This window comes from Cetorhinus maximus, chromosome 4 (genome assembly GCF_964194155.1).
Source record: "Cetorhinus maximus chromosome 4, sCetMax3.hap1.1, whole genome shotgun sequence".
Classification (NCBI taxonomy): Eukaryota; Metazoa; Chordata; class Chondrichthyes; order Lamniformes; family Cetorhinidae; genus Cetorhinus; species Cetorhinus maximus.
In genome coordinates this window covers 142,970,214-143,114,392 of record NC_135882.1, presented here as the reverse complement: position 1 = coordinate 143,114,392, position 144,179 = coordinate 142,970,214, and the positions used below count along the sequence as shown (strand labels likewise).

The 144,179-nt window shown below is 42.9% G+C and overlaps 1 protein-coding gene across 2 annotated transcripts; it reads left to right on the top strand.

Annotated features, from left to right (window-relative positions):
- Positions 1–36,531: 36,531 nt before the first annotated feature.
- Positions 36,532–132,619, top strand: LOC144679945 (protein NDRG1-like). Of its 2 annotated transcripts, XM_078540936.1 has the most exons (16): positions 36,536–36,671; positions 62,836–62,927; positions 67,554–67,589; positions 73,633–73,738; positions 87,883–88,003; positions 96,291–96,353; positions 98,221–98,281; positions 99,577–99,663; positions 110,046–110,102; positions 115,295–115,398; positions 120,267–120,344; positions 121,291–121,342; positions 123,651–123,698; positions 128,141–128,176; positions 130,224–130,275; positions 130,382–132,619. In XM_078540936.1, the coding sequence occupies exons 2-16, from the start codon at positions 62,856–62,858 to the stop codon at positions 130,600–130,602; spliced, it is 1,194 nt and encodes a 397-aa protein (XP_078397062.1). In that variant the 5' UTR covers positions 36,536–36,671; positions 62,836–62,855; the 3' UTR covers positions 130,603–132,619. The 2 variants fall into 2 exon arrangements, with proteins under 2 accessions (XP_078397063.1, XP_078397062.1); XM_078540937.1 differs by lacking the exon at positions 67,554–67,589 and having other exon boundaries at positions 36,532–36,671.
- The last annotated feature ends 11,560 nt before the right edge of the window (positions 132,620–144,179 follow it).

The following is a 144,179-nucleotide window of genomic DNA, read 5'->3' as shown; positions in this document are numbered from 1 at the left end:
AGGTTGTCACAGAATCACAGTGCAGAAGAGGCCCTTCGGCCCATTGAGTCTGCACCAACACGTGAGAAACACCTGACCTACCTACCTAACCCCATTTACCAGCACTTAGCCCATAGCCTTGAATGTTATGACGTGCCAAGTGCCCATCCAGGTACTTTTTAAAGGATGTGAGGCAACCCGCCTCCACCGCCCTCCCAGGCACTGCATTCCAGACCATCACCACCCTCTGGGTAAAAAAGTTTTTCCTCACATCCCCCCTAAGTCTCCTGCCCCTCACCTTGAACTTATGCCCCCTTGTGACTGACCCTTCAACTAAGGGGAACAGCTGCTCCCTATCCACCCTGTCCATGCCCCTCATAACCTTGTACACCTCGATTTGGTCGCCTCTCAGTCTTCTCTGCTCCAACGAAAACAACCCAAGTCCATCCAACGTCTCTTCATAACTTAAATCTTTCATCCCAGGCAACATCCTGGTGAATCTCCTCTGCACCCCCTCCAGTGCAATCACATCCTTCCTATAATGTGGTGACCAGAACTGCACACACTACTCCAGCTGTGGCCTCACCAAGGTTCTATACAACTCCAACATGACCTCCCTACTTTTGTAATCTATGCCTCGATTGATAAAGGCAAGTGTCCCATATGCCTTTTTTACCACCCCACTAACGTGCCCTTCTGCCTTCAGAAATTTATGGACACACACGCCAAGGTCCCTTTGTTCCTCAGAACTTCCTAGTGCCATGCCTTTCATTGAATACTTCCTTGTCAAATTACTCCAAAGTGTATCACCTCACACTTTTCAGGGTTAAATTCCATCTGCCACTTATCTGCCCATTTGACTATCCCATCTATATCTTCCTGTAGCCCAAGACACTCGACCTCACTGTTAACCACCTGGCCATTCTTTGTCAATATTGACAAAGTGGAGTCTCTACATCCTGATTCATAACTTTGGTCTTGCTGATGTTGATTGTCAGTCCAAACTCTTTGCAGGCCCGGGAGAACCAATCTACAAACTGCTGCATGTGAACCAGCACAATGTCAACAGCAAACAGCAATTTATGGGCTAGGACATTATGCACCTTGGCCCTGGCGTGCAGTCTTGCCATGTTGAACGGCTTGCTGTCAGCTCTGGTATGCAGGTGGATGGGAGAAGTGGCATAGTGATAATGTCAATTATAGTAAGCCAGAGACAAAGGCTAATGCTCTGGGGACATGAGTTCAAATCCCACCATGGCAGCTGATGGAATTTGAATTCAGTTAATAAATCTGGAATTTTAAAGCTAATCTCAGCAATGATAACCCATAAAACTATCTTCAATTGTTGTAAAAACACATCAGGAAATCTGCCATCCTTCCTTGGTTTGGCTTATGTGTGAACCCAGACCCACAGCATTGTGTTTGACTCTTAACTGCCCTCTGAAATTACTTAAGAAGCTACTCAGTTCAAGGGCAATGTCAGCAATGCCATCATCCCATGAAACAATAAAGAATTTGAGTCACTAAATAACCACTTGCCCTTCCTTGAGCCATCTAATTAATTGGTCCAGGCACCTGAATACTGCTCACCTCCTTTTCCATGTGCCATCTACTGTAATGCTTTGGATTTCTATATTAAATATGCTCCTTTGGCTCAACATTACTGACCACTCATTAAGAGGAACTTATGTTCTATATGAACCAGAGTGTGCCTAATACCTCAGTACATGTAATGAAACCAAGGATATAAACAGAGACATGAGGAGGATTTTATGGAGACCTCAAGTGGGGGTAATGTGGTGGGTGGGGGGGTTTGCAATTTTGTCAACAGCGGGCTGTTCCCAATGGAACAACAAGAAGTGGGGGCCACTTTCGCTCTCTTTTTGCCATTTCCCACATGATTATAATTAAAATTTAAAGTGCCAGCGGCGTGCATGGGAAGCGCGTGTTATTGAGTGGCAGGGGGGAGCTTTTCATTGGTGAAACCGGCTGTCAGCTGATAATGCTGTAGCTACAGGTGGGGTACTAAAGGGCCTCCTATACAAGCAGGGAGCCTGTGAATCACCAAGCCTGAGGTGAAATATAAGCTGGTTGAGGGGCGTGGGACAGGTAGAGCTGGATAGAGGGCCAGTGATAGGTGGAGGCAAAGAAGAGATTGCCAAAGATGTCATAGACAAAAGGACAAAGGGATATTGATGGTGGTGATATTAACTAAGAAATGTGCTAATGGTGACATTAAGGATAGAAAGCAGGACGAGCAAGTGACAGATAGCCCTAGTGGGGGTGGGGTGCGGGGAAGGGATCGAAATGGATGAAAATACATTTAAAAATAATGGAAACAGGTGAGAAAAGAAAAATATATTTTAAAAATTATAAATTATTGGAAAAAAGGGAATCGGAAAGGGGGTGGGGATGGAGGAGAGAGTTCATGATCTGAAGTTGTTGAACTCAGTGTTACGTCCGGCAGGCTGTAAAGTGCCTAGTTGGAAGATGAGGTGCTGTTCCTCCAGTTTGTGTTGAGCTTCATTGGAACATTGCAGCAGGCCAAGGACGGACATGTGGGCATGAGAGCAGGGTGGTGGGTTGAAATGGCAAACAACATGGAGGTCTGGGTCATGCTTGCGGACAGACCAAAGGTGTTCCGCAAAGTGGTCATCCAGTCTGCGTTTGGTTTCTCCAATGTAGAAGAGACCGCATTGGGAGCAGCGAATGCAGTAGACTAAATTGAGGGAAGTGCAAGTGAAGTGCTGCTTCACTTGAAAGGAGTGTTTGGGCCCTTGAACGGTTAGGAGGGGGGACGTAAAGGGGCAGGCGTTACACCTTCTGTGGTTGCATGGGAAGGTGCCATGGGAGGGGGTTGAGGTGTAGGGGGTGATGGAGGAGTGAACCAGGGTGTCTTGGAGGGAACGATCCCTGTGGAATGCTGCCGGGGGGGGTGAAGGGAAGATGTGTTTGGTGGCGGCATCATGCTGGAGTTGGCGGAAATGGCGGAGGATGATCCTTTGAATGTGGAGGCTGGTGGGGTGATAAGTGAGGACAAGGGGGACCCTATCATGGCTCTGGGAGGGAGAGGAAGGTGTGAGGGCGGATGTGCGGGGGATGGGCCAGACACGGTTGAGGGCCCTGTCAACCACCGTGGGTGGAAAACCTCGGTTAAGGAAGAAGGAAGACATATCAGAGGAACTGCTTTGGAATGTGGCATCATCAGAAAGGATGCAACGGAGGCGAAAGAACTGAGAGAATGGGATGGAGTCCTTACAAGAAGCGGGGTGTGAGGAGCTGTGGATACTCTTGAGGGGAATGGCCTCTCAGGGGAAAGCAGCCAAACAGCCAAATTCGTTGCACCACAGTTGGCTCTGCTGCACAGGGGAGGAGTAAAATGTGTGGGAATGCAATAGTTATAGGGGATTCAATTGTAAGGGGAATAGGTAGGCATTTCGGTGACTGCAAACCAGACTCCAGGATGGTATGTTGCCTCCCTGGTGCTAGGGTCAAGGATGTCTCAGAATGGCTGCAGGACATTCTGAAGAGGGAGGGTGAACAGCCAATGGTCGTGGTATACATTGGTGCAAACGACATAGGTAAAAAAAGGGATGAAGTCCTAAAAGCAGAATATAGGGAGTTAGGAAGTAAGTGGAAAAGTAGGACCTCAAAGGTACTGATCGCAGGATTACCACCAGTGCCACGTGCTAGTCAGAGTAGAAATTGCAGGAATAAAAACAAAAAACTGCAGATGCTGGAAATCCAAAACAAAAACAGAATTACCTGGAAAAACTCAACAGGTCTGGCAGCATTGGCGGAGAAGAAAAGAGTTGACGTTTTGAGTCCTCATGACCCTTCAACAGAACTGAGTAATATTAGGAGAGGGGTGAAATATAAGCTGGTTTAAGGTTGGGGGGGGTGGGAGGAAAGAAGTTGGGGGGTTGGGGGTGGTTGTAGGGACAAGCAAGCAGTGATAGGAGCAGATAATCAAAAGATGTCACAGACAAAAGAACAAAGAGGTGTTGAAGGTGGTGATATTATCTAAATGAATGTGCTAATTAAGAATGGATGGCAGGACACTCAAGGTACAGCTCTAGTGGAGGTGGGGTGGAAAGACTAAAAGGGCACAAAAGGTATAGATTTAAAAATAATGGAAATAGGTGGGAAAAGAAAAATCTATATAAATTATTGGACAAAACAAAAGGAAGGGGGAAGAAACGGAAAGGGGGTGGGGATGGAGGAGGGAGTTCAAGTTCTAGAGTTGTTGAATTCAATATTCAGTCCGGAAAGCTGTAAAGTGCCTAGTCGGAAGGTGAGGTGCTGTTCCTCCAGTTTGCGTTGGGCGTCACTGGAACAAAGCAGCAAGCCAAGGACAGGCATGTGGGCAAGAGAGCAGGGTGGAGTGTTAAAATGGCAAGCGACAGGGAGGTTTGCGTCTTTCTTGCGGACAGACCGCAGGTGTTCTGCAAAGCGGTCGCCCAGTTTGCGTTTGGTCTCTCCAATGTAGAGGAGACCGCATTGGGAGCAACGAATGCAGTAGACTAAGTTAGGGGAAATGCAAGTGAAATGCTGCTTCACTTGAAAGGAGTGTTTGGACCCTTGGACGGTGAGGAGAGAGGAAGTGAAAGGGCAGGTGTTGCATCTTTTGCGTGGGCATGGGGAGGTGCCATAGGTGGGGGTTGAGGTGTAGAGGGTGATGGAGGAGTGGACCAGGGTGTCCCTGACGGAACGATCCCTACGGAATGCCACCAGGGGGGGTGAAGGGAAGATGTGTTTGGTGGTGGCATCATGCTGGAGTTGGCGGAAATGGCGGAGGATGATCCTTTGAATGCGGAGGCTGGTGGGGTGATAAGTGAGGACAAGGGGGACCCTATCATGTTTCTGGGAGGGAGGAGAAGGCGTGAGGGCGGATGCGCGGGAGATGGGCCGGACACGGTTGAGGGCCCTGTCAACGACCGTGGGTGGAAAACCTCAGTTAAGGAAGAAGGAGGATATGTCAGAGGAACTGTTTTTGAAGGTAGCATCATCAGAACAGATGCGTCGGAGGTGAAGGAACTGAGAGAATGGGATGGAGTCCTTACAGGAAGCAGGGTGTGAGGAGCTGTAGTCGAGGTAGCTGTGGGAGTCGGTAGGCTTGTAATGGATATTGGTGGACAGGCTATCACCAGAAATTGAGATAGAGAGGTCAAGGAAGGGAAGGGAAGTGTCAGAGATGGACCATGTGAAAATGATGGAGGGGTAGAGATTGGAAGCAAAATTAATAAATTTTTCCAGGTCCAGACGAGAGCATGAAGCAGCAGCAAAGTAATCATCGATGTACCGGAGAAAGAGTTGTGGGAGGGGGCCGGAGTAGGACTGGAACAAGGAATGTTCCATATACCCCATAAAGAGACAGGCATAGCTGGGGCCCATGCGGGTACCCATAGCCACATCTTTTATTTGGAGGAAGTGAGAGGAGTTAAAGGAGAAATTGTTCAGTGTGAGAACAAGTTCAGCCAGACGGAGGAGAGTAGTGGTGGATGGGGATTGTTCGGGCCTCTGTTCGAGGAAGAAGCTAAGGGCCCTCAGACCATCCTGGTGGGGGATGGAGGTGTAGAGGGATTGGACGTCTGTGACATCTTTTGATTATCTGCTCCTATCACTGCTTGCTTGTCCCTACAACCACACCACCTCCCCCCCCCACCCCCACTTCTCTCCCCCCACCCCCCCACCTTAAACCAGCTTTTATTTCATCCCTCTCCTAATATTACTCAGTTCTGTTGAAGGGTCATGAGGACTCGAAACGTCAACTCTTTTCTTCTCTGCCAATGCTGCCAGACCTGCTGAGTTTTTCCAGGTAATTCTGTTTTTGTTTTAGAAATTGCAGGATATATCGGATGAATACGTGGCTGAAGAGATGGTGTGAGGGGGAGGGTTTCAGATTCCTGGGACATTGGGACCGGTTCTGGGGGAGGTGGGACCAGTACAAACTGGACAGGTTACACCTGGGCAGGACCGGGATTGATGTCCTAGGGGCAATTTTTGCTAGAGTGGTTGGGGAGGGTTTAAACTAAAATGGCAGGGGGATGGGAACCTATGCAAGAGGAGGGGGAATCAAGGACAAGAACAAAAGACAGAAAGGGGAATAAGAAAAGTGATAGGCAGAGAAATCCAGGGCAAGAATCAAACAGGGCCTCAGTGAAAAATAGTGGGAATGGGACAAGTAATGTTAAAAATACAAGCCTTAAGGCTTTGTGCCTTAACGCGAGGAGCATTTGCAATAAAGTGGATGAATTAACCGCACAAATAGATGTAAACAGGTATGATATAGTCGGGATTACAGCTGCAGGGTGATCAGGGATGGGAACTGAACATCCAGGGGTATTCAGTATTTAGGAAGGACAGACAAGAAGGAAAAGGCGGTGGAGTTGCATTGCTGGTTAAAGGGAAAATTAGCACAATAACGAGGAAAGATATTAGCTCCGACGATGTGGTATCTGTATGGGTAGAGCTGAGAAACACCAAGGAGCAAAAAACGCGAGTGGGGGTTATATATATACCTCCAAACTGTCGTGGTGATATTGGGAATGGCATTAAACAGGAAATTAGGGACGGATGCAATAAAGGAACATCTGTAATTATGGGTGACTTTAATCTGCATATAGATTGGGCAAATCAAATTAGTAACAATACCATAGAGGAAGAATTCCTGGAGTGTATCAGGGATGGTTTTCTGGACCAATACGTTGAGGAACCAACTAGAGAACAGGCCATCCTCGACTGGGTATTGTATAATGAGAAAGGAATAATTGGCAATCTAGTTGTGCGAGGCCCCTTGGGGATGAGCGACCATAATATGATAGAATTCTTCTTCAAGATGGAGAGTTGATGTAGTTGATTTTGAGGTTTGGGTCTTGAATCTTAATAAAGGAAACTACGACGGTATGAGGCGCGAGTTGGCTATGATGGATTGGGAAACATTACTTAAAGGATGACGGTGGATAGACAATGGCAAATATTCAAAGAGCGCATGGGTAAACTGCAACAATTCGTTATGCCTGTCTGACGCAAAAGTAAAGCAGGAAAGGTGGCCAAACCATGGCTTACAAGGGAAATTAGAGATATTATTAGATCCAAGGAAGAGGATTTAATACAAATTGGCTAAAAAAGAAACAACGGACCTGAGGATTGGGAGCAGTTTAGAATTCAGCAAAGGAGGACCAAGGGAATGATTAAGAAGGGGAAAATAGAGTACGAGAGTAAGCTTGCAGGGAACATAAAAACTGACTGTAAAAGTTTCTGTAAGTATGTGAAGAGAAAAAGATTGGTGAAAACAAATGTAGCTCCCTTACAGTCAGAAACAGGGGAATTTATAATGGGGAACAAAAAAAATGGCTGACCAACTAAATACATACTTTGGTTCTGTCTTCACAAAGGAGGACACAAATAAAATACCAGAAATGTTGGGGAACACAGGGTTTAGTGAGAGGGAGGAATTGAAAGAAATCAGTATTAGGAGGGAAACGATGTTGGGGAAATTGATGGGATTGAAGGCTGATAAATCCCCACGTCCCAGAGTACTTAAGGTTAAGTGGCCCTAGAAATATTGGATGCATTGGTGGTCATCTTCCGAGATTCTATAGACTCTGGAACAGTTCCCACAGATTGGAGGGTAGCTAATGTAACCCCACTATTTAAAAAGCGAGGTAGAGAGAAAACAGGAAATTATAGACCAGTCAGCCTGACGTTGGTAGTGACGAAAATTCTAGAGTCCATTCTAAAAGTTTAATAGCTGAGCACTTGGAAAACAGTGGCAGAATCAGACAGAGTCAGCATGGATTTATGAAAGAGAAATCATGCTTGACAAATCTACTGGAATTTTTCGAGGATGTAACAAATAGAATTGATGAGGGGGAGCCAGTGGATGTGGTTTATTTGGACTTTCAGAAGGCTTTCGACAAAGTCCCACATTCTTAGCATGTAAAGTTAAAGCGCATGGGATTGGGGATAGTGTATTGAGATGGATAGAAAACTGGTTGGCAGACAGGAAACAAAGAGTAGGAATAAACAGGTCTTTTTCCAAATGGTAGGCAGTAACTAGTGGCATCCCGCAGGGATCAGTGCTGAGACCCCAGTTATTCACAATATATATTAATGATTTAGATGAGGGAACTAAATGTAATGTCTCCAAATTTGCAGATGACACAAAACTGGGTGGGAGGGTGAGCTGTGAGGAGGATGCAGAGATGTTTCAGTGTGATTTGGAGAAGCTGAGTGAGTGGGCAAATGCATGGCAGATGCAGTATAATGTGGATAAATGTGAGGTTATCCACTTTGGTGGCAAAAACAGGAAGACAGATTATTATCTGTTTGGCTATAAATTGAGAGAGGGGAATGTGCAACGAGACCTGGGTGTCCTTGTACACCAGTTGCTGAAGGTAAGCATGCAGGTGCAGCAGGTAGTAAAGAAGGCAAATGGTATGTTGGCTTTCATAGCGAGAGGATTTGAGTACAGGAGCAAGGATGTCTTGCTGCAATTATACAGGGCCTTGGTGAGACTGCACCTGGAATATTGTGTGCAGTTTTGGTCTTCTTATCTGAGGAAGGATGTTCTTGCTGTAGAGGGAGTGCAGTGAAGGCTTACCAGACTGATTCCTGGGATGGCGGGACTGACATATGAGGAGAGATTGAGTCGGTTAGGATTATATTCGCTGGAGTTCAGAAGAATGAGGGGGGATCTCATAGAAACCTATAAAATGCTAACAAGACTAGGCAGGGTAGATGCAGGATGGATGTTCCCGATGGTGGGGGAATCCAGAACCAGGGGTCACAGTCTGAGGATACAGGGTAGACCATTTAGGTCGGAGATGAGGAGAAATTTCTTCACCCAGAGAGTGGTGAGCCTGTTGAATTCGCTACCACAGAAAGCAGTTGAGGCCAAAACATTGTATGTTTTCAAGAAGGAGTTAGATATAGCACTTGGGGTGAAAGGGATCAAAGGATATGGGGTGAAAGCGGGAGCAGGCTATTGAGTTGGATGATCAGCCATGATCATGATGAATGGCGGAGCAGGCTCAAAGGGCCGAATGGCCTACTCCTGCTCCTATTTTCTATGTATATGTGTGAATGCACAGCTATGCCAGATGAGTGAATATGTGACCAGCCTTAGTGCGCCTGGCAATTGAGGCCAGAACATGTGGAAATATGTTTTTTGAGTGTGCCTGGGTGCAACATGGCACTGATAGGCCAGCATATGTGATGAGAATGCATGCAAGTAATATTTGCGCCACACAAGTGCCAGGCAGTGACCATCTCCAACAACAGAGATTCTAACCATCTCCCCTTGACATTCAATGGCATTACCATCGCTAAATCCCCCACCATCAGCATCCTGGGAGTTACCATTGACCAGAAGCTGAACTGGACTAGTTATATCAAGACTGTGGCTAGAACAGCAGGTCAGAGGCTGGGAATTCTGCGGAGAGTAACTCACCTCCTGACTCCCCAAAACCTGTCCACCATCTACATGGCACAAGTAAGGATTGTGATGGAATACCCTCCACTTGCCTAGATGGGTGCAGCTCCAGCAACACTCAAGAAGCTCAACATCATCCAGGACAAAGTGGCCCACTTGATTGGCACCCCATCCACCACCTTTAACATTCACTCCCTCTGCCACCCATGTACAGTGGCAGCAGTGTGTACCATCTACAAGATGCACTGCAGCAACTCACCAAGGCTTCTTCGATATCACTTTCCAAACCCGTGATTCTGCCACCTAGAAGAAGGGCAGCAGCTTCATGGGTACATCACCATTTGCAAGTTCCCCTCCAAGACACACACCATCCTGACTTGGAATTATATCGCAGTTCCTTCACTGTCACTGGGTCAAAATCCTGGAACTTCCTTCCTAACATCACTATGGCTGTACTTACACCATATGAGCTGCAGCAGTTCAAAAAGGCAGCTCACCACCACCTTCTCAAAGGCAATTTGGAATGTGCAATAACTGCTGGCCTAGCCAGTGGCGCCCACAGCCCATGAAAGAATTTTAAAAATGCAGACAAGGAGTGGGGTTAGTTACTTGGCGTGTCACTAACTCTGCACTTTGTCGTTCAGGGCAAGCAGACCCACAATTCTCGGGAAGGGAGACAGGCGGAAGGAGGTGTTCCTAACCTCAGGCTCTTCACAGCCACCAAGGAAGAGAAGATGGAGATTGCTGCGGTGGAGCGGCGTGATCTGTCACAGAAGACGAGGCTGGACTGGCCAGGTGTAAAGAGGAAGAGGCAACCATCCTGCTGATGCCAAATGGGTGCACAAAATGCACACGATGAAATGTGAAGTGCTCAAACTGTGATGATTCTTAATGTGATTCTTTTTGTTCTCCACTACGGTAATCTCCATCCAAGGACCAGGCCGTAGCCACAGGAAGGAGCCTGAAGACTCCAACTCTGGGGACATGACAGCTACTGCCCCAGAGGATGCACTGTGATCTGCCTCATCATCAATCTCCACCAGCGCTGTTACACTCTCATGGTCCACGGAGATTTTGAGAGTAGACTTGGGAGAACAAACTAGTGGTCTACTCACCAGATTGGCTGCTTTGGACACTGTAATGTTCTGAACAACAGCAATCATTGGCCAAGTAGGGTGCACCAGGTTCCCCAGTCTCAACCATGAGGCTTACCAGTACTTTGAGCTCTCTAACTAAGCTAGTCTCAACAAGTAACGATGAATAAAGTGAAACCAATGTAATGTGAAATATGTGAAATATTCACAAGTAGAATTTAATTTTGGAAAACACCTGTGCTACCTTTGTGCTCTCAATTTTTATGTTAATGGCAATAGAGTTGGGCAGGAAAGGTTTGGATGTGATGTAGAGCCTCCCTGTTTGACCAGGAGGCACTTTTATAGCTCACCCATAACTGGCAGCATTGTCAGCTGACAGCAGGTTTTACCACTGAAAAGCTTCCCCCACCACGTGATCGCACATGTCTCCTGTGCATGCTACCAGCACTTAAAATTTTAATTGTAATCATGTGGGAAACGGGAAAAAGCAAGAGTGAAGAAATGGCGGACACTTCCGGTCACGCCATAGGGAATGGCAACTGTTGACAAAATCTCCCCCGTAGAATCCATAATAGCTTTTAAAAGGTTGTGGGTAAATATATGAAAAAGCCAAATTTAAAAAGCAAGAGAAAAAGGCAGGTAAACAGCAAGTTTACAATATTACAAGCAGCATTCTCTCCCAATCATTTATGAATAGTGTGAACAGTAGACAGACTTGACTCATAGCTGAGCCCATGTGTGACATACAAATTTTGTTTAACAGGATTTAGTAGTACATTCTTGTACATGTACACTCTTGTACATGATTCTTGAGAGCTATGAATTTGGCTTGTTGTAACAAGTTATCTGCTTCAGTAAGCTTCCCATTACAGACTAGAAATATTGACTGTGCTTGAACATGTCATCCTACTACACACAAGGCACATTTTCCTGTTTACTCACAACTGCTTTCTGAATCAATGGAAGTACGTGCAGGATGGCAGATCAACATTTGAGCAGTTCCAATACTTTTAGTGTAAGTATAACCTGGTAAAATTGTCATGTAATTGCTGTTTTGAAAGGAGTATTGGTCATCTATTTGACTGTAAAAAGCATCACATCCAAGCCCTTTCCTACCCTCACCTGACCCCATGCTTTTGAACAAGAATCAGGAGTAAGAACCCTAGCAAATTTTTGCATTTCATGGCTATGAATTATTGAGTTCAATAGTGGTGTTCCAACTACAGCTCTTGCTAAAATTTTGAACAATTATCAGTATTCGTACTGATCAGTTACCACTACTATGATATGTTTTCCTTTAAAGCTGCTAGAGACACAGCAGGGTCTCAAGCACTTTAAGTAGCATTCTCCTATTGTCTCAGTTCCAATGTCATTACAAATGGAGAATACTTCTGAGGGTTTTGCTATTCCTGTTCCTGATTTGGAGTATTTACGAAAAAGGACAAAGGACGAAGGTGAAGATATCCAACTTGAAGAGGGTGAACTTCACTGTGTTGAAAATGGATCTGGCCCAATTAGAATGGAAACAAAGATTATCAGGAAATACAGTAAATGAGCTAATGGAATGCTTTCAAGAAGAGATAGTTTGGGAACAGACTTGATATATTCCTATAAAAGAAAAGAGGTGTATTCAAAGCTGGAGCTCCCTGGGCGACTAAAAAAATTGGCATTGAAAAGGAACAGGAAAGAGGCTTATGATAAATGTCAGGTGCATAGTACAGTAAAGAATCAAACAGAATATAGAACGTGCAGAGGAGAACTAAAAAAGGAAAACGGGCCAAGAAAACATATGAGAAAAGGTTAGAGGGTAACATAAAAAAACACGAAAATATTTATAAACGCAAGGCCCAGTTTTTTGTCTGAGGCTCGGGAAACGGAAGTTGAGCCCGTTCCCAACTCCCGAAATACGAGCCTGCCTCTGAACGCCATTCCCACCATATTTTTGCCCCTCAAAGACATGGGCAGGGTTTGGGTCTTGTGAGCCGTGATGCAGTGCTGAGGAGTGCTGGTGCGAAGGCGGACTGGTTAGAAGGCCAGTCTTTGTTCTCCAGGACAGCAACACAGCTCCCAACATCGCTCTTATACCCCCTAAATCTCACACCTCACGCCCTCAAACCCACCCACCCCCTTGCCCTCACAGAATGCTCATCCCCTTTCTTTGCCCTTTCATACTCCCTGTGCCTTCTTATACTCCATCCAAGACCCATCATCCCTTTCATGCCCCCTCATACTCCCCATGCCTGCTCATAGCACCATGACCCCTTATACACCCCTCTTCCCCACGTATCTTCCATAGTCGCTCATCCAGTATTCACTATGGGCAGACGTCAGGATTACTTTGAAATTGAACTTTAAAAAATATAAACTTCTGACAGTCTAATAGAGCTGCCATTCAAACACACTTCATACGGAAAAAACCCTCTCATTCATAAAAACCATTCAAAAAAAAGTAAATCCCCTTAAATGGTCAACCTGTTGTAAAAACAAACAATTATGCACTTATCAAATTAAAGACAGATAATCCTTTAATAACCTGTTAAAACTATCAAACTGAATATAAGCCCATGATGAGATAAGTGGTTTTAGAGCATTTGAAACTCAGTCAAGCATTCACAATAGCGACAGCTATTGGAAATATGCGCAATGGAGACCATTGAAACAAAAAAAAAGATGTTTTTTTCCTCCAAGCTACTGAAGGTGTTTTTACCATTTCAAAGCAGATTGCCTGTCAATCCAAGGAGTAGAGCAGGGTATTTCGTTTTTTTTTAGTTTTCAGCAACAGGGCAATTTTTTTCAAAGGTAACAATATCCAGACACTTAAATTCCTGTCAAAACATAACAGGAGAGTTTCCCAGCATATTTTCTGCAATTTTGAATGCGTTTGGCACTTAAAATAGGAAAAGTAGTCTAATACCTCTCAACATTTAAATAATGCTGGTCAATGTAATGGTCAACTTAATATCCTTTAGGGAAGGAAATCTACTGTCCTTACCTGGTCTGGCCTACATGTGAATTTAGACACACCTCAAATTCAAGTTTCTTATGGGGCTCACAATGGCGACCCCAACCTCAGAAGGGATGCTTGTGGCGTCACGACCCAAGGCCTTCCTGATTTGGGAAGAGGCAGCACAAAAATATTTTGGGGTCGGGAAGGCACTGTAAATTTGAAGTCACTGCAAAAAATTCTAAACTTTTGTCATTCCCGGCACCATTCTTGCCTCTATCACCAGATGAAAATGCTGCCCATAGAATCAAGGAATATGAACATAAGACTAGGAGTAGGCTATTCAGCCCATTGAGCCTGCTCCGCCATTCAGTATGAACATGGTTGATCATCCACTTCAATGCCTTTTACCCACACTATCCCCATATCTATTTATGTCATTGGTATTTAGAAATCTGTCAATCTCTGCTTGAAACATACTCAGTGACTGAGCTTCCACAAACCTCTGGGGCAGAGAATTCCAAAGATTTGCAACCCTCTAAGTAAAAAAATTGCTCCTCATCTCAGTGCTAAGTACCTTCCCCCTTGTTTTGAAATTGTGTCCCCTGGTTCTAGACTCCCCAGCCAGAGGGAACATCTTACCTGCATCGACCCTGTCTATCCCTTTAAGTATTTTGTAGGTTTCAATTAGATCATCCCTCATTCTTCAAAACTCTAGAGAATACAGGCCCAGTTTCCCCAATTTCTATTCATAGAACAGTCCCACCATCCCACAAACAAGCCTGGTGAACCTTCGTTGCACTCCCTCTATGGCAATAATATCCTTCCAAAGGTGAGGGGACCAAAATCACATACAATACTCCAGGTGCGATCTAATCAAGGTTCTATACAATTGAAGCAAGACTCCAGCAGCTGGAGACCCTGGGGCAATCCGCCCAGGTGACTCTGAGTGTCCAGCCAATCCCAATCCCTTCTGCCTGTGACCCCATTACCTCCAGCTCTACAGGCCCAGAAGAGTGCACCTGCCTCACAGCTGGAAATCCAATGCAGGCTGGGGCCCTCCAGGTCTCAGACCTGTAGGGGATGCCTGTCAAAGTCATCAAAGACAACAAGGCATAGCTGTCAGTAGGCCTTCATCTCTGCTGTGGATGCCAGGGATGCACCAGGACATAGCGGTGGGGTTAGAAAAATTAAGAAACTTTGACATCACTTCTGGGTCACGGGTGTTTAATCACTGTTTATATCATGCACATTTGCTGTTCACGAGAATGGTTTCATCATTTGAAAGCGTCTTGCATATGCATCAATGTAACCTCTTATTATGAGGGTGAGCCATGCTCCCACTCAGTGTTTGCTTTCCTTTGTGAGGCAGTGCTAAGATCTTCTCCTTCTCAGTTGGATCACTGCCATCATAGATGCAACAGATTAATGAACACTGGGTAAATATAGTAGGCTGCCCATTTGCAATCAGAAAGCTCATGCTCTCCAGCTGTGTCTGTACTAATAGCTTTTCACTGTTACAGCCTTGCAGCTGAAGTGCAAGCTCACAGATCTAGGTGACCTTGATGCAAACCTTGATACTTAACATCTCAATCCCCAGGAAGAGGTTTGGATGCATTCATGAAATGTGGAACCTTACCAAAATACTCCTGCAATGTATGCTGATCAAGTATGATGTGATCTGGTATGCTGATCAAGCTCAACTTGCACTTCAGCAGTGACTGGATGCCCTTTGGCCCATTAACCTTGCCAATTGGAGAAAGCATATTATAGGCTTTCATTGATGATCTGGTAGATATGCAGCAACTTTGCTTTCTTTACGTTTGCCTTCATTTTCCATTCTCACATATCTCTCCATTAAAGCTCAAATGGAGCGACTATATTATGAAGCCAAGGACTCCTGCAGTCTCTTGTTAAGGCGCACCAAAAGGCAATGGCTCCAATTGCACCTTCTCAGGGAAATCTTCCTCTTTATCTCAGCTCTGACTCTATTCCAATGTTGAGACTCTAGGCCGTTTGAGGGTGGCCCCCAAAAAAGACTCCTCCCACGCTGCCTCAGACCCCTCCAGTGCAGATTCTTTTCCAGCTTTGATTTCAAACTGCGCAACAACTTCGGGCTTTCAAGATGGTGGCGCTGCATTTTTATTTTGAGACCCTCTCTGACCCTCCCCCTCTCACTGTTCAAGTCCCTCCAATCTTCCTGGAACCTCATGATGTGCAGGTAGAGCTCCATCCAGTTATTCTCCAGCCTCCCCCAGTAATTCTGGAACCCATTCTAATTATGGTGGACATTCCAGCCCTCCCACCTAAACTCAACAATGCTGATATCTCCAAGCCCCATGTGGACCTCATCCCTCCCCATCTCGAAGCTGTGTGCATGGTCATGTACAGGTGAGAACCCCCCCCACCCCCTCTTTATTATGTTTTCCCCATTTACAGGGCTGCAGATGCCTCCCCTAACCATGATCATCCCATCTGCAGCCCAGTACCAAGCCAGACACCCCATGTCCACTGACGGTAAAACACGACCATGCCCTACACACCAAGCTGTGCCTTATCCCAATTGAGCATACAGGCCTTGCCCCTCCCTGGAGCAAGACTACGACTTGTGTGCCACGCAGAACCCTGTAGTATGTCCAGCAAAGCTCCAGGACTGCATTTAACCTCTCACCCTTACTAAGAGGTCCACAAAATCCCAGGACTGCCTTTAATCTCTCACCCCGACCGCTTAGCCCCAGTCCAGCAACTATGACCATCTTTTAATAAGCTCTCCCGTTCCTTCTTTACTGATGAAAATACAGTCTCCCTCATTCACCCACTTCATGAGTGTGTGTGCAACCCGTCCCTTTAGCGCTACACTAACACAACACCCCCTCGTATTCTGTAGTCTGCGTTCATCCCATGCCATTCATACAGTTCGATTCCCATCTACCCCCTTCTGTGTCTGCGTTCTAGTCTTCCATATCGGGCTCCAGCTTCCCACCCTCGATCTCCCCTCTGCCTGCCATCAACACCACCCCCACCTCCCACCCCCAACCCACCAGCTCCAATCCCACCATAGCCCATTGTCCCCCATGTCTCCATCATCCTTTTCCCCCAACTCCCCACCCCGGTTGCAACGCTGGTCTCTGTCTCAGAGTACAGCCCAGCCTGAGACCTGCAGAACATACTCTCCTAGAGTACGGAGAAAGCCAGTGAGTAGACCAACTCTACACCCCCGCCAGTGCAGCAATCTCACTGGCACTAGTGAGAACCCGGAGCAGTGCTGCTGCAGGTAGACTTTGAATGTTGCACTCACCTCAAAGGCATGGGCGAAGTGAGGGCCGACGGCAGCACGCCACTTATTTCCAAACGTGATTTAGACTGGTCTAATTACCCACTAGTGAGTCCCTAGATTGGGAAGGGGAATGTGATTCCAGCAAGTTGCATATTCATAACATGGTAATGCATGCAAATAGCGTTCCTGACATGGATCAGCAGGAAACCCAACCCACTTTCAGACTGCCATGAAAGTGGTGAAGGGAAAGTTCTGAACTGAATTCCCACTGGCAGGATTCCAATTTTTGGGCTCTCTCCAAATTTTTCGATCCCATCCAGCATGAAATGTCGCTGGCAGGACCAGAAAAATCCGCTCACTAAGTCTGAGTAGTCAAAGAAAGGGTAGAACAAATTGTCACAAGAATAAACTGGGTAGAAAAATTAGATAGGATGAAAACAGATGAGGTGATTGAATGGTTGGCAGTGCTCAAAGGAGAAAAGCCACTGAGTCCAGAAGAGATGCATCCTAGATTGTTGAGGGAAGTAAGGGTGGAAATAGGTTTTGGCCAAAACCTTTCAATCCTCCTTGGATATGTTAGTGGTGCCAGAGGACTGGAGTGTTGCAAATGTTGCAAAACCACTATTCATAAACCAGATAACCTATAGACCTGTCAGCCTAAAGTCAGTGGTGGGGATACTTCTAGAGGCCATAATCTGGGACAAAATTAATTGTCACTTGGAAGACATGGACTTGATAAAGGCAAATCATATTTGACAAATTTGATTGCGTTCTTCAATGAAATAACAGAATGAGTTAATGAAGGTAGTGTAGTTGATATTGTGCGTATGAACTTTCAGAAGATATAAAAGTGCTAGCTACATAATAGATTTGTTAACAATAAAAACAGAAAATGCTGGAAAAATTCAGCAGGTCTGATAACTGTGTTTCTTTCTCCACAGATGCTGTCAGACCTGCTGAGTTTCTCCAGCATTTTCAGTTTTTATTTCAGATTTCCAGCACCCGCAGTATTTCATTTTTATCATAGATTTGTTAGCAAAGCTGAAGTCCGTGGGATTAAATGGGAAGTAGCTGCGTGGATATGAAATTAGCTGAGGCAGAAAGCAGACAGTAGTGGTGAATGGTTGTTTATCAAACTGGAGGTAAACATGCAGTGATATTCCCAGGGGACAGTACTAGGAAGGCTGCTATTTTTGAAATATATTAATGACCTGGATGAATACTGAGGGCATCATTTCAAAATTTAGAAATGTAGTAAACACTGAGGAGGATATCAGCAGGCCAGGAGGACAGAGACAGACTGATGAAATGAGCAGATACATGTAAGAAGAAATTTAACACCGAGAGGTGTGACATGAAGCATTTTGGAACAAAAAAAATTAGGAAATACAATGTAAATTAAGTGGTTGTTATGACCAGCTTAGGAAGGGTGCACTGACTTCTCTCTTTGTCCCACTCCTGAGTTGGTTATAACAGATGTTGAATTTAAAAGGGAGGTGATATTGTCAATTTAATATATATTTAACTTGAGTTTTGCTGAAAAAAGGGACATACTATCAAAGCTTTTCATCTTGTACTCATCAGGACAGCTCATATGAAATTACCAACAGTAAAGGGGAACAACAATTTATACTGCATGAGGAAGGAATGCTGATTGGTTGGCAAATGGATTCTGATTGGTTGCAGTGTCTCCACCAATCAGCACTCTCTTCTCATGCAGTATCACTTGTTCCCCCTTTACTTTTGGTAAATTCTTACAAGTTGTCCTGATGAGTTCAAGACAAAAAGCTTTGAAAGCATGTCTCCTTTTTCAGCAATACTCAAGTTCTGAACTACCAAACAACTATTTGTGTAATATATATATGTATACATAGATTTGTGCAAGAAATAAGCCAGCCAAGTACCTTAAGTTAACAAGTAAATAGTTAAGGTGGAATTTTGGTGCCCACTGGCTTCGGCCGCCATGGCAGGCATCAGCTGACAATATGGCGAGAAGGCCAAAAAATCGTTTTCATGTTGTTCTGAAAGCAGTTTGCAATCGACTGTTTCGCCCGTCAATGGCGGGCCACGTTTCCCACCACCGCACATTGGGAACTTCATTGTAATACATCTGCATATTGTTATAAGTTCAGCTCGCCGGAATCACCACCCCCACGCTGGATCATCCGTACATAAGCGATGTGCACCTGGCGAGCTGCACTTGGCTCGAAACATCAAGGTTTGTTTGCCTACCTGGTTTTGGGCAGCACTTGCAGTCATCAGCACCAGGCTGCGCAAGCAGCACCACATCTCTTTTAGAGGAGCTCACGGGCAGGTCTCCATCCACCAGACCAGCTGTGAGATGCGTTTGGCTTTTCAACAGCTGCAGGGCTAGGGCTTGCTTGGGCAAGGGGAGAAGTGGCCTCAGGCAAGGAAAGAGGCTGAAGGGTGATGCTGTACTGGGGAAGGGTGTGTATGGGGACACATGTTGGTCTGCGCAAGTGGCCTCAAGATGGTGAGGGCTGAGGACGCAGTCTCCAGAGATGAGGCCAGATGGAGTTGTGAGGATGTGTGTGAGAGAGTGTGTGGTGATGTCCCTTGAGCTGGCAGTGAATGTGTGATGGGCTTGTGATTGATGAGATGGTTGTCTTACCTAGCGGCATAGATGAGATCATTCATCTGCTTTATGCACTGAATGGCCAACCTCTTCTGTGCAATGTTGGCACTGATCACCGCTGCCACCGCCTCCCAAGTTGGAGTGGTGAGGTAGCTGGGCCTCCTGCAGACAGAGCGGGCTAAAGGACATCGCAGCGGGTCTCCGAAAGGCATTCCAGTGATGGGTCACTGAACTCTTTGTGGCTTTCAGGGTCATGTCCTCACTGGAGTAGTGCTGGGCTGCAAGCATCGAGAACTGTGCGCGTGGCTGCAGTTTAGATATGGTACCCGGAGTGAGGAAACGCTGACGTAACAGCAATTCAGAGGCCGCCCATCAGCAAGCTGGTGTGTTTCCTTTGGCTGCATAATTAATGAACAGGATTGAGACAATACGGCTTGAAAAGCCACCACTGTGGAGGGCACGTAAAACGTCCTTTTTCCCACCTGTGATCGCACTTCACAGAATCTTAACAGCACAGAAGGAGACCATTCAGCCCATCGTGTCTGCACCGGCTCTCCAAATTAGCATTATGATCTAGTGTCATTGCCCTGCCTTTTCCCTGTACCCCCACACATTGTTTCTATTCAAACAATCGTCTAACACCCTCTTGAATGCCTTGATTGAACCTGCCTCCACCACACTTCCAGACAGCGCATTCCAGACCCGAACCACTCGCTGTGTGAAAAAGTATTTTCTCACGTCACAATTGCTTCTTTTGCAAATCACTTTAAATCTGTGCCCTCTCGTTCTTGATCCTTTTACGAGCTGGAACAGCTTCTCCCTATCTACTCTGATTTGGAACATTTCTATCAAATCACCTCTTAGCCTTCTTCTCTCCAAGGAGAACAGTCCCAACCTCTCCAATCTAGTTTCTCATCCCTGGAACAGTTCTTGTAAAAATCTTCTGCACTCTCTCCAATGTGTTCACATCCTTCCTATAGTGGGGCACCCAGAACCGTACACAATACACCAGCTGAAGTCAAACCGGTGTCTTATATAAATTCAGCATAACCTCCCTGCTCTTGTACTCTATGCCTCTATTAATAAAACCCAGGATACAATATGCTTTAACTGCTTGCTCCACCTGTCTTGCCACTTTCAATGATCTATGCACATATACACCCAAGTCTTTCTGCTCCTGCCTCCCCTTCAAAATTTCACCCCTTATTTTATGTTGTCTGTCCATGCTCTTCCTACTAAAATGCATCACCTTACACTTCTCTGCATTGAACTTCATCTGCCAATTATCTGCCCACTCCACCAACTTGTCTATGTCCTTTTGAAGTTCCACACCGTCCTTCTCACAGTTCACAACACTCCCAAGCTTCGTATCATCTGCAAACTTTGAAATTGTCCTCTGCACACCAAGATCTAGATCATTAATATATATCAGGAAAAGCAATAGTCCCAATACCCAACCTCTGGGGACCTCCATTATAAGCCATGCCCCAGCCTAAAAAATATCCATTGACCATTACTCTCTACTTCCTATTTTTCAGCCAATTTTGTATTCATATTGCTACTGTCCCTTTTATTCCATGTTATTTTCTCACAAGTCTGTTGTGTGGCACTGTCAAATGTCTTTTCAAAGTCCATGTACACCACATCAACAGCATTACCCTCATCGACCTTTTCTGTTAGCTCTTCAAGAAAACTCCAGCAAGTTAGTAAAACATAATTTTCCCTTTAGAAATCCATGCTGGCTCTTCCTTATCAACCCTTATTTTCCATGTGACTACTAATTCTATTCCAAATAATTGTTTCTAGAATCTTGCCCGCCACTGAAGCTAAACTGACTGATCTGTAAATGCTTTATTCATGGTTGGTTGATTCAGAATCCTTCTTTAAGAGCTCTCAGTTTGTGGCAATGAGGTCTTCTGGTGCTTTTTTTTCAAATCACAAACAGCTCAGCTTTGATGAGGGAGTTTTCAGAAGAAAGAGAGATGGGGCAAGACTCTTGCCCCTGTGGCAGTCTCTCTGGCTATATAAAATCCAGCATCTTCTTTTATACACAAGAGCTGGATGACATGACCTCTCTCTGAGATCTCTATAGACTCTGTGTCTCCATAAAATTAGCTTGTGTCCTTTGCAAATGGAATGTGGCAGCTTCTGTAGGCCAGCATCCTTTGCTTATCAAAAAGTATTCTCTTCAAAAAGTTCAATATTGTCCAGCTGGTGACATTATAAAATAATATTTTATATATCACATCTTCATAACATAGCATAATTTTAAATGGGGTGCAGGAAAAGGGTGACCTGTTTTTTCACAAACAAATCTTCGAATGTGACAGAACAAGCTAATAAGTCTGTTAAAAATACATATGGGATCCTTGTCTTTATAAATAGAGGGATAGAGTACAAAAGGAAGGAAGTCATAGCAAGCTTTTAAAAATCACTGGTTTGTCCCCAACTAGAATATTGTGTTCAATTCTGGGTATTGCTCTTTAGAAAGGATGCAGAGGAGATTTGCCTGATGGTACCACGGGTGATGGACTTCAGTTATGTGGAGAAATTAGCATTACTAATTACTATTAGAGCAGGGAGGTTTAGGAAGATTTAATGATATTTAAATCTTGTTACGAAAAAAGTCAGGGAGGGGAACGAGCAGATTTCTTTTCATGCAGAAAGTTGTTATGGTCTGGAATGCAGTCTCTGAAATGACGAAAGCAGCTTCAATAGTAACTAGCTAAAGAGAATTAGATATATATGTGAAAAGGAGAAATTTGCTGCACTATGAGGAAAAAAAATGAGAATGGACCAAATTGGACAGCTCTTAAAAAGTTAGCACAGGCACATTGGGCTAAGTGGCCTTTCTCTGTTTTATATGATTCAATGATGTCAATGAGATGAAACTTAATGCTTGATTTTTAGCATCCGCCAGGGTAAGGATTGGAGGCGGGTGGGTGCTATAAATAGCACTGCCCGTCTGTGCGCTATTCAATGGATTCTTCAACATATGCACATACATTGCCTTCGAGAGTCACTGGATAATGTGCAAGAGTGAGATCTCCAGATAGCACAGCTTTATCATTCAATCCTAAGACATGGGTATTGCTGGCAAATCTGACATTGTCCATCCTTGGTTGCCCTGAGGAAGTGACAATGAGGTTTCTTCTTATTCTTTGTAACAGTCAGCTATCTGAATACCTTGCTAAGCCACTTTGGCAGTTAGTTGAGGAAGAGATAACAAGAGTGGTGTGGGTCTGCAGTCACACATGGGTCAAACCAGGTAGGGGTGGCAGTCTTCCTTTCCTAAGAGCTTTAGTGAACTGTTAGATTTTTATTGACAATCTGACAGCTTCATGGTCACTTTTATTAATATCAGTTCATTTTTTAAATTCCCAGGTTTTTTTCTACAAAAAACTGAATTAAAATTCTCAGCCAAGCTAAGATTTGAAACAAAAACAAAAATACCTGGAAAAACTCAGCAGGTCTGGCAGCATCTGCGGAGAGGAACACAGTTAACGTTTCGAGTCTGAATGACCCTTCAACAGAACTAAGTAAAAATAGAAGAGAGGTGAAATATAAGCTGGTTTAAGGGGGGGTGGTGGGACAAGTAGAGCTGGATAGAGGACCAGTGATAGGTGGAGATAACCAAAAGATGTCACAGACAAAAGGTCAAAGAGGTGTTGAAGGTGGTGATATTATCTAAGGAATGTGCTAATTAAGGGTAGAAAGCAGGACAAGCAAGGTACAGATGGCCCTAGTGGGGGTGGGGTGAAGGAATCAAAAAAGGCTAAAAGGTAGAGATAAAACAATGGATGGAAATACATTTAAAGATAATGGAAATAGGTGGGAAAATAAAAATATGTATAAACTATTGGAAAAAAATGGGGGAATTGGAAAGGGGGTGGGGATGGAGGAGAGAGTTCATGATCTAAAATTGTTGAACTCAATATTCAGTCTGGAAGGCTGTAAAGTGCCTAGTTGGAAGATGAGGTGCTGTTCCTCCAGTTTGCGTTGAGCTTCACTGAAACAATGCAGCAGGCCAAGGACGGACATGTGGGCATGAGAGCAGGGTGGAGTGTTGAAATGGCAAGTAACAGCGAGGCCTGGGTAATGCTTGCGGACAGACCGAAGGTGTTCTGCAAAGCGGTCACCCAGTCTGCGTGTTGTCTCTCCAATGTAGAGGAAACCGCATTGGGAGCAATGAATGCAGTAGACTAAATTGAGGGAAGTGCAAGTGAAATGCTGCTTCACTTGAAAGGAGTGTTTGGGCCCTTGGACGGTGAGGAGAGGGGAAGCGAAGGGGCAGGTGTTGCATCTTCTGCGGTTGCATGGGAAGGTGCCGTGGGAGGGGGTTGAGGTGTAGGGGGTGATGGAGGAGTGGACCAGGGTGTCCTGGAGGGAACGATCCATGCGGAAAGCCGCCAGGGGGGGTGAAGGGAAGATGTGTTTGGTGGTGGCATCATGCTGGAGTTGGCGGAAATGGCGGAGGATGATCCTTTGAATGCGGAGGCTGGTGGGGTGATAAGTGAGGACAAGGAGGACCCTATGATGTTTCTGGGAGAGAGAGGAAGGTGTGAGGGCTGATGCGCGGGAGATGGGCCGGACACGGTTGAGGGCCCTGTCAACCACCGTGGGTGGAAAACCTCGGTTAAAGAAGAAGGAAGACGTGTCAGAGGAACTGTTTTTGAAAGTGGCATCATCAGAACAGATGCGACGGAGGCGAAGGAACTGAGAGAATGGGATGGAGTCCTTACAGGAAACGGGGTGTGAGGAGCTGTAGTCGAGGTAGCTGTGGGAGTCGGTAGGCTGGTAATGGATATTTTTGGACAGTCTATCACCAGAAATTGAGACAGAGAGGTCAAGGAAGGGAAGGGAAGTATCAGATATGGACCATGTGAAAATGATGGAGGGGTGGAAATTAGAAGCAAAATTAATAAATTTTTCCAGGTCCAGACGAGAGCATGAAGCAGCACCAAAGTAATCATCGATGTACCGGAGAAAGAGTTGTGGGAGGGGGCCAGAGTAGGACTGGAACAAGGAATGTTCCACAAACCCCATAAAGAGACAGGCATAGCTGGGGCCCATGCGAGTACCCATAGCCACACCTTTTATTTGGAGGAAGTGAGAGGAGTTTAAGGAGAAATTGTTCAGTGTGAGAACAAGTTCAGCCAGACGGAGGAGAGTGGTGGTGGACGGGGATTGTTCGGGCCTCTGTTCGAGGAAGAAGCGGAGAGCCATCAGACCATCCCGGTGGGGGATGGAGGTGTAGAGGGATTGGACGTCCATGGTGAAGAGGAGGCGGTTGGGGCCAGGGAACTGGAAATTGCTGATATGATGTAGGGTGTCAGAGGAATCACGGATGTAGCTGGGAAGAGACAGGACAAGGGGAGAGAGAATGGAGTCAAAATAGCAAGAAATGAGTTCCATGGGGCAGGAACAGGCTGACACGATCGGTCTGCCGGGACAGTCCTGTTTGTGGATTTTGGGTAGGAGGTAGAAGCGGGCTGTCCGAGGTTGGGAGACTATGAGGTTGGAAGCTGTGGAAGGAAGATCTCCATAGGAGATGAGGTCAGTAACAGTCCTGGAAACAATGGCTTGATGTTCAGTGGTGGGGTCATGGTCCAGGGGGAGGTAGGAGGAAGTGTCTGCGAGTTGACGCTCAGCCTCTGCGAGGTAGAGGTCAGTGCGCCAGACAACAACAGCACCACCCTTGTCAGTGGGTTTGCTGACAATGTAAGGGTTGGACCTGAGAGAACGGAGTGCAGCAAGTTCAGAGACAGGCATGTTAGAGTGGGTGGGAGGAGCAGAGAAATTGAGACGACTAATGTCACACCGACAGTTCTCAATGAAAAGATCAAGAGAAGGTAAGAATCCAGAGGGAGGGGTCCAGGTGGAGAAGAATATTGGAGGTGGGAAAAAGGATCCGTTGAACGGGGAGAGGGAGAGGACTCCTGCCCAAAGAAGTGAGCACGGAGACGAAGGCGGTGGAAGAAGAGTTCAGCATCGTGCCGAGCCCGAAATTCATTGAGATGAGGGCGTAAGGGTATGAAACTAAGTCCTTTGCTGAGCACTGAATGTTCAGCGTCGGAGAGGGGAAGGTCAGGGGGTATGATGAATACACGGCCGGGGCTGGGATTGGAAGACGGGATAGGGACAGAGGGACAGGCAGGGGTGAAGGGGCCTGGATGGGTGTTGGTGTCGATGAGTTGTTGGAGCTTGCGTTCCTTTGCACCTGAAAGATAGAGACAAAGTTTCTTGTTGAGGCGTTGGATGAGACGAAGAATAAAATGAAACTGGGGGCATACGCAGCTTCGAAAAAGGGTGCAGCGGTGCTGCTGGAGGGAGAGGTCGAGTGTGTTCATATGGCGGCGTATGGCACTGAGTGTGGATCTCAGAATGCGATGAGAACAGCAGTCCGAGGAGCGCTGTATGAAGATTTGAAACATTCTTTGAATTATTAGTCCAGATCTCGGGACTAAAATCACTACACTTACAAGTACTCATTTTGCAGATGTTGAAGCCAATTTTTAAATATTGCTCATCGCCTTTCCACTTATAATGTACCACCAGATCTCCTGTGGTATTGGGTCTATAGCGTGGTTGTTAATTTTAACATGGCTACACATTGAATCCCACAAGCTGGGAAGCAGATTGCAGCAGGGACAGTAGTGTGGGGATACGCTCAGCAGAGGTCAGGAAACCACAGAATGAAGTTAGGCAAGGGCATGAAGTGGATCTGAAAAAGTGTAAGGAAATGGGATTAATATTGCTGGTTTGTGCACCTTCAATTTGCCACCAGTTGAGTCCTTGTTTTCAGCCATATGGTGGGGGAGGGTACTGAGCAGGGGAGACAGTCAGAAAAAAATACTTGGAGAAAGACTCACTCTCTCCCAAGGCACAGATACACTTCCTACAGCTCTGGGGTTAGGTACTATTTAGGTTGCATAACAATAGGTTAGAAGGAAGACAACAGGGCCAATGATAAACATTTCAGTGGCTTGATCTCAGTGGATAGTACAACAGCAGGGAAATTTTGGGCACTTTTGAATGATTGAAAGATTGCTGAACCAACAAAATTGTATACTTGTATTGCCATTAGACCTCAAGTTCTCCTGCTTTAGAAAACAGTGTAAAAATGTTAAAAAAAAACAAGTCTAAATGCACAGAGCATTTGCAATAAGGTAGATGAATTAACAGCGCAAACAGATGTAAATGGGTACGATATGATTACGATTATAGAGACATGGCTGCAAGGTGACCAAGGCTGGGAACTGAATATCCAAGGGTACTCGATATTTAGGACAGACAGGCAAAAGGAAAAGGAGGTGGCATGGCATTATTAGTTAAGGATGAAATCAGTGCGATAGTGAGCGAGGATATTGGCTCAGAAAATCTAGATGTAGAATCAGTCTGGGTGGAGCTAAGAAGCAACAAGGGGTGGAAAACATTAGTGGGAGTTGTCTGTGGCCTCCAAACAGTAGTGATAAGGTAGAGGATGGCATTAAACAGGAAATTAGAGATGCATGTAACAAGGGTGCTAAAGTCAGCCTGGGTGACTTTAATCTACATATAGGCTGGGCAAACCAAATTAGCAATAATACCGTGGCGGATGAATTCCTGGAATGTGTAAGAGATGGTTTTTTTAGACCAGTAAGTCGACGAACCGACTAGGAAACAGGCTATCCTAGATTTGGTATTTTGCAATGAGAATGTTGTGTAGGGTCCTTTAGGGAACAGTGACCATAACATGATGGAATTCTTCATTAGGATGGAAAGTGAAGCTGTCCGATCTGAAACTAGAGTCCTAAGTTTTAGCAAGTGAAACTACGAAGGTATGAGGTGTGAGTTGGCTGAGATAGATTGGGGAACTTCATTAAAACAGTGGATAGACATGGCTAATATTTAAGGAACAAATGTATGCATTGCAACAGTTATACATTCCTTTCTGGTGCAAAAACACAACAGGAAAAGCGGTCCGACCATAGCTAACAAAAAAAATTAAGGATAGTATTAGATCCAAAGGAAAGGCATATAAAGTTGCTAGAAAATGTCGCAAGCCTGAGGACTGGGAGCAGTTTAGAATTCAGCAAAGGAGGACCAAGGGATTGACTCAGAGGGGAGATATAGAGTATGAGAGTAAACCTGCAAGGAACATAAAAGCAGACTGTAAAAGCTTCTATAAGTATGTAAAAAGAAAAAGATTAGTGAAGACAAGAAGATTTTGAAGATTACTGAAACAGGAGAATTTATATCGGAGAACAAGAAAATGGCAGAGCAATTAAACAACTACTTTAGTTCTGTCTTCACGGAGGAAGACACAAATAACTTCTCAGAAATACTAGGGAACCAAGGGCCTAGTGAGAAGGAGGAATTGAAAAAGTTAGTATTACTAAAACAATAGTGCGGGAGAAATTAATGGGACTGAAAGCCGATTCTGGAACAGTCCCAGCAGACTGGAGGATGGCAAATGTATCCCCACTAATTAAAAAAGGAGGGAGGGAGAAAACAGCGAATTACAGACCAGTTATCCTAACTTCAGTAGTAGGAAAAATGCTAGAGTCTATTATAAGGAATGTGATAACAGGACACTTAGAAAATATCAATGGGATTAGACAAAGTCAACATGGATTTATGAAATGGAAATCATGTTTGACAAACCTATTGGAGTTTTTTGAGGATATAACTAGCAGAATAGCTAAGGGAGAACCAGTGGATGTACTGTATTTGGATTTTCAGAGAGCTTTTGATAAAGTCCCACATAAAAGGTTAGTGTGTAACATTAACGCACATGGGATTAGGGATAATATATTGGCATGGATTGAGAATTGGTTAGCAGACAGAAAACAGAGAGTAGGAATAAATGGGCATTTTCGGTGACTAGTGGGGTACCGCAGGGCTCAGTGTTTGGGCCCCAGTTATTCACATTATATATCAATGATTTGGATGAGGGAGCCAAATGTAATATTTCCAACTTTGCTGACGACACAAAACTTGGTGGGAATGTGAGCGATGAGGAGGGTGTTAAGAGGCTTCAAGGTGATTCAGACAGGTTGATTGAGTGGGCAAATACATACCAGATGCAGTATAACATGGATAAGTGTCCTATCCACTTTGGTAGGAAAACAGAATGGCAGAGAATTATTTAAATTGTGATAGATTGGGAAATGTTGATGGCAAAGGGACTTGGATGTCCTTGTACACCAATCACTGAAAGCAAGCCTGCAGGTGCAGCAAGCAGTTAAGAAGGCAAATTGCATGTTGGCCTTCATTGTGAGACGACTTGAGTACAGGAGCAAGGATGTCTTACTGCAACTGTACAGGGCCTTGGTGAGACCACACGTGGAGTATTGTGTGCAGTTTTGGTCTCCTTACCTAAGAAAGGATACACTTGTCATAGAGGGAGTGCAGCGAAGGTTCGCCAGACTGATTTATGGGATGGCAGGTTTGTCGCATGAGGAGAGATTGGGCCAATGAGGCCTGTATTCATTGGAGTTTAGAAAAATGAGAGGTGATCTCATTGAAACATATGAAATGCTGACAGGGATGGATAGGCTGGATGTAGGGATGATATATGTTCTGGCTGGGGAGTCTAGAACATAGGGTCACAGTCTCAGGATACAGGGTAGACAATTTAGGACTGAGATGAGGAGAAACTTCTTCACTCAGAGGCTGGTGAACCTATGGAATTCTCTACCACAGAAGGCTGTGAAGACCAAGTCCCTGCATATATTCAAGAAGGGAATAGATAGATTTCTGGACTCTGAAGGTGTCAATAATGGGGAGAGCGCAGGAGTATAGCGTTGATATGGAGAATCCGCCATGATCATATTGAATGGCGCAGCAGGCTCGAAAGGCTAAATGACCCACCCCTGCCCCTATTTTCTATGCTTCTAAGTACAGTGCCCTGAGGAAGCTACTGTATCTCCATAATCATGGCCCTTACTTCCTTTAGGATTAGATTACCTCATTCAATTTTTCCTGAACACCGATGCATGCTCCAACACCCCAACTGAACAGCAATAGTTGATTCTGTATCTCAGTTTCTAAATGGAAAGGACATACTGCTGTTTGATTGTCCAATGATAGCTCCAGGATATCACTGCAGGAGTTCCTCAGGGTAGTGTCCTAGGCCCAACCATCTTCAGCTGCTTCATCAATGACCTTCCTTCCATCACAAGGTCAAAAGTGTGGATGTTCACTGATGATTGCACAATGTTCAGCACCATTCACGACTCCTCAGATACTGAAGTAGTCCATGTCCAAAGGCGGCAAGACTTTGGCAATATCCATGCTTGGGCTGACAGGTGGCAAGTAACATTCACGGCACACAAGTGCCAGGCAATGACCATCTCCAACAAGAGAGAATCCAACCATCACCTCTTGACGTTCAATGGCATTACCATTGCTGAATCTCTCCTATCAACATCCTGGGGGTTACCATTGACCAGAAACTGAACTGGACTAGTCACATAAATGTTGTGGCTACAAGAGCGGGTCAGAGGCTAGGAATCGTGCAGCTAGTAACTCACCTCCTGACTCCCCAAAGCCTGTCCACCATCTATACGGCACAAGTCAGGAGTGTGATGGAATTCTTCCCACTTGCCTGGATGAGTGCAGCTCCCACAACACTCAAGAAGCTTGACATCGCCCAGGACAAAACAACCCGCTTGATTGGCACCACATCCACAAACATTCACTCCCTCCACCACCGACGCACAGTAGCAGCAGTGTGTACCATCTACAAGATGCACTGCAGGAATCACCAAGGCTACTTAGACAGCACCTTCCAAACCCATGACCACTACCATCTAGAAGGACAAGGGCAGCAGATAGATGGGAACAACACCACCTGGAAGTTCCCCTCCAAGTCACTCACCATCCTGACTTGGAAATATATCAGCATTCCTTCACTGTCGCTGGGTCAAAATTCTGGACCTCCCTTCCTAACAGCACTGTGGGTGTACCTACACCATATGGACTGCAGTGGTTCAAGAAGGCAGCTCACCACCACCTTCTCAAGGGCAACTAGGAATGGGTAATAAATGCTGGTCTAGCCAGTGAAGCCCGCATTTTAAAAAATTTGTTCATGGGATGTAGGATTCGCTGGCTAGGCCAGCATTTATTGCCCATCTGTAATTACCCTTGTTCAGGGGGCATTTTAAGAGCCAACCACATTACTGTGGGTCTGGAGTCACATGTAGGCCAGACCAGGTAAGGACAGCAGATTTCCTTCCCTCAAGGACATTAGTGAACCAGGTGGGTTTTTACGGCAATCGGCAATGGTTTCATGGTCATCATCAGGCTTTCAATTCTAGATTTACATCCCATGGGTGAATTTTTAAAAATGTGTATGCATCTGTCTGGATGTGCGTTAGGTGGAGAAAAAAGGAGATTGGGTGAATTTTGAATAAATAAGGTAAATAAGGGATAAATAAAACTTTAAGTTATTTTTAAAAAATGTCATCTTTACCAAAATAAAGTATATTCCAAACATGTTTTTGATTCTGAAATCCCCTGATTTGTGGTTGGACTGGTGTGCACAAAGGAAGGAAACTTCCAAAATCACACAAGTTATCAAATCTTACATCAACAGATGGGTAATTATTCATAGTTATGTGATTTCAGCTAATGAGCATAATCATATTATGCAAGTTCAGCCACATCTCCAAGGAGCTTAGCAGTAGCACAATTGCATCTACATTTCAAACCAAGCTGAAAGAATGAGCAGGGCAATTATATTGAAATAGTGAGCTTGTTTTGCTATTTTTGTTGTATGTAGATTTAAAACTGCCATATCATAAAAATACAACACACATGTTTGCACAAGCCCATTTTTTAGACGGAGTCTTGTCATTAAAATGTGTTGAGTTGACCTTAGTTGGGACAATGGCAATAACAATTACTTCAATGCTCTGGATTAGTGAGGGGAATGAAATAGATAAAGGTTGCTATTTATGATCATCTAAAAGGTCTTCTACTTAAAAGTGCTCATGTGTAGATTCAAATGACAATATGACAGGCCTCAACTGTACCTGCCCTCTATGTAAATAGACTTAAAGACATTCTCTATCTGTGAGGTGGGTGAGGTTTTTGAAGGCAGCTGCAACACCAGCTTGCATTTATATACCACCTTTAATATGTAAAAACACTAAGTTGCTTTGCAGCAGCATTATCGAACAAAGACTCCAAACAGTGGTGAGTTTTCCCTGATACCATTGGCTTTGGTTTTGCCAAGGCTCCTTGATGCCACACTTGGTCAAATGCTGCCTTGATGTCAAGGGCAGTCACTCTCAAATCACCTCCTGAATTCAGCCGTGTTGCCAACGTTTGGACAAGGCTATAATGAAGTCAGGAGCCGAGTGGCCCTGGCGGAACCCAAAATGAGAATCGGGGAAGAGGTTAATGCTGTGTAAATCTGCTTAATAGCACTGTTGATGACACTTTCCATCACTTTGCTGATGTTTGAGAGTAGGCTAATTGGCTGCATTAGATTTATTCTGCTATTTGTGGACAGAACATACTTGGGCAATTTTCCACATTATCAGGAAGATTCCAATGTTGCAGCTACACTAGAGGGGCCCTGCTAGTTATGGAAAACCAGACTTCAGTACTACTACTGGAATGTTGACAGGGCCTTTGCTCTATCCAGTACATTCAGCCATTTCTTGATATCATGTGAAATGAATCAAGTTGGCTGAAGACTAACATCTGTGATGTTGCTATCCTCTGGAGAAGGCTAAGATGGACCATTCGCTTGGTATTCTGGCAGATGATTGCAAATGCTTGAGCATTGTCTTTTGCACTAGTGGGCTGGGCTCACCCATCATTTAGGATGGGATATTTGTGAAGCGTTCTCCTCCGGTTAGCTGTTTAATTGTCAACTGCAATTCACAACTGGATGTGGCAGGACTGCACAGCTTTGATCTGATCCATTGGCCATGTGATCACTTTGTTCCACCTATTGCATCTGCTTCTGCTGTTTAATCCTGTGTTGTAGTTTCACCAGGTTGGAACCTCATTTTCAGAAATTCCTCATGCTGCTCATGCAATCCAAGTCATGAGGTTACAGATTGTAGTTGAATACAATTCTGCTGCTGCTGATGGCCCACAGCATCTCATGCATGTCCAGTTTTGAGTGCTAGATTTGTTCTGAATCATTCCATTCAGCACATTGATAGTGTCACACAACACGATGGACAGTATTCTTAATGTGAAGATTGGACTTCATCTCCACAAGGCTTAGTCTTCCCAAAACAGTAATGGACAGATGCATCTGTAACAGGCGGAGGGGTGAGGGTGAGTTCTAGTAGGTTTTTCCCTCTTGTTGGTTCACTCACCACCTGCCACAGGGCCAGTCTGGCTGATATGTCCTTTAGGACTCAGCCAGCTTGATCAGTAGTGGTGCAACCGAGCCATTTGGGCATTGAAGTACCTTACCCTTACTATATTCTGCGCCCTTTTCACCTTCAGTGTTTCTTCCCAGTGGTGTCAATATGGAAGAGCACTGAGTGCTGACGGAGGGCGGTAGGTGCCAATCAGCTAGAAGTTTCCTTGCCCATGTTTGACCCGATGCAATGAGACTTCATTAGGTCCAGAGTCAATGTTGCGGACTCTTATATTGTGGTGACCAGAACTGTACACAGTATTTTAGCTGTGGTCTAATTGGTGTTCTATAGAGTTCAAGCGTAAGCTCTCTGCTCTTCTACTCTAAGCCTCAGCCAATAAAGGAAAGTATTGTGTATGCCTTCTTGTCCACCTTATCTATCTCTCTCACTACCATCAAGGATCTGTTCTTATAATCTTAAAAATAGCAGCAGTCCATTCAAGAGTGGAATCTGAAAGCAAATCTTTTCAAAATCATTTAAACAGCAATCAAATCACCCCATAATCTTCTACAACACAAAGAATACAAGGTTAGTTTATGCAATCCCTCCTCTTAATTTACCTCTATGTAACTCTCGGCTCTGGAATATAAACATAAAATACTGGAAATGCTCAGTGGGTCAGGCAGTATCTGTGGAGAGAAAAAAAATAACATTTCAGGTCAATGACCTTTCATCAGATCTGGTATGTATGCCCTGTGAAAAAATAACACATCCACCAGTGCACCTACATTCTTTTCATAACGTGAAGAACAAAATTGTGTGCAGTACTCCAAGTGTGGTCGAACTTGTTCTATACAAGTTTAACATCTCTCTGCTTTTCAGTTCTATTTCTCTAGCAATGAACCTTAGTGCTTTGTTTGCACTTTTTGGTCTTGTGAATCCTCGAATGTGCCGGTCTGCAACACAGTAGTAGACAGCTCTTTGCACTGGAAGACCAACAGGCTTTGGGCAGACCAAAGAGCATCTTTCACCAAGTTGGTCATGCTCCAGTAACCACTGATGCTTATCTCTTTGTGCTTGCCTGGGAAGAGCCCATAGAACACAAGAGTCTTGCATCACGTAAGCTGCTTGGGATGAGCCTTGACAAAAACCACCGCATCTCTTTCCAGACCTATTTTGCAAAGGCACATTCCAGAAGGGTGGATGATGTTCTGTTCTCCACAGCAGCTGCCTCAAGGGCAGCAGAGGGAGGTGGTGAGGCATCAGGCATGCAGGAAGTAATTGACAGGGAGGCGCCTTCGCACCACCATATGAATCAATACCCTTGGATCCCTTAGATAAAAACAAAAAACTACGGATGCTGGAAATCCAAAACAAAAACAGAAATACCTGGAAAAACTCAGCAGGTCTGGCAACATCGGCAGAGAAGAACAAAGTTGACGTTTCGAGTCCTCATGACCCTTCAACAGAACTGAGTAAAAATAGGAGAGGGGTGAAATATAAGCTGATTTAAGGTGGGGGGGTGGGAGGAGAGAAGTGGAGGGGGGTGCGGTGGTTGTAGGGACAAGCAAGCAGTGATAGGAGCAGATAATCAAAAGATGTCACAGACAAAAGAACAAAGAGGTGTTGAAGGTGGTGATATTATATAAAAGAATGTGCTAATTAATAATGGATTGCAGGGACACGCAAGGTACAGATAGCTCTAGTGGGGGTGGGGTGAACTAAGACTAAAAGGGCATAAAAGGTATAGATTTAAAAATAATGGAAATAGGTGAGAAAAGAAAAATCTATATAAATTATTGGAAAAAACAAAAGGGAGGGGGAAGAAATGGAAAGGGGGTGGGGATGGAGGAGGGAGTTCAAGATCTAAAGTTGTTGAACTCAATATTCAGTCCAGAAGGCTGTAAAGTGCCTAGTCGGAAGATGAGGTGCTGTTCCTCCAGTTTGCGTTGAGCTTCACTGGAACAATGCAGCAAAATGCATCCCTTTGCTCCTCTACCCCATTTAGATTCTTATTTGCAAACGAGTCTGAGGCCTCATTATCAATCCTAACAAAATGCACCATCTCACACTAAATCTCACAATCTATATTGAAATTAATTTGTCATTTACATGCCCATTCTGCAAGTCTATTAAATTCTTCTTGTATTTTAGTCTCAGTCTTCTTCAGTATTAAATACATCTATAATTTGGTGTCATCACAAATTCTGAAATTACACTTTTGATTCCTGAGTTCAAATCATTTATGTAAATGAAGAACAACAGTGGTCCCAGCACTCATCCCTGAGGAATGTCACCTTCCACCAGTTTGTATAAATATCTTTAACTCACTACTTTCTGGTCACAGAGGCTAAATCAAAAAGACAGCACCATTGTTTATGCTTTTCCTTACCTTGCTGTCAGTTTCTTCAGACACCCACTTAATGGAGCACCATTGCAGCAAATCTTGAATAAATATGACGGGAATATCAGGAACACCTTCATTATTGTGACTGTACTTTACCAGGAGCCCTTCAGGGAAAATCCTGAAAAACCCAAGCAACATAAATCTGGTGGGACTTGATGGGCCAAACGGTCTCCTTCTGTGCCATAGTGGCAATATGAGACCTGCTATCACTGGTCCCTGGGCTCCATTCTCTTTTTCTTCCTTTTGTTCCTGGGAACAAGCATAATGGACAAGAAAATTGGTCCCAATGTCTGTTCCAGTGAGAGTTTACATTCTGCCATTATTTTAACTACCTTTTTAAAAATTTAATTTTCCTGAGCTACAAGTCATGACTTGAATTCCTTAATGCAAATGCCAGTCCAAATGGTTGACTAAGTAACTATCAGGACAGTTTGAATAGGCCAGGCACTTTTATCTGAAAAAGGAAATTAGAAAGAAACCTGATTAGAATTCTTTAAAATGATGAAGTTGGTAGGGTGACTGTGTCCACTTGGGCAAGCCCAGAGCAAGGAGCACGAATGTAATATAGTCAGTAATAGATTAAATAAAGAATTTAGGAGGAATTTCTTCACACAGATTTTTGAGAATGTGGAGTGGTTGAAGCCAGTAGCATTGATTAATTTAAGGGGAGGCTTGATGCATACACTAGAAAGCAGGGAGTAGGGGAAACAGAAAGGTTATTAACAGTGGGAGTAGGCGCATGTGGAGTATAAAACGCCAGTATAGACCATGTCAGCTGAATGGCCTGATTCTGTTCTGTAAATTTTATATAAACTACTTTTAAGCGGTGACAAAGTCTTTTAAAGTAAGGGGAGTTGGGGGAGATATCCTTGTTGTATAGCTACACACATCCGAAATTAGGGAATTTGGACATTGTAGCAACACTTCAATTCAAAAACTCAATATTTACAAAGTGCCCACCTCTCTCATTGTGTGCTAGAGGCTTTCTTGCATGCGAGATAAACACAAACACGATAGCTTCATTGTATAAGCGTCCAAGGATTTATTCCTTATCTGTTCTAATTTGCATCATTCTGCCTGCCTGGTGTAATATGTTGTAGGTGCACGTAATCACGTAGCTGTGAGAAATGACAGAAAGTAATTACCTAAGTTCTGACAATTAAAACTTATTTTGCATTCTGCCTTCTGAATGTTAATTACCCCAGTACGTGGATGTGTTCGAAAGCACATACGCCACATTGCAACTATTGCAGATTTTTTTTTTAAATGACAGTTTAAACGTGAACTTTTCGTTCATTTGTTCTTTTTTAAGTTTTTTTTCAAAACGCTAACTTTTTAAATGAAGTAATTTATTTTTGCTTGCAAAGTATCAGCTTTAAATGTAAAGTGTTTTTCTTTTTCTAATGAAAGACACGTGTCTGTAAGATGAAAAAAAGTGGGCAGGGCTGAATCTGAACGCTTTATAAAAACCTCCTACATCCGCTCATATCAAAACAGTACCAGGCAGCAGAGCGAATTATATGGGAAGAAATTGTCTGCACTTTAAAAGATAAATATTTTATAAACAGACGGGCTGTGATTGCCCAACAAGCTTACCTAAGCGCGAGATCTTTCTTTAGTTCGAGGTAAGTTTTGTCTTTTTGTTTTGACAAAGCTGCTTTCGACGTATTAATTTTGATTTACTTTTGAATACAGGATTTTGAAATAAAGATTCAAAAGCACATTGTTTTACAACAAAAAAATCATTAGTATGTTGAGTTGTATGACTTCAGTCGAGTGTAGCAGATGAGATATTTAGTCTCGAGGGATCAGCAACGTGTAATATTTAGAAACTGTACACGAGACTGGGAATGAAATATAAATAACTATTCAACTCCTTGCTCAAGTATCTTGGAGTTGCAACCACATGCAAAGTCTCTTCAGCTGACATCCTCGTCTTTGTACGATTCCCTTCACGGCGTTCTTGATGGATATAACTGTATTTAATGTACTACGTTTAGATATCCTGTCGTCTCATCTTCCTGTGTTTATACAGTATTCCCAACTTCTGGTCTCTTTCCCCTCCACCCATCCAGCAGCGCATTCCACATTAAAAATAATTTAACATTTATAGGTATTGTTGCATAAAGTCCATAAATGCAACATGGACCTCACCGTTTACTGCTCCAACGAGTGCGCACCAAAAAGGCGATTAACTACTTTTTATGTATGTTGTGTAAACAAAATCGACCTCCTGAGAGTTCTTAGTGTTATGTTCCTAGCCAGTTGTGTTACAGGTGCCACTCAGCAATTTATTCGCCGTAAAACACTAATCCCAGGTGTTATCTAGATGTAAATAACAATTCAAAGAACTCAATGCACTTAACCTTATGTGGCCAAACAACAGTTGAAGAAATGGTGAACAGCTGATTTCTCTTCTCCCCCCCCACCCCCAAAAAGGGAAAGCTAGGTGGCTGGGAATTCAATATGTCGATCTTTTAAAGTTTGGCTAGAGTTCTAAACCATTGGAGTTTGGCTGGGACAGCTTCAGCTGTTATTTGAACCCTTCCTTCCTTCCCCATTGGGTTGCTCACAATGCACTTCCATCCACCCACAAGTTGCCTTGCTGAGGTGTGGTTGGCATTAGTTGAATAGCCACCTTGTGAGCCTTTGTGTATCATGTTGCTATAATAATTGCATGCAATTAAAATGAAAATGCTTCAGAATAAGAGATGGCCAAAGCTGAACACCTGAAATGAAAACATCATTTTTTTTGGTGAGGATATTATGGCATGGCATATTGGGAGAGCAGTGAATAAAGCATATAATATTTGAGGCTTTATTAATAGGGGTATTGAGTACAAGAGTAAGGAGGTCATGTTGAACTTGTGTAAAATACTAGTTAGCCCTCATCTGGGGTAATGTGTCCTGTTCTGGGCACCATACTTAAGGATGTGAAGGCATTGGAGACAGTGCGGAGGAGATTCACAAGAATGATTCCAGGGATAAAGAACTGTACGAAGATAAATTGGAGAAGTCAAGACTGTTTTCCTTGGCGAAAAAGCTGAGAGGAGACTTGATAGAGGTATTCAAGATCTGGCAGGGTATAGAGGGTAAATAGTGAGAAACTGTTCCCACTCAAGAGCATCAAGAACTAGGAGAGCACAGATTCAAAATAGTTGGCAAAAGGAGTGAAAGTGATGGGAGAAAAATGTCAGAGGGTGGTTGGAAGCTGGGACGAACTACCTGAGAGGGTGGTGGAAGCAGGTTCCATCGAGATATTCAAATGGAAATTTGAGTAGGGATAAGGCAGGAAAGTGGGACTAAGTAGAATGCTCTTTCAGAGAGTCAGTGCTGACTCGATGCGCCAAATGGCCTCCCACTCTAAAGATTCTGTGATTAAACTTTATAAGATTTGGACTGTGGATAATTTCCTCCTGCTCTCTAGGTCTTTGGTGCTTCCCTCCTTCAGCCAGCTGTTGCCCCAAAATGCTGTTTGGACAAGAGAGAAAGTAGGTCTTCTGGATTGGTGATCATCCTCTTTCCACTTCCCCAGAAGGTTTAGCTAACGGCGTGAAAAAGAATTGGGAGCCTTGACGAGACAGAGGTTTTCTGTCTCCCTTTAGCAGCCTTGCAGTTCCCATTTTGAAAAGTGGCCGCAGGGTATAAGGAGCCGTGAAACATGATGGCTCCAAGGCAGCATCAGCCACACCTCGCTTGCTGGCGAGTTCATTGGTCCATATTTCCAACTTTTTCCTACAAATCTAATGGTGTTTGTGAGTGTATGTCATTCCCAGTTTTATTGCAATCCTCTCACGCTTTGAAACTTACCGTCGGCAGGCGCAGTTTGCGGCTAATGGCTGCACACTCGCTGTCGCACTCTAGGCGGCGCCACTGGGCACTCTGAGCCCGAAGCCTGGCGCCGGGTCCGACTTCAACCGGAGGAAGTACTTATAACGGATCGGACCGTCTTTCCGTTTTACTGATCGCGGAGAGGAAAGAAAAACATACTTTAATTTTCTTTTAAAAATTGAAGGGGCCGGAAGCGTGCCGTGAATTTGTTTGGGTTGTTTGAGAACTCGGTGATTGACGTTTACCTCGACCAATCAAATCACCCTTTGGCCCGAGTCCCGCCTCTAACCGTTTTAACTGCCTCCAATTGTTGGGTCAAAAATCAAAAGCGGAGGTCAGGCTGTCAATCGCAGATAGGTCCCACCCACTGCCCAGTACAGCTCACTGATTGGTGGTGGGGACTTCGTAATAAAGGGTCAATCAGCGCGCTTCCCGCCTCCAGCTGGGCGGCCGTAATTTCAAAACCAATCACCTGAGCTAACAGCAAGGCGAAGGCGGCTTGCGAGGCGAGGTTGTCGTTTTTTATTGGACGTCCAAGTAGTGGGTAATTTAAAAAAAAAACTCTTGGCCGACGACGACTTAATCGTCAAATTCCTGCATTGCGAAATATTGTGATTTGAAACTGAGGATTAGATTTATGTACTTCCTTTCGTGCCCTCAGTATATCTTTTATAGTACTGTAGGAAAGCTGTCAGCTAATTTCGACACAATATGTTCCTACATCCAGCAATGAGGGCATGATCAATCTATTTTAGTGGTATTGGTTAAGGGTTACATGTAGTCAAGGCGGTGCTCTTCTTTGTTATTACATCTTTCACATCTGCCCAAGTGGATGGACGTATTCCTCTTATTTGAATGGTGCCACCTCCGACAGGTGCAGCACTCCTGAGTAGCGTTATGTACTCGGATCTCTGGAGCATGGTGTGAACCCACAGTCTTCCCACTGCAAGGGGAGAGAGCTGCCGCTGAGCCAAGACAGACTCCTTAAATTTAAAACTTCAAATTATACAATTTTCAACCCCCCAACCTGACTAAGGTTTCCATCTTTTTCTTGTAATATACCGTGTCACCTAATTTTTTTTTAAAAATCGCTAGTTGATACACTGTTTACACTGATGTCCTTTGGCTGAGTTTTTCTTTCCAATTTTCATACATTGTACAACTTTTCACTCATTGTGAGGTTGACACTCCCTATTGCATTTCTTCATAATAACTTATTATGCATTGGCCTGGGTTTTGGAGTCAATGATGAACTCTTGATTCTCTCAGCAATCGTGAAGAAAATTGCCCGGCAAGATCTTGTGAGCTTGGGTGTGGCTTTCCATTATTATGATGTCATTTTCATTTTAGAGGGATCTAACGTCAGTCACAGTGGAAGTCATCAAGCAGAACAGCCAGATTGGAGGATTCTCAGACAACAAACTAGGAAGTAAAAAACACTGACTATCATTCATGTTTTAATCATTTTACAGACTGAAGTAAAGATTGAGGAATACATTGACAGTTTCCTGGAACATACTTTCCAGGAGGCAGGAGGAGTTCAGGATAGTAGATAGGTGGCCATCCAGCAGAGACAGGAGTCTTCGGGATGAGTGCCACTCGTTTTTCATAGGCCTGAATCTTCTGGTGGCGTGTCCCAACGTCACCACGCGTCATTCTGATCTTCAGTTTGGCTGGCGGGCATGCACCAGAGTTGACTGCGTGCCCGCCGAACTGTCAAAGGCTTATTAAGGCCGTTAATAATCTAACTAAGTTGGTTGTCTGGGCTGCCTGTCCTACCTTAAGGTTGGCGGGCAGGCGAAGAGCCCAGGCAGCCTTTGCATTTATCATGAAACCTCATCCATGGGCGGGATGAGGTTGCATGAAGGCTTTATAAATTGAATAAAAATTTTTGTTAAAATTCATTGACATGTCCCAGCTCATGCGACACTGCCACATGAGGGGACATGTCTGAATAATTTTTTCCTTTAGTTTGATTATGAAGAATTGAAATAATCCCCCTGAGGCAGCTCTGTGCCTCAAGGAGATTTCTGTGCTCTTTTGCACGTATGCACGAAAGAGCGCAGGCCCCGACTCTCCATCCCGCGCCCGCACAAGGAGCGCTCAGTGCTTCCAGGTGCGCGTCATGCTGGGTGGGCCTTAATTGGCCCACCCACATAAAATGGCAGCGTGTGATTGGCTGCGTGCCTACCCGCTCCTGCCCAGCAAACCCAAAGGGGAGAAAACTCTCCCCATAAAGTTCTGTGTTTGAGAATTGTGTATTTTGATTGAAGAATTGCAAATGTTACTCCATTAATGGGGGAGGAGAAGAAAAACAGGGAATTGCAGGCTGAATTTTACTCGGATGGGGTGGGGGAGAAGCAGCACAGTGATTCCACCCCCTTTTTGTATGAAAGTTGGGGGCAAGCCCGCCTCCACTTGGCCTGTTTATCCTGTAGCCGTTAAATGGTTGTCCGCCCTTAATTGGCATGAGGTAGGACTTTGCTCCTCACCAGGAGGAGAGGACTTTCCAACTCGAGCTGTTGGCCATATCTGGAGACTAGCAGCATTTCTGTCCTAGTAGGACCAACAGGAGAATGGCCACTGCTGGGGCTGCAGTGAGACGGAGAGGAAGGTTTATAGCATTGGAGCCAGGTAAGGTGAATCTGGGGTCTAGCCGAGGCCAGGCTGGCAGGCCTTGGTGAGCAGTGAGACGTGGTTGGAAAGGGCAAGGGGGAGGAAACACAAGTGGGGGGGGTTTGGACCTTGCTGGGGGAGCAGGGCTGAAGGGGGGGGAGGGGGAGAGAGGCCTCCAGTGTGCAAGGTGCCTCCATCAAGGAGTCAGCCCTCCTAGCCTGGCAGCAAGGCTCATTTCACTTGGCAGTCTGGTAACCAGGTGTGGGGTTTCTTATGCTGTGAGTAAAATACCAGTAAGTGACAGGAGGAAGCCCTTAATTGGCTGTCCTAGGGACTTGATTCACCCATGGGCAAGTGGGCTGCCCAACTAACGACACCACTGGTGAAATTGCTGCGGGGTGGGCGGACATGTGCTGGGAATGGTGTTGCTGGTATTGCACCAAATTTTACAAATCCATGAAGGCCAGATTATTTGGAGGTGTGATTTTTGAGAGCTTTTATAATTATTTAAAAGGGAACAGGGTAGCTGAAGTAAATGTTGGTCCCTTAGAAGCAGAAACAAGAGAAATTATCATGTGGAATGAAGAAATGGCAGAGACATTGAGCAAATATATTCTGTTCTTCTTCGCGCTAGAAGACACAAGTTGCAAACCAGGAATAGAGGTTAACCTAGGTGCTAAAAAGAATGAGGGGAAATTAAATAAATAATAGCAGCAGAGAAAAATTATTGGAGAAACTTAAGGGACTAAAATCTGACATCCTCAGGACCTGATTGCCTATCCTAGGGTTTTAAAAGGGATAGCCAGAACATCCATTATCTCTGCAGCTATGATTTTCAAAAATTCCTGGATTCTGGTCCTAGCAGATTGGAAATTAGAAAATGTAACACTGATCTTCATGAAAGGAAGGAGAGAACTACAGCCCAGTAAGCCTGACATCAGTCATCAGGGAAGTGTTGGAATCTGTTAATAAGGAAGTTTTAACTTACATGAGCAATTTTCCATATTGCTGAGTAGATGCCAGTGTTGTAGCTATACTGGAGCAGCTTGGCTAGGGGCATGGCAAGTTCTTGAGCCTGCCTTCAGTACTATTGGTGGAATGTTGTCGGGGCCATAGCCTTCAGCCATTTCTTGATATCACATTGAGTGAATTCAATTGGCTAAAGACTGACACCTGTGATGCCGGGGACCTCCAAAGGATGTGTGATGGATTATCCACTCAACAGTTCTGGCTGAAGATAGTTGCAAATGCTTCAACCTTGTCTTTTCCATTGTGCTGGGCACCCCCATCATTGAGGATGGGGATATTTGTGGAGCCGCTTTCTCCAGTGAGTTGTTTAATTGTCCTCCACCATATATGACTGGATGTGGCAGCACTGCAGAACTTAGATCTGATCCATTGGTTGTGGAATTGCTTAACTCTGTCTATCACTTGCTGCTTCTGCTGTTTGGCACGCAAGTAGTCCTGTGTTGTAGCTTCATCAGGGTGACAGCTCAATTTAGGTATGCCTGGTGCTGCTCCTGACATGCCCTCCTGCATTCTTCATTGAACATTGAACCAGGGTTGATTCACTGGCTTGATGGTAATGGTAGAATGTGGGATATGTCAGCCCTTGAGGTTACAGATTGTGACTGTACACAATTCTGCTGATGGCCCACAGTGCCTCATGGATGCCCAGTCTTGAGTTGCTAGATCTGTTTGAAGTGTATCCCATTTATTATGGTGGTAGTGCCACAGAACAAGATGGAGGGTATCCTCAATGTGAAGATGGGACTTTGTCTCCACAACAACTGTGCGGTGGTCACTCCTACCAGTATGATTATGGACTCATCTGCGACAGGTAGATTGGTGAGTATGAGGTCATGTAAGTTTTTCCCTCACCACCTGCTGCAGACTCCGTATGGCAGCTGTGTCCTTTAGGGCTCTGCCAATTGGGTCAGTGGCACTGCTACTGAGCCACTTTTTGTGATGAACATTGAAGTCCCCTGTCCAGGGTACATTCTGTGCCCTTGCCACCTCAAGTGCTTCTTCCAACTGGTGTTCAACATGGAGGAGCACTGATTTACCTGAGGGGGGGTGGGGGTGGGGGGGGGGGGTGCACTTCCTATTTGATGCTATCTTTAACTTCTTTAGTTAGGATCTAGTTGAATAGCGAAACAGGCTCGGGGCAGAATAGCTTACTTGTGGTTCTATGAAGGCAATGACCATCTCCCCATGACATTCAATGGCATTATCTTAGCTGAATCTCCAACTGTCAACATCCTGGAGGTTACCATTGACCAGAAACTGAATTGGATTAACCATATAAATAAACGTGACTATAAGAGCAGGTCATTCAGCAGGAATTCAGCAGTGAGTAACTTGCCTCCTGACTCCCCAAAGCCTGTCCACCATCAACAAGGCTCAATTCGGGAATATGATGGGATACTCGTCATTTGCTTGGATGAGTACAACTCCCAACAACACTAAGCTTGTCACCATCCAGAGCAAAACGGCTTGCTTGATCAGCACTCCCATTGTTTAAACAATCACTCACTCCACTACTGACATGTGTGCCATCCAAAAGGTGCACTGCAGCAACTTACTATAGTTCCTTCAACAGCACCTTTCCAAATCTGTGACCTCTACCATCTAGAAGGGCAAGGGCAGCAAACACATGGGAATGCTATCAACCACAAGTTCCCCTCCAAGCCCCACACCATACTGATTTGATTTCTTCACTGTTGCCAAGTCAAAATCCTGAAACTCCCTCCTAACAACAGTACTGTGATTGTGTGTACCTACTCTAGATAGATGGCAGCAATTCAAGAGGGCAGCTTATCACAACTTCTCTGGGGAACTTGGGGGGTCGGGGTGGGGGGGGAAACAGCAATTGCTGCCCTTGCAAGCAACATCCAAGTTCCATGAACAAATATATATTTTTTTAAAAGACCTGAAATTGAGCAGCCAATACAATGCTACTAGTTTTGTGCCAACAGATGACCAAATTCTACTCCTTTTATATTTATAGACTTTTCTATGGAGGAAAATGTTGTCACATGGCATTTCAATTATAATTAACCTGCATGGTACGCTTGAAGCTATGCCATTTGATTTCAGCTAAACGGACTTTTGAAGTTTTTTAGCATTTGAGTGCAGGACTGACAGGTTAGATCAGCTGTGAGGTCTACTACTGGTATCATTGTACCCCAGTACTATCTGTCACAATGGTCAAGTTGTCAACAATTTAACCTGGCATCACAGGGGAAGGCAATGGTGAACCACCACTGAAAATAGCCAAGAAAACGGCTCAGGATGGCATCCGCACAATTAACACTAGGAGTCCCTGTCAAAGGACAGATGATATCGCACTTAGCAAGGAAGGGAGTGAAGCCTCCCAGGTCACTATCCAGCGAAATGCAGAAGCTTGGCAGTATCAAAAGATTAGGAATGTGGAATGTATGAACAGGAAAAGCGAGCTAGAGACCCTAAAGCAAAAAATGGAAACATCTTGGGGTTGTGAGAAGTCCAGTGGACAGGAGAAGGTGGCTTCAAGTGATGAAGTGAAGCTGATATACCCGGGAGGAAATGGAGAAGGAAGCTGCCAAATGTGAGTGAAGTGATATACTTTAAGAATAGAATTGAGTTGACTAGGAAGGATAGGTCTTATGTATGGAAAAGCAAAGGAGGTTAGTGGCACTCAGATAAAGGACTGAAAGCAACAGCAATAAAGCAACAAAAACAAAAATAGCTGGAAAAACTCAGCAGGTCTGACAGCATCTATGAAGAGGAAGACAGTTAATGTTTCGAGTCCGTATGACTCTTCATCAGAACACAATAACACAATAAAGCAAGGAAGGTGTATTATTAACAAACCCTGATGAAAAAGATGGAAGGAGCATATTGAACTATATGCAAAGAATGAAAAACCTGAAATGATTGAGCTAGAAGAAAGTAATGTTGACATTGTTTTCTTTGGACCAGAAATGTTACTGAGAAATTAAACTGGAAAAGCAGCTGGAATAGATGAAATGCTGAGAGTTGATTTAAAAAACATGGGAAAGAACTTTGCACAACTTAGTAAACCTTGATGCTAAGATATTTAATTGTCAGGAGAATGGCCAGAGGACTTTACCACCAGGAAAAAGAAGCCAAAGGTATGCTGATGTTCTGACTTGTTTGTACAATTAGTCTGCCCAAGTATCAAAGGTAGTGTTGAGAATTGTAACAGAGTGGGTGGGAAGGCACAGAACTACATTGGAGACGACCAGTTTGGATTCCAAGGAGGAAGGCCGAGAGAAGCAGTTAGCGCTGTAAGATTAATGAGTGAACGCAGTTTATAATTTGAATAGGAATTGTGTTGTAGATTTTGCAGAAAGCATTCGATCGGGTTGACTACATTTAAGCTTTTGACAGTGTTAAGTCACTGGAGAAATCGGGGGGGTGGGGGGGAAGAATCTGTACATTGGACAAACGACAGCAATGAGTAGAAAACGGAGTTGGGACTATGTGTAGTAGGAAGAGGAATTCAACAAGACTGTTGTTTATCACCAGCCCTATCCAATGTCTATGTAGAAGTAATGATCAAAGAAGCGTTTGAAGATAAGAGACCTGGATTTTTTTCTCAACGATGGAGAGCGTCTCTGTGAAACTGGTGGAGGCTGAAATCCAGAAGTCCTGCCCCTGAACACAGCACCTCCCATTTTCACAGGGGCAGGAATGGGCCCAGGTGGGGATTTGCGCATGCATGTTTCATGGAGGCAGTTGCCTCTAGTCTGTCTGAATGAGGAGTGGGTAACACAACATGTGCAGATTAGGCCTGGTAGGAGCCAGTCTAAACTTTGAAGTCCTTTGGAGAGGTGGGGTACCCTTTTGGATATGGCCCTTGGACACCTTTGGGGGAGGCCAGGTGCCCTTTTGAGGAAGAGGTAAGCTGCCCCTCATGAGAGATAAGAATGTGGACATTGGAAATCATTTGTTTATTTTAATGAATAATTCCTTGGAACTGTCAGAAGGCATTTAAACTCCTGCCCTTTAAACCTTAAACTCTGGTGTATTTTTAAAAATAAATAATTGGCTGCTATTTAATTTTGTCTGACATAATCCGGAGGGCTATCATGACTGGATTAGTGTTGCATTACTGATTTCGTGGGGTGCCTGCTATTTTAGTTTGACAGCTACAAGTGGTTATATACTCTTTGAATTCTAATTAGTTGAAGGAATGTAAATATAGCGTATGTTTTTATGAATTACAGATTTTTAAAAAAAATCAAATCTGCAACAGACATTTTATTTAATATCAACATGGGTCCTGATGTCTACCCATGGTAGATACTGGGTGAGTTGGCACTGATTTAAGGGCAAAAGTGGTGGGGGACATGGGTTGGCATAATTGGCATAGCTATAAAGGGCCATGGGGAGGTGGGTACAGTGGCATAGAGGGTAAGAGGGGCCATGTGTGAGTAGAGGGCATGAGGTGTTATGGGCAGGCATGGATGGGGCATGGGAGTGGAATGAGGGCTGGAGGGCTTTTATTTTTGTTCTATTGCTTTGTTAAAAAAAAATCTTGGGCAAAATGCCAGTGCACTGAGGCAGGCTTTGCACCCAGCCCACCTCCACACCCAGCAGCCTCTGCACTATTTCTGGGAGACCCCCCCACCCCCAACCACCACCCTGGACTGAAAATTATCTGGACTCTGCGCTCCTGACCTAGGTGTGAAAATTCAGAATCTGGCATGAAGATTTGGGGATGGGCGGGTGAATGATGACATCAATTGATAGGCCGACGACAAAAGCACTTGCAACAAACACAAGAACTAGTAGGTAGACTGATGACACCCAGCATGAATATTGAGATATGCATCACTTGATTTTGGCAATCATCACTTGATTTTGGCAATCACCAAGAAATCTTCATAGAAGGAAGAAAACTAGAACAGGTACAAGAATTCAAGTATATAGGAAGCATAATATCCGCATGTGGAAGGTGCAACAAAGAAATAAAAACAAATAGTAATGGAAAAGGCTCTCTTTAGAAGAGACAGTTGCTAACCAGAAAGCTGAATAAACCACTCAAGAATGACTTGTAAAAAGCTTGATTTGGAGTTTTGTTCTGTATGAATGTGAGACTTTGACTATGTGGAAAGAGAAGACCAACTTGCTAAATAGCTTTGAAATGTGAGTTTGGAGGAGAATGGACAAAGTAACAACTGAAGTTCTGTGGAGAGTGAACAAACAAATTTGTTGCATGTAATTAGGAACAAAGAGTTTAATTAGGGCACATCTTAAGAGAACGGACTTGTAAGAGATGGTATGAAGGAAAGATTTAGAGAAGAAAGGAAGAGCATGTCATGCTGGAAGACTTGAAAATTGCATGAAGTTATTGGTAAATGAAAAGGCTGGCAAAGGATAGAGATGAAAAGACTACTATGAGCCAAGGGCCGCTTTTGGCAGAGCACATGATGCAAGATTGATCTTTTATATTTATTGGTTTATAAAAGATCAATCTTGCATCATGTTCTCTGCCAAAGAAGGCCCTTGGCTCATAGTAGTCTTTCCATCTCTATTCTGTCCCAGCCTTTTCATTTACCAATAACTTCATGCAATTTTAAAGCTATTGGCAGTAATATAATTGCTCCCAAAAGTATTGTCGGTTGCCCAAACTAAACCCTCTTAACAATTTTGTCAACAGTGAATTTCGTTTGTGTTGTTCAACATGTATACGTGCACATAAGGCCCCGTCTTGAATATTGCTGAAAAAAGACATGTTGCCATAGCTTTTCATCTTGCACTCAGTGGCACTGTTGCGTTTGTCTTGATACGACAGGAGAAAAGAGATGCTATTTTGTTGGCAATTAAAGTCTGATTGACGTGTTGAAAACCACTGGGACTATAGGTTCCCCAAGCCTCTGTAATTCAAAAATCTTCTCCTGTAGTATAAATTGTTATGACCGTTTGAAATTTGGTATTCTTGTGTTTAATTTTTGGCACTGATGATGAGCACAAGACAAAAAGCTTCAACATGTCTCTTTTCAGCAATAAGGTCCTGTCTCTTGCTGTTTGCACAGCAAGATGCACTTGTTAGCTATCTAAATATAAAAGCAGAAATGGTGATGACACTTGAGCACAATAAATCTTCCATATCACTAAGTAATCATTTGATTGAGTACTTAGTTGGCTATTTTTTTTTTGGATTCTGTGACTAGTAGGGCTAGATACTTTTTATGCACTGGGTCAAATGTAATTCAATTAGGTCTCTTCTAATGTTCTCCCACATCCTGCCAAAGGTACATAATCTGCAGGAGAAATCTGTATCACCCCAACTTCACAAGAAGAGCTGTATAAATGCAACCCTTCTGTTAACGAAGCATATTTATTACCCCACTTCTACTCACCAACATTTCAAACTAGTGGTTCTTTTCCCCACCCATCCCATCTCCTGAAAGCTGAGACACAGTGCACAGATGCCCTATTACATTGTTGGAATGACTATTTGTATTTCTGAGCCCAGAAGGTGAATATCATCATATTTATTTTTGGGGAATGGAGCCTTCAAAACTGAAATTGATGACCTCCTGACCTTATGTCCACTGAAATGCTCAATAAACATTGCTGAATAACTGGGAACGATGATGCTGGCTGAATTCTTTCCTCCCAACCCATCCCAAGTGTTAGAGGCTGATTGCGACATGTTTTGTTATCCTAATTTTCCTATATTTCTTAACATTGATACTACATGTACTGATAGGGAAGGCATTTTGACCTTGGAGATGTATCCAGGTATTTCAAGTATCTATGACAAGAAATTTGGGGAGATGGGGGGAAACTGCTGCTTTCTGTTCAAATATAGTTCCTTCAATCGTTTTGTGCCTTTCATCTATCACCTCTTGGCTCTTGTCCCCAATTTCATCATCCTCCATTCATTTGTTAAAAGTTGTCTTGCTGCCTACTATAACCAACCTAAAATGACACTCGCATCTTGATTGTTAATGCACAATTTTCTTCAATAATGAGTAATGTACCTCCATTTATTATTCTTAAAAACAAATTTCCCCAAGACTTTAATTACTGTTCTGATATCTTTTAATATTAGGACAGACTCTAAGAAAATATGTGCCATCATTTCTATGCAGTCCTTTGCTAGTCTTCAACCTCCATCTTTTAGGCCTCTTGGCTTCTTTTGCTACTAATGTGACTAGAGTCCTCTTGCTAATACTTCCTCCACTGTATTAAAATCCAAAATTGTATGGCAGCTTCTAGTTTAATTTTCCTCTAACTCCTAAATTGTACCTACCCTCCTCTTACAAATTTTTTTGGTTATTAAAACAGGAGTACTCTTGCATAATGGCTTCTTAATTTATGCTTTTCTGTGCAATGTTCCTACACAAGGCCCTTGACCTTTTACCTTGCTTCCCCAATGGAGGGAAGTACATTGCCCTCAATGTGTTAGTTGTGCATTAGTATTAATTTTACTTAGACTCTGACTTGCAACCAGCAATGTACAGGCTAGAGATGCATTTAAATCTGTGAAATGCACAGTTCTGTATTTATTAGTTCATTGTTCATTTAAAATTTAATCCCTCATTCATCATTTAATGTGCTGACTTTGATAAATTTCTTTGAATAAGTTAAGAGATTTGTTGTGCTGGCCCACAATGATAGCAGTATTGTGCTGCAAAGATGGTACCTGACCAACTAGTTAACTAATCTAACCTCTGAACCATTATAGCACTGAAATATTGACAGCGGCATAAGCATAATTTTGCAGTGGTTGTTCTCCCTTATCAAGGCAAAACAATATTTTTGTTGCTGGTCTGTTCCAACAACGACTGCAGCCAGTAATATAAAATGAACACTACTTTGGGTTAACTAAAGTCCTACAAATCTTGGGCAGAATTTTACAGTCCCCCACCAATGGGTTTACAGGTGGGGGTGTCCATGAAATTCTACGGGTGGTGTTCCTGCTGCCTTCCCTGACCTAATTATAAGTGGGGCAGGGGATGCACAGGAGAGGCCTAGGGTGGCCTACCCCAATTGTAACAGTTCTTAATTTAACATCTTATAAAAAGTTAAAATATTACATATTAAATTTCTGAAGGCTTTGCTCCTTTTGTCTAGACTCTCCATTAAATAAAATAAGTTGAAGAATAACTTTACAAGATCAGTGGACCATTTCAAACTCATGTCTAATAATTGTGTTTATAGTTAAACTTTGGCATCAGAAGTGGGAACTGTGTAGGAAAAGCTATGTACTTACAGCATTTGCCATTTTTTAAAAAAACTGATATTTGTAACTAGTATTGGGTTTTGTGTTAACTGCCATTGCATTCATTGTTTTGAAGATTCTAACAAGGGAGTTGTGAAATTATTCAATATTTCACCTTCAGAGTGGGGTCTTTGTTGTTCCCCTATCTCCTCCCACTTTGCTGCAGTGGCCAGTTGAATATGATATGCAGGGTCTACCCATTGTGCAAGTCTATTAGGTAACTTCAATGTTCTTCATTTGGCCATTGAATGGTTAGAGCACTTTTATCAAGTCAAGCATGTTGGTCTTTGTAAGTGCAGATGCAATAGAACCTTGATTCTGAAATAAAAAGTTGGGAAATCTCAAATAAATATTCAGGAAAGCACATGGAATTCCTTACATCCAATGCTATCATTTGAGGACTACATTGCAAAGAGAAACTGCATACTGACACAGTAACTTTTCTCATTTACACAGCCATATTGACTTGGAATTTCTTCAGATAACATCTTTGGGTGGAAACAACTCAAAGCACAAAAAATTTAGTGAGTTGTGCATGTGGTAACTTTGCACTTAAATATCTGCATTCTTTTGTTCAACAGGCTGCTTGAAGTAGCTCCTACCCACAAAACTGCCCCCAGGTCGTAAAGACAGGTTTTCACATGATTTGTACTCTTTCAGGGATTGTGGTAGGGGATTGGTGGTATCATCACATTGCATCCAAATTCACAGGCATCTTTTGGTCAATTAATCCAGCAGTATAAAAGCCAATTTTAAAAAGACCGGGAGTATTAATCAATCAATTGCTCTGCTGCAAATTTTGATATATAAGATGAAGGAAGAATGGCTAATTTCCTGGCAATTCCACTTTTCTTTTGAGATGCTAGCAGATACCCTTTTCCAGTGAATAACCAATCATGATTGTTTGGGGCCAATATTCTGCTAATATTGGTGCAATCAGAGTGGTATCAACCAAGCCAGTGCAAAAAAATTAGAGAAATTTAAATGTAAATGAGTTACACCAAAACTATTTGGGCCCAGACTTCAGCACAACGGAGAGCCTCTTTTCCATGGGAGGGAAATGGTGGATGTGCCCGAACATTTGAGTAGGTTAGGTGTACTTCGGAGTTTGTTAAAAGTAGGCATGAATGTAAAAAAATGTATAAATTCATTACTGCCAAGCTCATTGGAATGGTCAGAAGCACCTGTCAAAGGGAGCTGTAAAGGCCTTAAATCTTTGTGGAGGGGCGGGGTAGGTGGGAGAAGAAAGTCTAAGAATAAACAATCATTGCTTGCTATTTCACTCCACATCTGTCTGAGGGCTGTCACGACTGGGTTAGTGCTAATGCACTGTTGATTTTCACAATTGTCCATAATCACAGTGGTGTGCCTCCCATTTCAGAGTTTGATTGACAGCTGCAAGCAGTTATAGGCTTTGCACTGGGACCATGAATTCCAATGTTCCTTTTTAATAAGGGATTATGTAGTTGAATGAAATGTTTGTGGTTATGACACTTAATTGGATTTTATTTTCAATGTAGTGGAGTCTGCAATAGACATTTATTTCATCTCTGCATGGGTCCTGTGGTCTGCCCATGGTGGATACTGAGTGAGTTGGCATGGTAGGTGTAAGGGCAAAGGGTGGAGGGGGAACATGAGTTGGCATGGGAGCTGGACATGAAGTTGACATGGGTAAGTAGAGAGGCATAGGTTGGCATGGAGAGTGATTCATTTATTTTTAAGCTAGGAAACTTGAATTCAGTTATGTGGTGAGATTCGCACACCTGTTTCTAGATCATTATACCTAAGGATTACAAGTAATATGACCTATGGTATCATTCCTTGAGGCATATACAACTAACAGTATAAAACTGGACATTGAGGTTGTGAAAAGCACTCTGTCCAGAGCACATTGCAGTCAGTTAAGTAGTTTTAAAATGTTGTCAGTGCTTGGAAACATGACAATCAGTTTGCGTGCATCTGGGTTCTATGGATGGATAGCTATAAAACACATGATCAGATGCTTGTTTTTGTGTGATGTTGGCTGAGATTAGGCCAGAATTCCGAGAATTCCCCTGCTGTTGTTTGAATAGTGTCATAGGCTCTTTTACATTCACCCAAACGGGAAGATGGGGCCTTGGCTTAACATTTCATCTGAAAGGCAGTACTTAGTCAATGTTGATTGTCAACTTGCAACTTTTGTTTTTACTTGGAGTTGAGAATACTACAACTGAATCAATGTCAATAAATAACATTTTGATGGTCGTAAATCTTTTTAGCATAAGTGGGACTTGTTTTCTGAATTCATAGTGTATATATGCCATATATATATATATATATATATATATTAAACCCATACTTTTAGTATTTTACGTGACCAATGAAATGTATTGTTTCTGAGCTGCATTTGTTTGAGCAGCAATATACCCTGCAACATAATTGAGACTCCATACAGGTTTTCAGAAGTTGATGTAGCTTAGTGTATTACTTTCAATGATATAAACTGGTACTATATGCAAGGAGTATCATGCTATTTTTGAAGAATAAAGCTTTCCTGGCCATTATAATCTGGGTGGTCCCATTAATTAACTTCTGCAGAGATGTTTATGGCCAGAATTTTCATGCTGGCGTGCAGGGGCGGGCCCGGCACGCTGACATGCAGTGACGTCGGGCGTGCGTCGTTCAAATTTTTCGTTCGGTGGGCGAGTGCCAGAGGTGGCTGCACACTTGCCGGACAGTCAAAGGCCTGTTAAGGCCATTTAAAAACCAATTAAAGTAATTATCAATGTTGCCTGTCCAACCTTGAGGTTGGCGGGCAGGCAAAGAGCCCAAGCGGCCTTCGAGTTTTCCAGGAAACCTCATCCATGGGCAGGATGAGGTTCCCTGAAGATTTTATTAAATAAATAACATTTTTTGCTCAATCCATAAACATGTCCCAGCTCATGTGACACTGTCACATGAGGGGACATGTATAAATAATTTTTCTTTAAGTACATAGAGAATTTTTAATAAATAATCTCCCTGAGGTAGCTCCGTGCCTCGGAGGTTTCTGTGCTCTTTCGTGCACATGCGTGGAAGAGCACAGGCCCCGACTCTCCCCCCCCCCCCGCCCGCACAAGTAGCGCTGAGTGCTGCCAGTCGTGCATCACGCTGGGCAGGCCTTAATTGGCCCACCCACGTAAAATGATAGCACGGAGCCGATCGGCTCTGCGCCTGCTCCCGACCAGCCCGCCCGACATGGGGAAAATTCTCTCCTATGTTACTCTCTCTATTGGTGGCAATTGAAATAGAATCTATCTTATCCACTGCAGAGACTAGAGTTTTTTAAATAAATGATATTGTGACTTAAGAAAAGTCTGCCATTTTCCTGCATCATTGAAAATTGTCACTGATCACAATTGATAATTTGTTTCATTCTGGAGAATTTGCCTCACTGCTCTGTCCTCTGTACCTCTCTGCTTCTCCTTGACCAGCTTGCTCCTCACAACTGCTAAAAAGGCTTATTTGTGCTGGGATAAGATTTGCAGAGAAACAGGCAGTTCACTCGAACCAGCCCATGCCAGCATTTAGGCTCCATTTGAATCTCCTCCCATCCTTCCTCATCTAATCCTTATTGACACAACTCCATAAATGCTTATCTAGTCTCCCCTCGGATGCATCTATGTTATTTGCATCAACCACTCCTCTGTGGTAGCGAGTTCTACATCTTCTGGCAAAGTTTCTTCTGAATTCCCTATTTGATTTCTTGGTGACCATCTTGTATTTATGGCTCTTTTGTTTATGCTCACAAGTGGAAAGACACTCTACTCTTATCAAAAACTTACATAATTTTAAAAGCATCTATAAGATCACCCCTCTGCTTTTTTTCCCCTCCTCAAGGAGAGACCCAGCCTGTTGATCCTTTCTTGCTGAATATGACCTCATTTGCAAGATTAATACCAGAAATGTTTTTGCACCTTCTTCAGTGCCACTATATCCTTTAGTATAATATGGGAACAAGGAAATTACTCCCAACATCTACAAGTAGATATAAGTCTTTGAAGCTTCAAAATCCCTCCAAAAATGGGTTGACTTGCACGCCGAGTATAAAAGTGAATGGTTGGTGTGGGTGTCACTATTTTTGAAATATTTTCAGCATTCGATGCACCGAATAGGCATATCTTAAACTCCCATGCAGCTCCACAACACGGCCTGCATTACCTCATTGATCCTTTTTTCCCAGTTATAAGGTACTGGTAAGTATAACACACAGTTGTGAGGTGAAGAATTGAGGCTGACTATTAAGACAAGTATTGGATGTCATGGCTGAAAAGTGGGGGGGGTGGGGTGGTGGAGCGGTGGTTGACTTATGCACCTAGTAGATGAAAAGGTATGATCTTTGGGGGTGAAAAAATGGCCTTATGCCAGGTTTATTTTTTTATATGCTGCAATTTACAGCCTTGGTTCAAACATGGACAAAAGAGGTGAGGTGAGAGCAACTGTCCTTGACATCAAGGCTGTGCTTGACCGAGTATGGCATCAAGGAGCCCCAGCAAAACTGGAGTCAATGGGAAACAGGAGCAAAACTCTCCGCTGTTTGGAGTCATACCTAGCACAAAGGAAGATGGTTGTGGTTGTTGGAGGTCAGTCATCTCTGTTCCAGAACATCACTGCAAGAGTTGCTCAAGGTAGTATCCTAGGCTCAACCATCTACAGCTGTTTCATCAATGACCTTCCCTCCATCATAAGGTCAGAAGTGGGGGTGTTCACAGCTGATTGCACCATTCGTGAGTCCTCAGATACTGAAACAGTCTATGTCCAAATGCAGCAAGACCTGGACAACATCCAGCCTTGGGCTGACCAGTAGCAAGTAACATTTGTGCCACAAATGCCAGGCAGTGACTCTCTCCAACAAGAGAATCTAACCATTGCTCCTTGACATTCAATGGCATTGCCATTGCTGAATCCCCCACTATCAACATCCTGGGGGCTTACCATTGACCAGAAACGGAACTGGACTAGCCATATAAATACTGTGGCTACAAGAGCAGGCCAGAGGCTAGGAACCCTGTGGCGAGTAACCCACCTCCTGACTTCCCCAAAGCCTGTCCACAATCTACAAGGCACAAGTCAGGAATGTGATGGAATACTCCTTACTTGCCTGGATGAGTGCAGCTCCAACAACACTTGAATGCCATCCAGGACAAAGCAGCCTGCTTGATTGGCACCCCATCCACAAACATTCACTCCCTCCACCAATAGCAGCAGTGTGCGCCATCTACAAGGTGCACTGCAGGAACTCACCAAGGCTCCTTTGGCAGCACCTTCCAAATCTATGATTACTACCATCTAGAAGGATAAGGGCAGCAGATGTATGGGAACACCACCACCTGGAATTTTCCCTCCAAGCCACTCACCACCCTTACTTGGAAATATATCACTGTTTGTTCATTTTTGCTGGGTCGAAATCCTGGAACCCTGATTCTAACAGCACTGTGGGTGTACCTACGTCACATGGACTGCAGCGGTTCACGAAGGCAGCTTACCATCTCCTTCTCCAAGGCAATTAGAGATGGGCGATAAATACTGGCCTAGCCAGCAAAGCCCACATCCCTTGAATGAATAATAAAAAAAGTAGTACTCTATTCAAGTGTAGCATCACTGTCTAATTCTCAATTCTAAAATCCTTCTGCTTGATTTACCTTTTCTAATGACCTTATTAACCTATGCCTCGCGGATCCCTTTGCCACTTTTAATCTATTTAGGTTCTTATTTTCCAAATTATGTCACCTCTTGTTCTTAATGTAATACCTCCACTTATCTATATGAAATCCATCTACTAATTATCTTCCCATTCTGCGAGCTTTTATTAAAGTTGCCTTGGGTTTATTAATGACCTCCTGCAGAACATCCCCAAAGAAGGCATTCTTGCAAACTTGGAAGGTGAGTGGCAAATTATTCAACTTTGTGGAGCAGCATCGTGGAGCTGATGTATACTTATGGGGTGGAAACCTTGGTTTTTATCCCCACCCATAATTCCCAAGTTGATGCTGAGTTAATTGGATTTCAACTATGGCTTTAACACTTAATTGTATTGCCTACCACAGCAGGCCCCCAGACATGTTGTATTTAAAATAATGCTGGTATACTTGCAGTGAGGCTTCCACTTTGAACCTGGGACAAAATACAGAGAGGCCATTTCCATTTCCCAACCATGGCCATGATATTTACTCTCCCCTGGAGGGGAATGAGAAGTTTCCTGCACTTATACTAAAATTAGCTGCAGGGCATGTTTTAAAAATGGTTTTCAACAAGTTTCCCATCCACTGACAGGTTGACTAAAAACAGCTAGGAATTTGATGTCTATTAAGTCTGACATTGTGGGGAAAGGGGGATTTGGACACTATGGGATAGGGTTGTCAGTATTGAGAATGTAAAGGTAAGCCAGTTGAATCTTACTCCTGTTCATGTGGCCCACAAGCGCAATAAAGACATTTCCCTCATGGATCTGGCCCTTCTCACTACTTTTTAGCTGCTGGGTTTCCTGAGACCCATTAGTCTCAGCCTTGTGTTACAGAGAGAAAATAATTAAAATGCTGGCACACAGTCTAATGAAAAGATTTTGACCAACCTTCTTCCCTTTCTTTTCCCTCTGCCCCCCAACCCCCCCCCAATCCAAAACACAGGAAGTGAGCAAGTTGGGTTCAGTTTGTAGAATTTTTCCCATTTAGTTGAGATTGAGGAAGCCCACTCTTAAAACCCATCCATTTCATCTCCTCTTTCCACGTTCCAGTTCTACAGTATTTATTTAAAATTAATCTAAATGCCAGGCCAGTTGTATAAGAATGAATGGTTGGTTTGTTCCAATTAACTGCCTTCTCTGAGCACAAATTATCATTCATTATTGCAATATTTCCTATGTTTTATATATGAAATACATTATTAAGGATTGCTTTTGAAAGAAAACTTGCTATAATGTTTATTCTCAAGCAGAGTGAGATATTGACATTTGACTTTCAGCGTTTAATCCAATCCTTGTTATGCTGCTATGACATATTGAAGTATCTCTCCCTGTTTCCCACCATTAAAGAATGTACATTTTTACATAGCACCTTTTTTCTTAAAGCACAAAAATCTGAAATTGCGTTTGGTCACTCAAGGTTAACATAAAACTGAAATAAACACTGATTTGCTTGATGCCTATACTAAGGAGTGTACTTCAATCAGTGTTTTTAATGGTGACTTCTTGTTTTGTTTACAGGGTGGGTTAAATTTAGAATCTGAATGCTGGATCATTTTTTAAGCGAGATAAGTCATTGTGCATTATTATCTCTATTTCCTGTTATATTAGAAGTACATGTTAAGAATCGCTTGAAAGAAAAATTGCTCCAGTGTTTGTTCTTAAGTCACTGAGTTTTCCTCCCCACACCTCCAAATAACTGCAATGTGAATAGCAGTCACAGACTGACCAGTTATACTATTCTTCATTTCAGGCATGGAAATAAAGTACACTCCCTAAAATTCAAATTATATGGTGTAGTAGGATTTACATTTGATTTCACTAGTAGGAAGCTATCTTTGTCCATGATACCAGCTGCTATCAAAACAAAAGTTGGAACTCTTGTATTTTTCACCACAATTCCAGGAACTTGGTATTTGATGATAGATGGGAGGTAAAACTTTATACTAAGCACTCAGCAGAACACTGTTTTCAGGTGGGGATCAAGGTTTGCTAATTCTAGTAAATTGGAGAGCATGGTAAACCAAGGAAGGAGCTGATGGGTTGACAGTTTAGCAGAATGGGTGTACATATCTAGTAGCTTTTGGACATGCTGGGTTCTTCATTACTTTTTTTTGTATTTTGATGAATCACCACCAGCTATCTTCTTTATCTTTACCTAAATTGTACCATGAACCAATTCTGCTCTTACTCTTGAAAATTTGAAGCATGGAAAAAATCGTATCTGACTTCCTGTCCTTTCTTTCTCCTTTCTCTTAACTTTAGTTTAAACTTGTGTATTTAATTCTGAGATTGTGCTCCGTAATGTTTTTGAATAGTAAAATATTTCTTTTGAATAATGTTTCAAAGTAGCAAAGCTACATGACACCATTAATTTAGAAATACCATAAGTATTTGAATTGATGTCATCTGTGGCTGAGATTGTAGCAGTTTGTAATTTGTGGCTTGCTTTTGAGCCACGAGGTTCTGGGTTCAAGTCCCACTTCAGGGCTTGAGCGCAAAAATAAAGGATGACATTCCAGTGCAGCCCTGAGGGAATGCAGTACTAGGAGGTGCCATTTTTCAGATGAAACCTTAAACAGAGGCTCCATCTGCCTGCTCAAGTGGAAGTTTAAAGGTCCCATGTCCAATTGAAGAGCTGAGAAGTTGACCAATGTCCTGGTCAATATTTATCCCTCGGTCGACATCATCAGGAAAAAAACAAATAATCTGGCCATTATCACGTTACTGTTTGTGGAAGATTGCTAAGTACAAATTGGTTGCTGTGTTTCCTATATTACAACAGTGACTGCACTTCAGAAGTACTTCATTGTCTGTTAAGGGCTTTGAGACATCTACTATATAAATGTGAGGGGAGGCGGTGGCATAGTGGTATTATCACTAGATTAATATTCCAGAGGCTCTGGGGACCCTGGTTCTCATCCTACCATGGCAGATGGTGAAATTTGAATTCAATAAAAATCTGGAATTATAAAAGTCTGATGATAACTGTGAAACCATTGGTGATTGTTGTAAAAATCCATCTGGGCAATAAAGTTTTTATTTTTCTGACCTGTAGAAACCTGAATTTAACCCTTTTTTGTATTTAGTGGTTGCAGCTGAGTTGTCAAACTTTCAAGACAGGAACAATTTAAGTGGTTTGCAGATTACAACCTTGGCATGTTAAAGGCTCACAAAAGACAATTTATGGCATTTTAGTGGCTTGACATTTTTTTGACAGCTGCCTCAAGTGAATTGTTTATCTTTTTTCATTCATTCGTGGGCGTCGCTGACTAGGCCAGCATTTATTGCCCATCTCTAATTGCCCTTGTCCAGAGGGCATTTAAGAGCCAATGTTGACCACATTGCTGTAGGTCTGGAGCCACATGTAGGCCAGACCAGGTAAGAACAGCAGATTTCCTTCCCTAAAAGACAATAGTGATGGGTTTTTACAAGAATCAACATGGTCATCATTACATTTTTAATTCCAGATTTTTATCGAATTTGAATTCCACCATTGCAGGATTCGAACTCTGCTCCCCAGAGCATTATCCTGGGTCTCTGGATTACTAGTCCAGTGACAATACCATTACACCATCACCTCCCCATCTTGTTTTAGTTGTACTGCTGCCCTCACTGTTTTTTAGTACTGTTGAAATCAAAGATACTGATAGCTAGCCATTTAAAGGGTATGGGCCATTTGTGCTAAAATGGTGGTGTGCTGTGGATAGCTGCATTTCTTCTGTCAGCGGAGCTGTTTTTAGATGTACATTTTTTGCTGTCTAAAGTGTTTGTTTTATTTCCTTCAATTTTTCTCTTCTTCAGATAGCAGAAATCCTTTAATCAATTTTTCCTTATCCTTATGATAGCAGAAGTCCTCCAGTCCTCCTCCTTCAGCATTATCTTGTGCTATTTGGGCTGGATTTCCTTTTTTGAGTCCAGGTGCAAGTTATGCCTTTTTCCTGGTGTGGCATAGCTGACTTCTAAAGTCAGGCTGGAGTCATGGTCTCCATTTCCCTCCTGAAGCATGCTGGAGACCAGAATGGAGGCAGATGCAGACACCGGCAGGCTAGAAGGCCCGCCTCAGTTCTCTAGGGCATTGGACCATTTCTCTATATGGCTGTTAGGACCCCTAGCACTCATTCCCTCTGCCCCTACATGCCTCCCCTTCACATCCACTCTCCCAGTATCCACTAGGTATAGAACTTTTGAGCCAAATAACACTGGGAGGTCCTTGAAATGCTCATGATATTAAAAAATCATTCATTCACACTCCCACTCCCAGTTTTTTTTAAAAATTGGCAGTTTGAGTTTCTAAGAGGGGCAATCAAGCACTCCCCTCTGGAGTGCTTATTAACCTGTCAAAATAAACAGCCATTCAAAATCTTTAATCCTATTATCTGCTGGTAAAATTGTCAATCAAAGGACAGTCCTCTTCACAGCTATCATCAACCCCTACTGAGCTAGCTCAGTAGTGGAGTTTGGAACTCAGGCATACATTCATAATGAGATTTCATTGTTCAACTGAATAAACACACGATACAGAGCTCAATGAATAGTCTTTCGAAGTTGCCTGACCTGATGACCAGCCACCTGCTCCTTTTTGTTCAAAGTCTCACCAGAGTTTCAATTGAAGTCTGGCATTTGTTTAGTTCTTCTTTGGTTTTACTGGTGACTGGACTCTAAATCAGTGTAAAAATCAAAGCACAGTATACAGATGACCCTTTACAATCAGTTTCTCAATATTGAATGCAGAAGAGCACTTTGTCCACTGGATAAGGTACTCCTATGATGCATGTGAACACTTACACAATGCTGATTGTTTTAATGTAACTATCCTTTTTTAAGGACAGTTACCATTAAAACAAAATCCTATGATCAATCATTGCATTCAAAACATTTAACTTATTAATGACATTTGAAGTTGACCGGAGCTTTTAAACTCATCTGTAAAACGTTCCTAACTCCACAGCAGGTTCACCCAAGGTTCACAAACTGACTAATCTGGCGTGGTTCTCTCAACCTTCAGGAACCCAGCTACCTTGACAAAAATACTACTGTTGGAGAAAATGGCATTTTGTAGCATGCATTTAAATGGAAATCCTGACATCATTTTACTTGAGTGTTGGGCTGTGACCCACTGCGCTTCCTTCCCCAAGGAAAATGGCATCCATTGTGAATGACCTGGTAAATATAAATTTTGCGGGCCCCCATGACTCTAGTTTGGGCCTTCTGATGCAGGTTTGCTCAGTGCAGGAGGGGAAATCTCAAGTGTTAGCCAGCTCCTGCTATGACAACCTAGTCAATTACCATTGGAATTAACATCCATGTGTCCATTTTACCTTCCCTTACTCCCCACCACATCTCCCCCACCACCCCCTGCCCAAATAATTCCACACAGATAAGTGTACTTTTTTAATAGAAACTGTCTCTGCCTACAGCTGTAAATTTGAATCAAATGAATGTAAGTTTCCATTACAGCATTTAAATAGTGATTCCACTTTCTTAATATTTCAGTTAATTATTTGTTTCATAGTTTGTTTTTTATTTTGTTTTACCATAGCACAAAAATTGGCCTTTTAGCATTGGGTCAGTGCAGTAAATGCCACGTGCATGGGCTTTAAGCAAAAGAGAGAATTCTAAGGTTAACAGATCATCCCAGATTATCGGGTACTGAAGTTGTTTGCATCACCACAAAGCTTGTTGCTTCCTATACTGGCCTACTTTCATTTTCCCATCTTTTATATCTGTATTTTGTAATGAGGTAGTTCATCAGTCAAACCAAGTATCTTGGTTTTCACAAAGCAAAGTATAATGGAGGAATATTTTTTGTATTTCTCAACCTCCTTATGCACTGATTCTCAGTGTGATGCATTGCTGGACCAATAAACAAGTCACTGATGTGCAATGCCATGGTCAAGGCCATAGAATAGAAGAGGCCAAAACCCTCATCCCTACCACTCCAGTAACATCACACAACTAGACCAGCTCTGTGCGTGGCACAGGACATCATAAGAGCAAGCAACAGCAATGTAGTTTAGGCAAGATTCATTTTACTGCTGCAAAGGAAAACTGAGATTGCTTTCAGCTCCAAGTTTTGAAAATCCAGAGGAACTGGCTGAATGTGGGAGATTGAAGTTCTTGGTTGTCTTCCAATTCTGATTGACATTTAAAGCGGGTGGGGTAGGACTGGTAGGTGATCTGCATTGTCTTTTGCCCTGCCTAAGTAAAAGGAAAAAAAATTGCAAATGTGTTTCTAATTCAATACATTTACACAGGTGATTTCTTAGCTACCTTGCAACTTCATGAAGGGAATCTAATCAAGTATAGAAATGTAAAAATACATTTTTCTGATTCCCAATTTGATAATTGTCATTCTTGTGGTTAATTCTCTATGATATTCATTTTTCTTTTCTCACAGTTACCCTGCAAACTGGCATTATGTCAATACGAGACATCCAACTTTCTGAAGTCAGACAGCTACTAGTGGACAATTCGGGGTTCTCTGAAGTGGTAAGCAAACTATTTAAATGGTTTGATGTCGTTTGTTTTTATGTATTTAGGGGGAGAAGGTGTAATGGTAATGTTACTGGACTGGTAACCTAGAGGCCCAGGCTAATAATCTGGGGGCACTGGTTCAAATCCCACCATGGCAGCTGGTGGAATCGAGACTATAAAGCTAGTCCCTGTAATGGTGACCACAAAACCTATGATCAATTGTTGTAAAAACCCATCTGGTTCACTACTTTCCTTTAGGAAAAGAAATTTGCCATTTTTACCTGGCCTGGCTTATGAGTGACTAGACCCACAGAAATATAGTTGACTCTTGACTGGCCTAGCAAGCTACTTATTTCAAGGACAATTGGGGATGGGCAACAAATACTGGCCCTGCCATGATACTCACATCCCTTGAAAGAATAAAGAAAGAAAATTAAGAACAGCTTGGCTTGTATTTGGTTAAAACTGTAAAAAGATTACATTCTATATAGTTTGTATATGAATTCCTCCTTTTTGAAGTTGATGAAAACAATTAACGATTTAGATACTTGGTATTCTTCTACATAGAATTAATTAACAGCACAGAAACAAACATAAAAGCAAAAAACTGCGGATGCTGGAAATCCAAAACAAAAATAAAATTATCTGGAAAAATTCAGCAGGTCTGGCAGCATTTGCGGAAAGGAACACAGTTAACGTTTCGAGTCCGTATGACTCTTCAACAGAACAGCTTCCTATCCAGCTCTACCACCCCCCCACCCCCCTTAAACCAGCTTATATTTCACCTCTTTTCTATTTTTACTTAGTTCTGTTGAAGAGTCATACGGACTCGAAACATTAACTGTCCTCTCTGCAGATGCTGCCAGACCTGCTGAGTTTTTTGCAGGTATTTTTACAGGAACAAACATGTTGGCCTAACTGCTGTTAATGCTCAACATGAGCCTCCTCCCACCTCTCTCATCTAATTTCTTTCTGTCCCATTATTTCAATGAATCTTTTATGATGTGACTCGTACTTCTTGAGGTAGTGAGTTGGGAAAAGACATTTTTCCTGAATTCCCGATTTGGATTTATTTATGGCCTTTATTTTGGCTCTCCACTGGTGGAAACATCTGTATCTGCCCAGTCAAACCCATTCATAATATATTTGCTATTAGATCACTCCTTCAGTCTTCACCCCTAGCCTCTTCAGTCTTTCATGATCATTATGTACTCAATTCTGGTTTCACACACTCTCCAATGACTCTATCTAAACCAGAGCTATGCTCAGTTCTCACTGTGGCCTAACAAAGGTTTGATGCAAGTTTAATTTCTCTGCTTTTCAGTTCTATCTTTTGGAATGAGCCCCATACAAAATGTGGAGGGAAAATAAATCCTAGTTTGGCTTCTTTGAATTGAGTTTTCTTCCCTTCCCTCAACCTATGGAACTTAGTCCTTTTTCTGCATCTTCTCCAAATGAAGCCTGTGGTGAGAGGAAATCTGGGGGAAAATTTTCTCCCCGTCGGGGCAGGCGCGCAGCCGATCGTCGCCCATGATCGGCTGCGCGTCACCATTTTACATGGGTAGGCCAACTAAGGCCTGCCAAACGTGACATGCACCCAGAAGTGCTGAGCGCTCTGTGTGCGGGCGGGGGGAATAGGCTGAGTCGACGCCTGCACTCTTTTGCACATGCGTGTGAAAGAGTGCAGAAATCTCCGAGGTATGGAGCTGCCTTGGAGTTTTAATTACACTTTGAAAAATTCGAATAAAGAGAAAAAAAATTTTCAGACATGTCAACTCATGTGACAGCGTCACATGAGCTGGAACATGTCAACGAATTTTAATTAAAAAATTTATTTGAATTATAAATCCTTCATGAAACCTCATCCCATCTGTGGATGAGTTTTCATGATAAATGCGAAGTCCGCCTGGGCTCTTCGCCTGCCTGCCAACCTTAAAGTTGGATGGGCAGCTCCGTTAATTATTTTAATTAGTTTTTAAATGGCCTTACTAGGCCTTTGACAACTCGGCGGGTGCGCAGCCAACTCCGGTGCATGCCTGCCGAACTGAAGATCTGAATGACATCGGGACGCACGCCCGACATCACTGTGTGCCATTTTATGCATTGGCGAGCGGGGCCTGCCCCCAAACGCCACCCCGAAGATTCTGGCCCTAGTTTTGAATTGGAAAAAGTGACATTAGGACCTGAAAAAGTCCCCAAATTTGATTTCCTAAATAAAAATAGACACTAGTGTGATGACTTTTGCCCAGCGGTCATGGCAGATGGCACACACCATGCTAACTAAGCTTGAATGCTTGTCTAATTAATATATTTCAAGAGCAACACTCTATCCATAGACTTGTGAAAATCTTTTGTCTCGCAGCTTTACTAACTTTTAAGACACTAAGCTTATTAGTGATACGTTTTCCACTCTGCAAAATAGAATACTGTAAATGACGACTTGAATTGATATGCTTCTGAGGAAGCCTGACTTGCAAAATAGGCCCATTCTCAAAGGATACCACAGCAATGACTTGCACTTAAATGGTACTTTTATGGATTGCGAAAGTTTCAATCCCACTCCAAACTGAAACTTAGGATAGTCGAAAGATGGCATTTTGCTTTTCGTCTTTAGTTGACCATGTTTTCTCAACATTTTGGAACCTGTTGCCATCTCTTGCTACATGTGGTGTTAGCCTTGCCTTGCTCCCTAGAAGTTTCATGAGAGTCTCTAAATAACTTCTTTCCAATCTTCCCTGGAGGATGTGCCTGGCAAAACCTTGACCTCCAATAGAGACAGCCTTCCCGAGACCAGGAGCTCGATGTGGGGAATAATAAGAAAATGTTTTTTTTTTCACTTTAAGTGATTGGGCACTATTGTGTTGTAATAGGTTAACTTTGTGGGTAGGTGATGGAATGAGTTAGAAACTAGCCCAATGAAACAGAAAATAGACCTGGGTAACTTAACAGTTCACGCCAGTTCACCATCTGTTTGCAACAGGCAGCAATTAACTACCAGCCTCCATAACAGTAAGCAGCCAAGGATCGCCTGCTAGCACTTGGGTAAGTATGGGAAAGGGGTTTGGGGGTAATGGGGGAAGTGAGCCTGGGAGTCCAGGGCATGGGAGGCTTAAACCCTTCTGGCCCCACAAAGAAAACATGATATTTGCCTCATGGGCTGCTTCTGCTTCCTAGCAAGCCATGACTCAACTTCACTTGGCAAAAAAATCCACAGCAGCTATACCAATCAGGTTGAACTTAAATTACAGCTGGGACCTGATATTATTATATCCCAATCTGTATATTTTAAGAAGATGGTGCTGCCGTTTGGTGGGCAGTCTTGGTGAAGCCTGAGTGAATACAGCAGTAAGTTGGAAATGGGAACTTTACAACAGGTAAGTAACCCTGACAAAGCTGCCTACCCTTTCAGTTTCCACTGGGTATATGGGTATAAAATTGTCCTCTTGATCTTTCGACCTATCATGTGTTTTTTTTTCATTTCATCAGTCATGTTCCTTTCACAGTTAGTATTTTTTTTAAAAAAGCTAATGACGTGGTATTGTGTGCCATCGTATTATAAGGTTTGGGCAGGGGAAGGAACAATGCACCAACTTAACCTAAGAAGGAATACATTGTTCCATTTTAGTGCAACCAGGGAATTAGTGTGGTAAGGAAGAAATGTAGAAAAAACTCAAGTTGAGAGGCTGAAGGAGGGGAAAAGAAACATTTGTAAACTTATGGATGTTTTTATCTTAGCTCTGTTTAGCAGATGGGCTTTCCCCATTTCTGAATTACTTTTTACTGCAAGCACATGTTTTGTGACTAGAAAGCCTGGAATGTGTGAATCATGTTTTCAATTTAGAATGATTTGATTCTATCAGTAGACCTAGGGTACAACAATGTGTGATCAAAGAGGCGGTGATATCAATCAAGTACAATGGTTAGGTGATAACTGTGGAATTTAAAAAACCTGTAGAATAATGAAGGAAAAAATAGAATAGTAAGGATAGTCTGCAGTTTTGATGTCCTGAGGGGAAAAAAATTATTTATAATAAAAGAATGTGTGCAATTTCACCACTTGGAATTGTAGAAATAAGGAAAATCCTATTGAGCAATGCTTTTAAAGCTAAGAAGAAGTGGAAAAACATTGGAAAAAGTAGTAAAACCACTAAGATTGAGAAGGAAGGAAAAATGAAGAACTAACTTTTTTTTATTCTTGTCCTGAAATTTAGAGCATTTTTAGATTCAGGAAATTTTCAAATGAAGCAAGTGGAGCCATCAAAGATAAAAAATGGAAGGAAACAATATTTTCATTTCTGTATTGAATATGAATGTGGTTAGCCAATGCATTACAAAAGGAATGCTGGTTATGAACACTGAAGGCATGTGATTTGAATGAAGTTGAGGGAATGTGGAATGGAATCATCAGTAAAAGAGTAAAGTTAGGAAATGAATGAAGAAGTTATTTGAAGAGAGTGGAAGAAAACAAAGCCATGGAAGATCTTTAACAGAATGTCAGTCAGATGCAGAAGCATCATATCCAATACAGACCAGGAGTTGAATCTAGGACAATTGGATCATGTAATCCGATTAGTTGCATATTACATCAAGGTGCTCAGTTACTTGTCTCTTTATGAATTCTACATTTTTCTTTTGCAACAGGCAAATGCCAGAAGCTTTCAAGTTCTTGAAACTCAGGTAATTAAAAAAAATTTTAAATCCTAGTGCACTATAACCTCTCCAGACCAGAATGCGTGGGATCAAGTCATTTCTGGATTTTTGAATTTTATGAATTATGGAATTACATTAGAATGCCTAACTGCAAGTGTGTGAATCGGAAAACACCCTAGATGGAAAGCATCCATGATATAAATATTTATCTGAAACCAAAACATTATAAAGCATAATAAATTGTTTTATAGAAACAAATATTGTATCTCGGATGTTTCTGCTGCAAAGTACCATACTAAAATGAAGTTGGGGGAACTGCTTGGGTTTGTTCAAAACTTCCAGACAACTGGTGTTTCCAAATAATAGATTTCCAGACTGGAGAGATTACAGAATAGTATCTTAGATCAAAAGCTGACATTAACTCTGAAATTTGCTGACTATTATGCAGTGGGTGTATGACATTGTTGAACATGTCAATAACTTGTATGACTGTAGGGCAACTAATGCAGAAGCTATTATTTTACCTTTTTCTCCCCCTGCCACTTCCATTGTGATCTAGCAATGGACCTAGCCTTTTATTCCGTACTTTGTCCTAGTGGTTACTCTTCTTGTGAGCCAAGATTGAGAATCAGCAGACTATTTGACTAATAAAGGCTTTTCAGCCAAACCCTCCCCTTGTCACAAGAAACGATCATCTGGATCAAGCTGGGAACTGAAAACCCTAATGATTTCTTTCCCAACTCATACACTTTGTTGACATAGGTAACCATACTTCCTGGCCACTGGGCAGATTGGACAGCCAAAGAACTGATGTTTCATAGAATCTTGCAATGTTAGATCTTTGAAAGAGCTATCCAATTTAATCCCACATCCCAGCTTTTTCCACATAAATTAGTCTTTTTTCGTGCAGGACAATGAAGCGCTTTACAGGTGATAGCTGTACATGTAAAAGCTAAGAAATTGAGGAAAATTCTATTGTGATTCTAAAACCGTAAGCGTATGTAAGTGGCTCAGCTATGCGTGTCAGCCATGCTTAGCTGGTAGCACTCTCACGTGAGTAAGAAGGTTGTGGGTTCAAGTCCCACTTCTGAGACTTCGGCCAGAATTTTCAGGTCATGTAAAATGACGTGGGGCCCTGACTCAGCCTACTACCCCTGTCCGCACAGGGAGTGCCCAGCGCTTCCGGGCGTGCATCACGCTGGGCGGGCCCACACACCCTCCCGACGGGGAGAAAATTCTCCCCTTAAACACAAAAATCTACGCTAACACTCCCAAGTGATGCCCTGTTGGTTGTGCTGTTTTGTGGATGACAAGTTAATCCAATACCCAATCTATGTCCTCAAGTGGGTGTAAAAGATTCAATGGCACTAATTTGAAGACAAGTAGATGAATTAGCTCCAGCGCCCTGGCCAATATTTATCCAGCTACCAACACTTGAAACAAACTATCTGTTCGTTATCGCCTTTGTTGCTGAGAGTTGCTATAGATTGGCTGCTAAAATTCCTGCATTGTAACAGTAACAGATAAATTATGAAAGCATTTCTTTAACTGTAAAGCACTTTAGAACATCCCGAGATTATGAATGGCACTATATAAATGCAAGTCTTTTTTCATCCATCAGGTGGATATAAACTGCTCTGCAACAGTTCAGTTTTAATTTGAGCAAGAAAGATTGCTGGTCATAAGCTTAGCAGGTACCATCTGTGCTGATGGACTGCTGGCATCATACTGTCCCACAATTTGAGTTTCAATGCTGTTTTTGCTTTGATTTGAAAATGAGTATTTCTACACATATCTTTAGGTTTTTGGGACCTACCTTTCCTCATTGTATGATTCTATGTTTACAGCACAGGAGGTCACCATTTTTGCCCATTTGTGTGCCAGCTCTATGCAAGAGCAATAGGGCCTCTCCCCTGCAGTCCTGTAAATTTTTTCTCCTCAAGATCTCTCTTATGCTCCAAGTCTCTTTTGAAAGCCATGATTGAATCTGCCTCCACCTCATTCTTGGGCAGAATTCCAGATCCTAACAGCTTGCTGTGTAAAGCGGTTTCTGCTCAAAAGCTGACCTACTTTTTGCAAGAACATGCATTGGATAGCCCAGATATTTCCATGTGACCACATTTCCCAAAACTCCCAATGAAGTTCTAATGTAAACACTTGGCAACATTGGATACAGAAGGCTGGCTATAAGCTGGAGTCATTAAAGATGCAGGGAGAACTTGTACATGGTTGAAACTGAACAGGATTAGGGTATGAGATTCCTCCCTTTATTAAACCTATATGCTTGCTTCTTCATTTCCACCTCTTCAAAAAATATGAATGGAATATTTTTCTGCATTCTTCATGTTTGAGACTGAGCCTCCTTGTACCCTTTTCTATTAAATGGTTAAAAAATTAGAACATGCCTATGATGCCAGTGACATTCCATAATTTAGGCGATTAATGCAAAATGCATTTTTTTTTCAGCTGCAATTTAATTCCAGCTGCAGTAATCCCTAGCTAATTTCACTGTGTGTAGTCCTGGTCACTCTAGAATGGCAATTATATTGTGCTCCTTTCTTTGTGCAACAAGGACCAGGATAATATCTCAACAAACTATGAATGAGAGCCATTTGGTTCACCTTAACTCATCTTCCCCAAAAAGATTAAGCTTTTGAATTTCCAAAACTTTCCTCCATTTTTTTTCTCAAACCAGTGACACATTGTTTAATAACTTGGATGTTTCTAAATGGTTTCTCCACCTTTTGAATAATTTTTCTTGCATCTTGTTGATCAAAACTGAACACCTCAAAGATGCTATCTAACGAAACACAATGAAGTTTTAGCATAACCTGTGTCAGATTTACATTCCACTAATTTTTGGCACTATATAGTTCCACATTGTAGAGCAGCAATTAATGCATCAGTTCCTTGATATGCCAAATCCACTAACTTCTTCAAACCTCTTTTGACCCCACCCTTCTAATTGCTTACATACAAGATTTTCCTATGTGCTGTGCTGTAAACTTTTTGTATAACATTAAATTTGCCTAACTTCTCTAGGTCCCTCTGGTTATTTGCACTTGAATCAACCTTTTCATAGTTTGGAATTATCTCAGCTCAGCAAGCTTGAGTCTGGTGATGTTCTAAAGTTTTAGTAATGGTTGAGGTCCTAGCATTGAGTCTTTTGGTGCTTCATTATAGAACTTCACTCAAACACCTGCTGCTTTTTTGGTCATTTACTTGCTCACTATTTTTAGTTATCCTACCCATTATTTTAAGTTTTCCAGCAACCTTTTGTGAGAAACTTTTCATCTGAAAAAAGTTAACATTATTGCTTAATGTTGTATATCTTAGTTAAAGCAGTGTAGATATTTTGGGAAAGAGATTTTTAGGTATCCTAGTTAAAAGTTTTTAGATTTATGAAGGGGCTTGAAATTAATCCAAGATGTATTTTTCACATTTAATTTAACTTTGCTAGATATTGGCCATCCAAGATTATAGAGTAAAATTCTGTCTGGGGAAGCAAACCGAGTCCTTACCATAAATTTGCTGCTTTCTTATAGACTTGAAGTTCATGAGGGGAAAAAAATATGCTCACCTCTCAGCCTTATCACTGATCCAGCACTGGTCTTTAATAATCTGTAGCTTAATTAAGACCTAATTATGCAAGACCAGAGGAAATAGCTAATCATGAAATTATTTTCTGGACTGTTTGTTTCTGTCTTACTGGTGTTAACTGTAATTAAATCTCTTTCAATATTGTCCTACTCTGAACACCATGGCAGATGGTGAAATTTGAATTCAATAAAAATCTGGAAGTAAAGTCTGATGACCACGAAACCATTGCCGATTCTCGTAAAAATCCATCTGGTTCATTAATACCCTTTAGGGAAGGAAACCTGCTGTCCTTGCTGGTCTTGCCTACATGTGACTCCAGACCCACAGTAATGTGCTGGGCTTTTAAATGCCCACTGAACAAGGGGAAGTAAGGATGGGCAATAAATGCTGGCCTAGCCAGTGACATTCACATCCCATGAATGAATAAAAAGTCTACATAAAAACTTGACCTTGGTATATAATTGAATCTTGAGCGGATTTTGGCAATTGAATGGGGTAGAATGACATTTGCTGATCTTTTATATTGGATTACAGCCCTTGGAAAAACCTTTCTGCTCCGTAGTAGTACTTAAATTGATCAGTGTGTTAAAGAGCTTGGCTGACACACAGCTGATGTTTGTGTAAATAACCATTATATGTCCACCTTCCCATGTACGTTTACAACAGTTAGACTACACTTCAGTAAAGAGATTAAGCGTTATAAGCTGTTTTCTTTCAGGGAGGGCAGGGGAAAGGAAAGAGGAGTAACTCTTTCGAGTTATCAACAGTCACAGATTGTAACTCTTTCGAGCACATTCACAGTTCTTGGTTTCCGGGAGTGGGACATGAACCCACAACCTTCTGATTCAAAGGCGAGGGTGCTATGAACTGAGCCACAGCTGACACCTCAGGAAACTCTTTCGAGTTATCAACAGTCACAGATTGCAACTCTTTCGAGTACAATCACAGTTCTTGGTTTCCGGGAGTGGGACATGAACCCACAACCTTCTGATTCAAAGGCGAGGGTGCTATGAACTGAGCCACAGCTGACACCTCAGGAAACTCTTTCGAGTTATCAACAGTCACAGATTGCAACTCTTTCGAGTACAATCACAGTTCTTGGTTTCCGGGAGTGGGACATGAACCCACAACCCTCTGATTCAAAGGCAAGGGTGCTATGAACTGAGCCACAGCTGACACCTCAGGAAAGAGGAGTAGGGAAGCAGTCCTACAGATCCTTTTAATTGATGCAATTAAAACTGAATTAAGTACATGTGTGATTACTGTATGGGAAGCTAGAGCTGCATAGTTTTAGTAGTAAATGATAATTATATTCACATCATGCCCTTTTTATTTGGGCACTACTGAATGTAAAAAATAAACACCAAACTCATGATAAGAGAGATGATTTAAAGTTTGTCCAAGGAAAAATTGGCCTTTAATGGGGGGGGGGTGGTGCATGTGAAAATTCTTGGTGGCTTCCTGGCACCATCCTATCCTCGGGCCAAACGTTTAGATGCATTTTGGGTTTTGGAAGGGCTACCTGCCTGCAAGTGACAGGTAGCCTCATAAGGCTACTTGAAGCCTATTCTCTGATGCTGACTGGAATTTTTCAGTTGGCCTGTGAGCCCCCCCAAGGTGTAGGGAGTTGAGGGTTCACCCTCCACAATGGATTTTTTTAAAATCCTGCCTTCATTTCAGAGCCCTAACCCAAAATCCTGCCTGTGACCTTCAAATATCGACCAGTGTAAAGGCAAATGGGGATCTATGTTTGCTATTTCTTTCAGCACATCTGACAATGCAGTATTCCTTTAGTACCACATTAGCATAGTGGGCTAGATTATGTGCTCCAAAAATTGAATCCTTATACTCTTGCTGTAATATAAGGGTCTGGCACATATAGGGTTAGCGTGGGACTGAGTACAGTACCGCCCACACAATGATAACACATGACCTGCACCTAGACATCAGTTTAGTGTTGGACAGAGCCGTGTGCACAAGCAAGCATGGAGACAGTTCCTAGCTTAAACCCTTTTTCTGTATATATGTGCGTTGTTCTTGTAGTTAATAAATACATGCAGTTAACCTACTCAAGACTATAAAGACTTCATTAAGGCCTACCGAATGGTATCCAACACCCTATAACACTTGGCAACATTAGAAATTATGTAACTGAACCAAGCTAACCTAAGCAGCTTTTATTTGGAATTTATTATTTAAATAATATTTGCACATTAATAAATTAATTTACTTGTGTTCATTATCTTCAGGATATTTTAGATAACAAATGCTTCCAAACAGACTGCAGAACTACTGTATGTCACCTTGGATGTGTCTTTTGCACCCCACATATGTAGCATCTTGACTTTCTTCTTTTTGGTCTTCAGAAACAGTATTGGCAGTACATGAGCATTTGAATTTTGGGCAAATTAAAATTACTGTCCTATAGTAAAATTTAATAAAATCAATTGACTGCTAATCTCTTCCACAGGAGCATGATGTTGAAACTCCATGTGGTGTTATCCGCGTTGCAGTGCGTGGGACACCGAAAGGAAGTCGGCCAGTCATACTCACATTTCATGACATTGGGATGAACTGTAAGTAGTAGCATACCAACGATTCCTGCACAATATATTGACTGTATTGCCATTCATTACCATCTTCTGGATGCTGCTTATAGTTCCTTAGGTAAGTAACAGCAAAGTTTGAGGGATGATCCATTAAAGACATTTTTCTCCTTTTTAGGTGTGCATGTTATTTATGGACAAAAGCATGTATGACATTACTACCAAGGCAGACATTCTGATCTTCTCTGAATTTGCTTTATTTAATAGCTTCTATACTTTTAAGGTCTATTCAAATCTTTGAATTTGAGCTGTAGTCTAATCAAACTGTTTATTAATTCTATCCTCTGACATGGAATCAGTGTTCTCTCCTCTCCTGGTCAGTCTGTAGGAGAGCCCTTGAGTTGTGGTTCTAGCTGCATACTTTTACTGTGCCCCCTGAAATTTTTGTTGTCACAAATCTTGGCAATGGAAATTTTGCCTATTCAAAACTATACTTTAAAAACTTGAGGTCACAAACCTGACTTTTCTGGTCATAGATTGGTTAACTGCTCTGGGTGTCTAGTTGATACCCATTTAATGTTTGTTTTACACCTTGTCTACCTTGGGTTCTATTCTGCATTAGTGTTGCTCCACATGGGCTGTTCTGGTTGCGCTAAACTTTGCATATAAAATTAATTTGAAGTAAACTCGATTTGAAAGTTGGTGAAACTAAACGTCTGAAAAGCTATAGCATTTTTCCACAATGTCAAGTCGCTAGCATGTCTCATTATTCATTTATTCTCACTCACTCAGGCAATGGAACATGTTTGTTCTGTTTGTTTCTGTCTCAGCCTTGGCCTTGATCTTTACAGTGGGCTGGAAAGGGGGCCTATGAGCCAGCAGCAGGCGGTGCACCAGGAGACACGGGGGGGGGGCATGGAAGGTCCTGCCCATCTTATGGCAGGACGTTGAAATAAAGCATCCAAACACCTGGCCAAGTTTACTAACTGGTTAATGGGCAGGAGTAGGAATTTGGTTACAGGAAGCTGCACCTGGAGCTGTGGGAATGATCCCTGGCAGGAAGTGAGGTGGGATTCCAGAGAAATCTGGGAGGGTTAGATTACTTAGCCTTGCATGATCATTCAACAGTTCTGTTGAAGAGTCATACGGACTCGAAACGTTAACTGTATTCATCTCAGCAGATGCTGTCAGACGTGCTGAGTTTTTCCAGGTATTTTTATTTTTGTTTTTGTTTTAGTCCCTTTTTAATTTTGTTTAGCCAGATGCTTTTTAAATACTATTTGTGCCTTTTCAAGCAAGCTGATTGGGCATTGTAAACATCTAAATTTTAAAAATTGATTCCAAGCTCTATGAAATGCTGTGGATTTTTCTCTTCTGGTGCTAAATAAATGAAAGTATGGTGTGCTTTCTGCTCATTTTTTTTATGTATGATTCTCCACAATTTTTAATTGTACACAGTTTTTGCTCAGGCCAAACTAAAAGGGCCAATTACTTGTTTTTACCTGAACAAATGTGTTTTTAAAAGTGGATATTGGAATATGAGCGTTGCTGGTAAGGGCAGAATTTGTTGCTTGTTCCTAATTGCCCCTGAGAGGTTGATGGCGAGCCAGCTTTTGTGTGTGTCTCAATGAGTACATCCATGATCTTTGCATTTACCTCTTAGAATTCTAGGATGTAGGCCATCAGGTTCTGGGGATTAGTCCCTTAAGTTTCTCAATACTTTCTTTGCTGATTTTAATTAAGGTTAAGCTCCTTGCTCTCTATTTCTAGCATGTAATTTCCGTCTCCTGCTGTGAAGATGGACACAAACTATTTGTTTAATGTCTCTGCCGTTTCCTCATTCTTAATGTTGATTTTATTTTTTCCCCAGTCTCTACCTCTAAGAAACCAAGGTTTACTTTAGTTGCTCTCCTTTTTTATATACTTTAAAAATATTATTATACTAATTTATATTCCTGGCTAGTTTATATTTGAATTATTAATATTTTTTAGCACAATTTAAAATCTAGCCATGGCAGTCTAATACTTCCGCCACGTCAGTGGAGGCATCTCACATTTGTGGAAAAAATAAAATCTTATAGCATGAAGTTGGCAGCAGGGTAAAAGTTAAAAAGTCATCTGGTCCAGATATGTTGCATCTTGGGTTGCTGAGGGAAGTAAGGTTGAAAACTGGAGGCTCTGCTCAAAATTTTCCAACCCCACCGCCCCCTTGATTGAGTGTGCCATAGGACTAGAAAATTGCAAATGTTGCACCCCCTTTTCAAAAGGGGAGAGAAATTAAACCTAGCAACTCTCTTGACAAATAAACTAACATTGGGGGGAGTGGGGGTGGGGGAACCTTTAGACATTCAGGTAATTTTTACCCCTTTTAAAAATGGGTTTCCTGTGCCTTGGGAAACCTGGCGGATGACAGGAGGCAAGAAGAGCTGGAGAACTGTGAAGTATTCATTTTGGTAGGAAGATTTGAAACAATATAATTTTTTTCAGGGAGGATGCAGGAACAGCGAGATTTGGAGGTGTAAGCACACAAGACTTTGAAGGTGACAGAACAAATTAAGATTGCTGTTTTAAAAAGCATACAAGATTTTTGTGTTTCTAAAAAGAGACATGAGTACAAGAGCAGGGAAGTTGTGCAGGCCTTCATAAAACTCTGGTTAGGCCTCAGTTGGATGGTTTTTAATGCAGTTTTGGGCACTACACCCTTTTTTAGGGGAGAAAAAGTCAAGGGCAATAAATTCTGCCCTTACCAGCAATGCTCATATTCCAAATCTACTTTTTAAAAACAGGGAATTTGAAGGTGGGAAGCAGGATTCGGGATTAATTGTGACATCACAACCCTGCCCCCATTCTAGTAGTGATGGCAGGCACGATTTTTATCTATCAGAGGGTGTGACGGCAAAGACCTGCCTTTGCTTGCAAAGATATTTTGGCCCAGTTCTCAGCTCGGTGTAAAGCCCCCTTCCCCTTGCACTCACCCAGTATCCACTTTAAAATAGAACTCACAAGCCTTATAATAACATTTGGGACGTGTTGAAAAGGTCAAATCTGTCAAAATAAACAAACATCACTTGATCGACATTTGAAAGAAATGATATCCTCTTCTGAAGCTTGTAAATCTGTCAAAGCCATCAAACTCATTCCCCAGGACACCTGAATAAACAAACTCTGCAGTATGACTCCATTAGTGCTTTTGAAGACTGCTAAAAGCTCATGCATCTGTCAGTGCTTTCAAACAGTCCAGTAGCTGGCTGAGCTGTTCTGTAAGGAATGAATGAAAGCAATTGCAAGAGCTTAAACAATTAGCCCTGGGTCCCTCACTGCGCTGGTCTTTCAATATTGTACAATGCAGAATAGCAAGTTATTCAGTGGATAATTTATTCTAATGTATCTGAAGACTTTTTCACTGTGTTCTTACACTTGGGCAGCTTGCCAGTTGTCAGAAGTAATAAACTGGAGACCACCAATCAGTCAACATTCACTTTAGTGAGCACAGATAACTTGGGCTACACAATTTCATGGTTAACTTTAAAGGAGGAAACACCATTTTTACTCTCCTTTTATACTCTTCCTGTTTCCAATTGATGATTCATACCTCCACTCTACAAGTGTGATTTAAGCATGCTTCCAAAACATGTGACTGTGGTGTGCAGGGCATGATTTCAAAATTTGCAGATGATACAAAGATTGAAAATGTTGTCCACTGTGATGGGGGTAATCTTGAACTTCAAAAGGACATAGGCAGCTTGGTGGATTGGGCAGAAAAGTGGCAGATGAGGCTCAATGCAGTGAACTGAAGTGATTCGTTTTGGCAGGAAAGATGTGATGAGACAGTGTAAAATAAAGGGAGATCCTCTAAAGGAGGTGCAGGAACAGAGGGACCTCGGTGTATAAGTACATAGGTCATTGAAGATGGCAGTTAAGAGAGTTGAGAGAACAGTTAATAAAACATACATCTTGGGCTTTATTAATAGGGGCACTGAGTACAAGAGAAAGGAGGTCATGTTGAACTTGTATAAGACACTAGTTAGGTCTCATCTGAATTACTGCATCCAGTTCTGGGCACCGTACTTGAGGAAGGATGTGAAGTCATTGGAGAGAGTACAGAGGAGATGCACAAGAATGTTTCCCGGGATGGAGAACTGTAGCTGTGAAGATAGATTGGAGACGTTGGGACTCTTTTCCCCAGAGAAAAGACTGAGAGGAGACTTGATAGAGATATTGAAGATCCTGAGGGGTATGGATAGGGTAAATAGTGAGAAACTATTCCCACTCAAGAGAACGTCAAGAACTAGAGGGCACAGATTCAAAATAATTGGCAAAAGGAGTAAATGTGATGTGAGGAAAATTTGTTTCACCCAGAGGGTAGTTGGAGTCCTGAACAAATTTCCTGAGACAGTGGTGGAGGCAGGTCGATCGAGGTATTCAAAAGGGAATTGGATTGCTACCTGAAGATAGAATGTGCAAGGTTGTAGGGATAAGGCAGGAGAGTAGGACTAGATGGAATGCACTTTCAGAGAGCCAGTACAGACTCGATGGGCCAAATGGCTGCCTCCTGCATTGTAAAGATACTGTGAAATTCCAGAAGTTCTAAAATGCCCACTTTTAGAATGATGCCAACAACTTCTAAATCACAGCGTTTGGGGTTCCTGACCCCACCCTTTTTCCTCATTGCTTGAAATGGGGATGGGATCCACACCTCAGCTGCCATTTTATTCTCCTGCTTGGCTCTTTAGTCCTGGCCCAAGGCCTTTTGAGAGAGTGGAAAGGAGATTTAGTACAGTGGTATCAGGGATAAAAAACTTAGTTATTTGGAAGTCTAGAGAAACTGGGTTTGTTCTTCTGAAAAGAAGATTAAGGAGTAATTTTATAGAGGTGTTCAACATGACTGGCTTTGATAGCATAATTAAGAAGTAACTGTTTCCAGTAGCAGAAAGCTGGATTGGATAACCAGAGGACACATTTAAGATGATTGGCAAAAGTCCGATTTGTAGTGGGCTGGGGTGGGGAGGTGGCGCAAAACATTATGCAGCAAGTTGTGATCTGGAATATATACTGCCTAAAGCATAGTGGAAACAGATTCAATAATCACTTTGAAAAGGGAACTGGATAAATACTTGAAGTGGAAACATTTGCAAGGCTCTGGGGAACGAGCAGCTCTTAAAGAACAGACACAGAATAATACAGCACAGACAGAGGAGGCCATCTGGCCCATGGAGAAGGATCCTCACGGAATCCACTCTCGCCACCCTGTCAGGGGGTACTTTCCAGATCTTAACAATCCTACGTGGAATTGCCAGGGAGTGGGGCGGGTGGTATTTGCCAATTATTTTGGATAGAGCAGAAATTTGGATAAGTAATTACAGGACCTCTGGTTATTGATCACCTTGCCAGAAGAAACTATTTGTTTCTCCCTATTTGCTCTATCAAAACCCCTCAATTTTTAATACCTCTGCCCAGATTTTCACCTGACAGAACCTCTCCCTCAAGGTGAAAATAGCTTTTAAAAAAAATCAGAAGCTCCACCCCCAAACATAGCAATTCCCATTTTATGGGAGAAGGGTGCATTTTAGAGGCAGCTGGCAATTTAAATCATGAGCCGCCTCCATTGAAGTAGATTTTGGTAGCCTTGGAGTGTGAAACCCAGTGCACAGATTGGACCTGTTAAGAGCAGCTCTGAACATTGTAATTCATTTGGATAGCCAAATGGCAAGAAGGTACCCTTTTGGGTCTGATCCTGGGTCACCTTTGGGGGAGGTCAGGTGCTCTTTTGGAATTGTTAAAAGTAGCCATAAATGTGTGTAAAAAGTGCATAAACTCATTACTGTCAACAGACCTGCCCAAAGTACCAGTCAAAGGAACCTGTTAGAACTCTTATAAGCACCTGTCAAAGGGACTTGTCAAACTGTCGAGGCATTTCAAAGAAAACCTGATGTCCAGGCAGCTATTTTTATAGGTCAGGCTTGTGGAGCCGGGAATCCTCCTGTCTTTGTGCAACCAACCCAGGAATGACAATCTGGGCCCCCAATTAGGTTTCCCCTTAATGTTCTCTGCTCTAAAGATCAATCTCAGTCAGTGTCTCCAATCACTTCCACATAAGTGAAGTCCCTCAACCCAAGTATCAACCTCTTAAATCTCTTGTGTGCCTTCTCAAAGGCCTTGACATCCTCCCCAAAGTGTGGTGCCCAGATTGGTAGGTCTCAGCTGGAATATTTGGTACAGTGATTTGTAAAGATTTAGCATTACTTTTGTTCATTGCCCCTATTTAACAAGCAAGATATTCTAAGTGCGTTCTTAACCATTTTATCAAATTGCCTTGCCAACTTCTACAGATTTGTGAAGCATCATCCCCAGGTCGCTCTACTCTTGCAACCTACTGAATGGGGGTGTTGCAGGACAATAGTCTGGGTGATCCTGATTGTGGTTATTGCGCATCTAAAATTTCCTGCCTTCCGTGTATTTAAGATGCATTAATTCTGTTAATCCAGAGCTCACCACATTTCCTGTTATCCTGGTTTGCAAAATCAATTGAAATATTTTTAATATTCATTCATTGGGGTGTGGGTGTTGCTGGCTAGGCCAGCATTTATTGCCCATGCCTAATTGCCCTTAAGGTGGAGGTGAGCGACTTTTTTGAACTGCTGTAGTCCATGTGATGTAGGTATACCCACATTGTGGTTAGGGAGGGAGTACCAGGAATTGGACCCAGTGACAGTGAAGGAACAGTGATACCACACACCATACTAACTTGGAAATATATGAGTAAGGGGGCATCCAATTAAAACTGAGATGAGGAGGAATTTCTTCTGAGGGTAGTCAATATGTAGAATTCTTTACCGTAGAGGCTGGGTCATTAAGTATATTCAAGGCTGAAATAGACAGATTTTTAATCAGTAAGGGAATCAAGGGTTATGGGGAAAAGGCAGGAAAGTGAAGTTGAGGATTATCTCGATGGGCCGAATGGCCTGCTTCTGGAGGGGAACTTCCCAGGTGATGGTGTTCTCATGCATTTGCTGCCCTTGTCATTCTAGATAGGAGTGATCCCAGGTTTGGAAGGTGCTGTCTAAGGAGGCTTGGTGAGTTCCTGGAGTGCATCTTGTAGATGGTACACACTGCTGCTACTGTGTGTCAGTTGTGGGGGGAATGAATGTTTGTGGATGGGGTACCATGCTTTGTCCTGGATGGTGTCAAGTTTCTTGTGTTGTTGGAGCTACTCTCTCCCAGGCAAGTGGAGAGTATTCCAACACACTCCTGACTTGTGCCCTGTAGGTGGTGGATAGGCTTTGGGGAGTCAGGTGAGGTATTCGCCCCAGGATTCCTAGCCTCTAACCTGCTCTTGTGACCAAAGTATTTATATGGCTAGTCCAGTTCAGCTTCTGGTCAATGGTTACCTGCAGGATGTTGATAGTGGGGGATTTGGTGATACTATTGAATGTCAAGGGCAATGGTAAGATTCTCTCTTGTTGGAGATTGTCATTGCCTGGCACTTGTGTGGTGCAAATGTTACTTGTCAGCCCAAGCCTGGATATTGTCTAGGTCTTGCTTATTTGTACATGGGCTGCTTCAGTATCTGAGGAGTCACAAATGGTGCTAGACATTGTGCAATCATCAGCAAACATTCCCATTTTTTTGACCTTTTGATGGAAGGAAGGTCATTGATGAAGCAGCTGACGATGGTTGGGCCTAGGACACTGTCCTGAGGAACTCCTGCAGTGATGACCTGGAACTGAGATGATTGACCTCCAGCAACCACAACCATCTGCCTTTGTGCTGGTATGACTTCAACCAAAGGAGAATTTTCTCCCCTGATTCCCATTGACTCCAGTTTTACTCTGGCTGCTTGATGCCATACTTTGTCAAATGCTACCTTGATGTCAAGGGCACTCACTCTCTCCTCACCCCTGGGATTCAGCTCTTTTGTCCATGTTTGAACCAAGGCAATAATGAGGTCAGGAGCTGAGTGACCTGGTGGAACCAAAACTAAGCACAAGTGAACAGGTTATTGCTAAGCAAGTGCCACTTGGTTTCACTGTTGATGACCCCTTCCATCACTTTACTGATGTTCGAGATTAGACTGATGGGGCGGTAAATGGCCAGGTTGGGTTTATCCTGCTTTTGTGTACAGGACATAACCTGGGCAATTTTTCACGTTGCCGGGTAAATGTCAGTGTTATAGTTGTACTGGAACAGCTTGGCTAGGGGCGTGGCATGTTCTGGAGCACAAGTCTTCAGTACCATTGCTGGAATATTGTCGGGGCCCATAGTCTTTGCATTATCTGATGCCTTCAGCTGTTTTTTGATATCACGTGGAGTGAATCGAATTGGCTGAAGACTGACATTTGTGATGCTGGGGACCTCCAGAGGAGGCCGAGATGGATCATCCACTCGGCACTTCTGGCTAAAGATTGTTGAAAATGTTTCAGCCTTGTCTTTTTCGCTGCTGGGCTCCCCTATCATTTGAGGGTTGGGGTATTTGTGGAGCTGCCATCTCCACTGAGTTCATGACTGGATGTACTGCATAGCTTAGATCTGATCTGTTGGTGGTGGGCTCGCTTAGCTCTGTCTATCACATGCTGTTTGGCACGCAAGAAGTCCTTTGTTGCAGCTTCACTAGGTTGACGACTTATTCCTGGTGTTGCTCCTGGCATGCCTTTCTGCACTCTTCTTCAAGCCAGGGGATCAACCTTGGTTCAGTGCTAATGGTAGAGTGGGGGATATGCCAGACCATGAGGTTACAGATTGTGGTTGAGTACAGTTCTGCTGCTGCTGATGACCCAGACCCAAGGCATCTCATGGATTCTCAGTTTTGAGTTGCTAGATCTGTTTGAAACCTATCCCATTTAGCACATGCCGCACAACAGAATGGAGGGTATCCTCAATGTGAAGACAGGTCTTAGTCTCCACAAGGACTGTGCGGTAGTCACTCCTACTGATTCTGTCATGGACAGATGGATCTGTGACAGGCAGATTGGCGAAGATGATCAAGCATGTTTTTCCCCCTTGGTCCCCTCACCACCTGCTGCAGACCCAGTCTAGCAGCTGTGTCCTTTAGGACTTGGTCAGCTCGGTCAGCAGTGTTGTTACCAATCCACTCTTGGTGATGGACATTGAAGTCCCCCACCCAGAATACATTCTGTGCCCTTACCACCCTCAGTGCTTCCTCCAAATGGTGTTCAACATGGAATACTGATTCATCAACTGAGGGAGAGAGCGGGGGTGCGGTACGTGGTAACCGGGAGGTTTCCTTGCCCGCATTTTACTTGATGCCTTGAGACTTCATGGGGTCCAGAGTTGATGTTGAGGGCTTGCAGGGCAACTCCCTCCTGACTGTATTCTACTGTGCTGCCATTTCTGCTGTGTCTGTCCTGCTGGTGGGACAGGACATACCCGGTGATGGTGTCTGGGACATTGCCTGTAAGGTATGATTCTGTGAGTATGACTGTCAGGCTGTTGCTTGACTGGTCTTTGGGACAACTCTCTCCCAATTTTGGCACAAGCACCCAGATGTTAGTAAGGAGGACTTTGCAGGGTTGACAGGGCTGGGTTTACTGTTGTCGTTTCTGGTGTCATGATAATAGTTGATTGTGATAGTGGACTCCAGTTTTAGATACCATTTGGTACTCCCTACTAGATAGGGTGGGGTCACCTGACCTGGGAGTTGAAGGTCAGATAGTGCATGTTGGAGAGCCTGTCTTGAAAGAATTCAGTTACTGCAAATACATTTTCCTAACATTATCAATAAACTTAGGCTGTCGACATAATAGTGGAGCTGTGTGCATTGTTGAATCAAAAACAAGACATTGTTTCAGAAGTGAAATAAATGCAACAATGGAGGTTCTGAAACTACCGACAGAGCTCAGTTTGGAGGGAAATCTCGTGAAAAACTGGAGGAGGTTCCAGCACAGATTCGAGCTGTACCTCACAATGACAGGCTGTGATATTTTTTTAAAAAAACACCCTTGGGTGTACAGTCTTCCATCTTTCTTCATGAGCAGGGGAAACAGCCCTAGAAGTGTAAAACACATTCACGTTTAAAAGTGATGAGAAACGAAATGACTTGAAAGAAATAATAGAAAAATTTGAAGCCTACTGCAGCCCTAAGAAAACCATCACGTATGAAAGATAGTGGTTTTGTTTATATACGTGCTTACAAGGCAGTGACAACATTAGTCAGTACGTAACTTGAGTTGAGGAAGGGAGCTAAATAATGTGAATTTGGAGAGCATGAAGAATCGCAATTTGCGGAATCGCAAGTGACACAGAAAACGGCTTTTGAGAGAAGTTGATCTCGTGCTGGAGAAAGCAATAAATATCTGCAGAGTGACAGCGACAATGAAATCTCAGATTAAAGATGATGGAAGATGACAAGCCGCACGCAATCAAGCAGTTAGACGCAGTTAAACAGCAACAGCCCCGGGAAAGAACAAATACAGTCTGAAAGTAAAAAGAAGAAAACTGCTATTAAGACATTTAAATGCAGCCGATACGGAACAGACCATTTACCACGTGTTTGTCCAGCCTATGGAAAGCAGTGTAAGAACTGTGATAAACTAAATCACTTTGCCAAGATATGTAAATCAATAGAAGTGCACAGAATTGACACAGACATTGAAACTGAAGTTTTCGTTGGTGCAGTAACAACAAATTCCAAAGAAGAAGAATGGGAGGTTGATTTAAAAATTGCCAACATGATGGTGAATTTCAAGCTTGACACAGGTGCACATGCAAATGTCATTCCCATAAGCCTGTCTTGTAAGATGAGCAAAGGAAAACAGTTAACTAAAAAGTGAAGCTGTCTATTTCTACAGGTGGAAACAATTGCAGTAGAAGGCAAATGCACACCTAAAGTGAACTACAAAAATCTGTCTCGAGTACTTCCATTCATAGTGGCGAAAACTGATGCAAAACCCATTCTTGGAATCAAAGCTTGTGAAAATCTGAAGCTATTCAAGAGAATAATGACTGTCAGCACTGATGACATCCTGAGTGAGTATGAAGATGTTTCGGGGGATTGGTTGCCTAAAAGGAGAACACACCATCAAAATTGACAAAACTATGACATCCAAAACACACCCACCCAGGAAAATACCAGTAATGCTGAGAGACCGACTGAAAGCAGAGTTGGACAGAATGGAAAAACTGCACATCAAGAAAATTGAAGAACTGACAAAGTATTTATTTGTGGAAAAATCAGGTGGGAATCTGAGAGCCTATCTGGATCCCAGAGACCTGAACCAGGTAGTACAAAGAAAGCATTACCAACTGCCCACAGTAGCAGAGATCATGTGTAAGCTAGCTGATGCTAAACACTATTCAGCCTTGGATATGAGTTCAAGCTTCTGGCAGGTCAAGCTGGATGAACGCAGCTCCTATCCCCGTACCTTCAACACACCATATGGGCGATACAGGTTTTTGCGCTTACCTTTTAGTATTCATTCAGCTTTGGAGGTGTTCCACAGAACAGTGAAGCAACTGTATGAAGGGTTAGAAGATGTAGAAACCTATATTGACAATGTGCTGGCCTGCGGAGCCTCACGAAAAGAACATGACCACAGACTGAGGTAGTTGCTGGCCAGAGCTAGAGAAGAGAACCTCCAAGTTGAAGAAGGAAAAGTGAAAAATAGGTCTTCATGAAATCAAGTACTTGGGACATAAGTGAGGTACTGAAGTCGGACCCGAGTAAATCAAAGCAGTTGTGAATGTGTCACACCCCACAAGAATGTAAAATACTTGGAGAGGTTTTTGGGAATGGTGACCTATCTTGGGAAATTCATTCTGAACATGCCAGACCTGACAGCACCTCTCAGAACTTCTACAAAATGATTTGGAATGGCACTAGGAACAAAGTCACTAGGAAGCTTTCACCAGTCTGAAGAGAACACTGACACAGGCACCAGTGTTAAAGTATTACGATGTAAGTCAGCCAGTCAAGATCTCAGTGGATGCTTCAAAGACTGGCCTGGGAGCTATCCTCTTCCAAAATGAGGCACCAGTGGCATATGCTTCAAAGGCAATGACAGAAACACAGCAGCGATATGCCCAAACAGAGAAATGCTAGCAATTGTTTGGCCTATAATGCTCCCACCAGTTTTTGCCTATGGCAAAGACGTGTAGGTGGAGTCTGATCATAAGCCTCTGGAAGCTATACTTTTTTTTAAAAAAACCCTGAACTGTGCACCACCAGCAAGATTATTAATGTGTCTGCAGAATTATCAGGTCAGAGTTAAATACAAACCAGGCAAGGAAATGTACATCACAGATGCTCTGTCACATGCATACCTACCCATCATGGAGGAAGAGGATAAAAGAAACTGAAGCACAGGTTCATATACTGATGAAGACCTTGCCTGTAGCTGTAACCAAACTGGATGAGATCAAGGAAGCAACCAAGAACGACGCCACCCTGCAAACTGCGCACACATCGGAGGGGAGCCCCTTCTGCTGTACACGAGTACTGGAACTTTCGTGAGGAACTTCATGTCGCAGAAGGAATACTTTTCAAGGGAGAAAAATCACTATTCCTGCAACACTGATGAAAGAAATGCTGCAGTGCATACATGAAAGTCACCTCGGCATAGCAACATGCAGGAGAAGAGCTCAAGATCTAATGCATTTGCCTGGAATGAGAACACAAATCGGAGAAATGGTGAATGCGTGTGCAGTGTGTCAAAAGTTCAATTAAGTCGCAACAGAAAGGACCACTTCAACCAGTGATTCAGAGGCCCTGGTAGAACATTGGAGTGGACTTGCTCACATTTGACAACAGTGAGTACCTACTAGCAATAGATTATTACTCCAGATTTTTGATTCTATGCTGCTGAGAAATGATAGTAAGAGCCACACTGTAATAAATCATTTAAAATCAATTTTTGCTCATCTCAGATATCGGTCCACAATTCTCAGGCACCGAGTTTCACAAATTTGCATAGGACTGGGAGTTTTGCCACACTACGGCAAGTCCCAAATATCCACAATCCAATGGAATGGTGGAACTTACCGTTCAGACCTTAAAACACCTGTTGAGGAAGGCAAAGGCGGATGGAAGAGATCCCCCCCTACCTGGCTCTGCTGTATTTAATTCCTTTTTATAGACTTTCTAGCAGTTTGATACAACTGAGTGGCTTGCTGGGCCATTTCAGAGGGGCGCTAAGAGTCAATTGCATTGTCACAGCATTTTCCCATATTCCCCTCCCCAAATCTGGCATGCTGTTAAAATGTTCCTAAGCCTAAACATTAGTTATCATTTGCTCTCCTTGTGTGAGCATGTACATAATTTGGTTTTGTAAGCAAGAAGAATTGGGTAAACAAAATTCTAGTAGTTCCTTTTATTATCTTATGTTATTTTTCAGAACTAGTAAATAAAAACCTTAGTTAAATCTTGTCAATTGATTTAAATTTTACAGTAAGATCTTTTTTATGGGCATTACAATGTTCATAAACCTGATTTATTGTAGCATTTAGAGCCTGCTGGGAACATGAATCTGTTCAAGTATACAGTCAGAATTCTTGCCTTTCAGGCTAAGACTTGTATGCAAAGCCTAGGTTTTTATGTCAAACTTGTTGATAGTGGCATGCTTGAACACAGTACATTCTAAATTTGAGAGCTTTGACCTTTTAAACTGTGCTGCAACTTTGTATTGTAAGAATAACTAGGATCTCTAATTAGAAAAGCTGTTAAATGTGGTATAGCTTTAAGAAATAGAATCTGCTATGCTTAAAGAATAAATGTTTCTCAGATCTTAAATATTTTAAATCTCTGCTTTCTAAAATTGACTAGCATGTCATAATAAAATTGGTAATTTATCGTTTTTTTTTTGTGGGTCATTTGAGTTGACTACCAAGTGCAGACTTATTACTGAGTTAAGCTTTAAAGGAAATAAATTATTCTAGCACTTACCCTAACTCCAAATAGTGCTCCTAATAAAAATGAATTTAACAAAATAAGATAGGCTCCCGGCTAGGCTCACATTTAAGAGCATGGCAGATACATTGTCTTGATTTCCTTTCTGTCTGTTAACTGTAATGAATGGAAAATTATTTTGCAGCTTGCGAGTGACTTCCTAGTAGCTACCAGATGAGGCTCACTGATAATGTAAAATTGCTCCCATCATCCATGAGCCTTATGTTCACTTTAACCATTTTTACCACAAACATTGTGTTTTTCTCTCTCTTCATAGCCAAATCGTGCTTCAACGTTCTCTTCAATTCTGAAGACATGCAAGAAATTACACTTCATTTTGCTGTTTATCATATTAATGCACCTGGCCAGCAAGAGGGAGCTCCAGCTTTTCTAACTTGGTAAGGATGACTATTCCAAACCAGTACCTGAGTGTGCAATATGGTTAGTGGCTTCTGAATGTGTGACTTCAAGTAGTATAGAGGCAAACAAAAGATAACTATAACCATCTGTGTTTATTTTTTTCATGAGATGTGGCTGCCACGAGCAAGCTGCATATATACCTGTTTAAAACCCTCGAAGATGGTGGTGAACCTCCTTGAACTATTACAATCCATATATTATAGGTACACCCATAGTGCTGTTAGGTTAGGTACTTGTGTGGATGCCAGGCTTATTGGACTATTTTCATAACTATTTCATACTATTGAGTGACTTGAGTGTTCAGTTATTTTGGAAGGCAGTTAAGAATCAACCACTTTGCTGTGTGTCTGGAGATGCATGTAGATTAGAACACGTAAGGATTACATATTTCCTTTCTGAAAGGACATTACTTGATCTCTTTTACAACTGTGTGATTGTAATGGCTAGTTTTTTGAGGGCTTCCCTGTTTCTCTTGTTGTAAATTGACATTTCTTGTGCCTATATTTCACTGCTCATCTGAAATAATGTGAAATGCTGTGGAAAACCTTTAACTATATATCTTCCTTCACCCTACTTCAGTCTTGAGCCTTTTTTTCCTCTTACTTCTGTTCCTGAAGGTATCGCTTTCTCACAGAAACAGATCCCTCCCACATCCTCACATGGACAAAGGAGCTGAACCCCAGAGGTATGGTGAGAGTGACTGCCCTTAACATCAAGGCTGCATTTGACCAGATGTAGCATCAAGGAGCCCAAGCAAAACTGGAGTCAATGGGAATCGGGGAAACTCTCCACTGATTGGAGTCATACCTAGCACAAAGGATGGTTGTGGTTGTTGGTGGTCCATCACCTCAGCTCCAGGACATCACTGCAGGAGCTCCTCAGGATAGTGTCATAGGCCCAACCTTCCTCAGCTGCTTCATCAATGACCATCCTTCCATCATAAAGTCAGAAGTGGGAATGTGCGCTCATCAGCAAATGTTCACCATACACGACTCCTCAGATACTGAAGCAGTCCATGGCCAAATGCAGCAAGACCTGGACAATGTCCAGCCTTGGGCTGACAAGTGGCAAGTAACATTTGCTAGACAATGAATTTCGAACAAGAGAGAATCTAACCATTGCCTCTTGACATAGTATTGCCATCACTGAATCCCCCAATATCAACATTCTGGGGGTTACCATTGACCAGAAATTGAACTGGACTAGCCATATAAATAGCAGGTCAGAAGCTAGGAATCCTGCAGCGAGTAACTCTCCACCTGACTCCCCAAAACCTGTCCACCATCTACAAGACATACGTTAGGAGTGTGATGGAATACACTCCTCTTGCCTGGATGAGTGCAGCTCCAACAACTCTCTAAGCTTGATATTATCCAGGACAAAGGAGCCCGCTTGATTGGCACCCCATCCACAAGCATTCACTCCCTCCACCAACACAGTGGCAGCAATGTGTACCATCTATAAGAGACACTGCAGGAACTACCCAACCCTCCTTAGAGCTTCCGAACCCACAACTGCTACCATCTAGAAGGACACGGGCAGCAGATACATGGAACACCACCGCCTGGAAGTTCTCCTCCAAGCCATACAACAGTCTGACTTGGAACTATATCATCATTCCTTCACTGTCACTGGTCAAAATCCAGGAACTCCACCCCCACCCCTCCCAATCAGCACTGTGGGTGTACCTACACCACATGGACTGCAGGAGTTCAAGAAGGCAGCTCACCACCTTCTCGAGGGAAATTAGGGGGATAGACAATAAATGCTGGCCTAGCCAGTGACGATTGCATCCCATAAATACATTTTTTTTAAAATGCATTTACCAACTAATCAAATTCCTTCAACAGATGTGTTGGCAAACTTTTCAGAGACACACAATCCTGTCCTTGCCCCACATTTGTCGTTTGCATAACGTGAAGCCAGATGGTGAAGGATTGAACTGGAGTCCAATCTTACAATTTTTAAAAAACGAAACATCTATTTAGAGATATTTCAAACATTCAGCTCAACCACCATTGCTTCAGTCTGTTCGTAATTATTAAGGGCTGAATTTTCAGGCTGGTGGTGGGGGTGGCACGCAGAGTGTGCGTGGCCCCGATTGCCACCCGCAATTGGATCCGCACTGCCATTTTATGCAGGCGGGCCAATTAAGGCCCGCCCTGCGTGAATAACAGTTCCCGTGGATACCGGTAGTGGACGGGCCACGGCGGGTCTGCAATGACCGCCGGGTCCAAATGCGACCCAGCAGCCTGTTTTTAAAAAGTTGCTGCAGCCTTTCCAAGGCTGCGAATTCTGGCCAGTGGAAGAGCTTCCCAGAGCACTGCTGGTGAGCAGGCCAGGCAGGAGGGTAGGGCAGGGGGACACTGTGCCCCTCATTTTTCCAATGATTAATTGCCTTGCTGCCCTCCCCGGAGGTGGCAGCACAGCGGGAGGTCCTGGTACCCCAGGCTGGGAGGAGGAGGCCCCCCCCACATGACCGAATATGCCTGAGAGGAGATGGCAGAGGGGGTGAGCTCCTGCGGCGTGGTGCGGCGCACCTGGGTCCAGTGTCGCAAGCGCTTCAACGACCTTCAACGTTGCGCTCAGGAAGGGTGAGTACTATGTTGGCATTGGTCACTTAACCCAGCAGGTTTCCCCCCTGGTGTGTCTGAGTGTAGTGACTGCATTGAATCATTGACGGCATGTGCCCTTCCCTGGGTGGGCCAGCAGATATTGCCCATGCCGAGGTCACCCTGAGGGTGGTGAAGAGATGGGTTCTGCTCCCGCAGCAAGTATACACTGTGACCCACATTACTGTTTAGGGGCAACCTGGAGGAGCAGCACCTAGGCGCAGTGCTGGAACTCCAGGACATGTCAAAGTCAGGGTGATGACATGCTGGGAGGGGAGCTTCAGTATGGCGTGGCACCGATCGATCTGCTGTCCTCTGCGCTCCACGTGCTTGCACCTCGTTGCTATGGAAGTTTAGACCGTGTGGTGCCTGATGCGATGTAGGCAGCAGTTGGCCTGGGGGGTGGGGACAGGCCTAGCATCTTTGTGTTGAGCGTTTGACAGCGGCAGGGTGAGAAGACACTGAAGCTCTGCAATGTACCACTCTGGTCGGAGTGGGCTACCCACGAAGAGTCTAGGTATGATTAGCACTAATCAATGCTCTTCTCTTTTTTAGGAGAAGAATGCACATAATGCTGCCGAGCGGGTGAGGACTGGTGGCAGGCCGGCACAGTTAGCGATTCTCAGCCGTTTCGAGCAGAAGGTCCTAAATTTGGAGAGGCACCATGCGCTCAGGCCCACCGGTGTCGGTGAGGCTGGGGTGCCATGGGCAGACACGTTTGCCCACCATTGTTCTCCCAGCCATGGCAGTGCTGAATGTTCAGTGATTGAAGTTTGCAACATGGCTTGACCATTGCTTATGGAAGGATGAGCGCATAATGATCCAGGGGACAGGGACGCTCATTGACATTGTCTGCACGTTAACTGATCCAATGTCCTTGTTCTTCCTTTCCGCATCAGCAGAGCAGGGCCGGGAGGAGGAGCATCAGAGGCTCCCTCTCACACCTGAAGGCCCTGAAGTCTCACCAGCATCACACCATCTCTGCCAGGCAGGCACCAGCACAGATACTAGCACATCAGTGAGAATTAGAACATTGGCTAGTGTCCTGGGGCACAGCGGTGAGGGCACTTCACGGTCGATGGAGGAGCTGGCAGAGACAGAGTGCCCATGGCGCCAGCAGTCGGTGGACTGCAGAGGACCAGGCACATGCTCAGTCAGTGCCTGATGATGTGCCTCTGCAGGAGTTCACGATGCAGCAAGCACAGGAAATGTACCCGAGTGTGCGGGAACATCTGGGGGAGATACATGAGGCTATGCTTGGCTTGGTGTCCGTGGTGGAGGAGTCTATGCGGACTATCACTGAAACAATGAGCCTCGTGTCCGAGTGCCATGCGTCCTCCATGGAGCATGATGACTTTCGTGGAGAGGCTCTTCCAGGAGACCCATTAGGGCTTCCTGGGGATGCGCTCGGACCAGCAAGCCCTCATATCGGCATTGACCTCAGCTGATCATTGCCAGTGTGGGAGATGATGTGGGCACCAAATTTCCCAGCTCAGAGCCCATCCATCTACAGTGAGCAGGGAGGTCTGAAGCGACCTCACGTCAGCGTAGCAGCTGCCTGTTGTCTCTGCAGGCTCCTCTCAGGGTGCTCCAGATGAGGGTGGCAGCCCGTCTGCCAGTGACATGTGTATCTGGTAAGGCTGTGATGACTAGAGAGATGCCAGCTGTGGAACTGGCAGCTCCCTCCCAGGCGGGGCCAGCACAGGCTCCACGAGCCAGAGGACGACCACCAAGGTCATCGAGGCCAACAAGACAGCAGAGTCAGCAAGCTATCTCAGATGCCACTCCCAGCGAGGGGGTAGCACTAAGGCGTAGCACCTGAAAACGTAAACATAAGGCACCTTAGGCACACCACGGGTTTATCACTGGTGTCTTGGCCCGCAATGAGGTTTTTGAGTTGGTGTGATTTTTAACACCCATTTCATTTTTGTTTCATTAAGTTTATTTGGTTGCAGTAATAAATTCAGACATGTCACCATGGCTGAGGTTGCCTCTTTTGTTCTGCAGGTGGTTGGTTTCCGATAATGTAATGTGTGCTTTGTGGGACATTCAGCTTTATTAACCAGGACCTTAGTTAATGTTCCTAACCAGGCAGATTATGATCTTCGGTGTCGAATATGGAGCATACAGCCCAGGCTTGTCCTGGAGGCCCATATGTGGTGTGCTAACTGAATGTCCATTGGATTAAAGCCTCCCGGGTGTCCCTGCCTCCCTGGAGTATGCCCGAGTCAGTGTCTGACCCCTCAGCATTTCCCTGTGCGTGTTCATCCTCGGACTCACTGCTGGACTCATCGTGTGCATCCACAGCTAATGCATCTATGTCTTCATCGTCCACAGCGTCCCCCCCTTTCCAGCACAAGATTGTGGAAAGTGCAGCAGGCAACCGCTATCAGCGACACGATCTGGGGGGTACTGGAGTGCGCTCCCTGAGCGGCCCAGGCACTGGAAGCGCATCTTGAAGACCGATTGTTCTCTCCTCCGCAGCCCTTGTGGAGGCGTGGCTCCTATTGCACCGCTGCTCAGCTTCTGTTCTTGGATGGCGGAGAGGCCTCATGAGCCACCTTCTGAGGGGATAGCCCTTGTCACCCAGCAGCCATCCATCGAGCCGGGCTGGAGCACTGAGGAGCCCCGGCACCTGAGTGTCTGAGGATATAGGCGTTGTGGGAGCTGCCTAGGTACCTTGCATAGACTTGAAAAATCAACATCCTGTGATCTCACACTATCTGCACGTTCATGGAGTGGAAGCCCTTCCTGTTGACGAAGGCACCGGGCTCACCTGGCGCCTTGATGGCCACACGTTTGCAGTCTATTGCACCCTGGACGTGGGGGAAGCCAGCAATGGTCGCGAAGCCTCTAGCTCACTGTGTCTGGCTTGCCTGGCCCCAACAGTAGAGGATGAAGGTCAGTGCCCACCTGAACAGAGCCTCTGTAACCTGCTTAACACAAGTGTGGACAGCTGATTGGGAGACACCGCAAAGATCACCCACTGTCCCCTGGAAGGAGTCAGAGGCACAGAAGTTGAGGGCAGCTGTGACCTTTAGAGCCACTGGTATGGGGTGCCCACTCACAGTTAGTGGAGATCTCAGGCCCTATTATCTGACTACTTCTTAGCCCTGCACCCATTCTGCCTGTGCCTGACCTCCTAAAGGTGGTTCCCCTGGAGGCTGTATGTGCACTCCTGCCCTCCTCCCCCTTCCCCCCCCTCAGAGGTGCCTCCAGTGGAGAGTTCAGGTCCCATTCCCAGGCTAAGGGAAGGCTTCCTGAACCATGCCAACCCAAAAAAAATTCCTCACTGCAGAGTGCCGACCTGAAGGTTGAGTCCAGACCAAGCAGCTGGTATGCGTTTTTGAAGTATTGCAGATCTCACAGGCAAGTATCAGTAACTTTGAAACATCAATATTTGACAGAGCACACTTGCGACCCCACTGAGCCCTCTTATATGCTCGTGGATGAGGTTTATACAAATGCCTGCCTGCCCATTGGCGCCTGTGCGCCGACCTGATGATTGCACGGGCGCCGAAAAATCGTGGTCGATTGGCGCCTCAAGGGCCTTAAGTGGCCCGTTAATTCATGGCGGGCACACATTGGAGAGCATCGCTCACCCACCCAATGAAATATTGTGATGGCGCATGGCGACGTCGGGACGCTTGCCCAACGTCACTGCACGTTAATTGATGTGCGTGCGGGGCTTGCCCCTGCATGCCAACTGGAAAGTTCTGCCCTAAGAAAACTTGTGAATCCACAGTCAATACCCATAATCCACAATTAAATACACAATAAAACAATTAACAATTCAAAATTATTGGAAGAATTGCAGTTCACATGTAGGAGCTACTGGTTGATATTTTTTCCTAGTCCAGGCTATGGAGGCCGCTTCTACTGCATTACTGCTGCAATCGCTTCATTCATCCCTGAGGCCTTCTTGGTCTCTTAGTTGTATTTTAGTTAAGTCATTGGTTAAGTGATGCAATACATGTTGACTTCAGCAAATTGTTTGAGTGGAAAGATTTTTTTCCAAAAACTGCTCTTGTTTTCAGCAACTAGCATACTCTTGTCCCATAATTTTGGGCATTAATTTTGGCTATTGCTCAGATCAGTTCAACAGAGTTGTTTGAACTGTTATGTCTATTGTGACCAAATTGTACTGAGACACATCTGTAGGCTAAGGAATGCGCTTCCAGTTCACAAGTTTTATATAATATTTAAGAAAATATTCCACTCTGAAAGCTACATATAGCTGTTTTTCTAGACTATAGTTTCATAGGGTGAAATATGTTTTCACATCACTGTGTGTACTGTCATTTAAGTCACCTGCCCAGACAAATGAGGAAGGGCACTGTTTTGCAGTGATGAGTCCAAACTGCTCTCAGTCATGCTTTTGTACCTCCAATGTGGCAAATTGTTCTTTAATCCTTACGAAATTACTGATTTAATATGGATTTAAGTAGTGTTACAATCCCCTTGTAGACCATAAACATTTTGAAGTGAAATTCGAACACCCAGTGATAAATTGGAATGAAAGAACTACAAGATTTCACTTTTTCTATACAAAACATTTAGTGTATGTATTTTCTACAATTTTATAACTAACTTAACACTACTTTGTAACTAACTACTTCTGCTATAAATCCAGTTCTTTTTGCTTCTTCCCTCCCCACCCCCCTGCAAGAGTTCCCTTATACTTTACCAGAATCCTGAGGGTTCATTCACTTCTTTTGGGAGGCTTGTCATGGTTCTTTGGAATTCACTTTAATTCTCCCTCAGTATTTCCGCTACTCTCCAAGTTACACTGTTTCATGGGGATTCTTCTATTAGCATTTGACTAAGAAACCCTTCATAACTAAGATATCACAAGTGTGGACTCCTTCACTCAAGCATGGGCCTCGCTCCTACTTTTTAAGTGATTTTAAAAATCAGGAACGGAACACCCTAACAGCCTCAATGCTCCTTGTCTTGGCTTTGGACAGACACAGCCTGTTTTTTTTCCCAGTCTGATCCCACAGCTGACTACTGACTACTTCTGTGAGCAAACATGCATAGATACACCCAAAACAAAAGCACATCCTTGCCTGGCTTATTCCCATAGCAATGTGGCATATTTTTGGGATGTTCCAAACAGAAATACAAAATAATTATCTTTTTGCCTTCAAAACAACCCTTTGATTTTATGACCCATTGTTGGAGCTAACAGCCCTCTTTCCAGACATCTGTTTCTACTATGAAATCCCTTGTTTACAAAGGTGCTTTCAGCTGCCTTGATCTGGGAACTACATGAATAATTTAAATCCCTTACTGCAATAATTGTTGACATTCTGGCTCCACCACAAGATCAAAGATGGGTCATCCATTGTTTAAGTTTCTTTTCTCATTTCCAACTCAACTTTATTAAATAAACAATGGTTACTTTTTAACTGTAATTAACCCAGGTTTGTTTGATTTGCATTTACATCAGAGCTATTTAACTGTTCTCGATCAGGTGTTTCCATTTATGTTGCAGTTCTAGGAATTAGAATTTTTTTTAATGCAAGTTATATTTCTATAACACAGGAAATCAGTTATTCTGCATAAGTGGTGTTTATTAGATAATCAAGTAGCATGATTTTGAAACGACTTTGGAGAAAATAGTTGTTAACTTTTTGTATCTGATTTGAAGCCAACAGTACCCATCAATGGACCAAATGTCTGAGATGCTTCCAGCTATTTTGAAGCACTTTGGGTAAGGTTAAAAGTCTACAATTTTTATGTTACAAATATCAATAATCAATTTAGCAAGGCTTTAAACCTGTTTAATGTGCTGCAATTTTCAGCTTTTTGTTTAATTGTGATTATCCATTTGGCAATATAGAACTTGAGTATTACTGAAAAAAGAGACATGTCGTCTAAGCTTTTTGTCTTGCACTCATCAGGAATGCCAAAGCCAAGCAAGAATTCCAATATAAGGGAAACCAACAATATATATGGCCTTTATATATCCTGATCAGATCATTTCGCACCATATATTGTGCAAACTCAAGAATGGGCCTCAGGCAGTCACTTTTGGCCCTGAAAAGTGCCCAGTCTACCCCTGATTACCCTAGAAGGGCAAGGTATCTCAAAAATTTGAGCATCGAGTGAAGCTAGCTGTTTCACGCTGCCACTATGTATTAGCAACACGAGTGGTATTTGGCACTAACAGGATGCTGCCATCAAGCCAAAAAGACGTTCTGCCTCATCACACAAGTGAGTAATGTGCTATATGCATTTCAGTGCCAATGTGATGCTAGGCATATAGACAGTATGTCACAAAGACTGGCGGATCATATCAAACAGCTCCCAGCCACTGTTCGCAATGGGCAACCCACCCACCCGTGCCTGCAAAATTCAAAACCCAGTGTCCAACATTAGATGTGATTCCACAATTGGACAACATATTTGCTAAATAAATCCTCAAAATGCTAAGAATTACACTGACGACCACATTTGTGTGTACTGGATGTTACATATATTAGTACACAGGGCCCTGCTCTTTGCAGACAGAACATGTGCGTACATTGCGCCTGTTTCAACTAAACAAAAGTGACAGCCATTCATTGCCTCATTCCTCAGGGCAATATCTTAATCAATCATCAGGGTCGAGTAATTTCAAACAATGCTCGGCAATTAACTGTCAGTCAGCATCAGTGGTGCATCCTCCATGACCGCGCACTCTTCACGTACAGTATAAATTGTTGTTTTCCCCTTTTATTATTCTTGAGTGTCCTGATTAGTGCAAGACAAAAAACTTAAACATGTCTTTTTTCTTCAGCAGGAATTGTGATTGCTAAATATTCTGTTTTCTCAAACAGTAGTACTTGATCTTGTTTATATGCACTCTTGATGACAAACCTGACAGATCTGGAGGAGAAAAATGAGATCTAGGTGCTAAGATATATGTGTTCAAGTTGCTTTTTGTTTCCCCAATTTTTCTTTCACTCCTAAAGGTACCAACTTCAGCTGAGCCCTATCCTATTCTGTTCTTGCATAATATTCACAAGAGTGCATGCTTGAGTGGAGGTCACTTCATAAGAGTTGGGCTAGGGACACTAGCTGAATTTTTTTTTTCTCCACCCCTCCGTTCTTCACCACTCTACTTTTCCCCCAAGTCCAGAACCATTGTAATCCATTGTAACACTCTTAACTGCTGCACAGGAGAGCAGCCAATTCTCAGACCAGAAATGAAGCTTGGGCGCAACTTGTCAATAGTTTTAGTATTGAATGAGACTATGTAAGCACTGAACCATTCCATCACCCACCAAACAGAACAGCTGCTTTTCGGAGGAACATTTTTACTCTATCTTTATAAAGCAAAATATGTTACTTGTGGCTTAGTCTCTCAACATCTGTATCAAAGTTTGAATACTATTAAGGTGTCAGTATATTTTTCCTAATCCTAGAAGCTATCCGTGTAAGCAATCATACTTGGTGATTGGTCTGACATACTTTTCAAGTTGAGTCTGTATAGGCCAACATGAGTATTTTAGACCTTTTTGTCCCCAAATTGTATGATTGTTGCATCTCATCTGCTTTGGTACAGATGGATAAAATGGCATAATTTTGTCTTTCAGTATAAAGAGCATTATTGGAATAGGCGTTGGAGCTGGCGCATATATCCTGACTAAATTTGCTGTAAGTCTGGTGGTACTTTTTTGTCCACTTTTTAATGCTCTAGAAATAACTTTATGGGTCTTTGCTGCCAGTAGAAAGCCTCATCCACAAGCAGTGTCATCCACAAGCAGTGTATCTTATAAATTCATGCATGAGTAAACTCATATAAGTCTGAGTTTTCATGGAGTTGGGTTAAGTCAGGGGGCCTCTTTAGAAAAGAAAATGGCAGGCAGGGCCCAATTCCAGAATTCCCATTTCCAGGAATTTTTTTTGCCACAGGTTAAAAGGTGAACCCCTGCCTGTTTGATTGTGGGGGTGGACATAAACAGTTTTGGCCTGCTTTTGTTAGGTGTTCTTCATGGTACCCTGAGTCATGAAGCACAAGGGAACTCTAGTGTTGTGTCGGGAAACAAAGAAAAAGTAAGCATTCAATGCTTCCTTTAGAAAAACATTGACCCTCTTGCCTTCTCATAATGCTGTCAATCAATCACAGGCAGTGAAAGTCCAATTGAAGAAACCTTCCATCCATTTCACACCTCTTAATCTTGTCCAAATAAACACAACACACAAACGTTGAAAAAACTCCCTTCAACCCTTTAAAAGAGAGAGAGGTCATATTACAACGTAATAAAGATGTCAATCTCACAAAGCTAGCTCTGCCTTTGAAGCGGAGTAATCAGACCCCTGCTGAGCTGAGTCATTAGCCATTCTTCAAGCTCAGTCAAGCATTCATAATGAGAACATCTGTAAACCGATGTCTGGCCATCTGCCTCAACCTGCTTTTGTTGATGCAGTCGCCAGATCTTTTGAAGAGGATTTTAAATGCTTCTGTCTATTTGGACAAAATTAAGAGGTAATAGTTTTCAAAGGAAATGTTGAATGGCTTTTTTTTTCAAAAAATTGCTAGTATATGGCTCATTTTTTACATTCCTAGTGCATACTGGATGAAAGGGCAGGGAGGGGTTGGGTGGGGGGAGGTGGAGTGTGTGGTGGTTGAGGGTGGGAGGGCCTGACAAAGTGTGATTGGTCCAGTTGTAAACAGATGTGGTCTTTTAACCTGCCAGCCTCGACATCTGCCTGTCTCCATTGCTGTCTCAGGCTTGCCTTCGGACACGGGCCTGTCTCCAGTCTGTGCCACCTTCCTGACAAAAGCTGGGCAGCCGCCTCTGGGATGGTGAGGTCAGGGAAATTGCTGACTCCCAATACCTGTCTCCTTGATTGAAAATCCGGCCCATACTTTTATATTTGCCTTTGCCAAACTGAAATGAGTATACTACAAATAAATAATTTGAACACTTACACTTTTTTCTCTTCAGTTGACTTTTCCTGATCTTGTTGAGGGGCTATGTCTCATTAATATTAATTGCTGCGCTGAAGGATGGATGGACTGGGCAGCAACCAAGGTAATGCAATGCTAGAGACATTCTGTTAATTAAGACATCAAGTGATCCAGCAATAAATTCTAACTGCTTGACAAAGCTGCTTCTACTGAATTGTTGCATTATCACAAATATTGTAATGAAATTAGTGTTAACACCAGGTTTATTTTGATTGTATTGGTACCAATACACTTGGGAGAATTCTACACTTGGACCATTAACACAAAAACGTTATGCCCCGGTTTTCATGTAGTTGCAAGTTTTGTTTGTATGACAATTTTTAAAAAACATTCATGTAAGTATTTTTAGTGTAACTGTCTTTATTGTTTAGTAGTCTTCTAAGGATTGGGGTAGGTCGGGGAGTAGTTCAGAAAGAACTATACAGGTGTTGTCCTAGTAGTCACCTAGTTTTAATTGATTCTTGTGCTTGAATCAGGGTTATTGGGATTAGTATCGTCCCTCTGCATGGTACTGGGAAGTTGTGTAGACTCCTAGGAATAGAATCTAAACTACTTGGTGTTCTCCCATCCCAGAAAGACTATACATCATTGGGTCCAAGTAGCGTACATCCTGTTGACAATCTTGTACTTTGTAGAAGGGGTGGGGGTTTGTAATAAAGAATACATCTCTAAATGGTGAGAGATTGCCGAGCTCTGAGATGCAGAGGGATCCGAATGTCCTAGTGCATGAATCACAAATGGCTAGTATGCAGGTACAGGAAGTAATCAGGAAAGCTAATAGAATGTTATTTATTGCAAGGGGAATTGTATACAAAAGTAGGGAGGATATGCTTCAGTTGTACAGGGCACTGGTAACACCACACCTGGAGTACTGTGTACAGTATTGGTCTCCTTATTTAAGGAAGGATGTAAATGCATTAGAAACAGTTCAGAGAAGGCTTATTAGGCTAATACCAGGAATGGGCAGGTTGCCCTATGTGGACAGGTTGGGCTTGTATCCACTGGAGTTTAGAGTAAGAGGTGACTTGATTGAAACATAAGACCCTGAGGGGTCTTGACAGGGTGGATCTGGAGAGGATGCTTCCTCTTGTGGAAGAATCTAGAACTAAGGTCACGGTTTTAAAAATAAGGAATGAGGAGAAATTTTGAGGGTCATAAGCCTTTGGAACTCTGCTTTGACTGCCTTTTGAGGACAGAGCTAGATAGATTCTTGATTAACAAGGAGGTGAAAGATTATTGAGGGTAGATGAGAGGTTACAATCAGATCACTTATGATCTTATTGAAATAGCGGAGCAGGCTTGAAGGGCCCAGTGGCCTGTTCCTGCTCCAATTTGTGTATTCACATGTTTTGGCTACTTGTATTAACTTTTATTGAAGAGGACCCATGCATTAGCTCCTGAGGGAGGCTCATCAGGCAGGCAAGTAGATGCCAATACACTGCTTGCATATGTACACTTTCGAGGCTAAAGATTTACCCCTCTGTTGGAAATCATATGAACAGGAGTAGGCCACTTGGCCACTTCAGCCTGCTTCGCCATTCAATAAGATTATGGCTGATCTGTTAGTAACCTCAATCTACATCATACGTATCCCCGGTAACCTATCACCCCCTTGCTTACCAAGAATGTATCAATCTCTGCCTTAAAAATATTCAAAGACTGCGTCTACCACCTTTTCAGGAAGAGAGGTCCAAAGACTCACGACCCTCAGAATATTTCACCTCATCTGTTTTAAATGGATGACCCCTTATTTTTAAACAGTGACCCCTGGCTCTCGATTTGCCCACAAGAGGAAACATCCTCTCCACATCCACCCTGTCAAGATCCCACAGGATCTTATGTTTCAATCAAGTCGCCCCTTACTCTTCTAAACTCCAGCAGATACAAGCCTAGCCTGTTCAAGTTTCTTCATAAGACAACTGGCCATTCTAGGTATTAGCCTGGTAAACCTTCTCTGAACTGCTTCCAACACAAACATGATACTCCCACCTCATTTACCTGATGATAATCCAAAGACTCACGACCCTCAGAATATTTCACCTCATCTGCTTTAAATGGATGACCCCTTATTTTTAAACAGTGACCCCTGGCTAACCCTCAGAGTCTTCCCAAGGAGGAAGCGAGAGCAACATTGCAGCATTAATGAAGAGGCCCTGTCACTTGATATGACACTCATAACCACCAGCATAGATACTGGTATTCCACATACCTTGGAGTGAAGTATAAGAGTTTGGGTCAGCACACGGTGAATCATGTGCACTAATGGGCTGCAGTGCAGCCAGGGGGAAAAGATGGTTCGTGTGTCAACTCACCTGAGGGTCAAATTCCAGGTGGGTTTTGCTACAGAAGACTCCGATGAGGAACTCGTTGGGGATCCATGGAGTAACAAGGGACAACTGAAATACACTTAATTGTATCTGTGCTGTTACTATTATTTCATTAATGTGAACCCTTCTTATTAGGTCTACCTGAATTGTGAAGAAAAGCTTTCAATCCACTGCCTGAAAGCAGTTGAACTGATGCTATACAAGATGAGATCCTGGAAGTGGTACAAAAATGAGCAGAGGGTGAGAAATTCATTGCTCTAGTGCTGCTGGAGGGCACATGTGGGAGTGCCCTCAGTATAAATCATAAGTCTGCCCTTTTTCTCATTGGCTGGCAGTACATCATACCCCAAACAAGCAGTGTTTGGCCTCTATCTACCTCCAGCAGCGCTAGAGCAAAGAACTTCTCACTCCCTGAATCTGCTCTTTTTTGTACCACTTCCAGTATTGCATCTTTGTATAGCATCAGCTCAACTGCTTTCAGACACATAGTGGATTTAAAAGCTATTCTTCACTTCAGGTAGACCTTGTAAGACAGCTTGACATTAATGAAATAATAGTAACAGCACAAACAATTAGTGTATTTCACTTGTCCCTTGTTAGGTTTTAAAACTACTGATTTTAAAAGTAGCAACTTGTAAACGGTATTTCATTTTGAGCTTTGCCTGATGTGCAATTTCTGCTCCAGTGACTTGGGAGCTAAGACTGCATCTAGAAACATAGGAAAATAGGAGCAAAAGGAGGCCATTTGGCCCCTTGACCTACTCCTTTCGTCATTTAGATCATCTACCTTAATGCCATTTTTCTGCATTATCCCCATATCCCTTGATGTCTTTACTTTAGAAATCTATCAACCTCTGTCTTGAGCATACAGAATGACTGAGCCTCCACAGCCCCCTGGGGTAGAGAATTCCAAAGATTTGCCATCCTGTGAGTGAAGAAATTCCAGCTCATCTCAGTCATATTCTGAGGCTATGTCCTGTAGTTCTAGACCACCCACCCTTGCCATTCAGGGGAAAAATTCTTCCTGTCAATCCCTGGAAGAATTTTGTATATTTCAATGAGATCACCTCTGATTCTTTAGAAAATACATGCCCAGTCTCCTCCAATCGCTCCTCCTCTTCAGACAATCCTGCCATCCCAGGAATTAGTCTGGTTTGCACTTGTGCTGCACTCTCTCTGTGGCAAGTATATCCTTGATTGGGTGAGGAAACCAAAGCTATGCGTAATACTTAAGGTGCAGTCTCACCAAGGCTCTATACAATTCCAGTACGACATCTTTACTCAAATCCTCTTGTATTAAAGGCCAGCATACCATTTGCCTTCCTAACTGCTTGCCTCATCTGCATGCTAGCTTTCAGGACTCGTGAACAAGGACTCACTGGGAAGTGTTGATGTCCAAAGGGACCAGTCGCTCACCATTTAAGAAACACTCTGCATTTCTGGTTTTCCTACCAAAGTGGATAACTTCACGTTTTTTCACTTTATAATCCATCTGCCGTGTTCTTGCCCACTCACTTAGCCTGTCTAAATCCCCTTGTAGCCTCTGCATACTCCTCACATCTTGCATTCCTACCTAGTTTTGCGGCATCAGCAAACTTGGGAATATTACATTTGGTCCCCACATCCAAATCATTGACATGGATTGTGAATAGCTGGGGCACAAGCACTGATCCTTGTGGTACCCTATGAGTCATAGCATGCTAACCTGAGGATAACCTGTTTATCCCTACTCCCTGTTTTCTGCCCATTAACAAATTCTCAATCCATGCCAGTATATTATCCCCAATCCCATTTGCTCTAAATTTGTTTACTGACCTCTTGTGTGGGACCTTGTATCGAAAGCCTTCTAAAATTCCAGATACACCACACTCACTGTTTCTCCCTCATCTATTCTGCTAGTTATATCCTCAAAAAGCTCCCAAGTTTGTCAAAGATGATTTCATAAATCCATGTTGACTCTGCCCAATCCTACCATTATTTTCTAAGTATTCAGTATCGCATCCTTTATAATAGTTCCCTACCATGATGTCAGGTTAACAGATCTGTAGGTTCCCCCCCTTTTTCTCCTTGCTTTCTTAAACAGTGGGGTTACATTTGCTACCTTCTAATCTACAGGAACCATTCTAGAACCTATAGAATTTTGGAAGATGACCAAGGCATCTACTATTCTCTACAACCACCTCTTTCAACACTGGGATGTAGATAATCAGATCCAAGGAATTTATCAACTTTCTTGCTTTCTTTCTTGCTTGCTTTCTTGTTTTCTGTATCAGTTTCTTGGTCCTCTTTTTGTTGAATTTTAAAAAGCTCCCAATCCTCCGGCTCCCTACTTTTTTGTCAACTTTATAAGCCTCTTTGATTTAGTACAGTCTTTAGCTTCTTGTTAGCCACGGCTGGATCACTTTTCTCCTGTTTGGGTTTTTGTGCCTCAAAGGAGTTTTTGTGCCTCAAAGGAGTGTATGTTTTTGTAAATCATATTTTAATTCTTTAAATGCTACCGATTGCCTATCTACGGTCATACCTTTTTAGTGTAATTTCCCAATCTATCACAGCCAACTTGCCCCTCATATCTTCATAGTTTCCTTTCTTTAGATTTAAGCCCCTAGTTTCAGATTGAACTACATCACTTTCAAACTTAGTGACCATAATATGATAGAATTTTACTTTCTTTCACAAAGACTCCCTTACGGCAAGATTATTAATTAGCCCTTTCTCATTGCACAATACTAGATCTGAAATAGCCTGTTCCCTAGCTGGATCCTCAGCAAACTATCCTAGAAACAGGCTCGTCTATACATTCCAGGAATTTGTCCTCCACAGCATTAGTGTTAATTTAGGTTTACCAAGTCAATATGGAGATTGAAGTCGCCCATGATTACTGTATTACCCTTGCACTTCTAATTTCCTAATTTATATTGCGCCCTATTGCTGGTGACCTATAAATAACTCCTACCAATTTTTGCTGCCCTTTGCTGTTTCTTAACTCCACCCAAACTGATTCTGCACCTCGATCTTATGATCTAAGGGCCTTCCCCACTAATGTACTGATCCGACCCTTTATTAACACTGCTACCCCTTTTTTTTTGGTCTATCCTTCCCAAATGTTGAATGCCCTTGAACATTCAGTTCCAGCCTCGGTCACTGTGCAGCAGTTGCCCTAATGGAAATTAAAATATACTCCTTCACTTCTATTTATGCTGTCAATTCATCTACCTTGTGAATGCTATGTGCATTCACAGAGTGCCTTTAGTTTTGCCTTTTTTTAAACCTTTCATTATTTTTACCATATTTGTTGCTGGCTTTTGTTTCCACTGCCTTCCAATTCCACTTACTACTTTTCTTCCTACCATTATCAGCTTTGTTTCTGTCCTATCTGAATTCTTATCTGGTTCCCATCTCCCACAGTACTATCGAATCGCTCAGCGAGGGATATTGACCCCAGTTCTGCTTAAAGTATAACCTGTCTGCCTTATACAGGTCCCACCAGCCCCAGAACCGGTCCCAGTGCTTCAGAAATCTAAAGCACCCCCCCACTCCTCCATTTGATTTGCTCTAACTTTCTACTTTTGTAGTCAGCTGCATGTAGCACTGGGAGTAATCCTGAGATTACTGTTTTTGAAGTCTTGCTCATTAATCTCTTTCCTATCTCTCTCAATTCTGCCTCCAGGACCTCATCCCGCTTTCTACTTTGTCTTTTGTCCTGATGTGGACAATGATCTTTGGCTGTTCACCTTCCCCCATAAGAATGTCCTGCAGCTACTCGGTGACATTCTTGACCCAGGGAGACAAACTACCATCCCGGAGTTGCATCTATGGCTACAGAAACGCCTGCCTGTTCCCCGAACTTTTCATTTATTCATGGGATGTGGATGTCGCTGGCTAGGCCAGCATTTATTGCCCATCCCTAATTGCCCTTGAAGATGGTAGCGAGCTACCTTCTTGAACTGCTGTACTCCATGTGGTGTAGGTACATCAACAGTGCTGTTAGGGAGAGTGTTCCAGGATTTTGGCCCAGTGACAGTCCAGGAATGGCAATATATTCCCAAGTGAGCGGCTTGGAGGGGAACTTGTAGGTGGTGGTGTTCCCATGCATCTGCTGCCCTTGTCCTTCTAGATGTTAGCAGTCATGGGTTTGGAAGGTGCTGTCTAAGGAGCCTTTGTGAGTTCCTGCAGTGCATCTTGTAGGTGGTACACGCTACTGCCTCTGGTGGTGGAGGGAGTGAATGTTTGTGGATGGGGTGCCAATCAAGCTGGCTGCTTTGTGTCCTGGATGGTATCAAGCTTCTTGAATATTATTGGAGCTGCACTCATCCAGGCAAATGGACAGTATTCCAACACACTCCTGACTTGTGTCTTGTAGATGGTGGACAGTCGGTGAGTGATTCGTTGCAGGATTCCTAGCCTCTGACCTGCTCTTGTAGCCACAGTATTTATATGGCTAGTTCAGTTTAGTTTCTGTCAGTGGTAACCCCCAGGATGTTAGTGTGGCATTTGGCAATGGGTAATGCCTTTGAATATCATGGGGTGATGGTTAGATTCTCTTGTTGGAGATGGTCATTGCCTGGCACTGGTGTGGCATGAATGTTACTTGCCACTTGTCAGCCCAAGCCTGGATATTGTCCAGGTCTTGTGGCATTTGGACATGGACTGCTTCACTATCTGAGTTGTTGTGAATAGTGCTGAACATTGTGCAATCATCAGGGAACATCCCCACTTCGGGACCTTATGGAAGGGAGGTCATTGATGACGCAGCTGCAGATGGTTGGGCTTAGGACAATTCCCTGAGGAACTTCTGCAGTGATGTCCTGGAACTGAGATGATTGACCTTCAAGAACCACAAACATCTTCCTTTGTGCAAGGTATGACTGCAACCAGCAGAGAGTTTTTTCTGATTCCCATTGATTCCAGTTTTGCGAGGGCTCATTGATGCCACACTCATTCAAATACTGCCTTGATGTCAAGGGCAATCACTCTCGCCTCACCTCTAGAGTTCAGCTGTTTTGTCCATGTTTGAACCAAGGCTGTAATGAGGTCATCAACTGAGTGACCCTGGCAGAACCCAGCTGAGTGTCAGTGAGCAGGCTATTGCTAAGCAAATGTTGCTTGATAGCACTGTTGATGACCCCTTCATCACTTCACTGATGATGGAGAGTAGACTGATGGGATGGTAATTTTTGTGTGCAGGATATACGTGGGCAATTTTCCACATTACTGGGTAGATGCCAATGCTCAGATGCACTGGCCATCCCCCTCCCCCACACCATCATTTGAGGATGGGGTTATTTGTGGAGCTGACTCCTCTGGTGAGTTGGTTCACAACCGGTTATGGCAGGACTGCAGACTTGGATTTGATCTGTTCATTGTGGAATTAGCTGAGCTGTCTATTGTGTGCTGCTTATGCTGTTTTACACACAAGAACTTGAGTTGTAGCTTCACCAGGCTCACATGTCATTTTTAGGTGTGCCTGGTACTGCTCCTGGCATGCACTCCTGCATTCTTCATTGAACCAGGGCTGATCCCCTGACTCGGAGGTAATGTAAGAGCAGGGATTATGTTGAGCCATGAGGTTACAGATTTAAGTAGTTGAGTACAATTCTGTTGCTGCTGATGGCCCAAAGCGCCTTGTGGATGCCCAGTCTTGGAGTTGCTAGATCTGTTCAAAATCTATCCATTTAGCATGGTGGTAGTGCCACACAACACGATTGAGGGTGTCTTCAATGTGAAAACAGGACTTTGTCTCCACAAGGACTGTGTGGTGGTTATTCCTACTGATATTGTCATGGATAGATGCATCTGCAGCAGTCAGATTAGCGAGGATGAGGCCAAGCATGTTTTTTCCCTCTTGTTTGTTCCCTTAGCACCTGCCACAGAACCTATGTCCTTTAGGACTCTGCCTGCTTGGTTAGTAACGGTGCTACTGAGCCACTCTTGGTGATGGACATTAAAGACCCCACCCAGAGTACATTCTACGCTGTTGTCACCCTCATGCTTCTTCCAAGTGGCATTCCATATGGAGTGCTGATTCATCAGCTGAGTGGGTGGCATGGTATGTGGAATTCAGCAGGAGGTTTCCTTGCCCATGTTTGACCTGATGCCATGAGACTTCATAAGGTCTGGATTCGATGTTGAGGACTCCGGGGGCAGTTCCCTCCCGACTGTATATCACTGTGCTGCCACTTCTGCTGGACCTGTCCTTTAGGTAGGCCAGGACATACCCAGGGATGGTGACAGTGGTATTTGGGACATTGTCTGTAATTATGATTCCGTGAGATGATTTATAAGGCTGTTGCTTGACTAGCCTGTGGGACAGCTCTCCCAATTTTGGCACAAACTCCCAGATATTAGTAAGGAGGACTTTACAGGGTTGACGGAGCTGTGTTTGCCGTTGTCATTTCCAGTGTCTAAATCCATGTCAGCTGGTCCTTCCGGTTTCATTCCTTATAGACTTTCTGGAAGCTTGATACAACTGATTTACTAGGGCATTAAGAGTCAATCATGTTGCTCTTGGTCTGGAGCCACATGTAGGGCAGACCAGGTAAGGACGGCAGATTCCTTCCCCTAAAGGGCATTAGTGAACTGGTGGGTTTTTAAGACAATCGGCAATGGTTTCATGATTGTCATTAGCCGTTTAGTTCCAGAATTTTATTGATTGAATTCAAATTCTGCCATCGTGGGATTCAAATCCTGGTCCAGCATTATCCTGGGTCTCTGGATTATGCATCCAGTGACCATACCGCTATGCCACCACTTTCCATTCTTCTTCTCGCCACTGTGATGCCATGAATTTGGCATTGCCCTCACCAGTATCAAAAATGGAAAAACTGGTTAATGAGCAAGATGAAGTTGTGATTAACCCTTAAAATTCCTTCTTTCAAATTTCCAAGCGCTCACTCTGACCAGCTGCACTCAGTGATCAACTGCTGAGTTTGTGCTTGCTTGCTTCTCGCAGCTTACCGTTCCAATCAATATTATTGGAGTTGGACAGCATAGGTAACTTTTTTGAACTTCATTGTATAATCATAGCCAACTGTATAACTACTGTACTGAAAACCAGAGTTTGTCCAACAGATTATGTTGGATAAAAATGCCCAACTGGCTGGTCAGCATTCCTATTGAGAAAACATGGCTTCTGGCCCTGATTTCAACTCTTCCCTTCTGCCCAGTTTCTTTCAGGTGGGGAAGTTAGTCACTTCCTGTCTGATCCCACTGCCTTCACACACTTAAACTGCTCTCTGGAGCATCTGCTGTAAATATGAAACTCGGGCCCTGACTTCAATATTAGTTAGAGGCCTGATTTGGATTATGCCTGTGCAGATTCTTTGAGCGTTTCGATAAGTTCAACTCCCATGGTCCTGCCATTTTCTGCATTCATCACCTTTTTCAGGCAGCATATTGCAGGTCTTAGCAACTAGCTGCATTTTATATTTTTAAAGTCTTCTCGTCTCCCCTTTGATTTTTTTTGCCTGTTACTTTTAAATCTGTCTTAAACCTGTGCTTTGGTTACTGATACTTGCAGTAGAAACAGCTTCTTCCTATCAAAATCTATTATAATTGTGAACATCGTTTAAATCTCACCATCTCCTTATCTGCTGTAAGGAGAACAATCCCAGTTCATCCACATAACTGAAGTTCCTAATCTTTGGTATAATTGTAGCTAATCATCTGTCTCCTCTCCAAGGCCTTGGTATTTTTCCTATAGTGTGGTTCCCAGAATTGGTCATAATACTGTAGTTGCAGCCTAATCAGTGATTTTTATAAAGATTTAGCGTAACTTCCCTTTTTTTACTGTATGCTTTTATGCCTATTTATAAAACTAAGGATCCTGTATGCTCTTTTTTAAAAACTTGAATCAACCTATCTTGCCACCTTCTCAGAATTTAGTATGTGAACACCTTTCACAATGAATAACCTTGCACTTATCTGCATGAAATTTCATAGATATGTCTGCTCATTTATCTAATCTGTCTATGTCCTGAAGTTTGCTATTATCCATCTCCCCATTGTTACAGAACATCACTTGTTGCTGGTGGTTGATTTTCTGCGGAGAGGAAAAATGGAGGTGCTGTGTATTAAGGATTAAGTTAGTGATTTTTTTAAACTTCTTTTTGGTTTCTCCTAGATTACTGGCTGGACCTCTAACTTGACAGATGTTGTGATCTCTCATCTGTTTGGAAAAGTGAGTTCCATATTTTGTGCATCTTATTCATTGTGGGTTAGAGTATTGTTCCACCAAGATTAGTGCTGGTTTAACTTGGTTCAGTTTTCTCCACCGAATAGGGTAAAGGTAACATAATTTGTGCCTCCCTGGGTTTCAATAATGTCTTTGGACACCATACAGTCTCATGACAGTTGTTTGATAAGAAATAGAGGAAACTTCCATGTGATATTAAGAAATGGCTGAAGGCACCAGAAACTGCAAAGGCTATGAACCCTGACAACATTCCGGCAATAGTACTTAAGACTTGTGCTCCAGAACTTGCCCCGTCCCTAGCCAAGCTGTTCCAGTACAGCTACAACCCTGGCATCTACCCGGCTATGTGGAATATTGCCCAAGTACATCCTATACACAAAAAGCAGGACAAATCCAACCCAGCCAAATTACCACCCTATCAGTCTACTCTCGATCATCAGTAAAGTAATGGAAGGGGTCTACAACAGTGCTATCAAGTGGCACTTGCTTAGCAATAACCTGCTCACTGATGCCCAGTTTGGGTCCTGCCAGGGCCATTCAGCTCCTGACCTCGTTACAGCCTTGGTTCAAACATGGACAAAAGAGCTGAACTTCCGAGTTGAGGTGAGAGTGTCTGCCCTTGACATCAAGGCAGCATTTGACTGAGTGTGGCATCAAGGAGCTCTAGAAAAACTGGAATCAGGGGGAAAACTCTCCCACTGGTTGGAGTCGTACCTAGCACAAAGGAATATGGTTGTGGTTGTTGGAGGTGAATCATCTCCGCTCCAGGACCTCACTGCAGAAGTTCCTCAGGGTAGTGTCCTAGGCCCAAGTATCTTCAGCTGCTTCATCAATGACCTTCCTTCCATCATAAGGTCAGAAGTGGGGATGTTCACTGATGTGTTCACCATTTGTGACTCCTCAGATACTGAAGCAGTCCATGTCCAAATGCAGCAAGACCTGGACAATATCCATGCTTGGGCTGACAAGTGGCAAGTAACATTCGCGCCACACAAGTGCCAGGCAATGACCATCTCCAACAAGAGAGAACCCAACCATCGCCCCTTGATGTTCAATGGCATTACCATCACTGAATCCCCCAATGTCAACATCCTGGGGGTTACCATTGACCAGAAACTGAACTGGACTAGCCATATAAATACTGTGACTATAAGAGCAAGTCAGAGGCTAGGAATCGTGTGACGAGCAACGTGCCTCCTGACTCCCTAAAGCCTGTCCACCATCTACAAGGCACAAGTCAGGAATGTGATGGAATACTCCTTACTTGCCTGGATGAGTGCAGCTCCTACAACACTGAAGAAGCTTGACACTGTCCAGGACAAAGCAGTCCACTTGATTTGCACCACATCAACATTCACTCCCTCCACTACCGATGCACAGTAGCAGCAGTGTGCACCATCTACGAGATGCACTGCAGGAATTCACCAAGGCTCCTTAGACAGCACCTTTCAAACCCACAACCACTACAACCTAGAAGGACAAGGGCAGCAGATAGATGGGAATACCACCACCTGGAATGTCCCTTCCAAGTCACTCACCATCCTGACTTGGAAATATATCGCCGTTCATTTACTGTCGCTGGGTCAAAATCCTGGAACTCCCTCCCTAACAGCACTGTGGGTGTACCTACACCACATGGACTGCAGCGGTTCAAGAAGGCAGCTCACCATCCACTTCTCAAGGGCAACTAGGGATGGGTAATTAATGCTGGTCCAGCCAACGAAGCCCACGCCCTGTGAATGAATTTTTAAAAAAAGAGAAAACCAGTTGATTATCACCTTTTTTATTTCTCTCCTACTGTTGAGTTGATGAATTTGTTTATCTAATCTTGTTTCAAGGAACCTCTGTGGGGGTGGGTGTGGAGGGGGAAGCAAGGGCATAGAATGTACACTGGATGGGAATATTGAATGTTCACAAAAGGATGGATATTATTACTACTGACCAAGCTCTGAGTTTTGAGGGATGTAGCTGCCAGACTGATTTACGTGAGGAAATAACCAACTTTATCTCATCCTCATCAACATACCTATTGCAGACATTGTAATTTACTATAGCATTGGTAAGAATGACTAATGCAAAAGTCACGTCTTCACAGTCATACTTTTCATAGAGTTTTACAGCATGGAAAGAGGCCCTTCAGCCCATCGTGTCTGTGCTGGTCATCAAGCTCCTATCTACTCTAATCCCATTTTCCAGCACTTGGCCTGTAGCCTTGTATGCTGTGGTATTTCAAGTGTTCATCTCAATAAAATGTTGAGGGTGCCTGCCTCTACCAACCTTTTGGGCAGTGAGTTCCAGATACCCCCCCCCACCCTCTGGGTGAAATATTTTTTCTGTAAACCTCCTGCCCCCTTACCCCACCCATTTCTATGTTTTATTCCATAGTGTGAGACTTGCCATCATAGAAAATTTCTAGCAGCCCAAAACAGCTTCTGTGAGACACTGTGCAGCATCAGAACTGTTTACCGTCTCAACCTGTAGCCTCATGGCATGGTGCACCTTTGCCCGATCGTGATGCAAGAATGTAGAGACCGACACTGCTTCAATGGGGAGTGCAGAAAGTTGTGTCGGGAACAACACAAGGCTTACCTTGGAATAATGAAACTATAACACTGAGCTATATCTGCATGTTAAACACCAAAAGTTAGGATGCATGTGCAGCTAAGCAGTTCTGCAACCTGTGGACAAGAGCATAGCCCCCCTAGTTCAACATGTCTTGCCGAAAACGATGGTGAGAAATTGGGCAACTAACCGGAGGAGGCTCAATTAGCATCTTAATATAAGAAAGCAGACTGAAGTATCTTTAGTAGGAAGTGCTAAATGGGCGAACCAACTTGGACACCTCCCCAGTGGGAGTAAATTGTTGGAAAGATTTCTTGAATGAAACCTGCATGCGAACAGTTGATTCAGATTCTAGCCAGCATCATTCAGCTTTGGACCCCATCATGCTTTTGATCCAGGTATGGATATAAGAACTGAATGCTAAATGAAAAGTGGGTAGCTGGCCTTTTTTTTAAAAAAAAAAATTCTAAAGTTTAGCATCAAAGAGCTATGTAAAAACTGAAGCTAATAGGGGAAATCCTCCAGCAGCACCAGGACAGGAATTCCCGAAGCATTGTCAGCCCAACCATGTTAAGTGATTTTCAATGACTTTCCCTCCAATGTAGGCCAGGAACATAGTGGCTGCTTTCTGATGATTTCAGTTTGTATGTGCATTCACAACTACTGATCAGAAGCAACCCATGTCAGCTTACAAAAAGATCTCCATAACATCCACCCTTTGTTGACAAGTTGTAAGATGCAATTTGTCAGATAATGACCACCTCAAATCCTTCCTCAACACTGCCTGCACCCCCCACCCACCACCTAAAAAAATAACCAATCTGCATTGGTATTACCATCTTGGACTTCTGCCATTATTAGCCAACATCTTGGGGGCTACCGATTGAACAGAAGCTTAACTTGGAATCAGCCCTTCCAACACTGGCACCAAGGGGTGAATTTTTTCCCCGTTGGGTGGGGTTGTGCGTGGGCAGGCGCACAGCTGATCGGCACCCCTGATTGGTTGAGTGCCGCCATTTCACATGGGCAGGCCAACTAAGGGCCGCCCAGTGTGATGCGCGCCTGGAAGCGCTGAGCGCTCCCTGTGCAGGCGGGGGGGTGTTACCTGAGTCAGGGAGTGCACTCTATGCGCGCGAAAGAGCGCAGAAATCTCCGAGGCACAGGGGTGCCTCAGGGAGATTACTTTCACTTCAAACATTGGATAAAGGTTAAAAAAAAATGTTTAAGGACATGTTCCCTCATGTGAAACTGTCACATGAGCTGGGACATGTCCATTAATTTTATTAATTTTTCAAACACTTTAAAAACATTCATGAAACCTCACCCCGCCTGTAGATGAGCTTCCATGATAAATGCAAAGGCCGCCTGGGCTCTTCGCCTGCTCGCCAACCTTGAGGTTAGACGGGCAGCTCAGCTAATTGCTTTATTGGCTTTTTAAATGGCCTTAATAGGCCTTTGACAGTTCGGCGGGCGTGCAGTGACGTTGGGGTGCATGCCTGATGTCACCGTGCCATTTTACGCCTCGGCGAGTGGGCCCCGCCCCTGCTTGCCAGGCTGAAGATTCTACCCCAAGTGTAGGCCCAAGGCTGAAAACTTCAGTGTATGGCCACCCTGACATCTTAAATGGCCACCCTGACACCTTAAACATTATCATCTTCACCAGCCTAAATCTTAAGTAAAATGCGTCATGGAATGCCTAACCACTTCCCCAAATGGGTGCACTACAACCAACACTGAGGTTAGTATGTAGAACAGAGCATTCAGCATAATTGACACTCCTGAACTTCCGTATCTAACACCCATCAGTGGCCTGCTGTACCTACAGTATATATGAACTACAGAATGCCGTAGCGTTAACTCAAGCTATATGATATTATGTTGCTTCCTTCTGACATCTGCCACTGAGTGAGTAGATGAAGAGCAACAATGTTGTGCAAATAATGTCAAATTTCACACTAACATAACCCTTGGACATCTCTTGGATTTCTGTCATATTTGCTGGGACAGTATCTAGCTGCTCCCATGATGGTTTTAGTGAGGAAATGCCATCATGAGATCAAAGAAGGGTCACCACTACCTTTTTGGGAGAAAAACTAAGGATATTCAATTTTTTTTAAAAAGTGACTTTTGGCAGAACCTCACACACCCCAAGAATACCTCAAAGCAATAGCTCCCAGGTCATTGACCTAGAAACCATTTTAAATATTGTGGAAGAAATTGTGGTAATTTTGGCAAGTAAACCTAGGAAGTTTAGCCAAGACTGTAGAAACTGTAGATTTGTAATAAAAGCAAAATACTATGGATGCTGAAAATGCTCAGCAGGTCTGGCAACATCTGTGGTGACCTTAATTCTGTTTCTCTCTTCACTGTTGCTGCCAGAACTGCTAAATATTTCCAGTATTTCTTCTTGTTTTCGTTGTATGTTTGTATTGTGTTTTGAGATTTATATATTGCGTGTAATAACATGGTTGTTTTTTTTAATAAGTAAAATCTTGTCAATCCTTGCTCACAGCCATTTTTTATTTTATCTAAATAGGCTGCTAAACTACCTCCTATGATTTGTGTGTTATGATATTGCAATTAAAATTATTTAATGTATTTGCAATCTATTTTAGGATGAAATACATTCTAATCCTGATTTGATCCAGTTGTACCGCTCTCACATTTCTTCTGATATTAATCACAACAATCTGCAGTATTTTGTTGATTCATACAACAGGTAAAGTAGCACTGGATCCCTTTTCATTTTCTTTATAAATAATTAATTATGACTTGGGTAAAGGCACCACTGTATTGTGAAGCCCAGAACATACTTTAGAAATTTTTCAAACTCATTTTTAGCTTGTGCTGTTTCATCAAGGCAGCTAGTTGTGGCACAACCATAGTCTCCATGACCCTTTTAAGGCAGGAAGGGATAAAATCGGGCAGGACTCTTTTTTTTTCCTGATTGTATTACTCTTGCTGCACACCAGGTTTTTAATTCTTTCATGGGATGTGGGCTAGCATTTATTGCTCATCCCTAATTGCCCTTGAAGATATGTATCTGGGCATTCAGTGACAGCAGGACCAAGCTGTGCTGTGGTGAAATCCTCTTGCCTAAAGAGTTGGGAGAGGCAGCAGCAGAGAAGCAGACCTGTGTCATCTTCAAAACTCGGTGTACTGATTTTGGGGGGGAAAAAATGATACCACAGGAAAGTTGAAGTTGATCGGTTGGTGAGTAACGACTATAAAGAGCTGGAATTTAGCAAAATATAATTTTTAAATAACCCTTAAGTAGCTGCCTTACTTCCCTTCTCCTGGTGTCTCTTAATTGAAAGAAACTAGTGAGTCCACTATTTATTTTATTCTTAAGTGGTGGTTTAAATTAGTACAGGAAGTTCTGGTGAGAAGAGGCATTAATTTCATTGAATAATTAATTACTTAGTATCTTTTTTACTTAAGATTCAAAGGATGGTAGGGCAGGTTATGTGTTGTGACTGCAGAATGTGGGAACTGGAGCTCCTGGACGGCAGCTCCAGGGCAAATGCCTGTAGTAAGTGACGGCAATTCGAGCTTCAGCTCAAAGTCATTGAGCTGGAGGCTGAGCTGCAGACACCGCGATGCAACAGGGAGGGGGCAAGTTACCTGGACTCTTGTTCCAGGAGGCCTCTAAGGATAGAAGCTTTTGATTTGGCCAGGGCCGGGAAGGTGTGACTGCAAGTGAGGCAGGTAAGGGGATCGAGAGGCAGAAGTGGAGGGGCCTAAGCCCTTGCAATTGTCCATCAGGTTTGAGGTGCTTGCAACCTGTGTGGATGAAAGCAGGTGCTACAAGGTGAATGCGTGAATTGACCATGGTTTAGGGAACCATTCAAGCAGGAGGAGTTAATTGGAATGTAGTGGTAGTAGGGAACATTTATATTCAGAGGGATAGATACAGTTTTCTGCAGCCGAGAGTCCAGAAGGCTGTGTTGCCTACCTGGTGCTAGGATTCAGGACATCTGCTCTGGGCTGGAGAGGAACCTGTAGTGAGAGGGGGAGGATCCAGTGGTTCACATTGGTACCAAAGACATAGGTAGGACTAGGAAGTTTAAGATCGTATTCCGCGTACAATTCTGCAAAGATTAGTGGCAGATCAGAAGATTGGACAGAATATTAAAAAAGGCAAAGAATAATGAGGAAGAAATTGGAGTATGAGAAAGCTAGCTAGAAAGTTTCTACAGATCTTTAAAAGGAAAAAGGGGTAAAGTGAGTATTGGTCGTTGAGAGTGAGTGAGTCTGGGAATTAATAATGGGGGAAAAAAGGAAATGGCAGATGAATTGAAGAGATATTTTGCATCCATCTTCACTGTACAGGATGCAAATAACGACCCAGAAATAATTGATTCAGGAGGTGAAAGGGAAGGAGGAACTTGACACAGCCATGTCCTTAGCCAAGTTGTTACAGTGCAGTTACAACACTCTCATCTACCTGGCAATGTGGAAAACTACTCCGGTGTCTCCAGTCCACAAAGCAGGACAACTCAACCAGACAGTTACCACCCCATCAGTCTACTCTCCTGAGCAAAGTGATGGAAAATGTTGTTGACAGCGTTATCAAGTAGAACTTACTCAGCAATAACCTCACTAATGCTCAGTTTGGGTTCTGCCAGGGCCAGTCAGTTCCTGACCTTTTATTATAGCCTTATTCCAAAAATGGACAAAAGAGCTGAACTCCAGGGGTGAGGTAAGAGTGACTGCTCTTGACATCAAGATAGCATTTGACCAAGTGTGGCATCAAGAAGCCCTAGCAAAACTGGAGTCAATGGGAATCGGGGTGGTGGTGGTTGAAATCATTCCTAGCATAAAGAAAGATGGTTGTAATTGTTGGCGGTCCATCATCTCAGTTCTGGAACACCACTGCAGGAGTTCCTCAGGGTAGTGTCCCAGGCCCAGCCATCTTCAGCTGCTTCATCAATGACCACCTTCTCCCCCCTCTCCCCAACTCATAAGGTCAGAAGTGATGACTGGACAAATGTTCAGCACCATTCGTGACTTCATTGCCACTGGCTTAAAATCCTGGAGCTCTCTCACTAACAGTGCTGTGGGTTTACCTACACCACATAGACAAGAAGCCAGCTCACCATCTTAAGGACAATTAGAGATGTGCAATAAATGTTGGCCTAGCCAGCAATTCATCCGTCCATAAAAGAATTTAAAAAAGAAAAATCCAATCAGGAGAGAAAGGGTACTGAGAAAATTATTACAACTAAAAGCTGGCAATTCCCCAGGTCCTGATGGACTTCATCTTAGCAGCCAATTATTTGAAAACCCTGAGATAGTGAATGCATTGGTTTGAATTTTCCAAAATCCCCTAGATTCTGGAAAGGTCCCATCACATTGGAAAGTAGCAAATGTAACTCTGTTCAAGAGGGGAGTGAGATAGAAAGGGAAGTAGTAGTGCTGGACTAATTTATTAGAGTTCTTTGAAGAAGTAACAAGCAACGTAGATGAAGGGGATTTGGATTTCCAGAAGGCATTTGGCAAGGTGCCACGTCAAAGGTGACTACACAAAATAGGAGCACATGGTGTAGGGGGTAACATTTTGCATGGATAGAAGATTGATTAGATAACAGGGAACAAAGTGGGCATAGATGGATCATTTTCAGGTTGGCAGAATGTATGAGTGGAGCGTCACAGGGATTAATGCTGGGGCCTCAACTATAATTATGTACAGGTTTACAATTTATATCAATCACTTGGACAAAAGGACCGCATCTATAGTTGCTAAATTTGCTCATAAAACAAAGATAGGTAGGAAAATAAGCTGTGAATTCAAAACACCATGTTTAACATTAGATGTGATTCTACAATTGGGCAACATTCGCTAAATAATCCTCAGTGTGCTAAAAATTACACCAACAAATCTTGTCAGAAATTGTACACAAACTGCACCTGTTTTAGCTAAACAAAATAAGTGATTGTGATTTGCTGGTTCATTCTTCGAGGAAATGCCTTGACCAGAGTCGAGTTGCCTGGTTTAAAATTTCAAACAATGCTGAGCGATCACCATTAACTGATGCATTCTCCATGTCAACACCTTTACCAATCAGCACTCCCTTCTCATACATTATAAAGTTGTTGCTTCCCCTGACATTGGTATTCTTGCAATTGTCCTGATGAGTGCAAGACTAAAAGCTTTAACAAAACGTCTTTTCTCAGCAATAATCTGTTCTGTATTCCTGAATAGTAGCCCTTTAGGCTTTCTAAAACACTCCCAATCTTCAAACATAAAGCTATTCTTTGCAATGTTTAAAGTGTTATGCCATGGCCGGTGCATTTGTCCAGAAGAGAATTTTTGCAACTAGCAACTGACTTATTTGCAGCTTGACACAATTTGCTCAACTAGTAAGTTTGATTCCTTATGCATGTTCTCTGGTTTTCACACTAGTACTTACATTGACTTTGGGAACTTGACAAATTGGAGCTGAAGCCCCGATAAATCATTAGTTTTGATATTTATTTCAGACAGAGTTATTTGTTTTCACTGTAACCCCATGAAAGCAGATTTTGTACTTTTGTTGTACAGCTTTGACCAATGGGTGCTCTCACAAGTCAGTTATATTGCAGCATTTTAATGGTAAACTTTGTAGGATTATGTTTAAAACATTGCCCAGTGGGTGCTGGTTTTGGAGCACTGATATGCTGGCCAGGGTGTAGTGGAACATAGCTTAATTATGAAGAACAGTACAGTTTGTGGACCATTGGTCTATCCAGCATATCCTTCCAAGGAAACTGTCCATTAACCCCCCTCTTTCCCTTGCTTCTACCCCTATTACAGCATCCAACTACATCTTGAATCACCCAAGTTTTTTGCCACTAACCCCACTGAAAAAACTAATTATTAATCACTCGTCTGAGGAAGTGCTACCTGAATTCAATCCTAAACTTACCATTTGCTCCATAGTACCATTTTTGTCCCAAGGTTGCATTATCTTCAGGCAATGCATCTGTTCAGATTAACATTTTTGAGTCCACTTGTACTGACTCATTTGAGCAGAATTTTTGAACCTGTGAGCAAACACTGTTGAAATTTTAGACATTCCTCATGCACTACTTTTTACTGTCCCAGCACCAGTTAAATGCAGAGCTTTGAGTATAGATCTGGCACTGCTTCCCTAAAAAAGCTGGTGGGTCAAGGGTGGAATACCCAGAAGCAGCAGTCATGGACTGCTCTCTCAAACATTGGCTGCATGTTCGAAGCAACATTGTGATATCTGGAACCTTCACCATCTCAACTTCAGGTTGTCAGAAGGAGTTGGAGGGGTTTGAATAAGGAATTTAGGACTACTTATACTTGCAAAAGTGTTAAGTGTACACAATTACACTGTGGCTTCATATACAGTTGGAATATGTGCCTAAGATTGTACATTTTAAAGCAAAGCACAATTGTGCATTGTAGTTTTAGCAGAAGAGATTAAGTCAAATAGTGGTGGTTTGGGAAGGGAGAGAAAGATGTGAAGAGGAAAATGTGAAACAAAGGAAAACACCTACTGATTTTCTTAACGTTTTTTTAAACATAAACAATTTAACTGCAATATTAATTCCCTTAAACAATTTTCCCCTTTGCAGCCGAAGAGATCTGGATATTGAGCGCCCTCTTCCTGCAGGGCATCATCAACATCATCATCACCATATTTCAACCTTACAGTGAGTTTATTTAAAAGTTATTTTATAGCTCCAGCAATTAATTTGGAATATCAGATAAAAGCTAGTCTGATTTTTGTTTAAAATTTAAATTTATAATGACATTGAGGAAGATTTAGGGTTGCAGAGTAAAAGAGTGGAATCTTCTAGGTCAGGCTACTCATTAGGGGCAAATTTTCACTGGCCTGACCCACAGGAGCAGGTCAGCCAGAAAATTGGGGGAACTCATCATTTGTGAACTTCCTCCCAACTTGTGCTGTGAGTTTTTTTAGTGATGCAGTGATCAGTTCTCCATCCAGAGGTCCAGCTTGATGAACAGTTGGGCTTTCAGTCAGTTGAGGAGTTAGACACTTACTATGGCAGCAGAAGATCGGTCCATGCCAGAATGACCAGGTTTCAATCTGAGAACATAGGAAGCTGCCAATCCTGGGTTTGGGGTTGGGCCAGGAGTGATGGATGGTGTTGACCTCATGGTTTGGAGGGGATGCAGTGTGAGAGAGAGAATCGGGCCTGATTCTGGATGGGAGGTTGGGAGGAAAATAAAATTGAGACTTGATTTGGCTTGTGAGGTGAATGAACATGATTTGGCTGAATTTCATTTATATTCAAAGCTACAATCTGCCTCCTTGAATTGGGTTGGTTGTCCCACCCATGTTCTGGCTTCCGTTAAAACAGGAAATGGGCAGATTTGGGTTGAGAAGCGGATTGTTTTTTGACTTTAACCTGTCTTTTTTTTTAGTTACAATTTCCCCCAGTCTTACAAATGCATTGCAGCCTTTTCCTGCCATGATTTTTAAAATGGCTTTTTAAAAAATATATATCTGTTTCCAAAGTTTTTGTACAGTCCAACCACTTGTGGGAAAGTTTATTAATGCACCAACTAACAGCGAGACTGCATTGTCTAGGTATTAACTGTAGTAAGTTGAGCTGATCAGTATTTTGTTTGTAGATGTCCCGCTTTGTTAGTGGTTGGAGATGCTTCACCTGCAGTGGATGCTGTGGTATGTTGAGATTTACTATTTGGATTGTATAAATTGCTGTTCAAACTTCCACTTTAGAAAAAAAGGTAGCTGCTTATTGAGGACATGGCAACCATCGTGTCTATCTAAGCTTTTGCTTAAATTATCTTGTGTTAACAACCCTTGCCTTGTATAATCACAAAATGGAAACTGCAATTTAATTTTGCGTTTGAGTAGTATGGAGTGCTAGGAATCCTAGTGACTGGCACATTTGAGTTAAATTAAATTGGGTAGTTTTCTAAAGTTTTGCACCACTTCCACCATTCAGATATCCCTGTGGCTAAGAAACTGAAATGGGTTCCACTCCCTGGTGCTGACATGTACTTCATCTCCTTAAGTTATCAAAACAATAAATGCCTGAAATAATTCCGAATGGATAATGCACAAAGTCTGGTTTTCTTAGAACCTATACTAAAGTTCAGTGGGTTTTAATTACATCTTATTACCCCTGCTGGAATAATAGATCAAAGTGACCTGACTGCTCATGCCCCAACATATAACTTGACTTTATTTGCAGTGCAGATTAATCTGCAACAAAAATATCTATACCCTTTAAAGATTATAATGTTTGGAAATCAATGCTGTAGGGACTAAAATAATACTTGTCATAATGGTAGTGCCCTCTGGATCCGGATCCACAACTTCACCAAAAACTAATCCTTGGACCACACCCTATATGTGTACCACGTTTTGTTGAAACCTGACCATCAGTTTGAGATATTATTGAGAAACCGACTAACAAAAACGTTACCTCTGCCATAAAAGTGGATGAAGGTAGTAAGAGTTATTGACTGCATGTTGCCTGAATTGTTTGCACCTACAGCCACGATTAGCACAAGTGTTTGATGAACATATATCCAACATTTTAACTAGCATCTCTACTCAAATTGATTTTTACTATGATCTTAGCCTGCACACACTGACTTGATTACAATGCTCAGCACTTGATTTAGTCATGAGAATAGAAAATAAAATTAAATGTAACACTTTGTTAATACTACACCAGCAATTAAAAAATGTAAGCATGTATATCCAGAGCTGCCAAAAAGGTCCAAAATGTTTGGATTTAAAAACCACTATATTGAATGAAATTAGAATGGGAAACTACTTTGAAGGTGCATGCCGACTAATATAAAGTGGAATAATACTTGAAGGAGGTCTGCAATAAACATTAATGGGATGCTCAGCAACACAGACCAGGGAAGATTAGTTCCTCTGGTTTTAAGTATCTTCATAATAGACGACAAAACTTGAAAAAAAAATGAAGTGAATTCCGTCGACTTCACCTTTCCACTGGAAGTGGATGCTTGGTTATATATGATACAATCAAGTTTGCAGTAATGGTTCCATCCAGCACATACAGTGCAGGCTCACTTCTGAGATTCATTTCTGGGATTTGGGCATTGCTGGTTGTCCTTGAGCAGCTGGTGATGAGCTGCCTTCTGAACCTCTAGTACATGTGGTGTAGGTACACTCAGTGCTGTTAGGGAGGCAGTTCCAGGATTTTGGCCCAGTGACAGTGAAAGAACAGCAATCTAGTTCAAAGTCAGAATGGTGTGTGGCTTGGAGGGGAACTCGTAGGCATGACGATTGGTCGCTTTGAGGCATCAGATACCATTGTTCATGAATAAATTCCATCACTAGCCAGATGTCAGCAGGTGCTGAAAAACAGCATGAGTTAGCCTGATACCTGAAGCCAACTGTTGGCATAGAATCATGGAACAATTATGGAACAGAAGGAGGCTATTCAGCCTGTCGTGTCCTTGCTGATTCTCTTCAAGAGAAACTCAGCTAGTCCTTTGCCCTTTTGCCATAGTACTTCAAATATTTCCCGTTCAGGTGCTTATCCTATTTCCTTTGAAATCTCCAATTGTATCTGCACACCACCACAAAAACCCGGTCCCAGATTCAAAGTGTCTCTTACTTTATTTCATAAAAGTTAATAGCCGGCACAATCTCAGGCTTGAATTTGATTACTTGAGTAAGCCACTAGAGCATGTGTACATACCATCAGTGGAAATGCAAGACCTCCATTTCTTGAGGGGAGAAAGTTGACAAGAAACTATTGCCTTGTATCGAATTGCATTTAAATTGTGTTGCAACATGCAGTCTAGGTATAATCCTGTCATTGCACAAAACAGCTTCTCTATCAAAACAGGAATTGGAACTAGTTCAGATTGTATAAGATCTGTTTATTTTAAGCTTCGGCTCTCTCTTGGATTTTTGTTTAAGTGATCAGCTTCATAATCATGAAAAAGTGCTTTGCTGAAAATGTTGATATTTCTTTCAGGTTGACTGTAATACTAAGCTTGATCCAACAAAGACTACTCTGCTAAAGGTAATGTAACATAACTGCAAAAAGGCAAAATGTTGGTATAAATGGAATTGATTTCAGGTGGCTTAACCTTTCAGTGTTAGCAAAAGGCAAGTTTACAGGAAGGCACTGCTTGCAGTTTAAACCAGAATGTGTATGAACCCTAGAAGTTTGAGGGTGGGAGGGGGGGGGGGGGCGAAAAATCAATCATTCTTAAGGTGTTACGCTGGTCTCTTTTTTTTAACATGGTAAATGCAGCTTTTGTGCTGGCCTCCAAACCAGAACAAATTTAGTTTCTCTCTTTAGAGAGGATTATGTAAAATAAGATAAATAGGGACACCTTTAGAAATGCTAAAAGCACAGGTTCTTGCAAGTGGTGGTTGGTGTAGAATTTTGAGATTGGGTCTAGTGCTTGGCTGTAGGATGATTTTCAGTTTTGACCAAGTCTATGTGCAGTGCAATAATGTCAAAGCTGAGACTTGGGTAGTGAACCTGCTCTGGCAGATTGCTTCATTGTGACCTATTTGACCAACTATTTAGGTTTAGAAGTCCCTGTTAATGAGTTTTACTATCCAGTTGTGCAACTTCTCTTGGTAATATTTTCAGTTTTTGTACTTGTGCCACTAACTCAATTTTCTTTAAAAGAAATAAACACTCAGTACCTTATCCCACAACAACAAGGTACAGGATTTCCTACAAGTTAAACTTCACAGGCTTTCGTTTTTCACCGAGGGTTTGGTGGGGGCGGGGTGGTGGTTATTTTCAAGTGTTGTATGTCTGTAGGAAAATGATGTCATGTACGGACATAAACATTTAATGTGTGGCTTAAACCAATAAATCTACAGTTTATCATTAAGAAGTAAACAGCTTTTGAGTTATTATGCAAGTAACAGCCCATTGGTGTTTAGAAATACTAGTAATTGACAGTGTACAGCATGAAGCTTTAATGCTGGCAGCAGTATTCATGTTGGTGTTGTAAGAAATGTATCAAAGCTGAGAATGTGGAACTCATTAATATTCCAGCACCAAATGAAAAACCTGTTTGTAGTAGTCAACGATACCTTCATGACAATCAATGCCAAGAACTGCTTGAGGGTATTTGTTCCTGTGCACTATGTGCAATACCCTGGGCAACATGTAGCCCAGACAAGTGATTTTTGTTTTTTCCCCAGACTTGGGGCAGAATTTTGCCCTTGATGGGTGGGCAGGCCCCACCGGCTCAGCAGCGGGCGGGCAGCCAATCGCCGCTGCTGAAACGGGCCCCGCCGCCATTTTAAGTGGGCGGGCCAATTAAGGTCCGCCCGACAGGAAGTGCTTTGCGCCTCCTGTGCGGGCGGGGGGGGGGATTCCAACTGCCAGAGTGCGCTCTTTCGCACATGCGCGCGAAAGAGCGCACATCTCCCTGAGACTAAGTGCTGCCTCAGGGAGAGCGCTGACAGTGTTTGAACATTTAAAAATAGAAAAATAAAAAAATTAACATGTCCCCTCATGTGAAAATGCCACACGAGATGGGACATGTTAATAAATATCACAAACTTTATTAAAGTTTCTTAAAACCGACATGAAACCTCATCCTGCCAGTGGATGAAGTTTCATGCTTTTTCAGAAGCCCACTGGGGCTCCTGGCCTGCCCGCCAACCTTAAGGTTGGACGGGCAGGGCCTTTAATTGATTTAACTACCCTGTCAATGGCCTCAATTGGCCATTGACAGGCCGGCGGGCAGACAGCTGATCGCGCTGTCAACCCGCCTTCCTGAATATTTAAATGGGGTGGGATGACGTCGGGGGTTCCCACGTTGGCGAGCGGGCCCTGCCCCCATTTCGCCAACGGAAAAATTCTGCCCTTGGTTTTCTATGAAAAGAACCAAAGGCTAGAATGCCTGACTAACTTCCTATTAGATTCCTGAGTTATTCTAGTTGCTAGATTTTTTTCACTTTAAGATGAAACCTAATCTATTGAAAGTGCACATATTGTCCTTACTGTGTTGTGCTGAAAGTTGGTTGGTGTTGCTGTGGAAGCAGTGCTGAAAGAGGAATATAATACTATAATACTTCCAAGCTGCATGTAACTGGGAGCTTTGAAATGCACAATAATAAGGTAACTTAGAAATGCAGATTGAGAGGGTAGGACTTTGTACCCTGTTTAAAATGGGGGTGACAGGGTGGGATAAGTTACTAAAGGATAAATATTGGCAAGGCACCAGAAGAACTCCCCTGCTGCCCTTGGAACAGTGTGATGTATATTTTTGCTTTGTTGAATGTATGTATACATGTATGTATAATAATGTGCAGTTTTTGTCTGTCCGATTGGACAGTGGGTTGATTTGGTGGGCATAGCCTGGTGCTTGTGGAGGCACATGGGGCACACCGACTGCACTGTGATGAACGAGTGGCTGCCAATGGTTGGTGGCAGTGGGGAAGAAGCGGTGATTTTAGTGGAGAAAAAGAAAATGGAAGGTAAGGAGAGCTAAAGAATAAAGTTAAATAAAAGGGAGAAAGAAAAATACACGGGAGGTTTGGAAGAGGAGGCAGAATGGAGGATGGCACATGGATGATATGAGGGGAATGAAAGGATTGGGATGAGTGGTGTGGGAGGGAGGGAATGGCACTAGAGGACTGGCATGGGATGGGGATAAATGAGATGATAGAGTTGGTTAAGCGCACTAATTTGATCGCAGATATTTTGCAGGTATATCTGCCTGAGCAGGCAGATGAGAGGCCTTGGCTTTAATGCCTGAAAGACTAAAGTCTATCTGATGTCTTTTATGCTCAAATCTTTCTTTAAAGCCAGGGGATGCTGTCAGTAAATAGTGAGTGAACTGCTGCTTTGCATAGGTCCCACAATTTTCTGTTTGGAGATAATTGTTGGATTTAATCTCCAAAATGTCAAAAGAATTCCATCTAGTGAAACTAGAATTTGGTTTACTCAATTTTAGTAAATCAATCGCTCTTTTGAAGGTGTATACAGTCAATGGCCTGGATTTTCAGTTGTAATGACAGGTAACCTGTTGGTGTTTGCCATATTTCTGAAATTAACAAACCTCTGACATCCACATGTATGCAGGTAAATGCAGAGATCCAGATGTTGCTGTCACTGATTCCTTACTCCTCCACAGGGTACGCCATTGAATTCCCTACAGATTGAAATTAATGAATTGAAAGTTTTTTTTTGAGAAAATAACAGAATAATGAAGTTATGCCTTTTTGAATAAAGTGTAACTGAGTTTTTAAGCCATAAGTATACAATCAACCTCTATAGCCCTGAAAAACTTATCAAATTATCTGTTCCATGATCAATGTTACATAGATTTTTAAAATTTAAATTTTCACTTGATATTTCAGCTACCTTAATGCCCCATGCATGCCCCAATTTTTATTTTTATTTTCCTCTGTAAAATTGTGAAAAGTGAATGATAAAAGCAGTGTTACTTCCTAGTTTGTTCCCAGGGAATTCTTCCATCCGATTGGCTGTGCAGCCAATCTGTTTGACATTTGTCAACAGTGTCATCATTGATTCTGTCTAGCTTGTGCCTAAATGAAATTAATGCTGTGTCACAGAACTCACTAGATCTTTTGTGGACTGTTTTTTTTCAAGATCAATAATGTGCACTGTCATGTCGCTGCTGACCACAAAATCTGAACCTCTGATTTGCTCAGGACAGAGTAATGGACATTTTTGTCTATTGATTAAAAGTCACTTGTACATTTCTTATTTCAGTAGTTTCAAGTCCATGCTAACTTTAAAAAAGGCTGCTGGAAGTGTTCTTTGGAGCTGAGCATCTGGGCTATTTTCATTAGATTCTGTGGGTTTATTGGTGTAAAACAAAATCTCTTGAGCTGGGTAGTTTTCAGACAATACATTTTATATAAGATTTGCAATGATCATTTAAAACTTATTCTGATTCAGCAAGTATCTTTAGGTACTTATTGGGATGCCAGAACACTACTGTTTGGCTATATTGAGCTGTAGAGGTGAATTAACAATCACAAGCTCTAGCACGGCTATCATATTTCCATTCTAATGTCAAGTGGATTCAGGTTAATAAAATAAATGTGGACACAATACTGAAGGTTAACAGTAGTTGAATGCTGAAATATCCTCTATAGACCTTAAGGTGGTACATGTCCTCTGCGAGTCTTCTATCAAACAGCAAGCACCTTTTTTATGCATCAGAGATGGATATTAACATCTTCTACGGGAACCTCAAAATATATCCTGTGCACTTTCCTGCCAGAATGCACTTGCTTGTCTCTGCAAAGGGAAACGTGAAATATCAATCGTTATGAACAATCTTGTGAAGCACTAAGGACTACTTATTAATGCTCATCAAAAGTAGTTGAGTACTTCTAATAGCATATTCAACTGTTTATCAAGGACTAAAGGAGCCATTAAAAATGGACTGTACCATTTCCACAATTTAGATATAAGATTTTCACTTAACGATTCTCTCCTTTGATTTGAAATAGATGTCTGACTGTGGAGGACTGCCACAAATTGTTCAGGTATATTTGAAACTTATGTAAAATATACTGTTTAACATAGCTTAATTAACAGTTTTTTTTTTAAAAGGAGTTATCCCTCCATGGCCTCAACCTTGCCTTCTCTAATCTCCTCCAGCCCTACAACCTTTCAAGATATCCCCACTTACCTTAATTGTGGCCTCTTGAGCAACCCTCATGTTTAATGGTTCTGCCATTCGTGGCTGTGTTCAGTTACCTGGGCCCTGAGCTCTGGAATTTCTCCTCTAAAACTCTCCACCTCTCCACCCCTCTACCTCGCTTTCCTCTACTCGCTTTCCTCTAAGACATTCTTTAAAATATATAATTACCCTAAGGTTGTGACTTGTAATAACCCTGTGAAATGCTTTGGGACATTTTATCACATTAAAGGTGCTGCATTAATATAAGTTGTGTTAGTAGTGATGGTGTTGTCTTTGCATTAGGACTCCATCCAAATGGAAGAACTGGATATGTCTCCCATATGGACACTTCTGGGGGTACAGGCTTGGGTGGATTTGAATAGAGCAGAATTCTGAGCATTCTTGCACTTACAGCCACTTTGCATACATATGAGCTAGAATCTCACAGTGCAGAAGAGGCCCTTTGGCCCATTTGAGTCTGCACCAACATGTGAAAAACACCTGACCTACCCACCTAATCCCATTTACCAGCACTTGGCTCGTAGCCTTGAATGTTATGACGTGCCAAGTGCTCATCTAGGTACTTTTTAAAGGATGTGAGGCAACCCCCTCCTCCACCCTCCCAGGCAGTGCATTCCAGACCGTCATCACCCTTTGGGTAAAAAAGCTTTTCCTCACATCTCCCCCAAACCTCCTGCCCCTCACCTTGAACCTATGTCCCCTCGTGACTGACCCTTCAACTAAGGGGAACAGCTGCTCCCTATCCACCTCTCATAACCTTGTACACCTCGATCAGGTCGCCCCCTCAGCCTTCTCTGCTCCAACGAAAACAACCCAAGTCTATCCAACCTCTCTTCATAAATTAAATGTTTCATTCCAGGCAACATCCTGGTGAATCTCCTCTGCACACCCTCCAGTGCAATCTCATCCTTCCTATAATGTGGCGACCAGAACTGCACACAATACTCCAGCTGTGGCCTCACCAAGGTTCTATACAACTCCAACATGACCTCCCTACTTTTGTAATCTATGCCTCAATTGATGAAGGCAAGTGTCCCATATATGCCTTTTTCACCACCCCACTAACCTGCCCCTCTGCCTTCAGAGATCTACAGACACACATGCCAAGGTCTCTTTGTTCCTCAGAACTTCCTAGTGCCATGCCGTTCATTGAATACTTCCTTGTCAAATTACTCCTTCCAAAGTATATCACCTCACACTTTTCAGGGTTAAATTCCATCTGCCACTTATCTGTCCATTTGATCATCCTGTCTATATCTTCCTGTAGCCCAAGACACTCAACCTCACTGTTAACCACTCGGCCAATCCCAGCTAGGAGCAGTAGTAGGCCATTCAACCCTTCAATCCTGCTTTGCCATTCAATAAGATCATGGCTGATCTGATTGTAACCTCCAGCCTACCCTCAATAACCTTTTCATCCTCTTTTTTTTTCTCACCCTCTTGTTAATCAAGGATCCATCTAGCTCTGCCTTAAATATTCAAAGACCCTGCTTCCACTGCCATTTTTGAGGAAGTGTTCCAAAGACTAACGACCCTCTGAGAAGAAATTTCTCCTCATTCTGTTTTAAATGAGCAGCCCCTTATTTTTAAACCGTGACCCCTAGCTCTAGATTCTCCCACAAGAGGGAACATCCTGTCCACATCCACTCCATCAAGACCCCTGAGAATCTTGTGTTTCAATCAAGTCACCTCCTACTCTTCTAAGCTCCAGTGGATACAAGTCTAACCTGTCCAACCTTTCCTCAAAAGACAACCCATCTATTCCTGGTATTTGCCTAGTAAACCTTCCAAATAAAAGACACATTATGTAAGCAGATGGATAATTTATAGAAGAAAATTTAAAATGCATTAAACGTTTCAGAACTTTCATTTTTGGTTTTCTCTTGCAGCCAGCAAAGCTTACAGAAGCTTTCAAATACTTTGTGCAAGGCATGGGCTACAGTAAGTAGAAAGCATTTACCTTAAATGGTTTGGTACAGTATTAACACTCGACCATTATACCTTGTTAGCCATGCATTCTTTCATTTTCCCTGTTCTTTAATCGTAGTGCCTGCAGCCAGCATGACTCGTCTTATGAGGTCCCGTTCAGCATCCGGATCCAGTGTAGTGTCCCTAGAGGGCAACAGGAGTCGAGCTCATACCGGGGAGGCATCAAAGTTTTATAGCCACCCAGCTACGGGGCTGAACCAAAACACCAATGCTAACTCAAATACTCATGTGGGAGCTGTTCAAAACTCTGGCCCTCAATCAGCAGAAATTTCATGTTGAAAACCCCTCTTTCTACCTTAAAAAGTCAAAGCAAGTGTAAAGTTACCCTTTAAAGCATAAGTGTGAACATAGCCTGAAGCTTTTTTTAAAAAGGACATCAGGACTAAAAATGAATAAAGGCGCACAGACTAAAAATCTACTTCTATTTTGTGCATGCTCTCTTGCTATTACTCTTCTAATTGTTGCCATAATTTGGAATCAAAGGGTCCATGCAAAATCTGAAGGTAAAACAAAACAAATGCTGTTTCTTTTTCTTGCACCTTTTCAGGGAGTAGTGCATTATGGGTAACAACATTTTGCAAGCATTACTTGCCCATGAGTCATATGAAGCTGGAGTTGAATGTTGAGATGTACATAGTTTGATTAATCTTCTTAAAAGTATTAAATCTTGTTGGTTTGTATAACTTTTTATCAAATTTCAGTTGGTTGTTTTTTCCTCCTTGTTGACATGCTGTTGTTTTAAACCAGAAACATTTATGTGGCTTTTTAAAAAAAATTCTGGTTAAGTATATATGTAGGCTGATACTGCTTCTTCTTTGTATAACCCTGTCTTTTTCTGATCTGCATGAATTTGAGTAGGATTTTGATCCTTTTTCTAAAAAGTTAGGCTAAAAGTGCTTAGCATGTTGTTTCATGTATTTCCTGGTTGTGTAACCTAATTAATCCAAAGTATGCATTTATATTGTACTACAGAAATTTGTATTTTTGAATTATTTTGTAAGTTTTCTTTGAAATGCAGCTGCTGTGCTTTTTGGGGAGAACTCTTCAGAGGAGCTCTAATGAAAATTGCACTCAAATCACTTCCTTTCAAATGATGACTGACATGGTGTAACTTTCCAGACTTCATGATTTTTCTTTAGCAGGAGTTCTTTCAGGGCATTCATTTACTGTACATTGTCCTGAAATGTGTGGACAGCAGCATTCTAGCATGAACTTTGTATCGTGAAAATATAGTACCTTATCAGCATTTGGCCTCATTTCTGTTTCTTAGCCCAAAAAAAGCATCTTTCTTCCTTTCCCCACTCCCTACAGACTTGATCTTCAAGCGCATCTTAAATTCTATGCAATTTGTACCTTAAAGCACAGAAATAGGCCATTTGGCTCAGCAGGTTTATGCCTGTTTGTGCTCCACATGAGCCTCTTCCCACCTTATTTCATCTTTCCCCTATCAACTATGTTGAATTTGGAAATTGTTTCTATCCACGTTAGCATTTTGAGGTTACAATTTAAACACAGGTTCTGTAATCAACCTAGATGCATTTCCTCAAAGGTGAAAGCTTTCAGTACTTAGAATTTTTTTTTTTTTACAGATTTTAGATACTGTCTGAAAAATAGACTGTAATATCTAGGGTGCTGTCTCAGTGTGATCCCTTATTGTGGTGCCCATAAACATACAAAAACACACCCCATTTAAACATTTACATTATAAAAGTTTGTTTCTACCCTTTCCTGCTACACCATCAGAACCAGATTGGTTCCTTGCAAGGTTGCCTCCAACAGGAAACTTGGTCATGGTAACACTGTATGGAAGTGCTGAATGAAACCTTTGCCAAGCAAAGGAAATGGATGTGTTACATCTGCCATTTCAATTTTGGCTCCAAGGAGGCTTGGACCCTTTTTCTCTACCATATACAGACAGCAATAAAATGACTAAATTGAGTATCAAATGCAGTGATTTTGTTTTTTTTGGGCTGGGATGGTGGTGAGAGGATGCCATTCTTGTCTTTGCCTTTAAGGCAAATACTGTTAACAGCTTTGGGCTATGTGTTTTGAGTCATGCTGATGTTCAGGGGCCAAGTTTTTGCTGTCTATTATTGAATGAGAATGGTTTCCTGTGATTCTCATCACCTATCTGTAGTTTGCAATTTAAATCAACAATCCTAGTATTGGCTATGACTCTTTTTGATCCTGCAAATGATAATACTGAACAAATAGATTGAAATCAAAGTGTTTGAAAAGTTAAGTTGACAGTGACATTTATATTTATTTTGAAAATAAACTTTTGAAACTTTACAAATTGCTTCTGAAACAAAACTTTTCTTTTTTATTTAATGTTTATGCAGGTTAATGAATTGAGAGTTTTAAATGGGATTTAAGTGTATGAACACTGATTTTCAAGTTCTTCAACTACCATGAGCCATTAAGTCTCGGTAGACCAGGAGAAGGGACAATGACAATTCAATTAACTAGCACAAACTGTTCGATGAACCTGGTATACACTACTTAGCTACTTATTACCCAACCTGCTGAATCATATTGGGCAGATTTAATGCCCTGTTCCCTTGAAGGTGAGTTCAGAGGCGTGGGAGCATGCAGGGCGGAGATTCTACCTCCCTCTGATCCTTTTTAAGGCTGCTGAAGGACAATCCTGTTTGGAGGCGAACTGAGGCTGCTGCCTCCTCTTCTGCACCCTCCGCCACTTCACTGGTGCACCCCTTTCTGGAATACCCTTCCTCCTCCACTTGTCCACCCCAGTGCAATACCAACAGTGACCACCACTCCTTGTGGTGCTGCTGGTAATGGAGAACTGCTGGCAGCTCTCAGCAAAGTCACAAACTCTCCCAGTTCCTCCACATCACCCAGGAGGAAACTCTTTCGAGTTACCAACAGTCACAGATTGCAACTTCTTTTGAGTACAATCACAGTTCTTGGTTTTCCAGGAGTGGGACATGAACCCACAACCCTCTGATTCAAAGGCGAGGGTGCTATGAACTGAGCCACAGCTGACACCACCTGGCAGCTCTCAGGGCGGGCTATCCATCCCACACACAATAGTGCAGCAATTAAATGTCTCTGGTGCAGCAAGGAGCCCAAGTTGTAGGGTTCATGCTGCCAGGCATTTAGTACTGTCAGGACTCTCGGAGATCAGGTTGGTGGGTGGGTATGCCACCAGATTTCATTGAGGATACCTGGTCGGGTATGCCACCAGATTTCCCTTTTGACTACCTAGTTAGCACATTATGCTATTGTGATGAGCAATAGGATTCTGACCACATCAAAGGAATACTAGTTTCATGAAGAGGAAGTCTTGCTAATATAACTTGCTGGCTTTTTTTTCACGGTGTGACAAAATGACCTTTATCAAGAGCTGAAAATAAAGTAGCTATCAATGTTTATTTTACAATGGATACGTAATTGATTGACTGAAAATTTAAAGGGTACCCAGCACTCCAATGCCAATGTTTAAAATGGATAATTGCTTTATCTTGGGCAAAAGAAGATGGCCATTTGCATAAAAGTTGCCAGTTTATACTGTTTTAAGCAACTAGAATTGTATCTAAGATAGAGGTGGCTTAGCAAAGACTGGAATTGTGACCTCTGGTCACCCTTTGAGAAGGTCTTCATTCTTACCTTGCCCATCCTCAGCTACTTAATGTTCTTCCCTCCGTTATAAAAAGTCAGGCATTGGTGCTAACTGACCATTCTTCTGATAATGAAGCAGCCAATGGGCAGAATTTTGCCCTTGGGTGGGGTGGTTGGGAAGCCGACCGCATCGGGATTTCACGCTGCTGGGCCAATTGAGCGGCAGCACTGAGCACTGCCTGTTTGGGCTGGTGCGAGCTGGCCGAGTGTGAACTTCACGCATGCGTGTGAGTGAGTGCTGCATAATCTCCAAGGCACAAGAGCTGCCTCAAGGAGATGAGATATTACATTTTATTTTCTTTTTTTTAAAATAAATTATCCCCTCATGTGACATGAGCAGGGACATATTAATGCAAAATTAAAGTTTTAATTTGCTTTTGGATGAGGTTTCCAAAAAATGCAAAGGCCGCTTGGCCTTTTCCTCCATCCGCCGACCATTGGGTTGAACGGGCAGTGAAAAATTTATGTTAATTGATAACTTAATGGCCTTAACAGGCCTTTTGTCGGCCTGCTCCAGCGCACACCCACCCGATCAAATATCTATGCATATGAACCCTCAGTTCCCTCTGTTCCTTCATATTCTTTAGAATTGTGTGATTGCTTATATACTCTGTCTCCATTCCTTCTGCCAAAATGCATCACCTTACAATTCTCTGTATTAAATTCTAGCTGCCACTTGTTTGTCCATTCTGCTAGTCTATCCATATCCTATTGCAATTGATTAGTGTTATCCTCACTGTTTGCCATATTTCCAAATTTGATATCATTGGCAAATCTTGAAATTTTATCCTGAATGCCAATATCCAAGTTATTTATATATATAGCACTGAACTTTGGGGAACACCGCTGTCTACCACCTCCATTCTGAAAAACAACATTTTTCATAAAGACATCTGTCCTTATGCCAATTTTTTTTATCTAAGCAGACACTGAACATCCTATTTCATGAGCCTCAATTTTGTTAACTAGCCTTTTCTATAGTACTTTGTCAAACGCTTTCTTAAAATTCATATAGACAACATCCATTGCATTCCCTTCATCAAACCTTCTCTGTTACTTCATCAAAAAATTTCAATTACATCAGTCAAACATAATCTGCCTTTTGGAAATCTGTCCTGGATCTCCTAAATTAGGACAAACCTCTCCAAGTGGCTGTTATTTTTTTTCCTTGATTGTTGTTTCTAAAACCTTACCACTGATGTTAAACTGACTACCTGTAGTTACTAGGAAGGTATTTATATCCTTTTTTGAATAATTTGAATATTTGACATTGTGCAATCCTCTGGAACTGCCCCATACCCAGGGAAGTTTGGAAGATGATGGAAAACCCTTCCTACTTTCTTTAGCACCCTGGGATACAAGCCATCCAGTCCAGGTGACTTGTCCACCTTAAGGATAGCCAGCCTTCCAAGTACACCATGTCTATCAATCTTCAGCCTATCCATTACCTCTATCACCTCCTCTCCTTCTGATATTTTGTCAGCACCTCTTCCTTAGTAAACACTGGAACAAAGTACTCATTAAGCTTTCTAAGCCTTGCCCCGCCCCTCTAAACTTATATTGCCTTCTTTGTCCCTAATAGGACCCACTTTGCCTCTTACTACCTGCTTACTTTTAATGCTTGTAGAAGATTTTTGGGTTTCCTTTTATGTTGACTGCCTCTCAATTCTCATATTCTCTCCTTGTTAAACTTGTTTTCCTCTTCACTTCCCCTCTCAACTTATTGCGTTTGGCCAAGCTCCCACCTGATCCGCATCATACACCTTTTTTGCTTCATTATGTTCTCCATTTCCCTTATTATCTAAGGAACCCTAACTTTGGTTCCCCTACCTTCCTCATTTTTGGACTGCACCTAGCGTGTACCAGAAACATCTCCTCCTTAAAGATCACCTGTTCTGGTACAGTTTTCCTGCCAGTCTTTGGTTCCATTGTACACTGGCTAGGTCCGCTGCCATTCCATTGAACTTAGCCCTCTTCCAATTAGAAGTTCTACTTTAGATTGTTCTTTGCTCTCCTCCATTACGAATCTAAACCTTTTGATATAATAATCACTTTTACCCAACTGTTCCCCCACAGACAATTGGTCCACTTGACCCACCTCATTCCCACCACCAGGTCCAGCAATGCCTCCTTTCTAGTTGGACTGAGAAGATACTGGTCAAGGAAATTCTCCTGATCACTTTTGCCATTGAACACTACAATCACATTTCAGAAATTCATTCTCCTTTCCCTTTACTCTAATGTTATTTCATTTTATATTTGGGTAACTGAAGTCCCCCAATATCACCACTCTATAGTTCTTGCATACCTCAATGATTTCCTTGCAGATTTGCTCCTCTATCTCTCTCTCACATTTTGGAGGCCTGTGGAATGTCCTCATTAGGGTCATACCTTTCTATCTTCTCAAAACTAACCAAATGGACTATGTCCTTGCTCCCTCAAGAACATCATGTCTTTCTAATTATACAATGTCTTCCTGAATCAGTATTGCTCCTCCCTTTTGTCCTTCCCTACCTTTTCTGCACACTTTAAATCTTTGAATATTAAATGCCCAGTCTTCGCCTTTTTAAAGCTATTTTTCATCAATGCTGCTAAATCATATTCCCACACAGCAATTTGCCCTTGTAACTCACAAATCTTATTTACTACACTTGTGCGTTTAATACATGCACTCTAAATCTGCCTTTGTATTCCTCATAGCCCTTCTTAGACTGCTCTTAACTAATAGGAAGTAGAGTAGGAGTAGGAGAGCATCTAGGATCCAGTGGTCATATGATAAGAATAAACAATTCAGAGAGTATGCAAAAAAGAAAGTGTCACAAAATCATTGACTGAATAGTAGAATTTGAGGAAATTAAAAATATTGAAAGTAGAGAGAAAATCACTCCTGAAAGGGTAGTGGGGTAGTTTCAAAAGGGAAATAGACATCTTTTGGAGAGAAATAATTTGCAAGGCTACAAGGAAAGAAAAGGGGAGTAGGATGAATTGGATAGCTCTTTCACAGAACCAGAGCAGGTTATGATGGGCTGAAAGGCCTCCTCCTGCCCTATGTCATTTCCATGGTTGGATGGTTTACAATAGAAGGATGGTGGACTGTACTCTCAACAGAAGCAGTTAAATGGCAAAAGTAGCTGATGTGTTTAATGAGGAATGAGACAATTAGTAGAGGTAGTAGGTTTTTAAACATTTACTGGATCTAGTCAGTTGGAGGATTGGGTAACTGTACGAAGATGAACAAAAGCTGTGAAAAGTCAAGATACTGACTGCAAGATTGTTGTAATGTCAAAGAACAATAATGGGCTTTCAAGTATGCTGATTAATGTTTTGTGCTATTACTATGAATAAGAAAAAAATTCCTGCAATTCTCACACTCTCACTGGGTAATTCTGAGTTTGTGCAATAATATAAAACTGAAGACAATGAACCAGCAACCAATTTTAACATTCCCAATTTTAATTTCAATTGAGGCTAATGGTCAACATCACTCACCTCCTTGCTTCAATCACATCAGTCTGTCCTCTCTGAAGATGTCAAAAGAGATGCTGAAAATTTGAAAACCAATCATTACAAATTCTGAGATAAAAGCAAAAAACTGCGGATGCTGGAAATCCAAAACAAAAACAAAAATACCTGGAAAAACTCAGCAGGTCTGGCAGCATCTGCGGAGAGGAGCACAGTTAACGTTTCAAGTCCGAATGACCCTTCAACAGAAATTCTGAACCTCCTGTCTTTCTCCGGTTCCTCCCCCAATCTCCCGTCATGCTTTACCTGAACATATCTTGTTTGTGAGGTTTCACCAACTTCTGTCCCATTGAGGTGTATCCCCCTTACTGGTTCACAATGGCACCCTCACCTCAGGAACTGCCCATCTCCCTTTCAAAAATGGCGTCCCAACCCCTCTGTCTTTGCAAACTATCACCCCATCTCCAACTTTTCCTGCCTCTCAAAAATTATTGAGCTTGTTTCTCACATCTTTGCTCATCTTTCCTATAATTCTATTGTAAACCTCCCCAACCAGGTTTTCATTCCTTCCACGCACTGAAACAGTTCTTATCAAAGTAACAAATGACATATGTTAAAAACAAAAAACTGCAGACGCTGGAAATCCAAAACAAAAACGGAAATATCTGGAAAAACTCAGCAGGTCTGGCAGCATCGGCGGAGAGGAACACAGATGACGTTTCGAGTCCTCATGACCCTTCAACAGAACTAAGTAAAAATAGGAGAAGGGTGAAATTTAAGCTGGTTTAAGATGGGGGGGTGGGGGGAGAAGTGGGGGGGGGCGGGGGTAGGGTGCGTGGTTGCAGAGACAAGCAAGCAGTGATAGGAGCAGATAACCAAAAGATGTCACAGACAAAAGGACAAAGAGGTGTTGAAGGTGGTGATATTATCTAAAAGAATGTGCTAATTAAGAATGGATAGCAGGACACGCAAGGTACAGATAGCTCTAGTGGGGGTGGGGTGAAATAAGATTAAAAGGGCATAAAAGGTATAGATTTTAAAATAATGGAAATAGGTGGGAAAAAAAAATCTATATAAATTATTGGAAGAAACAAAAGGGAGGGGAAAGAAATGGAAAGGAGGTGGGGATGGAGGAGGGAGTTCAAGATCTAAAGTTGTTGAACTCAATATTCAGTCCAGAAGGCTGTAAAGTGCCTAGTCGGAAGATGAGGTGCCGTTCCTCCAGTTTGCGTTGAGCTTCACTGGAACAATGCAACAAGCCAAGGACAGACATGTGGGCAAGAGAGCAGGGTGGAGTATTAAAATGGCAAGCGACAGGGAGGTCTGGGTCATTCTTGCGGACAGACCGAAGGTGTTCTGCACAGCGGTCGCCCAGTCTACGTTTGGTCTCTCCAATGTAGAGGAAACCGCATTGGGAGCAACGAATGCAGTAGACTAAGTTGGGGGAAATGCAAGTGAAATGCTGCTTCACTTGAAAGGAGTGTTTGGGCCCTTGGACAGTGAGGAGAGAGGAAGTGAAGGGGCAGGTGTTGCATATTTTGCGTATGCATGGGGAGGTGCCGTAGGTGGGGGTTGAGGAGTAGGGGGTGATGGAGGAGTGGACCAGGGTGTCACGGAGGGAATGATCCCTACGGAATGCCGCCGGGGGGGGGTGGAGGGAAGATGTGTTTGGTGGTGGCATCATGCTGGAGTTGGCGGAAATGGCGGAGGATGATCCTTTGAATGCGGAGGCTGGTGGGGTGATAAGTGAGGACAAGGGGGACCGTATCATGTTTCTGGGAAGGAGGAGAAGGCGTGAAGGCGGATGCGCGGGATATGGGCCGGACACGGTTGAGGGCCCTGTCAACGACCGTGGGTGGAAAACCTCGGTTAAGGAAGGAGGACATGTCAGAGGAGCTGTTTTTGAAGGTAGCGTCATCAGAACAGATGCGACGGAGGCGAAGGAACTGAGAGAATGGGATGGAGTCCTTACAGGAAGCGGGGTGTGAGGAGCTGTAGTCGAGGTAGCTGTGGAAGTCGGTAGGCTTGGAATGGATATTGGTGCACAGTCTATCATCAGAAATTGAGACAGAGAGGTCAAGGAAGGGAAGAGAAGTGTCAGAGATGGACCATGTGAAAATGATGGAGGGGTGGAGATTGGAAGCAAAATTAATAAATTTTTCCAGGTCCAGACGAGAGCATGAAGCAGCACCGAAGTAATCATCGATGTACCGGAGAAAGAGTTGTGGGAGGGGGCCGGAGTAGGACTGGAACAAGGAATGTTCCACATACCCCATAAAGAGACAGGCATAGCTGGGGCCCATGCGGGTACCCATAGCCACACCTTTTATTTGGAGGAAGTGAGAGGAGTTAAAGGAGAAATTGTTCAGTGTGAGAACAAGTTCAGCCAGACGGAGGAGAGTAGTGGTGGATGGGGATTATTCGGGCCTCTGTTCGAGGAAGAAGCTGAGAGCCCTCAGACCATCCTGGCGGGGGATGGAGGTGTAGAGGGATTGGACATCCATGGTGAAGAGGAGGCTGTTGGGGCCAGGGAACTGGAAATTGTTGATGTGACGTAAGGTGTCAGAGGAATCACAGATGTAAGTGGGAAGGGACTGGACAAGGGGAGAGAGAAAGGAGTCAAGATAACGAGAAATGGTCCATCTCTGACACTTCCCCCGCGCATCCGCCCTCACGCCTTCTCCTCCCTCCCAGAAACATGATAGGGTCCCCCTTGTCCTCACTTATCTCCCCACCAGCCTCTGCATTCAAAGGATCTTCCTCCGCCATTTCCGCCAACTCCAGCATGATGCCACCACCAAACACATCTTCCCTTCACCCCCACCGGCGGCATTCCGTAGGGATCGTTCCCTCCGTGACACCGTGGTCCACTCCTCCATCACCCCCTACTCCTCAACCCCCACCTACGGCACCTCCCCATGCATACGCAAAATATGCAACACCAGCCCCTTCACTTCCTCTCTCCTCACCGTCCAAGGGCCCAAACACTCCTTTCAAGTGAAGCAGCATTTCACTTGCATTTCCCCCAACTTAGTCTACTGCATTCGTTGCTCCCAATGCGGTTTCCTCTACATTGGACAGACCAAATGTAGACTGGGCAACCGCTTTGCAGAACACCTTCGGTCTGTCCGCCAGAATGACCCAGACCTCCCTGTCGCTTGCCATTTTAATACTCCACCCTGCTCTCTTGCCCACATGTCTGTCCTTGGCTTGTTGCATTGTTCCAGTGAAGCTCAACGCAAACTGGAGGAACGGCACCTCATCTTCCGACAAGGCACTTTACAGCCTTCTGGACTGAATATTGAGTTCAACAACTTTAGATCTTGAACTCCCTCCTCCATCCCCACCCCCTTTCCATTTCTTCCCCCTCCCTTTTGTTTCTTCCAATAATTTATATAGATTTTTTTTTTCCCACCTATTTCCATTATTTTAAAATCTATACCTTTTATGCCCTTTTAATCTTATTTCACCCCACCCCCACTAGAGCTATCTGTACCTTGCGTGTCCTGCTATCCATTCTTAATTAGCACATTCTTTTAGATAATATCACCACCTTCAACACCTCTTTGTCCTTTTGTCTGTGACATCTTTTGGTTATCTGCTCCTATCACTGCTTGCTTGTCCGTACAACTCCGCCCCCCCCCACTTCTCCCCCCACCCCCCCACCCACCTTAAACCAGCTTAAATTTCACCCCTCTCCTATTTTTACTTAGTTCTGTTGAAGGGTCATGAGGACTCGAAACGTCAACTTTGTTCTTCTCTGCCGATGCTGCCAGACCTGCTGATTTTTTCCAGGTATTTCTGTTTTTGTAAATGACATATGTCCTTGTGGCTATGGTGCATTAATAGACTTAGGTTTTCCAATCATCATGTAAACAGCAATCCATTAAAATAAACAAGTTACTCCATGTATTTTCCAAGTGGAAAATCTAGGCTACAATGTTAAAAAGGGAGCATTAGTCAACTTGAATTTCTATAGCATCTTTCATGACTTCAGAAGCTTTACACCCAAAGATACTTTTGAAGTGTGATCAGTTTTCTAATGTAGGAAACACAGCAGCCTATTTGTGCCTAGTAAGGTGGCACAAATAGCAATGTCACAATGACCAAATAACTTGCTTCAGTGATGTTAATTGAGGAAATTAGTGGACAGAATCAGATATAGTCATCAGCTCTTCTTTAAAAAATTACCAAGGAATCTTATATACCCATCTCAACTTAACATTTCTTCTGAAAGATGACCCTTCAAAGAGTGAAGTACTGAAATGTCAGCCTAGTATTATGTGGTCAAATCATTATAGTGGGTCTTCAACCCACAACCTGCCAAGAGACACAAGTGCTATCACTGAGCAATAGCTGACACCTACCATGGATCGAATCAAGGTACTAAATTAGCAAGTTTCTAGGTGGCAAAATAGGAGGCAGAGCAAATAATAAGGAAGAATGCAACCATATTCAGAAATGTTAGACCTGCTGGATGAAGTTTATTGGTAAGTGTGAGATTATTAGTATTGAAGCAAGGAATCGAAAAATTAATAAGAAAGATATGTATGTTTTAAAAAAAAAATTTCTCAAGATGTGGATATTTCCAACAAGCCTAGAATTTATTGCCTTTCTCTAGTTGCCCTGAGAGGTTGGTGGCGGTGGGACTTGTACATGAACTGCTGCAGTCTCTGTGATAAAACTGTTCCCATAATACTGTTAGTTAGGGGGTTCCAGAATTTTGGTCCAGTGAAAATATTCCCATACACATCGTGCCCTTACCTTCAATGCTGTGGCAGTCATGGGTTGGGAAGTATTGCTAAAGCATTAGCAAGTCATTTAGTCTAACTTGTAAATGGTACATACTGCAGCTACGATATGCTGGTGGTGGAAGGAGTGGATACTTAGTTGAGTAAATGAGATGCTGACCAAGTGGACTGCTTTACCCTGGATGGTGAAGATCTTCTTGAATGTTGTTGTAGCTATGCCATCGAGACAAATGGAGAGTATCCCGTTATCCCATCATATCCTTGCCGTGTACCTTGTAGATGATGGAGAGGTTTTGGAGACTCAGATGATGAGCCATCTGCCACAGAACACCCATGTAGCTCACTCTAATAGCCATGGCAATTATATGTCTAGTCTCATTGAGTTTTTGGTTAGTGGTGCACCTATCAGGATGGTGATGGTGTGTGGCTCAGCGATAATAATGCCATTGAATGTTAAGAGGTTGCAGTCATAATGGATAGGTTTGAAACTGTCATCAAAATGATTCACATCAATGAAAAAGTAAATTAAAATAATGAGGATTACATTTACGAGAGATCAACACACATTTGGTTAAATATGGTGATCATGAGATAGCAGTAAAGCCAATGTGAACTGTCCTGGTTACTATTTGTAGGAAGAGCATTATTGCCATTAAGAAGGTACAGAGATAGGTTATGAAGGCAGTTCTCTTAATACCAGACCCACAATCTGCAAGGCTAAATTAGAGAAGCTCTGGTTGTTCTTGTTGGAGCAAAGGAGATTGAAAAGAGACTTGATGGAGGTGTAAAGGATTATGATAGGCTTAGATAACATAGAAAAAGAAGAGCTGTTCCCATTAGCTGATGGTGCAAGGACTAGGGGACATAGATTTAAGAGTTTGGGCAAGAGATGCAAAGGAGATGTGAGGGAGAAATTTTTTTATGCAACGAGTGGTAATGGAACTGCTGCCTTCCAGGATGCTGGAAGCGGAGATGATCAATGGTTTCAAAAGGAAATTGGATGGACACTTGAGGGAAATTGAGGATTATGGGGAATGAACAGGGCATTGAGTTTGTTTTCTTTTGAAAAAAAACTCTGGACTGAATCTTCTGGTCCTGTTGGCAATGGGCGTAATGGTGGGCATGAGCAGACAATATGGCGAGATGGCCAAAAATTGGTTTTACGCCATTGTGAAACCAGTTTACGATTGTCCACTCCACTCATCAATGGCGTTTCCTGTCGCCGCACGTTGAACCTAATTTCAATACTTTAGCAGCTCTGCTTGCTGGGATTATCCGCCCACACCGACGTGTTTTACAACTGTACATAAGCAATACGCGCCTGGCAGGCTGCACTTCGTCTGGGACTTAGAGGTTTGTTTGCCTACCTTGCTTTGGGCAGCACTCACAGTCTTTAGCGCCAGGCTTCGCAGGCAGCACCACATCACTTTTAGGGGGGCTTATGGACAGGTCTCTACCTGCCACAACAGCCGTAAGGTGGATGTGGCTTTTCAACAGCTGCAGGACTAGGGATTGCTTGGGGAAGGGGGAGAAGTGGCCTCAGGCAAGGGAAGAGGCTGCAAGACGAGAGCTGTACTGGGGAAGGGGGGTTTCTCAAGGTGTGTGGGGATAAATGTTGATCTGCGTAAGTGGCCTCAAGGTGGTGAGGGCTGAGGACGCAGTCTGCAGGGGAGATGAGGCATGATGGAGATGTGAGGGTGTGTGGGAGTGAGTGGTGATGTCCTTTGAGCTGGCAGTGAGTGAGATGCCAGTGAATGTGTGATGGGCTTGCGACTGTGTGAGTTTAGAGTGATGAGATGGTTGCCTTACCCTGGCAACAAGGATGAGATCATTCATTCGTTCTCTGCACTGAATGGCCAACCTTTTCTGTGCCGCATTGGCACTGACCACCACTCCACTGCCTTGCAAGCCAGAGTGGTGAGATTGTTGTACATCCTGCAGCCAGAGCAGGGGTGGAGGACATCACAGTGGGCCTCCAAAAGACATTCCGATGATGGGTCA

Excerpts from the sequence above, each read along its gene's own strand:
- LOC144679945 (XM_078540936.1), top strand. The coding sequence starts at position 62,856 with ATGTCAATACGAGACATCCAACTTTCTGAAGTCAGACAGCTACTAGTG. Across the intron at positions 67,590-73,632 it reads TTCAAGTTCTTGAAACTCAG|GAGCATGATGTTGAAACTCC; the intron begins GTAATTAAAAAA and ends TCTCTTCCACAG. Across the intron at positions 121,343-123,650 it reads CACCTGCAGTGGATGCTGTG|GTTGACTGTAATACTAAGCT; the intron begins GTATGTTGAGAT and ends TATTTCTTTCAG.